Consider the following 109,755-nt stretch of genomic DNA (forward strand, 5'->3'; position numbering starts at 1 on the left):
TTACCATGGAGCTCTAATCCCTATAACTTGTATCCCCCAACAAGACGGGATTAAACCTCTCCATTTCTCTCTCAATAAAAGAACCGGCTAGTTCCCCCCCCCCACTCCAACACCCTCTTCTGTCTGGCAGAACTGGTCCTCCTCCTCAATAATGTCTCCTTCAGCTTCTCCCACTTTCTCTAGACTTGAGGTGTAGCCAGGAGCACCAACATGGGCCCCAGTTATGCCTGGCTTTTCAATGGTTACATAGAACAGTCCAAGTTCCAAGCCTTTTCAGTAATGCTCCCCATTACTGAAAATGCTCCACTACATTGACAACTGCATTGATGCTGTTTCATGCACCCATACCGATCTCATCAATTTCATCAACTTTGCCTCCATGTTCAACCCTGCCCTTAAATTCACCATTTCTAACACCTCCCTCCCCTTTCTCGATCTCTCTGTCTCCATTTCTGGAGACAAACTGCCGACCAACATCTTATATAAACCTACAGATTTCCATAGCTATCTTGACTATGCCACTTCCCATCCTGTCTCTTGCAGAAATGCTATTCCCTTTCCTCTGTTCCTTTGCCCCAACCGCATCCACTCCCAGGGCATAAGAGATGTCCTCCTTCATTCAAAGGACAGGGTGGAGTGTAGAAGACAAAGGCACCTAACGACGACTCCTTTGCTTGCATCTTCGGAACCTGCTCTATTTCTATGTTTAATATCTCTATTTAATCCTTTTAGGGTTCTTCTGAAGACCCTGACCTGGAGTTACACACTAACTTTGGTTCTTTGTGGTAATGAGACACGCTCTCCGGGTCTCACGACTGGCTGTTATTCAATATACCAAGGACGCGGCCTAGAAGATTAGCACGCCTTTGGAGTTTCGGGATTTCCTGGCGCGGGCGGACTCGAGGTCGGAGCCTCTGCAGGAAATCATGTGTTGTGGGAGGTGGAAGATCTCTGGCTGTTTACCCAGAGACATGACTTCTTTGGGCACAGAGCTTGTAAAAAGCAATGCAACAGACTTTTAACATCGTAAATCAGTGAGGTGTTCATTTTGTCTCCCCTCTCACTGTGAAACGTAGACACCTCTTATTAGGGAAAGAAAGAGGGCCTGTGGTATGTCGAACTACCTGGTGAATGTATAGTCTTTGGGGTACTGCAAGTCTGCGTATTTATTGATGCTTTGCTGCACACTTGAGTGCTCGGTGGAGGGCACTGATGCTTTTTTTGCTGGTGGGGGGAAGGAGTCTTTGCTTTGCTGCTGCTTACACGTAGGAGGGGGAGCTGGGGGTGGCCTTTGGGATTCCAATGTTTAACTGTCATTCATTCTTTGGGGCACTGCTCTGTTTTCAGGGATGGTTGCAAAGGGAAAGCATTTCGGGTTGTATATTGTATACATTTCTCTGACATTAAATGTACCTTCAGAACCTTCCTCCACCATTGATACTGTCCTCACCCACATCTCCTCCATTTTCCAGACATTCGCACTCACTCCATTATCCTGCCAAGTGATAGAGTTTCTCTTGTCCTTACCTATCACCCCATGAGCCTCCACATGCAACACCTTAATCTCTGCAACTTCCACCGTCTCCAAGGGAATCGTACCACTAAATACATCTTTATCACCTCCCCCACCCACCAATCTCTGCTTTCCACTTGGAGTGCCCCTTCCATGATTTCCTCATCCATTCACTAATCTCCCCCCTGCAAATGGCCAAAGTGCTACAGCTGCCCATTCACCTCCTTCCTCACCTATATTCAGGGTGCCAAACAGTCCTTCCTGATGAGACAACACTTAACCTGCGAATCTACTCAGGTCATCCATTGTATCCAATGCTCCTGATACAGCCCCCTCTACATTGGTGAGACCCATCGTAAGTTGTGGGACTGTTTCATTGAGCACCGTTTGATGGAGCTTCCACCACAAGTGGAATCTCACAGAAGCTCAAGATTTTAATTCTTATTCCCATTCCCATTCCAACATATCAGTCTATGGTCTCCTCCTGTGCCACTTTGAGGTCACCCTCAGGGTGGAGGAGCCACAACTTATATTCTATCTGGTTGGTTTCCAACCTGATGGCATGAATGTCAATTTCTCCTTCTGATAAAAATACCCCCTCCCTGTGCCCTCTTCTTCCAGTTTTCACTCTGGCTTCTTATATCTGTTCACCTGCCTATCATGTAACCCCTGGTTGCCTTCTTTCTTCTCTTTCTCCCATGGTCCACTTTGCTCTCCTATCAGATTCCTTCATCTCTGGCTTAATTACCTTTCCCACCCAGCTGGCTTCACCTATCACCTTCTAGCTATACTTCTTCCCACCCCTCTCCTTCTTGTTTTGGCATCTTCCTCTTCCCTTCCAGTCCTGAAAAAGAGGACCTCAGCCCAAAGCGTTGACTGTTCACTTCCATGCCCGAACTTTCGCTGCCTGATCTGCTGAGTTCCTCCGGCATTTTATGTGTGTTGCAGGGAAAATTCAACCTAGCTAATCAGTGCTCAATCAACCAATATGGAATTGTGGACAAAATGAAGGAGGATGCTAATTACAGAGCAAACAGGTGGCACCTATTCTCCAATAACCTGGCTACCAATGCCCAGTTTAGACACTGCCAGGGACACTCTGCACCAGATTCCGTCATAGTCAGGGACCAAAGCGGTGAATTCCAGATATGAGGTTTCTCTGTTGGCTTTTCTTCACATCATGGCAGCAGTTTATTAAGTGTGACAGTCAAAGAACTTCACAGATACCGCACAAAGAAGTTAACACTGTCAAATGTGAACACCATATACAAGCTTGCTGATGACACCACTATTGTGAGCTGTACTAAAGGTGGTGATGAGACTGCATGCAGGAGGGAGACTGAAAACTTGGCTGAGTGGTGTAATAACATCTACCTGTCACTCAATGTCAATAAGACCAAGGAACTGATCGTAGACTTCGGGAGAGGGAAACCAGAGGTCCATGAGCCAGTAATCATTGGATGATCAGAGGTGGGCAGGGTCAGTAACTTTAAATTTCTGGATGTCACTATCTCAGAAGACCTGTCCTGGACCCATCATGTGAATATTATTGTGAAGAAAGCATGACTATACCTCTACTTCCTAAGGAGCCTGTGGAGGTTTGGCATGTTATAAAAAAGCCTTGGCAAACTTCTATAGATGTGTGGTGGAAAGTGTGCTGACTGGCTGCTTTGTGCCTGGTATGGGAACACCAATGCCTTTGAGCAGAAAATCCTACAAAAGGCAGTGGATTTGGCCCAGTATATCACAAGTAAAGCCTTCCCAACCATTGTGCACATCTACATGAAATGTTGCCATAGAAAAGCAGCAGCTTCCATCATCAAAGATCCTCACCACCCGGGATGTCCTCTTCTCACTGCTGCCATCAGGTAGAAGGTACAGTTGCCTCAGGACTCACACCACCAGGTTCAAGGACAGTTACTAACCCTCAACCATCAGGCTCTTGATCAAAAGGGGATAGCTACACATTTAAGAATGTTGCTATATTGTTATTTCATCCTCATTATTTATTGTTATTTATTTATATCTGCATTTGCAAAGTTTGCTTATAGTTTATGGTTCCTAATGTTTATAGTTTACAGTTACTATTCTATAGATTTAATAAGTAGGCCCACAGAAAAAGAATCTCAGGACTGTGTGTGGAGGTGAGTATGTACTCTGGTAATAAATTTTACTTTGAACTTTAAATGCAAAAGCGAAGAATGCATCTCAGAATGAATTTCCCCAAATCTCTCTGCTTTCTGCCTGTGATCATTTACCATTCAAGAGTGCAGTTTGAGAAATTTGCATTGTCAGAATATTTACAGAAGCTATTAGCTCCAGTTCTGTGTTCAGGAGGTTCCAAGCAAATGGAAGGACAAGGTCTAGAACCTGGAGTCATGTGGTTTGGATGGTTGGGCATGGCATGTTTGAGCTGGGACTTGATTGTGGCTTTAATGATAACAATGTTTTCCTTTGCCGGATTGGCTCACAATTAAAATCTCGGGTGTTCATTGGACTGGACTCACTGATGGTGCCACTGAATCTGATTTTCACTGGACAACAAATGATCCCTTAAATACTGCCCTGATTTCATTGAAGCCCTAAAGTCAATTGGAAATCTGGAAGTAGAAGCTCGGTGCCCAGAATCTGAAGACTGATTATTGAAGGCCTGGAAGCCAGTTCTGGGATCAGAGGGCTGTCCATGTGTGTATATGGGTGGCTGTGATGGAGGAAAGGGCTTAGAAACATAGAAAGCATAGAAAATAGGTGCAGGAGTAGGCCATTCGGCTCTTCAAGCCTGCATCGCCATTCAGTATGATCATGGCTGATCATCCAACTCAGAACCCTGTACCTGCTTTCTCTCCATACCCCCTGATCCCTTTAGCCACAAGGGCCATATCTAACTTCCTCTTAAATATAGCCAATGACCTGGCCTCAACTGTTTCCTGTGGCAGAGAATTCCACAGATTCTCTGAGGAAGTTTTTCCTCATCTCAGTCCTAAAAGGCTTTCCCTTTATCCTTAAACTGTGACCCCTCGTTCTGGCTTGCTTTGCTATCGTTGCTCTGTTGCTTGTTGTGTTCTGCTTTGTGATAATCTGTGTTGTTCTGCCAACCATTGTCAGCGCTGAAATGTGTGGGGACACAAGCAGGTTGTCCCAAGCACATCCTTAGATGTTAAGGCAAATGACTCATTAAACTGTATGTTTTGCACATGTGATAAATAAATGAGTCTTAATTTGAACCATACAACATGGGTACTTGTTCTGCAATATGCAATCCAATTTCAATTTAGAATCAAAAGCAAATATAACTGAAGATGAGGGAATTAAGCCAGTCACAAAAAGTCTTCAATTTTTGCTTAGGTCTCAAAAGGTAATTTACAGTAACACTGACATCATGCAATGTGTACAGAGCATTCAGAATTTCCGATTTTATCTGTCTTATCCATACCTTCCACCAGTTATTCATTCAGCAACAGGCTTTCCCAGTCTCTGGGAGGATTATTTCTCCATGCAGTCCCAAAACTGAGCTGGAAATTCTTGACAAGTCGGTCCCTCTCAAACAGCTCTACACTCTGCAATTCCAGAATATGCCAAGGAGAGGCCTGTCCAGGGCTCCTGCACAACTAAATTCCTAATGATTGTCCAAGGAAAAGAGATTTATGAACCTGAAAAAAAATCAGTCTTGAAAAAAAAAGCAATTTAGAGGTGTTGATCAATTTCTCCCAGTGTTTATTTGAATTCCTACTTGCACAAAGTCACAAATAGCGTTACAATCATTATTAACAATTTGGGCAGTACAGTGGTGTAGTGGTTAAGGTAACATTTTATAGCACCAGCGATCCAGGTTCAATTCCCATCGCTATTTGTAAGGAGTTGGCGTGTTCTCCCCACATCCACATGGGTTTCCTCTAGGTGCTCTGGTTTCCTCCCATATTCCAAAAACATAAAGGTAATGATTAGTAAGTTGTGGGTATGCTATGTTGGCACTTGAGGGCTGCCCCTAGCACATCTTAGGACTGCACTGATCGCTGATGCAAATGGTGCATTTTACAGTACATTTCAATGTACAGAAAACAAATGAAGCTAATCTTTGACATCTTTAACCTTTAAATTACTTTTGAGGTGTATACACCATTGTAGTATAGGAAGTACGGTAGAAAACTGCAGCATTGGATGGAACTGTGAATCTCAAGTCAATGCACTGGGAGCACACAGAAATAGAAGGACTAACTCCCAAAACATCCACCAAAAAATCCTTGCAATCAACTGTAGTAATACTGTGGCAAAATGGACAGGACCCACATTTGTCTCATCAGGGTCAACAGAATGAGAGTGAAAGCAAGTTATCTACGATTGCAAGCGACTGTCAGAAAAGGAGATGTTTCCTATAATTTCACATGAAAGACTATCATAAAATGAAGCTTAAGATTCATGACAAAACTTAGGAATGGCTAAGAAACTGTTTGGAGAATGGAAAATAACATTTACTCATTAGAAGTTACATTTCAGGATAGGGCGATATCTCCAGCAGCCATCCTACAGGAAAAGAGCGAGAGATACAAGGGTCCAACATCTCCAAGTGTCCCTCCAAGCCAAACACAATACTTAGGTGAACATTCCAGTGTCATCTCCACTGGCAAGTAGAGCTGCAAGGACACCTGGGGCTGGCAGCCGTTCAAGACGGTTCAGCACCTACTTCAATGCACCAGGGACTATGTATAAAAGCTCTGGATGTTGTGCCGATATTCGGTTGATAGAAGAGTCATTTACCTTCACCCAAATATACATGTTCAAGGACTATAAATGATTAATGATTATCATTGTTTTGTTCATCCACCATTGATCCAATCCGCGAAATGCACTCCCCGTGAGACTGACAATCGATTTAAAGGACACATCGTATGAAGCAAATCTATTACCTGCTCCCGTCAGTTTGAGCAAGACAAGAAAGAAGACCCTAAGGAGTTTTGGAGCGCAGTGTTGATTCTGTTTCCCTAATATTATGCCACTCTATCAACATTTATTTATTTATGTGAAATGAATACTGAAATGAAGTGGACGTTTCCTCAACTCCTCGATATGTTAATCTTTGTTTCTATAGTATTCTCTCACGCCCATGCAATTAAGTCGATTTTTCTTCCATCTTCTCTCTATTTGACTTGCAATCTTATCCCCTACATGCTTCACAGCTAGTTCTGTTAACAATTAGCTCTTTGTCTATGCAATGTTATCGTATCTGCTTATTACCCTAAGCATATAAACAAATTCTTTAGTAAACATGGCAGAAAAAGTGAGGGATTCGGGGGAGTAGGAGTAGATTGAGGACGGAGATGAGGAGGAACTGTTTTTCCCAGAGAGTGATGAATCTGTGGAATTCTCTGTCCAATGAAGCAGTGGAGGCTACCCCAGTGAATATATTTAAAACAAGGTTGGATAGATTTTTGCACAGTAGGGGAACTAAAAGATATCGGAAAAGGCAGGCAGGCGAAGGTGAGTTCGTGGCCAGATCAGCCACGACCTTATTGCATGGCGGAGCAGAATGATGGGCCAGATGACCTACCCCTGCTTCTATTTCTTTTGTTCTAGGAGCATTTGGTGGAACTGTGAATCTCATGCCAATGCACTGGAAGCACACAGAAATTGAAAGAATAACTCCCAAAATATGCACCAATAAATCCTTGCAAACAACTCCGGTACACCTGTGGCAAAAATGGGCTGGAAAATTAACAGAGGAGCTGTCTTTCAGGTAATTTTATTTCTCCAGCCGATGTAAAAGGTGCTGTGGCGAATTTCAAAGAAGAGCAGAAACATTCCTTCCAGAATTTTAGCTAACGTTTATCTCTCAACCTGCATCGCTGGTAAAAAGTTTATTTCATTAGTTGAACTACTACGAATAAATTAACTGCCAAATTCACCTACGTTGTGAAGGTGTCCATATATTAGCTAGATACATAACTGCTCTGGGGTGTTGTGATACGCGCTAAATCTTTAGGGAAGTGAAAATAAAGTTACATCTAAAGAATTGCCTTAAATAGGAATATTATTTCAATACAAGATAAATGTGGGATTAACGTCACTTAAACTAGACATTCAGTTTAAACTCTGAAGGAATAAAACAAAGAATCATTTAAGAATAAATTGAAACTGTAACAGTGAGAATTGAGTCTCTCAAGATTGACCTTCCTCATTGTAAATATGTGGTGATCATGTAAAAACAATGCCGGCATATCTGGATGGTCCTTCTTATTGTCTTTCTCCAGTTTGAAGAGCGCGAGTATTTAAACCGGGGCGACAGATGCAAATCGCCCAGAATTTGAAAGTCTAAATCCCGTATCCAGTCACTTTTCATTTATCTTCATTTGGCAACCTTCAGAATGCCCAAGATCATTGTATTAAGTAAACTCACGCTATTGCTGTAAACTATCGATGCGTTCAATCCCAACCTTTCGATGTCGGCGAGACAAAGACATTTTGCATCCGTATCTTCCTTTGATCTAACGAACACTGGAAAAAGGATCCACCTCAATCACTCACCTCAATAGTGAGTTGATCCCACCACCGATGGACTTATTTCCAAGAACTCTACAAATTATCTTCTCAGTATTATTTACTGTATCAGCCATTTATTGTTGTTATTTAGTGAAATTGCACAATTTGACTCCTTTTGATGTTAATTCTACGGCAGCAGTGTCTGTGTGTAGTTTTTCATTGATTCGAATTGTGTTTCTATGCAACAGATGTGAATGCCTGCAAGAATGTACGTATTTGCGTAATTTGATAATAAATTTACTTTGAACTAAAACAGAATTGACAAGATTCTAAACGTCCATCTTCTCTCCAGAAATAACTAACCGCGGCCATGTTCGTTATAAATTCCTCCCATAGTTTAAGTGGAGAAACCACTAATCGATTGACTGCAAAACGCCGTCAGGATGAGTCTGAACGTGCAAAGCTGAGATCCTGCTCCTGGCCTCCAAACCACACGCACCATCAACTGCTTGGTTCAGATCTTCCGGACCTGCTTTGCATATCCCAACTATTTTCCTTCCTATAGGATTTTAAACGAATTGATCAAACACAGATCATACAGTTAAAAGCACAAATCTCAAAATACATACATTTAGCATGAGAAAATCAAAAGAAACCTAAAATTAATTCGACTAAATACGAACAACTCGAAAAAAATTCTAAATCGTTTTAGTAACTGATTCAGAATATTTGGAGAATGGTTCAATTTTCATTGCAATTGTTTTTCTACCGTTCCAGATTCAAACGGATTCCATCGGATCTACTTTAAATCACATCCTTCCCATGATCTTGTATGCTGTGGATAGCTGTAAAAAAATCAAAGTATGAATTTAAGTCATGCGATAAGTTTTAATTTTAACTTTGATTACCAAGATAAAAATTGCAGAAAATACTTAAATAGAAACATGCTAAAATGTTGTAATCCCCTTTAGATGGCGTGCAATTAGAGTTTAACACAAGTTTCAGCGCGTTCAGCAGGGAATCTCAAATTAAATTGACCAAAGGAATTGTTTAAGTGCTGTAATGATGAGATTGAGTCCTTGAACTTAGTCATGATCAATTGGCGGGTATTTTAAGAAGTGAGGTGAGCGGATTGGTACCAGATACGACGCTTTCGATTAATCATCGAGGAGAGAAGTTGCTCTCTTCGCCTGCACGGTTTAGATACGGATTAACTATTGCCTGGACACAATTAAAATTTTCTTCATTTAAATATTATTTTTGATTTAAAAAAAAATTAAACCCAAACAAAGTTAGGCTGTTTTATTTTCTGGGGTGGGTTGGCGTTCAATATCGTGTCTTGCTCAATACCATAAACCATTTCTCAATTTTCAACTTATAAATGTGTAAGATTTTGCAAGGATTATGATTCACACTTTATGCTGCGCTCATAAATCATGCATAATCAATTCAATTCATAAGCACTCGTGCTTTGGTGAGTATTTATGCCGACCTAAGCAAGAATTATTTGATGAGGATAATTAATTTAAAAACACCAATACAAACACTGATTTCACAATGATATTTATTTGCTGCAATGTTAAGTACACTTTTGTTAGTAGCCGAATGCGTTCAGTTGTTAGATAACATCTACGCTCGAACTGCGTTAACTATAAATCTTTAAAAGTTAAACCTTGCAGGAAATCTTGCGTCTTCGTGAAAGCAATTTATAGAAGTTTCCAACCTGTTTAGCGGCGCATTTCTCAATGAATTGTAGCTGACCCGACAACGAATGAAATCTCCAAAATTTCAATGAATTCCCTGAATAATGTCAACATTCCTCTTCCAAATGGCAAAAATGGGCCCCTAATAGGAGGACCCTCGGTATTTTATGGGCTCTCTGCAATAAAGTGTTCTTTTTCTGCTCATTACGCTTTTGAAACAAACTTCTGAAATGCGGAATATGGCGGGTGCTGGAAGTCAGGAATAAACGCAGAAATGTTGGAAACAGTCGGCAGGTCAGGTACGGACAGGGAAATAAAACAAAGTTAACCTTTCGGGTTAATAACCTTTCATCAGAACTTCGAAAAGAAAATATTTTACAGCTAACAAGACATTCTAGTAAAAATACTTAATATTCTCGGGCGCAGACTTTGTTCATAAGTATCAAACCATGAATAGTGAGTCTTACGTAGCTGCTTTTCTGGAACTGTTGAGGTGCGTTACGCACTCCTGACACACAGTAATAACTGTAACGAGTATTTACATCGGGAACGTATGAAGGCAATTCCATTGTTACCTGACAGCAGCTCCTCTTGATTGACATTGATCCCAAACTTCAGTGCATCTCCAAGTCGCTTCTATGTTTAGTAGAAACTCTTTTGTGTTACACGTCAGATTATACGTCAAATGACGAGAATCGCGACAGTTTACAAGGAGCGTAATTGTCTCATAAAAATGACCCATAAAATTAATCTGTCGGGGTTTTTTTCGACACAATTGGAAAATCTTAAATCATGATCAATCGACTATGCAGAGTTTAAATTAACATATAATCTTTCACAAACCTGGGAGCGGCCAAATGTGCTGAAAAACATTAAGTACCGGAGTCATCATTGTACGTAAGTATGTTGGTTTGAACTGGACGTAATTAAAATCGAGGATAAGTACTAATGCCCCGTCCCATCCCCAGCAATCACACTTTAGCATCCTGCTAAACTTCGAGCTTTCTCGTTATAGTCTTTTTTCTATAATTTATCCCACAAGTCTTTTAAGAGTTCCAGGATGTTAGTAATTTATAAAGCAAGATCTTATTATTAAGATTTAACTGAGTCAAAACTAATGAACAGCGTGTAGATTCCTATTTACCCCACATCCTCGGTGCCCCCTCTCTGCGAAATAAGAACCTGCTATTTACTTATAAATTCTGCAATTACTTTAAAATTAAATCACTTAATCTACCTCACATAGGTGTAGAGAAACAGAAGAATAAACCTTTTCACCGTCTACCAAATAAATAATCAATTGATATCTTTATAGCTGCAACCTCATATGTTTAGATTTAAAATTAAAGTGGAATTATATCTAAAGAATTGCCAGATGTATTTCTAAATTAAAACTTGAATACTTTACATTAAAATAACCATCTTAATTAATTGGCAATTATTTAAAAAGGAGCTAAACTTTTACCAGACCTTAAATAAAACTTGAACCCTCCTTAAAAATGGCTTCTTGATCCCCATGAATCCAATGTTACCCATTTTCATCCCTACCCAATCAAATCCACCTCTACATTGTCACTTTTGCACAAAATGTTTGCACTATTTTCAAATAGTGCAATCCTGACATGCGGCTAACAGTATTTTGTCAATGTAAGTGTGCTTACAGTGGCCACTTCATCAGTTCCCTCCTGGGTACAATCAGGTGGCCACTGATTGTACGTTCGTGGTCTTCTGCTGCCGTATCCCATCCACTTCAAGGTTTGATGCATTGCCCATTTAGAGATACTCATCTGCCCACCACTGTGTGGTTATTTGAGTTACTGTCATTTCCTGTCAGCTTGAACTAATGTGACCATTCTCTTCTCACCGCTCTCATTTGTTAATCTTTGCCCACAGAACTGCCGGTCACAGTTTTTTTTGGGGGTTTTTTTGTACCATTTTCTGTAAACTCCAAAGACATTTGTGCATGAAAATCCCAGATCAGCAGTTTCTAAGATACACAGACTATAACAATCTGGCACCAACAATAATTCCGTGGTCAAAGTCACTTTTCTTCTCCCCTCTGATGTCGAGTCTGAACAACTGAGCCTCTTGACCATGCTTTTATACATTGAGTTCGCTGATCAGATATTTGTGTTAACAAGCAAGTGTACCTAATAAAGTGGCCACTTAGCATGAACTCAACTGGTAAAATTACCATAATACTTGTTAGAAGGTATATTAGCATATGCGGAGTCAAATTATTTGAAAGCAAAGATCTGAATCAAATATTTCTGGATTTCTACAGATTGGTTAACCAGAAAGGGACTGGGAGACGCAGAAATTATTTAAATATTTATTGTCTATCCTTGAAACTATTCAGACTAGTCCAAGGTATTAACTGGATATATAAGCTCAATAAAAATTTATCTAGCTTAGTTGTTGTAAAGCAACAGATGTTAGCAGTTGAATATTACAGAAGGAACAATGGAAAACATGTGGTGCAAATGTACCAAACAAAGGGAAGTATTAAAGCAAGCATTAGATACTTGACCAAGTAACTGTAATCCATGATAGAATGGTGGAAATGTGACAAATTTCCAGTTTACTCCATTTATAGGAATGAATGAAATCCCCCTCATACTGCTATTTAGTAGATAAACCTTTCCCTTTTCTCTGGATAATGCTTACATGTGAGAACTTAGTAGAATTTAAGTAATTTCAGTGGCTGCTGGTATTTTATTAAGTACTGTTTTGCTTTTATTTTAAGTTTACTGCAAATACAAGACTATTTTTGCTCTGGTTCCTAAATCAAGTTTTGGTATAATAACAGGTCGTTATTGTGGGGACATTATCATAGAAACATAGACAACCTACAGCACAATACAGGCCCTTCAGCCCACAAAGCTGTGCCGAACATGTCCTTACCTTAGAAATTACCTAGGGTTACCCATAGCCCTCTAATTTTCTGAGCTCCATGTACTTGTCCGGGAATCTCTTATCATAGGAAAAGAATGGGAGGGGAGGAGGGCAATAAGCTTATCAATCTATGTCTGTTACTTTGGAGAAAAATCTGTTCCCTCCTCTTTCCTCCTTAATCTACCATTTCCCCTTTCAAATACTTGTTTAATATTTGTTGAGGATATGCCTTAGACTTCATCTATCAGAGCATTCATAATAAAACTATAAGACATAGGAGTACAATTAGGCCACTAAGCCCATCTAGTCTGATTTATTATCTCTCAACCCCATCCTCCTGCCTTCTCACCATAATCTTTGACACCCTAACTAATCAAGAATCTACCAAGCTCCACTTTAAATATTCTCAATGACTTGGCACCCACAGCTGTCTGTGGCAATTAATTCCACAGATTCACCACCCTCTGGCTAAAGAGATTCCTACTTGTCTCTGTTCTAAATGGTCATCCGTCTATTCTGAGGCTGTACCCTTTGGCCCTAGACTTATCCACTCTCAGGAAACATCCTCTCTGCATCAACTCTATTTACGGCTTTCAATATTGGATAGGTTTCAATGACATCCCCCCCCCCCACTTCCTCTATTCCCCACTCTGAACTTACACTACTTCTCACCTGCCTATACTCCCCCCTGGGTCCCCCCTCCTTCCCTTTCACCTATTGTCTACTTCCCTCTCCTATCAGATTCTTTCGTTCCTGCCCACCTGGCTCCACCTATCAGCTTCCAGTTAGCCTCATTCTCCTCCCCTCACCTTTTTATTCTTGCACTTTCTGCCTTCGTTCTCAGTCCTGAAGAAAAGTCTTGGCCTGAAACATTGGCTGTTTGCTCTTTTCTGTGGATGCTGCCTGACCTGCCAAGTTCCTCTAGCAGTCATTATGTTTTGCTTTGGATTTTCAGCATCTGCAGACTTTCTTGTGTTTATAACATTACATTTGCTTTCTTTACCACTGACTCGACTTCCAAGTTAACCTTTAGGGAATCCTACACAAAGACTCCCAAGTTATTTTGCACCTCTGATTTTTAATTTTCTTCTTATTTATAAACTAGTCTATGCCTTTACTCCTTCTATCAAAGTGCATGACAATACACTTCCCTACACTAAATTCCATCTGCCACTTCTTTGCCCAATCTCACAATCTGTCCAAGTCCTTCGGCAGACTCTCTGCTTCCTTAACACTACTGGTCCTTCCAATTATCTTCATATCATCTGAAAACGTCCATATCTTCAATTCCAACATCCAAATCATTTACATATAATGTCAAAAGATGTAGTTCCTATACCATTCCCTGCGGACACCACTAGTCACTGACAGCCAACCTGAATTGGCCCCTTTTATTCCCATTCTTTTTCTTCTGCCTGTCAGCCAATCTCCTATACATGCTAGAATCTTTTCTGTAATACCTTGGGATCTTATCTTGTTAAGCACCTTCATGTGAAGCGCCTTGTCAAAGGCCTTCTGAAGGTCCAAGTAAACAACATCTACTGACTCTCCTTTGTCTATCCTGCCTGTTATTTCCTCAAAGAATTCCAAAAAAATGGTCAGGCAAGATTTTCCATTAAAGAAACCAGGCTGACTTTGGCCTTTGCTATCATGCACCTCCAAGTACCCCAAAACCTCACCCTTAATAACTGACTCCAACAACTTGCCAACTACTGAATTCAAGCTATTTGGCCTAAAATTTCCTTTCTTTTGCCTCCCTCCCTTCTTAAAGGAAGAAGTGACATCTGCAATTTTCCCATTCTCCGGGAACATTCCATAATCTAGTGATTCTTAAAAGATCATTACTAATGCCTCCATAACCTTCTGGATACCTCTTTCAGAACTCTGGGGTAGGGTACAGTGCACCTGGTCCAGGTAACTTATCCACTTTTAGAACTTTCAGCTTTGCAACCACCATCTCCTTAGTAATATCAACTATACTCACTTCTGTCCTCTAAAACTCTTGACTTTCTGGGATATTGCTAGTGTGTTCCACAGTGAAGCCTGATGCAGAATACTGCAGAATACTTATTGAGTTCATCTGCCATTTCTTTGTCCCTCATTACTATTTTTCCAGCATCATTTTACAGCAGTCTGGTACCCACTCTCACCTCCCTTTTACCTTTTATATATCTGAAAATTCTAGACCTAACCATGCACAGGCTAGAGTACCTTACGTCCTTCACAGTTCTTCCATTCCTTTTACAAACCATTTTAAAACTGCGCTCTTTGGCACTTATAAATATCTCCTCTGATAAATTGGAATAGAAAATATTTAAGCTCCATCCACTGTGAAGGTTTCTCTTACTATTTCTGGTTTGGTTGCTAGCTTTCAATGGGCAAAGAAATGGATATAGCCTCCCCAAATTATCCACAGAATTGTACTTTTATTTCTGGAACCATTTTAGAAAATCTCTTTTGTATGTTCCCCAAAGCCTTTCTAAAGACTTGTATTCAGAAAGAGAGATGGATCTATTTGCAGCTCATGCATTCTTTTGGTATAACTGCCTTTGGCATCCCTTGGCTTTATCTATGAAGCCTGTAATCTCATTACTTTGGAATTGCTCAGTTAACCTCTAAACGTTTGTGGGGAACCACCCCCAATCTTATTCTTCTTTCATCCCTTTTAAAACTGTTTCATCTACCTCTTGCTGTCTGTCTTCATTCTTCCCAGCTAAATGTTTCACTGTAAGTATCACTATTGTGAATCCCCCCCCCCCCATCCCATTAACTCACTCAAGTCAATGCTATTCTTTTTCTAAAGAAGGGTCTTGGACTGAACATGAACATGACTGAAAATTCTTTTCCATAAATACAGCCTGACCTGCTGAGTTCCTCTAGCATTTTATGTGTGTATTTCCAGCATTTGCAGAATTTCTTGTGATTATTATTTTTCCCACTGTTCAATACACCACCAAGCAAATCTTTTCCACGTTTCTAAGTTGTATTGATAAATGATTGACAATATGTTTGTATGATTCTGCCTTCACCAGATTTGGAAAATCAATTCAGTTGTGTTTTGTATCACTGAGTCTTATTGCAAGGGTTTCAACTTTGGTAACTGGCATATTTTGTAACATGTTATTAATGGTATTTGGAAGAAGTTTTGCTTTGCCAGTTTCATTTAAGTTCTAAAATTACAAAAACATAATTATGAAAATAAGTCAAGTGCCAAACTAAAACTCTTCTTGTGGCATTTGTTTAATTGCCAGCCAAGCAAACTATTCCAGAGCCCATTACTTTTGAGCTATAGTTTATGTTATGTTGTAACCATATTACCATTAGACAGATTTACACTATTGTTAGTGATGATGTAAGCATATGCATTACCTTTTTAGAAAGAAATGAATAACATAATTAGGGTTAGGGTTTAATATAGGGTCTAATATATAGGGTCTAATATAGGGTTTAATATAGGGTCTAATAACATAATTAGTATTTTAGATGTTAAGAATCTATTCATATTCCAATGTGAAACAGAAAAGAACAAAAGTTGTAACTTTATAGGTAAATACACACTGAGACAATTACGTTTATGTATGCTTTTTGAAAGACTTTGTCAGTTAACCCCACTCTATACTTTCTTTCCCCACTGTCTTGTACTTTTTGTTTCAATATGAATGAATACATTATCATTGTGTGCTTCTCTGTCTCTTAAGCAACACATTCCAAGCACATTGACTTGCTAAGGATTAATTTTCTCTCCTCATCTTTGTGACAGATTATCAACTCCTCTGCAAGTAAAAAGGATTTCTCCCAATTTAGAAGATTTCATAATTTAAGATCTAAATCTCACTTTTACAAAGAAGAATCATAATAATAATACCATCTCCATTCTACGGAAAGATATACATTTATTGATTCCCAATTCCATTCTGGCCTACCTTTACGAGGTGATAAATGATTATTCAAAATAATTGTGCCCAGAATTAGATGTAATATGCCGAATAGAGCCTTGCTAGTGATTAGTAAAGTTTTACCTTAGTTTGTACAAAGTGATGTTCAACAGACAACACAACAATTGGTTATTCAATGCTGCATTTCATTCTCTGTAAATCTCTCAAAGTTTAATATCTCATCTCCTTTTATCAGCTTCTATTCCATTTCCTTTCATGACTCTTCTAAGTACTTTTTAAGTGCCTAAGCCATTTCCTTCAACTGTTATCTGTGTATGGTGCCATTTTCTAATACTTAATTTGCATCAGCATTTACTCTAAAATGTATCATCACTGACATCCCAATGTAGCTGATGCTAAATCAGAATGAAATTATAAAAGACAATGGTGAAATAACCATAACATGAATATGAGTAACAAATTCACCAAAACCATTTGCCTCCAAGAATTTTGTAGGAAATGAGTGAGGATTTTTGCAGAAGTTCTAATGACAATCTTCCAAAGTTATCCAAATTCGGAAATGGTCTATAGATTAGAAAATTGAGCATATTATCTTCAGCTTGAGAAAAGTGAGAGAGGAGAAACCAGTAGGTTATAGACTGCAGCAGGAAATCTATCGGTGAAAAATTACCAGGATTGATGGTTTTGTGGAGATTCTCTGAATGTATGAAAATCTTAAGCTGATCTGAGGCAGGCAGCATAGTTTTCTAAAAGAATAGGTCATGCCTGAAAACTTTGACTTTTCAAATTGTAACTAAATTGCTGGAAAGTTAGAATATGTGATTTACATATATGTAGACTTTTATGAAATGATTTGATATTCCCTATTTATACAGGCAAATTGTGATTTTTGAAATTGGACTGTAAATGGACAGAGCAAAATAATTCCTAATGAGGCAAAAATTGGAAGTTATGTGTGGCTGTATAGAAACCTGGGTCCTTGTACATATTTATTTTAACGTCACAACAAATGTAGAAGATAAACAAACGACTAATGGAATGTTTGCCTTTTATCAAGAAGCCGGAAGTACAGGAACATAGAATAAAAAATAGAAAATGCTGGAAGTACTGATCAGGTCAAGCTACATATGTGGGAAGAGAAACAGGGATAATATTTCAGGTCAAAGACCCTTCTGTCAGCAGTACTTGCTTGAAACCGTGGGAAGATATTTTGGTCTTGGAGTGATGTGGTGAAATTTTACTAAAATGCCCTGTGAAAGCTCATGGTTAAATAATGAGCAATGCTAATACCAACCATATCTGCATTCCCTTAGAGTTAGAGGGTAAAGAACTGGAAAAAATCAATTGAAAGATGGAGAGAAATGCGTCCTACCAGCTGGGATGCATGGAAGCAGCTAAGTTAGGCCCAAGATTTTCAGGACTGAATTGCAGAAATACTTCTCAAAATAGAAGATGGTTAAAAGAGTGGAATTCTTCTCCACTAACCAGAAATAATGTTGTCAGTTGTGAATTTTAACCCTGAGGTTGATCATTTTCTTGTCAACTAAAAATTTCACATTGATTTATATGCCATAGATCAATAACATTCCAATTAAACCATAGAAGAAAATCAAAGACACAATGCTGATTTTCTTTCACGTTCATTGTTTTTATGGAAGCAGTGTATGAGCAAATAAACTTCTTCCCCCCCCCCCTTGTATATATTAATAACAATCTTAATTTTGGACCTTGGACATGATAATAATCTCTGTACTTTTCAAACAGTTTTAATCTTAAAAATCTCTATTACATCACACTTTAATTTCCTCCTTTTATTTAGACTTCCCCAACTGTTATATTTTCAATCGGGTACATTCCTGTAAATATTTTTTTCACTTTCTGCAGTAGTTCGTTGTCCTTTTCAATGCACAAAGGCATATTTCACCTATATTTTAGCAGCAGTATCCACTTGTCCTGCCAAAGTAAAAGAATTGCAGATATGAAGACCGTGTTTTCCTTTTGCTTTATTCTTATCCACGGCTCACGCCACCTTCTATTCTAAAGTTACCCGTTATTTCACGGTTAACATCCTTTCGGTTCTTTTCACCCATTTTCACGTTTCCTCCTTTCTAGTAGCGCGTCCCAATCTGGACAAAGCGACTCATCGAGTTTTTGGTATTCCCCCTACAGTCTCAGTCACCATTCGCTGCTTCTACCTTTTAGCTGGTGTTATATATCCGTTCCATTCCTGTCTCTTTAGTTCCATAGGATTTAGTTTTGCTATGAATTTGCCGTTATTTTTTAATTTGTTGATTTATCGTTTTTCCCGTTTCCTTTCTATCTATTTGATATAAATTCGTTAAATTGTTTTAATTAGTTGCTTGTCCAAAACCACGTTTGCTTCAACAGTCCGCTTTCTTTCAAGGCCATAGTTTTTTAAAAAACGTTAATACAAACGAGGATGTACTACACGAGGGAAATGAGTGCATGCGCCGGTTGGGTTGAGAATGCAAATTAATTGTTATAAAAATTCAGCGGATCACTCGACTTTAAGTTTCCTGCGTGCCTTGAAGCTCTCAGTGCACGCCTCCTGCTCGAGGTTTTACTTCAATTAAGTATTTATCATTCTTTCAAGAACAATGGTTTTAAAGAAAAGAACTAGTCTCCGAGATTAAAACGCTTCCGTCACTGTGTATTTTCCCCTCAGGTGTGGAGGAGCTGTATAACTCTGAGGATTTATGATTAGCACTCGCTGCCGAGAGATTAAAGTAGCTTCGATCCATCAACAACTTCCCAATATCAGATGAACAAAAATTAAAATACTCACGGACACAATCATTCACGGCCTCATTGACTGGGCATTTCAAAGCAATTTCAAACTAACTGTGCATAATCCACTTAAACTGGGTCAAAACAGGGAAGTGAATTTATTTCGCCTCTGATGTTCTGATCAGATAGTTTCCTCGCGATACCGGCAGACGATGCTGTTTCCTTGGCAGCCTTCTGAAACTTCGGATGTCGGAAAACAAAACTTTCTCAGAACCAGCTTTCCTCCGAAATCTCGCGGAGTCAGCATCTTCTTCAATGTTCCGCTCACAATGTGACTCGATGTGTAGCGAGGGGTGTTTTCCCAAATTGCATTGTTTAATTGATCCAGCAGCGGGTATTGCCATTACCATGTTCAGTTTGTGAACTTCACGCGAGCAAGGAATTTCAAATCATGCTATTCAGGTTGACATGGTGCATTTGTCAAGGTTTTTTTTCTCCCCCTGGGAATATTCATGGTGTTAGTTTTGAGGTAGTATTGGGACATTGCTCAGAAAATTTCATATGTTAATTACTCTTGGCGTTCTGCTGGATGTGCTCGGGATGTTGTTCAAGATACTGATCATGTCAAGATCCAGATATTAATGTCGGTACTACTCGGGATACCGTGAGGGATAATGCTGGAGATGTTATTCTGAATGTTCTTCCACATGTGACTGGATATCGAATCCATCTTTTTAAACAATGTTCCATAAAATACTTTCACGTTAAGGGTTCATGAGCTTGTCGCTATATTTGAATTTGACTGCTACCTTGGACCACGGGGATGTGAAAGAGTTAATTGAGGCGGCGGGTGTTCCACGTGATTGGAGTTTTAGGTGGTTATGTCACAGATATCTGAACCCAAATCCACCCCACCCCCCTTGCCCCAAAAGGTCCTATGGTCTTATTTAGTAAACAACCCGCCCATTTCAAAAGGGAAAGACGGAAGAGCGAGGGGTAGAGCACAGAGTTTAATATGAAACATCAGTACAACGGCGGCGAACTGGTCATGGAGTCCCGGGTCTGTTTACCGTACCGCACCCCTTCCAGGCAGTCTTACGCAGATTCGGAGCCCGGTGCTACGGCGTTTTATTCCCGCGATAAGCTCCACGGCGCGGCGGGTACCCGCAGCAGCTGCTGCAACTCTCGAACCTACGGAGTTCCGGGGACTCGTTGCGATTACTTGTACATTGATGGTCATCGGAGGTCGTCCGCTGGGAGCCCGCCTAAGTACTTGGAGAGTATCGAGGGAAATCGGTCCGGGTCGTTAAATGGCGAGGTGAACGCCAGCCCTGAGGGTAAGTTTTGCCTCCAAAAAAAAAGTGTGCTCTCAGAGCTTCCAGTAGGTGAATTATACTGATCAAAAGCGAAATTACACAGCCGATGCCGGATACACTGAAAATTACGAGCCATAGTTGTGATTAATTAGACCAGTACCAGTTAATTCTGAAGTGGACGAATATTTAAAATTCGGATTCAGATTAGTTTATTGTCAGGCAATGAAATCCCTTGCTGGTTTGAAACTCTCAAATCAAAGAGTAAACACGGTAATAAGTACAATATTGTCGGATTCATTCAAGTCCGTGCATCAGTTATGGATAGAAAAAAATCGCTTTTGTGGGAGTATGCATGCGAGCGTTCATTTAATTGTTTGCGAAGTGCGCGTTCAGTTCCATTGTGTTCCTGACTCGTTCATTCGCCCCAACACAAACTATGTGGAAGCGGATATTAAACGCACAATGTTCTTTCTTTATATTTGAGGTTGCAACCATTAGCTGAGAGCATTTTACTTCTGGGGTTGAGATATTAAGTTCCTGTTCACGAGTGGAGGCGTTGTGTTGGATCGTCCGTGTCACTCGGGGATCGTCAATCGATAGCTCTCGTGTGTCAGATCTAAAGCTTTCCCCAACTCAATACAGTTACAAATTTACAAGTATACTTAATTTTACAGAGTCTGGGTCCGTTTTATGTTACAACTGATGCTCTATTAATATAAACACGCCACACGACGTCCGATCAAAACGATCCACCCGTCAGCACAGCGGTCATTCGCACAATGCGTCTGCCCTCGTCCACGGGTATCCGGATTCGTTTTTCTGCATTCCCCCGTAAAGGACGAGGATGCTGACATGTGTTCTGTAGGGGGAAAAAAAACAACATTTTGATTTGGTTTCCAAACAGACTGAACATTTTTTGGTAAATGTCTTACAAACATTGATTACTCTAAACTTGAATCTCATTTTAAAACCTTTCCTGGGTCGATAGTGGTGCGATAACGTCGCGGCACCGAGTCACCGACCGACCGAAGGAGCGCGGTGGTTACTTACTTTGAAACCTTGTGCGTAAAAATAATGCGCAGAGGAAAATGAATAACGTTAGAGAGGTAAGATTGTGTTCTTCTAAAATTGCCGAACCATTATTTTAGTCACATCTAATTCTTTGCTAGTTGAAGATGACTACGCTATCTTCTCCCCGGGAATAAGAAGGAATGTTATTTGTTGCGATGTAGTCTTCAGAAAATAATCCCGGCCCTGTTGAATGATTATGACCAAAAAGGCGTCTGGTAGATCCACATTTGAATTGCCACGTTTCGCGTCTTAGGGCACCCCAAATCTCTCGCCCTCCGGCTGTGGTTACCATGGAGAAAATTGCTTGGTTTGCAATAAGTATTAAGAATTTCTTAAAGGACTTGCTCGGCGTTTACCGTGGGCAACTTGCAATGCAATTTAAGGCAGAACGTATTCCGACTTGATCCTGTTTTAGGGTTCATTGGATTGTCAAAGGTACAGCACATGCTCCAATACAGAGCAGGAAAGGTAAAGGAAATTCTAGAAGGTTTAACAATCGGGGTATGGAGAATTCAGGATTGCGCTAACGATATTAATTCTCGTGAGAGAAAATTGATTCCATTGCGTTTGCGTGAACTATTTCCAAGGGTATTTAAATTCATCCCAATTCCCTTGTACTCTTCCTCGCCCGCCATCTGCAAGATTTCCCCTTTCAGTAGTTATTCGAACTTTTCTAAAGGCTTCTGTTCAATCTGCAACTATCACTTTCTCAGGCAAAACATTTTATTTCCTAACCATTCCTCGTAGAAAACGTTTCACCTGTCACCTGTCATTTTTTACTTGGGGAACCATTTTCTTATCTTATACACTAAAGGCAAACTTTGCATGATTTTCAACGTCCCAGCACATCATACTTTTTTCTCTCTCCAAGCAGAACAACACCAAGTTCGACTGGCTCACATAACTATTAATTCATCTTCTCTGGGGCCATTCTAGATTACTTTCCGATCTTCACGAAAGCCATGAGATCCTTCCTAAATATGGTAACTAGAACTGGCCAAGATTCTGTAACAGGAGCTGGCGTATTACTTTATATGGATTTGCCAAAGTTTCCTATCTTGCGTACGCTGTGCTGCTAGTTATGCCAAGTTCATCCATCAGCTTCAAATACTTGTGGTTACTAGGTTTGTAGCGGAAAATGAATGTTAGCCCTCCTCATCCAAATGTATCACTGTGCAATCTCTAATGCTGGATATCAGATTAAAATTGTGATTTATTTATCACACATGCAGTCGAAACATGCAGTGAAATATATCGTTTGCGTTAACAACCAGGCACTCCCAAGGATGTGCCAGAGGCAGGACGCAAGTGTCGCCAACACATTTCGGCGCGAACTTAGCACGCTGAGTGTTCCACAGAACAACACAAGCTACAGCAACGGTAATAACATAAGACAACAGCTAAACAAACACCTTTCTCATCCCTCCCACTCACACACCCAGAAAGGCCTCTAACTCCCAGACAGAACGCTTCCGGACCTCCAGTTCCGTTCCCTGGATCGCAGACATTAGGCCTCCAACTTCACCGAGAATCAAAGATCACAGGTTTGACCTTCGGGCCTCCACCTCCGGACTCGCACGGATCCCTATCCTCGGTAACCTGGGGGTGGGGAACCATCACAGGTCCTTGTGGTTCCCATCAGTAACCGGGACTCGTCGCCCGTCCGGACCTCCAACCCGGGACCAGCCGGTCTCCGCCCAGAGAATTGCTGGTCTCCTCAGCACCTTCGATACGACCTCCGAGATCGCAGGACCGCAGGGCGCTTCGACCTGGACTCGAATTCCTTCCCAGACTCTTCACTTACCAACCTCAATCTCTAACTTCCCAAATTCTCTGCCGCTAAACCTTCCTCTGACCCCCAACTCTCACCACGTCGAAGGACATCATCCGCCATGTGAGCCCATCTGTGTTGATGGAGACTGATTATGAAGCCTATATTCCTCGTTGTTTGCTGCACTTAGAACTATTATTGGCAGGAGGAATGCAAGTCACAAATTTCAAAATTGTGTCCTGTATCCCATTGCATTAATGTATTTCGGAGCTGGAATAGTTAACTCTATCCACCCCAAATGCAAAGAAAATTCAGCCATTCACAGAATTTGTCATCTATTTCTTATTGAAATTATGTTGAAATTTTACCTCGTGTATTAGTTTTGCTAACAATCCTAAAATGTAACACTCGCAGACTGCTGGAGGAACTCAGCAGGTCAGGCAGCATCTATGGAAGAGAGTAAACATAGAACTTTTGGGGCCCAGATCCTTCCTCTGAACTGAGGAGGGGAAAGGTGCCTGAATGTTAAGGAAGGAGGAGGGGAAGGTGGCAAGCTGGGAGGTGATAGATGAAGTCAGGGTGGTGGGAAAGGTCAAGGTCTGGAAAAAAAATCACCTGATAGGAGAGGAAAGTGGACAATAGGAGAAAGGGAAGGAGGAGGAGATCTAGGGAAGAAGTAGGCTGGTGAGAAGAAGTGAAAAGGTCAGAGTGGGGGAGGAAATTTGTTCACTTGACGGCAAAATTGATATTCATGCCATCAGGTTAGAGGGTAACCAGATGGAATACAGTATACCTTGTAACTCCTGCACCCTGAGGGGGGCTTCATCGCGGCACAAGAAGAGGCGATGGATCAACACCTCTATCTAAAATGTGCCAGTTTTGGAAGTCCATTGAAACTGCAAATCATCATTAAAATATTAATCCAGTTACATAACACTGACAAACCTGCTTCAGTTCTGTGGATTAGTTGTTCCTTTATGTTTTAATTTATGTTTTAAATTGTTCCTGTTTCATTTCAATCCTACTGTCACTTTCTAAAGCTGTTGTTATTATGCAATTTTGGTTTGCACCATATCAGAGATATTCATTGATTTTCCTCACAGGCAAGTGTCCTTACTTTAACCGTTATGATGAAGGGTTATTAAACTGAAAAGTCAGCTGTTTCTTTTCAACCCCACCCCTCACACCCCTCCCTAGATGCTGACTATCCTACTGAGCACCAGTAGCATCCTCTGTTCTTTAAATCTTCTTATGCTAATTTTCTATTATTAGTCAATGCTTTTCCAAGTCACTGTTAGTTACCTTTGGGATTATTTCATTATCACCTTTAATAATACACTAACTGTTCACCATTGTGAAATTATTACTTCACTACATTTTGAATAAGACTTAATCACTTTTAATTATTTAGTCCTCAGTTTCCACCCATGTATTTTTAAAATTGCAATTCCTACCCATACCACCATCAACAAAAAAATGTATCTGATGCAAAGTGGTGATTTAATTATTTTAAACACCATCAACATATCTACAGTTAGTTTGATTAAATGCAGAACATGAATAGCCTTATTCTTTAGCAAAGTCCTCTTTCACAGTAAACATCAGTGCAAAATACCATAGCTGTGGCTTCCCTCTTGATCGGTCTCCATTTTGATTGCCACTTCATCTTGGTGCTCCTCTATACAGTCTATATAACTCAACACAGATATAGCACCAATTAACTATCCTTTTTGCTGTTAATATACACTGGCAAGATCTTTATCTTCCCTGCTATTGTTCTAAACCAATCTTTTTGACATTCTTAGTATCTTTCCTTTCAGTTAGTCCTGACGAAGGATCTCAGCCCGAAACATTGACAGCGCTTCTCCCTATAGATGCTGCCTGACCTGCTGTGTTCCACCAGCATTTTGTGTGTGTTCTTTGACATTCTTAATTCTTTCTTCCCTATGCATTTTGGATATTCCAACCAGTTTATACTTATTATTTTCAGGATTTCATCTACCAATATCCCTTCTTTATTGTACAGAAGGCATATTGATCCTGCTCACACCAAAAAAATCACCCTATATCTACTGACAGCACAGTCATTTCCCACATTCAACATCAGACTGACTGTTGCAACCTTACTGGATATTTCCTACAGTGAGGAAGTCTACAACCAGAGGGAACAGCCTCAGAATACAAGGGGAAAAAAAACCACAAAATGCTGGCAGAATTCAGCAGGCCAAACAGCATCTATGGGAGGGGGTAGTGACGATGTTTTGGGCCGAAACCCTTCATCAGGAGTGAAGTAACATTTGATGGTCGAGGGGGGTTAAGAAGTGGGGGGAGGGATGAAATAGAGAGTGGAGAAGTGATAGGCTGGAGGGAAATGGGCTGGGGGAAGGTGGAGAATTATGGGAAATAAAAGAGAAAGAAAGGTAGGGCTGGGGGAGATTATAGTGAGGGGGGAAAGAGAGAGAAAGAGAACCAAACTAAAATTATAGATAGGGATGGGGTAAGGGGGGGCAGGGGGATCACAGACCTCTGTCGTCACAATGTCACCCAAAATGTTGTCACTACTTCCTCCCATAGATGCTGTCTGGCCCGCTGAGTTCTGCCAGCATTTTGTGTTCTTATTTATTTCCAGCATCTGCAGATTCACTTGTGTTACCTCAGAATACAAGGGTCTCCTTTAGGGCAGAGATCAGAGGGTGCCAAAGGGTGGGAAATCTGTGCAATTCATCGGCATGATGGCTGTGGAGTCCAAGTCATTGGGTATATTTAAAGTGGAGGTTGATTGATTCTTTTTCAGTAAGGATGTCAAAGGTTATGGGGAGAAGGCAAGAGAATGTGGTTGAGAGGAATAATAAATCAGCCATGATGGAATAGTGAGACAGAATTGATGGGCTGAATGGCCTAATTCTGCTCCTATGTCTTATGGTCTTTTTATAGTTATTTTTCTCCATAATTTCTTAATCAGTTGATTACTTAAGTTTTTTTTCTATTTAGTCATACATTAAATACAGCCTAGCCTTACAGTGCCTCCATTTTAAAGCTTGTACAATTCTTTCTGACATTTTGTCTCACTTATGTTATATATGGAATTATTTATTATATAGAATTTCAATGCACTGAAAGGAGACATTTCAGCCAGTCTGCTTCCTGCTTATGTTCCATGTGAACATAGTTCAATAAAGGTCAATAAGAAGATAGATGAAGAATGGTTTTAAGATGTTCCTTACCAAACAAGGCAATTGATATTTTCAAGCTCATACCTTTTCTTCCAACAGCTTTGGTTACTTTCTATAAATTGCAGAGATGTTTGGTACAAAGGAGTTCACAGCTCAGAACTTTCATCCAATTTGCTTTGATTCAAAAGTACCTACTCCTGGTAAATTCACAACCCACCCTATGTTCTGCTGATCCCTCATTTATTTACCATTTCCTCCTCAATATAACCATGCTGTTCTCTTTTGCCACACCAGCGGTAACAAGTTCCTTCATGATGCTGCTGCCTCATGTTTACAGGGACATGGCTTCAGTCCTAATCACCGGTGCTGTATCTGTGTGAAGTTAACACATTTTTGCTGTGAGCATATGGGTTTCCTCCAGCTGCTCCAGCTTCCTCCCACGTCTCCAAGATGTGTGGGTTGGTAATTTAATTGTAAGTTGCCCCTAGTGTATAGGCAAGTGATGGAATCTGGGGGAGGGGGTGGCACAGGGAGTCAGTGGGAAGATAGATAGAATATATGAGATTACTATAGGATTGGTGTGAATTACTGTTACTATACCGTATTTCTATATGACTGATTGTGCATGTAAAGAATTTTCCCCTGAATATGTCAGTTGCTCTCTTATATTAAGCCCTCCTAATTTTATCTTCCCACATGAAATTTTCTTCTACATTAGAACAATGAGGCCCTTATATGATTTAGGATCTGTCAGGGTGTTCACTTCCCAAAAGTTTAAAAAATTAAAATGTTACCTTTCACTTCAAAGAAGACTGAGTTTTAAAACTTAACCTTTAACTTACAATAACAACAGAATATGGAGAAGCAGATTAGATAAATCAACCTGTCAAGTCTGCTACCCCATCAAAAACATTATGGGTGATCTATTGTCTCAACACCATTTTCCTGTATTAAATCTATAACCCTTCATCAATATCTGAAAATCAGTTGATGCCCGCACATTTTTAGAAAGTATTCCCAGAAGGAATATGATGGGCCAGAACATGCTACTGTCTGGTCAGTGATTCTTTCCTCTACACAGGCTAATTTCAAAATGGTGCCTATTCCTGTGGAACCTAAAGGCAATTTGATCTCTCACTTTCCTATTTCATTCAGCTTTTTACACTCAGCCCTCAGCTTTACATTCAAACAAGCAGCGTGTGTGTGTGTGTTTAGAAATCTGCAACTGCCAATTCAAATAAAGTGAACACTTCCTCGAAGTACTGTAAAGGTGATACAGTCAGAAGTAGGCTGTGTAACCCAAATGGTCGATGGCAGGGTTTACAACCCACATGGACTTCCTCCAACAGCCTTTCTAAAACCCTGGTAACATATCCTTCTCTCTTAAGTATGTATCCATCTTGCTGATGAATACTCATTCATACTGTTCACCTTGCTGTTTACTTTTGTGGAAATGAGTTACAGATTGTAACTATACTCTGAGTAAAATTTACATTCAACAGGTAAATCTGAAGAAACCAATGAATGGTAAGATAGTGGACTCACCAGTATAGGAAGTGCTGGAGGCAAATTGCATTGATGTCTTGAAGGTAAGACAAGCACATCTTGCAGGAGGAATGGGAGAGTTACCATTATTTATTTAGATGTGGAAAGGTAGATCAGACTGCCTCCTGTCTTCTCCTTATGTCCCAATGTATAATCTTCGTTTCCAACTACTCCCCTCCCAGAGGGTAATTGGGGATAGGGGGAGTGAATTCTTGAATGTGGTCCTTAATTATTTGCTTGCGAACATCTGGCAAAGTAATGATAGGAAGATGGTGCGATGTACAATGTCATAAATCCTTTCAGAAAAGCATTGTAAAATAGTTCTGTTTGCCTGCAAATACATTTATCGCCTACTTTCTTCCAGTTGTCAATCCTCCAAGAAGCTAGGAGCAACGTCTTGAACTGTGAAAGGATTATTATTGTTGGATCTGTTGTGCAGTCGGTTTGTCGTTGCCTTGGGTTCATTTGCAGAGCTAGAATTTGTTTATTATAAATCACATGTGCGAAGATAAATGGAAAGTTTTTGACTGCCTGACATCTAGACAGATCACTCCATGCAGACATCCAGTACATGGAGGTATGGAGTGTAGACTATAGCGCTACAGGTACAGAAAATGCAGTGTTGTCGACAAGAGCAAGAACCACACTAAGGTCTATGAGAAGATCAATAGTTCATCTTTTTCTGATAAGTCAGATCACAGCGGGACGCAAGCTCTCCTTGAGCCTGATGGTATTAGTAGAAGGATGTTGCAGAAATTGCGCAAATTTACTCTCAGCCCTTCAGCCTTATACTGAAGATTTGCCTGAATAGAATGGCTGTGCTTGATTGAAACGGTAAGGACAGGTGAATACTTTGCACTCCACCCTCCCTTTTATTCTTTTTTACCACTGTTGCTGAAACTCCACACACTGTTGCGCACACAAAATGTTGGAGAAACTCAGTAGGCCGGGCAGCATCTGTGGTGGAAAAAAGTACAGTCGACGTTTCGGGCCGGTGTCTGAGCTCCTCCAGCATTTTGTGTCTGTTGCTCGGATTTCCAGCATCTACAGATTTTCTCTTCTGTGTTCTGTTCTTGCTGTTGACTTTCCAAATTCCAATTGCTGCCGGCATTCTCCTCGATCCCTCTTTTAGTCGAGCGAGGGAATTAATACTGTACAATTGTACGTCTCAGTGATTGATTTGATCGCAGGCATATTCCACAAAATGAATCACGAAAAAAGTTTCAAAATATATATGCTACGAAATCATACAGTAACTTATGTCGGTGGAAGTCGGAAACGTGAACACATTGGATTATGAGTCCGGTAAAGTTTCCTTAACACCACACAGTCTGTCTCTGAAGTCATCGTACACGATGTGCCTTGGAGAATTCTTATTAATTTACAGCTTCGGTGCGCATATAAATACATATAAAACGCATTAGTAAAATTAATTTAACCCTGAATTTTAAAAATCATTTTTAAAGGCGAGAACCGCTTCACTGAGCTCGGAGAAATTTAACCTGTCGTGGATTCCTGAATCCCGGCCTTTGGGCTTAGTCCCAATCCTGCTTTACCGAACGCCGAGCACCGGAGGCTTAAGTCTCAGCCCCACCGTCTCCAGAGCTTCAGTCTCAGACTTGAGACCCGGGGTCCCAGTGGTTTAGAAGAAACAGTGTATATCTAGTTATCAGAACATTTTCGTGCGTTCCAAGGCGCCGATTGTAATCACTACTAATAATTTAATGTAACGCTCACATCTGTTATCTTAATTAATTTGAACCAATGAATCTACTTATCGAATTCCTTTCTGTCGGGTATGGTACTGACTATGATTATTATCTTGTTGCTAATGATTGCCCAGTTTGAAGGAACATGAAAATGTTTTAGCACATCTGTATAGCTGATATTGAAGTGACTTGGATAAACCCTGCAATAAAGTTGTATTCCAACCAAAGCTCGCGATCTTCCGCTGAAGAAGCGAGCCAGGGGCATTCGAGCAGATTATTCACCGTGAAACGTGAGGGAACTTGCTTTAAGAATGGGCGATTCTGGAAAAAAAATCTTTTGACGGCGAATCCAATTGGAATGTTTCTGTCAAAAGCGATCAGCTTGCTAAATTAATGCGTTCTCCAAAAATATAATGTAAATTAATATCTGAATAAAGTAACTTCACCTGAATTTCTCCGCACTATTTGTTTAGACAACTCGGCTTGTTCTTTTTTCCGATCTGTTTTCTACCTCAGCTCTTTGTTTTCCCCTGCTCACGGCAGAACTGCTAGTAACCCCAATGAGACGTGGTTTAAATTAGACCGAATTTTATCTGCAATAAATAAAGATTAAAATGCAAGATTCCGCTCTGGACAAATCCCTGCTTAGTTTTTCAGTTTTTCAGTGGAAAGGGGTGTGGTGTGTGTGTGTGTGTGTGTGTGTGTGTGTGTGTGTGTGTGTGTGTGTGTGTGTGTGTGTGTGTGTGTGTGTGTGTGTGTGTGTGTGTGTGTGTGTGTGTGTGTGTGTGTGTGTGTGTGTTGTGGGTGAAAGATCTGCACAGTGGAAATTTGGATAGATTCATTACAACTCCGAGACAGAGAGAAAGCCAACAAAACACGAGGGGAATAGCCGGTCGCCAGCAAATCTCGCGTTATATAAAATACTTCAAAAATGCATTTCGTGTGTGACGGGATATAGTCAGAACTGGTTCTCATTCTGTTTGGATATCTGTGCTATAAAAGTCTGGAAAGGTACATTGAATAATTCTGTGGCAAAATGACATACTGTATCCGCTAACGTGGCCCCTTTAAAAAGGTAAACTGTTATCAATCATCCTAAATAAGTCTGACCCACTGAACCGGCATGAGTTACAGCAGCAACTAGTGCGTAAAATCTTCAGGAATTCCTGAGGATTTAATATTACCCCAATGTGCCAGATTTACAATGAATGCATATGAGGTTCACTCTGAGAGGGGTGTCGAAGTACCTTGGGTAGAAATGCCATTTCACTGATCCGGAATGGATCCGGGAGCTTCGATTCCGCTACAGTGAAGGCTAAATGAAATTCGTTTGTTCCCTGATCTGTGTCGTTTCAGTTTTCTTGACCTGGCAGTTCAAAACATAACGGGGCTCCGAACTGATGGACAAATGTGTCTTGCATCCGATTTAGTGGTGCTAATTTTGGATGGCAATTTCTGTTGTAAATCGTATTATCGCTTTGCGAACATCGCGAATTCCCCCTTTCCACGATTTTACCATTTACTATTCAACCTCGATGTAGTTAATTGATGCTGTCAAACTTTACCATTACATCCCTTCATGAAACTTCTAAAATATTCTTAAAGGCTTTGATTTACTTTTACGGATGTAAAGATGGATTTTACAATGAAGAGAGAATGGGTCGGTGGAGTTTGTTTGGAATGCTGAAGGTTGAGGGGGAGCTTGAGTGAAGCTTACAATATCGTACAGATAGTGAGAAACATTCCCCCTTAGCGAAAGTGCAATAGAGGACATAAGTTTAATGTAAGGGGTAATAGATTTCTAAGTTATTTAATCACCGTTACTAGAGACTGATAGAGGCATGGATTTTCACAACTTTTAAGAAGTATTTGTATTGCTACGGAGTCGGACAGTCCAGACAGGATGATGGAATATGGGGTTGGTTTAGATAGGTATTTCATTGCTAGCACAGATAAAGTGAGCCCAGCAACGTGTCTCTTTGCTGTGTGATTCCGTGACTTTATGATAAAAAATAAGATCTGAATCCGGTTGTTTTGTGGCAGTAATACATGCAATGACACAAAAATCCACATGATTCACCGTAGTTCAACTGGTTAAATCCCTTTTGCTTTTGATGAAGTTCATGCAATGAATTAATAATAAGTTTAAGATAGCGGAGAGGAACATATTTAAGGACAGGAACGTAACAAATCAGAGTTTAACCCAGAGCCACAGAAATTATTTGTGCACATTCAAAAAACTTGTTATACTAGTTACACGCGTTAATGATATCATAGATTATGTGAACATATCCAAGAAGATTCATCTTATGATCATATGACCATAAGATTGTAATACATGGGAGCAGAATTAGGCTGTTTGACCCATCGAATCTGCTCCGCCATTTCATCATGGCTGATCCAATTATCCTCTCGGCCCCAATCTCCTCCCTCCATGACCCTGACCAATCAAGAATCTATCAACCTCTGCCTTAGATATACATAAAGACTTGGCCTCCGCAGCCGTCGGTGGCAAAGAATTCCACAGATTCGCCACTTTGGCTAAAGAAATTCATCCTCATCTCCGTTCTAAGAGAACGCCGATCTACTTTGAGGTTGTATCTTCAAGGTCTTAGACTCTCCCACCATAGGAAATACCCTCCGTCACATCCATCCTATCAAGGCTTCTCGCCATTCGATGACAGTGGTCATCAAACATTTGGCAATGATTATCATTTCAGTAAATATGAGAGGATAATAAAATTTATATTGAATTCTACTGAATAGTTTTACAGAATAATGATGTGATTATTCCAACAATCCTCACAATCGTTCAGTTTTTGTTGCAGCTCGGAAACGAACTTCTTAATTTTAATGAATGCACTTGCTGGTTAAAGTGTGAAAATGGGAATACTGTTAAAATTTTTTACCCAAATCTTTTAAATGTATCCGCGCAACAGCACGATCATTTTAATATCGAATTTCCTGCAGAATATTCAATATAAAATTCCAACCTAAAAATTTCATGTACATTGCAAGAGGTTGCTATGCAATCGTGTCTGAACTGTCCGGTTTGCTGATGTGTGATTCTGGGCACCGCTATTGCCATTAATAACCTATCTCATACTTAGTGCAATTGTGCCTCCCTTGTTATTTCAGCTATCTCCATTCTGCTTAAGTCTTGGCTAAAGTCTTTCAAATAGCACTTGAAATTTCAACCGATTGGTGAGCGCGCCCCGTGAACGTATCGGCCAGGTTTCTTACCTGTGCAATTACGTACTTGTGATAGAGGAATTGCAGTGAACGTTCCCTCCGATACCGGGTGAGTGCTGGGCAGGGGTTGTCTTATGAAAGGGCATTAGGCAATTAGGCCTGTTCTCTCAAGAGCATAGCAAAAGGGGAGAAATTTTATTCTTATAGGTCTTGACCGGACTGGCGTTTCCTTGACTGATTTTTGTAAGACTAAGAGTCATAATGTCGACATAAGACATTTCGTCACCTAACGGTGGTAAATCTTTGAAATTCTCTCCCAGGAGGCCTAGGGAGACTGGGCCACTAATTATATTTAAGGCATGGATCTATAGATTTTAGATACACTGGGAATCGAAGGGAGGGGGTTAATAAAGGTACCGCTTTATAATGATCTCAAGGCGGCAGGCTGGAGAGGCCAAGTTGTCTGCCTCTGCTTCCGTTTCTTGCGTTCATGAAAACAGTTATTTGTGCAAGAACCAGTACCTACAAACTATTGGTAAGCAGGAAGAAATTCGGTACTTCCCCGCGCCGTCCAGTCTCACCAATAAATTGAAAGATAAGACAATTAAATTTATTTGAATTGTAAAATATTAGCGCAATACTGGAGCAGGTTGAAATTTAGAGAGCTGTGCGGCAATGGGCAGCCTATTATACGCCTCATATTTCGAGATCCGTTCGTTTTAATATTAGATTAGCCCGGCTCGTGTGTGAAATTAAATCGCTGTTTCTTTAAGTCACCCAGTGCGAAACCTGAAATTTCTGCTCTAACTTTAACCCCGTGATAAAGGCAGTTTAATGAAACAATATTTCACCATGGTAGCTCATCTTCAGACTATATAAACAACAGTATGAGAACACGAACTTTCCTCACAACAACACGTGAATCAAGCTCTGCATATTTGCAGCTAGTACAGTACATAAAGGCGCCGCATTATATTTTTCTCTATGAACCGTGTCGACAAGAAACTTTACTTTTTGAAACGCAGTATAGAATTGGATGAGTATGGTAGTTAAGTACTGCAGGTTTGCATTTAATTGTCCGCAATGTTTATTTTTGATTCACTTTTGCACGATTCGTAAGTTACATAATTTTAACTGTTTGTGTGTGTGTGTGTGTGTGTGTGTGTGTGTGTGTGTGTGTGTGTGTGTGTGTGTGTGTGTGTGTGTGTGTGTGTGTGTGTGTGTGTGTGTGTGCACGCGCATACGTTAGACATTGAGAGTTGAAATTCTGTTTGAAAACTATACGGAATATTTTATCACAAACAAGAGAAAATTTCCAGACGCTGGAAACCAAAGCAACACCCAGAAAATGCTGGAGGATCTCAACAGGCCAGGCAGCATCGATGGAAAAGAGTACAGTCGACCTTTCGGGGCGAGACCCTCCCGCAGGACTGGATAAAAGAGAGAGGAGTCAGAGTAAACGAGTGGGGAGGGGAAGGAGAAGCACACGGTGATAGGTGAAACCGGGGAGGGATGAAGGAAAGGTTTGAGAAGTTGGTTGGTGAAAGAGATACCGGGCTGGAGAAGAGGGAATCTAATAGGAGAGGACAGAAGGACATGGAGAAAAAAAAGGGGAGAGGCACTGGAGGAGGGCGATGGGCAGGGCAAGGAGATAAGGTGAGAGAAGGAAAAGGGAATGGTGGGGCATTACCGGAAGTTCGATAAATCGATGTTCAAGCTATTAGGTTTAACTTCCGGTAATATCCCGACCTTCTCTATATCCCATTCCCATTTCCCTCTCTCACCTTATCTCCTTGCCCGCACACTTCCTACCTCCAGTGTTCCTCCCCCTTTTTTCTTTCTTCTATGGCCTTCTGTCCTGTCTTTTAAGATTCTCCCCTTCTCCAGCCCTGTATCTCTTTCAGCAACTTTTCAGTTCTCTACTTCACCCCGCCCCCGTCCTTTTATTCTGACTCATCTTCTTTTTTCTCTGCAGTCCTGCTGAAGGGTCTCGGCCCGAAACGTTGACTGTACTCTTTTTCCATAGATGCTGCCGGAATATTTTATTCTCGTAAGGGAATGGAGACAGTTTGTAGAAGTGGAGTGGGTGGAACTTTTTGTGTTCGGGTATCAGGAATGCAAAACAAATTCGCATGTACGTTTTTTTATGATCTTGAAACTTTTCTTCACTTTCCAGCTCTGCAAAGTAATTTCTCTGTAAGACCTACAAAACGTTGGATGAACCAAGGAAAGGGATAAACGGTGGCCGTCCTGATGAAGAGTCTCGGCCCGTAACATTGACTGTTTATTCCTGTACTTGACCTGTTAAATTCCTCCGGCAGATTGTATGTGTTACTCAGCAGTCCCGGCATCTGCGGAATCTGCGGTGCTCATTATAAACCTTCGTCTCTCATAATCCTGAACTTCCTTCCCAAGTACTACTGCTCAACTTCATCGGTATGTACTACCTCTCTTTAGGTACAGTACCCTACCCCTTCTCCGCCCTTCTCCCATCCCCCCGATCCATAGCTTTCAGTTGCCACACGCACTGCTCCTCATTTTCTCCACGAAGAGCCTACCTATTCTCCTGTTTGTATATGAAAGGGCTGAGAACACAGTTCGCATTAACTCGGTCAGTTGATGTAGCTATGGGAGCTGTATCTTCAGATGCCGGGAATCCAAAGCGACGCCCACAAAATGCTGGAGGAACTCAGCAGGCCAGGCAGCATCTATGGAGAAGACCCTAATGAAGAGTCTCGGCCCGAAACGTCGACTGGGCACTGTTTTCCAAAGATGCCTGGCTTGCTGAGTTCCTCCAACATTTTGCTTTGGAAGACCTCAATGTCGGTATTCCAGGCGTATATTTTTCTCTCTAGATTTCTGGAATAACATCACACAGGAGGTGAATTATTTCAAATTCGTGTACGGAAATTTTTATAAACTACTTGCAGTGAGACATCGATTCATTAGAAAATGTTGGCTTGCGTTTCCAGCTGCGAGTTCAGAGTGGAATGACATCCCTCTCATCAACACCTCAAAGACATTTCCTCTCCAGTCCCTACGGCAAAGCAATGTTATTTCACGATTTGTAATCTTTTAAACACAAGAGACTGTACAGATGCTGAAAATCCAGAACAACTCGCACTGAATGCAGGAGGAATTCGGCAGGTCAGTCAGCATCAACAGAAATGAATTAACAGTCAGGATTCGAGCCGAGACCCTTTATCATCTCTGGAAAGGAAGGGGGAAGATGTTAAAATAAGGTGGTGCTGGTGGTGGCGGGGAGGGGGGAGAGTACAAGTTAGAAGGTGATATGGGAAGCTAGGAAGGTGGGGGAGGGAATGAGGTAAGAGCTGGAAAGTGATGTGAAAAAGGTAAAAGGCTGGAGAAGAAGGAATCTGATAGGAGGGGAAAGTGGACCATGGAAGAAAGGGAGAAGGGCACCAGCTGGAAGTGATAGGCAGGTGAGGAGCAGAGGTAAGGGGCGCAGAATGGGGAACTGAAGAGGGAAGGGAAGTGGGATATAAGGGACCTTGTATTCTGTCTAAGGTAGCCTCCAAACTGATGGCATGAAGCTAGCCTCTTCCAGCATGACGAGGCCACTCTCAGGTTGGAGGAACAACACCTTATATTCCTTGGAGTTGATAACCAACCTAAAAGCATGCACATCGATTTCACCAACCTGATCATTTCCCCCGCTCACTCTGCCCCCTTGCCTCTTCTCATCACCTGCCTGTCACCTCCCCTTGGTGCCTTTTCTTCCATGGTCCACTCTTCTCTCCTATCAGATTCCTTCTTCTCCAACACTTTACCTTTTCCACCTACACCTGTCAGCTTCTTACTCCCCCACTCTCCCCCTCCCCACATCCACCCAGCTTCATCTATCACCTCTTAGCTTGTGGTCTTTCCCCTCCTCCCTCCCCACCTTCTTATTCACCAACCCCCCCACCACCCGCCTTCCTGTCCCAATGAAGGGACTCAGCCCAAAACATCAAGTAACTATTCATTTCCATAGATGTTGCCTGACCTGCTGTGTTACTCCAGCATTTTCTGTGTGCTGATTTGTATTTTTTCAATGATCCCAATTCTGAATCAATGCAATATGCAATAGTTGAATCTGGTTGGTTTTTCGGGCTGATTTTTTAAGTTATTTAGTGATAAGTTATTTTGTTCATTTTCACCTCCTTGAAACTCTCTGGATTGGAAAGCCAACACTGACATCAAATCAGTGAGTGATTCTCAATTCATTGCATCATTAAATAAATTGGGTACCTTTTCCACGTCCTGTTGCTCATTCTATCCAAAATTACCATCTTCTCTCCCATTCTCCTTCTAACGATCAAAACCCACTCCAGTTTTATTTTTAAAAAACAGCCATTTTTATTCTGATAATTACTGTATCCCTCTCCATGCGCAACTTCTCTCCAAGCCTCCTCATGATCTCTGACTCCATCCCAGTATTCCCCATTCACTCTCCATTTCCGCTTTCATTTCCTTCCCCCATCACTGACCAGACATTTTCTCTTTCTCATCCAACCTGCAATTCCTCCCCCATTCTTCCTCTTCAAAAAGGGGAGTGATTTTCAGGTTGTGAAGGAAACAATAAATTCAAAGCTTTAGTTTTAATGAGAATGAAACAGGGCATCAATTATAGATGTAAAGGTGAATTTAAATCACTAGAACATATGATATACTGTAGAAGCAGAATTAGACTGCTTGACCCATCAGTTCTGCTTTGCCCTTTCAATGTGGCTGATTTATTAACGTTCTCAACCTCCCCTTCAGCCTTCTCCCCATAAACTTTGATGCCCTGACTAATCAAAAACGTATCAATTTGCATTTTAAATACAGTATATGCAATTACTTTGCATCCACAGCCATCCGTGGCAATGAATTCCACAGATTCACCACTCTCTGGCTAAAGTAATTCCTTGTCATCTCTGTTCTAAATGGATTCTGAGGCTGTGCCCCCTGTCCTGGACTCACCCACTATAGGAAGCATTGCCTCCACATCCAGTCTGTATAGACCTGTAAATATTCGATAGGTTTCAATGAGATTTCCCCCTCATTCTTTCAAACTTGTGAAGGCTGAGGAAAGTCCATCTCCCACCCCCCATCCTCATCACATTTTACAGGGGTTGTATTGAGAACATCCTGAGTAACTGCATCACTGCCTAGTTCGGAAATTGCACCATCTCAGATCGCAAGACCCTGCAGTGGATAGTGAGGTCAGCTGAGATCATCGGGGTCTCTCTTCCTGCCTTCACGGACATTTACACTACATGCTATATCTGCAAAGGAAACAGCATTATGAAGGACCCCATGCACCCCTCAAACAATCTCTTCTCCCTCCTGCCATCTGGGAAAAGGCTCCAAAGCATTCAGGCTCTCATGACAAGACTATGTAACAGTTTCTTCTCCCAAGCCATCAGACTCCTCAATACCTGAAGCCTGGTATACACCTTGCCCTATTGTCCTATTTATTATTTATTGTAATGCCAGTACTGTTTTTGTGCACTTTATGCAGTCCAGTGTAGGTCTGTAGTCTAGTGTAGCTTTCTCTGTGTTTTTTTTATTATTACATAGTTCAGTCCAGTTTTTTGTACTGTGTCATGTAACACCATGGTCCTGAAAAATGTTGTCTCATTTTTACTATGCACTGTACCAGCAGTTATAGTTGAAATGACAATAAAAGTTGACTTGACTTGACTTGACTTGAGTGAAGTCCCAGGGCCATCAAATGCTCCTCATATGTTAACCCTTTCATTCTCAGGATCATTCTCATAACTGTCCTCTGGACCCTCTCCAATGCCAGCATATCTCCTCTTAGATAAGGGGCTGAAAATGCTCTCAATATGTATTCCATGTGCAGTCTGACCAATGCCTTATAAAGCCTCAGCATTACATTGTTGCTTTTATATTCTAGTATTCAAGGAAAACATGCTAACATTGCATTTGCTTTCTTTACCATTGACTCAACCTGCAAGTTAACCTTTAGGGAATCCTGCATGAGGTCTTCCAAATCCCTTTGCACCTTGAATTTTGAATTTTCTTCCTGTTTAGAGAACTGTCTTTGCCTTTATTCCTTCAAACACAGTGCTTGATTGTATACTTCCCTACACTATATTCCATTTCCACTTCCGTGCCTATTCTCCTAATCTGTCTAAATCCTTCTAAAGACTCCCTCCTTCGTCAACACTACCTGTCCCCCACCTATCTTCGTATCATCTGCAAAAAAGGCCAAAAGTGTATCAATTCTGTCATTCAAATCATTGATATATAATGTTAAAAGAAGCAGCCCCAGAACTAGCCCCTGTGGAACACAACTAGTCACTGACAGCCAACCAGAATAGACCCCATTTATTCCCACTTTTTTCCTCCTGCCAGTCAGCCAATCTTCTAAATTTTTTCCTGTAATACCATGAGCTCTTATCCTGCTAAACTGCCTTATATGTGGCAGCTTGTCAAAGGCCTTCTGAATAACCAAGTAAACAACATTTATTGACTCCCTTTGTCTATCCTTCCTGTTATTTCCTCAAAGACTTAGAACAGATTTGTCAGGCAAGACTTCCCCTTAACTAAACAATGACAAAGAGCTTGCAATCTGAGTGAAAGGGACCTTATTGCTGCTGTATCTATCGTTGTATGGATTTAACAGACTTGAGGAACTGAATGGACTATTCCTATTATTAAGTATTCAAAGCTTCTATCAATTTATTCATAATTTCACATCAGTCATACAACAGTAAATGGTGCAGTCTTTTATATATGAGCGGTTCAGTTCTTAAGTGGACCTTTTCCCATAAAATATTTTAAAAACTATCAAATTATATATTTCCAGTTCAAGTGAGCTCTCATTAGCACTTAACTCCATCATCTTCAAACAAGCTGTTCATGAGAAAGGGAAGTCTGTAGTGGTGTACTCATCTGTCCATTAATACGTCATTACAGGATTTGAGCACTGAATTCAGGCTGACTTGATTGGTTTGATGAGTAGCTGGGCTGCGGAAATGCTGAAGGTATAGTCTTTTAAATTATTCGCTGCATAAAAGTTGCGTGGTATCCACGTCAGTGTAAGAGATGGCAGTTTATATATTAACAAAAATTTATGGGAGTTCCCTTGCCCATCTGGAAAACACTTACTTCTGAACAGACATTACCAGAACTGTCTCAGTTGCTGTGATGAGATCTGTGTTGGTAAATTAGTTGACTTTTTTTTCTCAACATAATACATACAGAACTAGTTCAGAATATGCTGAGGGATTTCAAGATTTTTCTCTAAATAGATTTCCTTTCAATGCTCTTGTTTCCAAGACGTTACCACACTCCAGCAGTCTCATGTTGTTCCTCAAGATCTACTGATCCATTTTAATCTGATATCTGAGCTGTACCTAAACCTCTAAATAACCGTATCTATCTACACATATTTGCACATCTCAACAGAAATTGCTGGATAATGGATCATGGCATTCTTTTCACTCCCACCACCATCTCACACCATCCTTTCACCACCCAGCATCATTAGTCTAAAGGAATTGCGAACTACTTATTATCTTGTCAATGCATTAGCTACCTTCAGTTTTCTGACGGAAAGAAAATTTTAAAAAAACAAGGTACTACTAAATCTTGAAATATGAAATATGAAATTTTCAATCATGAAAGGCATGACTGTTTCTGAATGTTTCCTGCATTGTTTGGATTTCCAAATTATCACTTGGTTCAGTTCTTAATTTACATTGGAAGCCTGTTCAAGTTCATAATAATCTTTATTTTATTGCCTGGTGTCTGTTTCAAGTCAGCTTTCTTTCTATTATTCAGAAGCTATAAACCAGATTTTATTTGAAAAATAATCGATATCAAGAGCATCACAAAATTGTTACTGTGCAGAAGGAAGCCAAATGGGCTTTAATCCAATCAATCTCATTCTCTGCTTTTTCACCAGAGCTCTGTAAATGATATTATCTCAAATGTGCATTTAATTTTCATTTCAAATTCTTGATTAACACTATTTTCACCATTTCTACAGGCAGAGAGTTGCAAAACATGGGCACTTTTTTTCTCATATCTCTCCTGTATATTGGACCTTTGTGTTAAGTCCGTGTTCCTTAATTTTTGAACCATCCATTAAGAAGAAAATTTCTTATTTCCCTTCTGATGGTCAAATAGGGGACAAGTACAGTTAGATGATTCCATGATGAAAAATCAGACAATGGAAGTAAAGGGTAACTCCACTTACTTCCTCAGCAATCCCTCAGACTCAAAAAGTGCCTCCACTCATGCTACCAGTATTTTGATGACATTGGCTTTGCCAGGAGGTACTTGATGAGGTGGCAGATTGGTAATCTCTCACTGCTATGTGCAGAAATTCCCACAAAGACAACAATTATACCAGTGCCTAAGAAGAATAATGTCCTCAGCAAGGACCTGGACCCATTGCAATTTGCCTCTCGCCACAATAGGTCAACTGCAGACACAAACTCAATGGCTCTTCACTTGGCCTTAGACCACCTGAACAACATAAACACTTATGTCAGGGATGCTGTTCATTGACTATAGCTCAGCATTTAACACCATCATTCCCACAATCCTGATTGAGAAGGTACAGAACCTAGGCCTATTACCTCCCTGGCAATTGGAACCTCGACTTCCTAACTGGAAGACCACAATCTGCAGGTTAATGATAAAATCTCCTCCTCGCCGACAATCAACACTGGCGCACCTCAGAAGTATGTGCTTAGCCCACTGCTCTACTCTCTCTATACACATGACTGTGTAGCTAGGCATAGCTCAAATACCATCTATAAATTTGCTGATGATACAGCCTTTGTTGGTAGAATCTCAGATGGAGACAAGATATACCAACTAGTGGGGTGGTATTGCAGCACCAACCTTGTACTCAACGTCAGTAAGATGAATGAGCTGATTGTGGACTTCAGGAAGGGTAAGACAAAGGAACACATACCAGTCTTCATAGAGGGATCAGAAGTGGAGAGAGTGAGCAGTTTCAGGTTCCTGGGTGTCAAGATGTCTGAGGACCTAACCTGGTCCAACATATTGATGCAGCTATAAAGAAGGCAAGACAGCAACTATACTTCATTAGGAGTTTGAAGAGAGATGGTATCTCAATAAAAACACTAAAAAACTTCTATAGATGTACCGTGGAAAGCATTCTGACAGGCTGCATCACTGTCTGGAATTGGGGGGGGCGGAGGGGTGCGGGTGGCTACTGTATGGGACCAAAAGAAACTGCAGAGGGTTGTAAATTTGATTGGCACCATCTTGAGTACCAGCTCACAAAGTACCCAGGACATCTTCAAGGAGCAGAGTCTCAGAAAGGCAGCATCCATTATTAAGGACCTCCAGCACCCAGGGCATGCCCTTTTTTCACAGTTACCATCAGGTAGGAGGTACACGAGCCAGAAGGCACACACTCAATGATTCAGGAACAGTTTCTTCTCCTCTGCCATCCGATTCCTAAATGGACATTGAACCTGTGAACACTACCTCACTTTTTTAATATATATTATTTCTGTTTTTGTGTGATTTTTAATCTATTCAATATAGATATACTGTAATTGATTGATTGGTTTATTTATTTATATATATATGTTTTTTTACTTCTTGTATATTATGTATTGCATTCAACTGCATTAACAAATTTCCTGACACATGTCTGATTCTGGTTCAATTCTGATTCTGCTTCCACTATCTTTGTTGGACTTCTGTGTGCCCCATACAAGGAGGTTCGAGATTTCTCAGCATCATCCTGAATGTCCCTTCTCCTTTTGATCAGTCACAGGCCAGCAGTTGCCATGAATCAATAAGGACATTACACCCTTTTTTTTTACCAAGAACCTGCTTGAAGTGCTTCCTCGGTCCTCCGAGTAATTTGGTGCCTTGATGGAGCTTGGAGTAGGCTGATTGTTTAGCTAGTAAAGCCAGCTAAGTGTAATCAGTGTATCAAAGCTGGGAATGCTGGCTCAATAGAGTACCACGGTAGCGTGGCCATTAGTGCAATGTTACTACAGCTCGGGGTGTCGGAGTCTGAGTTCAGTTCCAGCGACCTCTTAAAGTAAGTTTGTATGTTCTTTCTTGTGTGCTCGTGGGTTTCCTCTGGGTGCTCCAGTTCCCTCCCACAGTCCAAAGACTTCCTGGTTAATGGGTTAATTGGTCATTGTAAATTGTCCTGTGATTAGGTTAGGGTTAAATCAGTGGGTGGGCAGCTCAATGTGGCCTACTCTGTGCTGTATCTCTTAATATTGTAAATTAAAATGAAGATAAATAAATGGTTGGTTTACTTATCCAACCAGTGGATTTGGAGTCGGAGTTTGTAAAGCCTGCACCTTTGGTACTTCCCCAGTGTAATGGGCACCTGTTGGTAAACAGTCAATGTTTCAGAAGTGGGAAACATTGCTGTCAAATAGAACATGAACCTTGTGCTGGTTTGTGGTCTTGATCTCTCTACACTGTTTTCCTGAGATGCAAAGGCAGTTCCAGGATATTGCAGTAGTGATGAGTTTCGCCATTAGTGTGTGCCTTCACTGAGAATTGTTCCCATGATGAGGAAAAAGTTGTACACCTTCCTCTTTCGGCTATTTATTATGAGGGAGCAGAGAGCTGTCGGTCATTGTTTTGCAGATATTTAAGGTGAGGTTTAGCTTTCCAGACATTTTGGTGATGGAATTGGAGCTTGTCTTCCAAATGCTTCTTACAGAATGCCTCTTGATAGTCGAGATTGGAATGAGCCTGGTTTTGGAATGATCATTATGTGGTTTCTCATTCATCCTATAGATTTGCTATATCCTAGTGAGAAGCATTTTGGAAATGGGATGCTGCATTGTGGTGAAATCAGATAAAGGATATAGTCATGATGGAGCCTTCCTTAATTAACTCCACTTTATACTGAGATTCACAGTAGTGTAAGTGGGCTGTAATTCTCCATGAAGGTTCACTATTCTTCTTAATTTACACTAACAATTTAGACTTTGGAATTAAAGGTATAATTTCTGAATTTGCTGTTGGGTTTTGGGGTGGAGAGCCTTTTGGAGGAAATTGATAACACTGAGGATGACCACAATGAATTACAAAGGACATGAATCAACTTACAGCATAACTGGCAAGTAAAATTTAACACAACTAAATATATTTCAGCAGAAGGATCAGGGAGGGCACACTTCTTAAAGACGTGGATAATCAAGGGGATCTCTGAGTATTAATATATAAATGACTAAAATGGTGTCACTGGTTAGACAGGCCATAGAAAACCAAACCAGGCACTTGGGTTTAATTCTATGTGTTTAGAAATTGTAAGGTAGAGAAGTTACTCAAAAGCTGTATCATTCCTTGATTAGACTACGCTAAGAGTACCATGTACAGTATTGTGCAAAAGTCTTAGGCACATGTGAATAGATTCTGTAAAGCAAAGATACTTTCAAAAATAATGAAATGAAAAGTTTCTGATTATCAAAAAAATTACCATAAAGAGCGGTAAACAACTAAAACAAATCCACATTTGGTGTGACCACCCTTTGCCTTTAAAAGTGCATCAATTCTCTTTAGTACACTTGTCGTGCAGTTTTTATAAGAAAATTAGCTGGTATGTTGTCACAAGCATCTTGGAGAACTTGCCACAGTTCTTCTGCAGACTTTGGCTGTCTTGCTTGCCTCTGTCTCTCCAGCTAATCCCAGACAGCCTCGATGATGTTGAAATCAGGGCTCTGCGGAGGCCATACCATCGAAATCATATACAAATAAGACTGTGGCACAGTACTGTACTGTCCTGAGTGCCATATTTGAAACAATATATAGAGGCTTTGGAGAGGATGAAGAAGATTTATACAATGATGGTGTCAGAATAGAGATAATGAATATCAGGAAATAGTGAAGAAACTGTGTCTCTTCTCTTGAGAAAAGAAGACCAGGCGATGCAAAGACTGATTTAAAATCATGAAAACTTTTGATGGAATGGATACAGAGAGAATGCTTTCACTTGTGGGGAAGAAGATAACAAGAGGCCATCGATATGAGATAATTATCCAGAAGTCCACTAGTAAATTCTGAAGAAAGTTCTCAGCTGAAGGAACATGAGATGGTCAACAACAGGAAGGTCCATTCAGATGTATTTGAATGACTAGACAATCATATGAAGGATAAGCAATAGAGATTAGATGAGGAAAGGCAAGAGGGTCTTGAGTGGACCATAAATATTTGGCATGGACAGATTGGTCTGCAAAGCCTTTTTCTGTGCTGTATTTCCTATAAAATTTTGACATTTCAGCAAATAGTGCAAGTGGCCAGAGTTGACATTTGTTCACTTTCTTCTAGAAGTGCAATTTTCTAGGATTTCTACTGCTGTAAAACTGACTCTTGCAAAGCACAAAGTGCAGTAAGATCATTTTAACAGTCACTGTGGGCTTGCAGCACAGTATTCAATGTTAAATTGTGACTCATAGTTCAAAGTAAATTTGTTATCAATATACGTATATGTCACCATATATAAATCTGAGATTCATTTTCTTCTGGCCATTCACATATAAGGATGTTGGTGCGTGGCCAAGTGGTTAAGGTGTTTGTCTAGTGATCTGAAGGTCACTAGTTCGAACCTTGGCTGAGGCTGAGTGTGTGTCCTTGAGCAAGGCACTTAACCACACATTGCTCTGTGATGACATTGGTGCCAAGCTGGATGGGTCCTAATGCCGTTCCCTTGGACAACATCGTGGAGAGGGGAGATTTGCAGCTTGGGCAACTGCCAGTCTCCCATACAACCTTGCTCAGGCTTGCACCCTGGAAATTTTCCAAGGCGCAAATCCATGGTCTCTCGAGACTAATGGAGGCCTACACATATATAAAGAAATGGCACAGAGTCAATGAAAACCCGCAGACAACAAAACAGGCAAACAACTAGGTGCAAAAGAAAATAAACCATGCAAATACAAAAAGAAAAGAAAAAATAATAAATAAATAAGCAATAAATATTGAGAAGATGAGATAAAGAGCCTTGAACTTGAGTTCCAAGGTTGTGGGAACAGTCCATTGTTGGGCTGAGCGAAGTTGAGAGAAGTTATCCCCTTTGGTTCAAGAGCCTGATGGTTGAGAGGTAATAACTGTTAGAGGAAGGCAGCCAGACTGGAGAAGAATATAGCTTCAGGATGTAGAAAGCTGTTGAAGATGTGCAGAGGGAAAGCAGTAATGTGAGAGTCAAAAGTTAATGGACAAATCTTGCCAGTTTCTTTCCACTAAAGGACAGGAAAAGCTACTTGTGTCCCGTATGGGGAAGAACAAGTTAGATCTCACAAAGATTGTTTTAATGATTGTTGTTCAGATTGAAGGGCAGTACTAAGGGTATGGTAAATCCAAAACTACCTCCAAGTACCATGTGCTGGTCGATGTAAGGGTTCTACTTGACAATGTCTCAGTGGCCCTTCCATACAAACGACTATTGTCAATGCATTATGATTTCTAGCTTTTCCTATATCTACTGAGGTCATAGTTTCATATACATCACAAATACATGCCGAGAAATTGGATCTTACTTCTTTTGATATGCTAAAACGACATGTATGGAAAGGAGTAAACGTTGCAGGCCGAAAGCTTTGCTCACTATTGGACTTCCAAGGCCTTGGTCAAACAAGCAGCTCAGATACTACGTAACTAATTCACTTCATGTGTGCTCTGTTGTCTCTGAGAAAAAGGGCCGTTCGCTTCGTTCTGGTAGGATCTGTGCTGAGGGACTTCCTTCCATTCTATATGGCACTCTTCCCATCCCTATCCATTTCTGCTCATCGGATGATATTTAATAAATAACCCATTTAATATGTTTTTGATGTCCCTCTGCGAGTTTCAATAGATTAGGTGAAATGCAAAGTTTAGGGTTTGTTGAACAGTGTTTTGGGGTGTGTGTGTGTGTGTGTGTGTGTGTGTGTGTGTGTGTGTGTGTGTGTGTGTGTGTGTGTGTGTGTGTGTGTGTGTGTGTGTGTGTGTGTGTGTGTGTGTGTGTGTGTTAGAGGTAAAGCATTTATACGTGTACATTCATAGTGCGGCAAAGAACAAGATTCAAGTGTGTTTTTCACACGTACCTGTACATCAAAACATACAATGAAGTGTGAAGTTTACATTAGCAACCAACAAACCCAAGAGTGTGCTGGGGGCAGCCTGCAAGAGTTGTCACACATTCCAGCACCTCCAGCATTTTGTTTATGTTACTCTTGATTTCCATCCTTTGTAAAGTTTTTGGTGTTTATAGTTTCTTGTAATAGCTTTCCCTGCCTGACTCAGGAAATTTTACAAATCATATGTCAAGTTAGGGAGCAACCTAACACTGTGCTGAAAGAAGGGAGTGGCTCTGTGCATCTTTCCCATGAGGATGATGAACCCTCCCCACCCTGTTCTTCAGCCTGGTGCCCCTCTGTCCACATGGCCTAATTCATATTCTTGGCCTTGGTGGAAGGCACAGACTATATCAGCTGAGTAATCATATCTTGCACAAGATATGTCAGAAGAGATTATCAGAGAAGAATAAGAAGCAGCTTCAGAATAGTTAAAGAAAACCCAAGGGAGATTATAGTGAACACAATATAGGCTACTCAGCCAACATCCAGAGTAAATGTGAGAGAGATGCCAATCATACTGAAATCATCAAGAAGACTGAGAAACTCTTTGGTACAGTTGAACATGTAAATTATTAAATGTCTATGTATATGTAGGTCTGTAACACTGTCACAGTTCTTTTATGCAGTTGGAAACTGTGTAATATACAGAATGTAGTATTGCTTGTATTAAGGCAATTGTTGCCTTAATCTTACATCTTGGGTTTGATGTGGAAATAGAACATGATCTACTATATGTGAAATATAAAATTTTTGTCAACTTTCAGCAAGTAATTCTTAGCTCCATATACTTCGATATCTTTTCAAATTCTAACTGAACGTCCAAAAGTGGCCAAGAAATCTCAACATTTGCCCTTTGTCACACATTCTTAGGTCCTTTCCTTTCTGTATTGGTTGGAAACGTAATCTTTGACACCATGTTCTCACCATTATTTTCCTCTTTTAGTTTGGATGCACAAGGCTTAACCTTGTTCTGAAACAATTTCTCAGCTCACATGCAACCAGTGCTAGATCGGGGTATTGTCCTGCCCATCAGCTGCAAGATTACAGTTCTTTGCTTCGGAGATCAGTCCTGCTTATTGTTTATTAAAAGTTTCCATAAATTCTGCTTCACATTCCAAAAAGACTGTTCTGCTTCTCCATCTGAAACAGGTGAAATGGTAATGTGAGACTGTTTAATGCCATTACTGCACATAAAGCTACCAAATTCATTGGGAAGAATATAGGCCATTTGTCTGATGCTGGATCTTTTGGTAAACCATAGCATGAAGATTAACCATAGTAGGTCAAAGTCCCTTTTCTATGGTGGGTGATCCCATTAATCACATTTTCCACTGCTTAACTTTTCTACGTCCAGATATAATGAAGCAGTGTCATCTCATCTGGCAGCAGTGAACATTGATCCTTTGGAATAGTCTTGCGAAATACTCCTATGTCTCAACTGGTATCCTCAGGGGTTAGGCACTACAAACTTGGCAAGTTAACTTTGTTAATGATGTCTTAGTCTACGCCAGACTAATGAATAAACACATGTGTCATAAGCACCGTGCCAAAACACTGTTAATGGAACTCCCTTAAGATTCGTCCTTCAAGTACCCTAGGAGTAGCTATCTAGTTTCCACAAGTAACCCATTCTTGATTTGTAATAATTCATCTCATCTGTAGTATCAAGGTTAGTTGCACTCGTTGTTACCAACATCAGAATTGTTCCACCTAATGAAGGTACATTCATATACCTCCAACAGTGCAGCAACTTTTTGAATGCAATGCATTGTGTGGCATCCATGCTCAGTTGGGGGCTAGCCTCTCCTGTTAGTGCTGCCCTCTAGTGTTTGAGTGGTGGAATGACATGCTGGATTGTGTGAGTGCACAATGCCGACAGACATGTTCAAGAGACATGTCACTCAGGGTCTTGGACTATACATGAGGCTTTTTTTTTGCGTGATTCTTTTGAGTTCGCTCTGTACGTTTTGCACCTTGGCCTCAGAGGAACACTGTTTCATTTGGCTGTTTCCGTGTGGTTGAATGGTAATTAAATTTGATTTGATTACTTTGTGGCAATCTGTGGCAAGAAATTGGCACAATATTTTAGTATGTCAAGGAACATCATGAAGTGAGTGCTGTTCAAAAGAGTCAAGCTGCAGTACATTTACATCTATTTTTGGCCTGAAATAGATAGACTTCCTTTTGCAGGAAGTTATATTTTTCCATAGTAAAATATATTTAAATAATCTAAACGTATAGAGAAAATTTACAAGGATGTTGCCTGGATTTGAGAACCTGAGTTACGGGGAAGGTTGAGTAGGTTAGGACATTTTTCCCTGGAGCATGAGAGATTGAGGGGAGATTTGATAGAGGTGCACAAAATTATGATGGGTATTCATAGGGAAAATGCAAGCAAGCTTTTTCCACTGAGGTGATTTGGGTGAGACTAGAACAAGAGGTCAAACTCTTAACAAGAGTTAAGGGTGAAATGTGAAATATTTAACAGTAAACTGAAGAGGATCTTTTTCACTCAGAGGGTTGTGAAAGTGAGCATCAGCTGCCAGTGAAAGTGGTAGATGCGGGTTTGATTGAAACATTTAAAGAAAATTTGGAGAAGTACACAGAAGGGGCGGTGTGGCGGGGTGGAGGGTAATGCAGGGCTATGGTCCCGATGCAGATCGATGGGACAAGGCAGAATAACCATTCAGCATGGACTATATATATATAGGCTGAAGTGCCTGTTTCAGTGCTGTAGTGCACCATGACTTTATAACCTAAATCTTCTTCTGTAGTTTTTGAGTGCTGTGGCACTCAATGGCTTTTGGATTACAGCAGAAACAAACAAAGCATCTAATCCATTACAGTGCAGAAGAACTTAACTTCATGGAAACATTGTATATGCATGCAAAAATTTTATAAGATTTTATAAGCCTTCAAATAGCTTTGGTTCACAGCCCTAGAATGAGCTGGGAGCATGAGTTTGATGTTGCTTAAGATCTTTGGCCCTGTCACCTTGTACACAGATCGTGGAACATACTGTAGGCAAGAGATGCTGTTCATCATCTGTTGCACTGTTCAGAGTGACCTTAGAATCACTAGGGAGAGTTTTATTAAACTTTGGAATCAGATCTATTAATGTGGCCCAGTCACTCCAGTGTTTTTTCAAAAGCATTTCAGAATGTTCTAGGTCACAGATTCATCATCATAGGAAAGTACAACACAGAAAAAGGCCCTTCAAATTATCCAGTCCATGCCAAACCATTTAACCTACCTAGTCCTATCAACCTGCGCCCAGACCATAGCCATCCAGGTGCTTACTATCCATGTAACTATCCACAATTTTCTTAAATGTTGAAATCAGGCTTGCATGCACCACTTGCACTGATAGCTTGTTCTACACTCTCATAATCCTCTGAGTGAGGAAGTTTCCCTCAGGTTCCCCTTAAACTTTTCACATTTCACCCTTAACCCATAACTTCTCACTGTAGTCCCACCCAATCTCAGTGGAAAAAGCCTGCTTGGATTTACCCTATCTGCACCCCTCATAATTTCCTATTAAATCTCCTCCCAATCTTCTACATTCCAAGGAGTAAAGTCTTAACCTATTAAATCTTTCCATATAACTCTGGTCATCCTGACCCCACAACATCCTTATAAGTTTTCTCTGTACTCTTAAAACCTTACTTCTATCTTTCCTGTAGGCAGGAGACCAAAACTGCACCCAATCCTCCAAATTAGCCCTCACCAATGTTGTATACAACTTCAAAATAACATCCTATCTCCTGTACTCGATACTTTAATTCATGAAAGGCAATGTCCCGAGAGCTTTCTTTATGACCCTATCTAACTGTGCCAACACTTTTAATGAATTATGGACTTGTATTTCCGACCCCTTTGTTCCACCGCACTCCTTAGTGCCCTGCCGTTCACTGTGTCAGACTACCCTGGTTGATTCTAGTGAAGTGCAACACCACACACTTGCTGCATGAAATTCCATCTTCCATAGCTAGTCCAGATCCTGCAGCAGGCCCTAATAGTCTTCCTTGCTGTCCACTACACCTCTGATCCTGGTCATATCTTCAAACTTGCTGATCCAGTTGACCACATTATTATCCAGATCATTGGTGTAGGTGACAAACAACAAAGGACACAACATCAATCTCTGTGACACTCGACTAGTCACAAGCCTCCAGTCAGAGAGGCAACCATCTACTACTGTTCTCTGGCTTCTCCCACAAAGCCAATGTTTAATTCAATTTAATACCTCATCTTGAATGCCAAGCAACTGAAACTTCCTGACGTAACTCCAAAGTGGGACCTTGTCAAAGGCCTTACTAAAGTCCATGTAGACAACATCCACTGCCTTGACTTCATTAACTTTCCTGGTAACTTCCTCAAAAAGCTCTTTAAGATTGGTTAGACATCACCTCCCACACACAAAGCCATGCTGACTATCCTTAATAGGTTCCTGTCTATCCAAATACTCATAAATCTGGTCCCTTAGAATAACTTTCAATAACATTCCCCCTACTGATGTCGGGCTCACCAGCCTATAATTTCCTGGTTTAATTTTAGATCCTTTCTTAAACAGCAGGACAACATTAGCCATTCCCCAATCCTCTGGTACCTCTTCCATCACTAAGAATGATTGAAGTATTTCTGTTAGGCCCCTTGCAATTTCTGCACTTGCTTCCCACAATGTCCAGGTGTCAGACCCTGGAGATTTAGCCACTCTCATTTGCCTCAAGACAGCAAATACCTCCTCCTCTGTAATCTGCTGCTTTCCCTCACTTCTAAAGACTCTGCACCTGACTCCCAAGTAAATACAGATGCAAAAACATCCATTTAAGATCTCCCCCATCTCTTTTGGCTCAGTGCATAGATTATCATTCTGATCTTCCAAGAGGACTAATTTGTCCCTTGGTATCCTTTTGCTCTTAACAATTCTATAGAATCCATTAGGATTCTCCTTCAGCTTGTCTGCAAGGGCAATCTCATGCCTTCTTTGAGCCCTCCTGATTTTTTTCTTAAGGGTTCTCATGCATTTCTTACTCTCCATAAGTACCTCATTTGTTCCTACCTGCCTAAACCTCCCATGCAACTCTTTTCTTTATCTTAAACAGGGCTTGAAGATCTCTTCAAAACCAAGGTTTCCTAAATTTGTTATCTTTACCACACTTTGCCAGATCCTTTATGATAGCATCAAAATTGGCCCTTCCCCAAGCTGGACTCTCAAACCATGAACAAGACCTATCCTTTTCCATATTTACTTTGAAACTGATGGCATTAGGACCTCTAGATGCAAAGTTTTCCCCTACATGAACTTCTGTCATCTGCCTGTCGCAGTCCCTAATGGCAGATCAAGTATCACACTCTCTCACGTTGGATCCTCTAGATACTGATTAAAGAAATCAGTGAGTCCCAGTCAATATGTGGAAAGTTAAAATCACCTACTATTACAACCTTATGTTTCTTGCAAGACTGTAATCTCTCCACAAATTTGTTCCTCTAAAATCATGTGGACTGTTAGAAGGTCTATAATATAATCCCTTTAATGACATCATACCTTCCTTATTCCTCAGTTCCACCCATAAGTTTACTAAACAAGTTTTCCTGTTCGTCCTGACTGAGCACTGCCAAGACATTTTCCCTGACTAGTAATGCCACCCCTCCACCTTTAATCTCTCCCACTCTGTCACATCTAAAATAACAAAACCCTGGAATATTGAGCTGCTAGTCTTGTCACAACAGGAACCAAGCTCACTAATGGCTACAATACCATAATTCCGTGTGTTGATCCATGCCCTGAGCTCATCTGCTTTTCTTACGATACTTCCTGCATTGAAATATACACATCTCAGGACGTTAGTTGCACCATGCTCAATCATTTGATTCCTGACTTTGTCTGAGGTCTTCACATCTGCCTCCACTACCTCTCCACTATCTGTTCTGGCACTCTGGTCTCCTGCAACTCTAAATTTCCACTGTGCAGCACCAGCAAACCTTCCCATATGATATTAGTCCCCTTCTAGGTCAGGTGCAAACTGTTCCTTGCATTCCCTGGAAGAAAGCCCAGTGATGTAAAAATCTGATGCACTCCCTCCTGCACCATCTTCTTTGCCAAGTGTTAAACACTATGATCTTCTTGTTTCTGGCCTCATTAGCATATGACATGGGTAGCAATCCTGAGATCACAACCCCAGATGTCCTGTCCTTTAACTTAGCGCCTGACTCCTTGAATTCACTTCGCAGATCTTCACCACTGTTCCTACTCATGTCATTAGCACCTAAATGGGTCATGACCTCTGGCTGCTCACTCTCCTACTTAAGAACACTGAGCACTCGATCAGAGATGTCCCAGACCCTGGCACCCGTGAGGCAACATACCATCTGGAAATCTCAATCTTGTCCACAGAAACTCCTGTTCTCCTAACTAATCCCCTCTCAACACAATGTGCCTCTTCTCCACCCTTCTCTTCTGAGTCACACTCAGTCCAGAGACCTGACTGCTGTGACTTTCCTCTAGAGGTCATCCCCATCCCCACCACCCCCCACAGTATCCAAAGTGGTACACCTATTGTTGAGGGGAATGGCCACAGCGATACTCTACACTGGCTATTTAACCCCTTTCCCTTTCCTGACTGCCACCCAGTCTCCCACGCCCTGCACCTTTGCACCTTGAGTGTAACTACCTCTCTATATGTCCTATCTATCACCCCTTCAGCCGGGCAAATGATCTGGACTTCATTAAGTTCAAGCTTTAGCACCATAATCTGGAGTGTTAGAAGCTGCAGCCAGAGCCTCAAATAATCACTCTGACACTGTCCACTCTAACAAAGGCTGCTCCAACGATAGCCGCAGCTCTTGCCCCTGCCTTATTTTTATTTGTTCTTGCCAATCGCTTTGATCGCTGATTGGCTGTTTCTCAAACACCAGACCGCCGCGACTTGATGTCTTGTGCACTGAATCGGCAAATCTGGGTGAGCTACGTTTTCTCATGCTTCCATTCACTGATTGACCAGTGCTCAAACTCCAAACTGCTGGAAGTCAGTGCCGTTAGTTCAGTCTTCAGCACAGTCCTTTTCCAAGTCCTTTAGTCCAGGTCTTAGCATATGGTCTAGGTTGATTGGTTTTGCACATTGCCGGATGGATCTTCAAGAAGATAGCCCTTTGATAATACTTTAAATCCAGGGTTCCAAATCATTTCTAGACCAGGATGTACTGAATTAACATTCTATGTCTATCTGTGCCCAATGAAACCTGGGTATTTTCACTCTGTACCCAGCAACATTGGTCTTCAGTATAGTCTGCTATAGTCAAATTTAATTTTATATATTGACATTGCTAAAAACAATGTACGTCACTTTGTTGTCCAGTGTTCATCATCGATTTGAATAAGTGTTTCTTAGTACAGTGCAACTACATGTGCTTCAATTTCTAACTAAGTAATCTTGTATCGACACAAGTTTCAAGATTTTGGCTATTGAATCTGATAATCTTGAAATTTGTTTCATGCTTTCTGTCATGCAAAATCTGAAGTCATTGTTTTGACTCACATCAAAATTCTGTGGAATAGCTCTCTGTGATTGCATACTAAGATGGATTCTTTGGTATTTAAATACTGGTGGATTGATGTATTCTGCACACATTATGTTTTGTCTATCCTTGCAAATTTGTGTTGTGTCTTCCAGACTGTTAAAAACATTAATGGGCAAAGTTGAACTGAATGATTACCCTCCATTGAGAACAGCATTTCTTGTGCTTTCTATCCAAGTCTATTAAACTGCCACTATTACCACACACATTGGATTAAACAGAATAAACATCCTCATTTTCCTCTTCCACTGATAGGAGCTGTCTGCCTTTCTTTAACAGCATTTCTGCAGCAATAGGAATCTTAACCGAATGTGCTCATCTGTAAACCTCCAGGCAAACTGAAGCCTCAGTGCCCAGCCTTGGAAAAATCTGTAAGTGTTGGGCCACCATAATTTCTTTAACTCAATGATACAAACTCCAATCACTTCTCCAGGTTTTTCACCACAGTATGTAATTGATAGATTTTGATAAATCCTGGGGGTGTTGGGTTTAAGAGGCTCCACAATAATTTAACAACCTTAATGAATGAGATATTGATAGCATTAATAAATTTATTATTATTGCATAGGTATTCAATTCTTTCGACTTAAAAGTGTTTTCTAATTTCAATTGACTTTATAGTGTTTCTTACCTCTTTTTCTTACTTCCTATATACTAGTGTTAGTTGCTAAGACATCCTCATTCCCTCCAAATGTATACAAAATGCTACTCAAGTTTTCAAAATTGCAATCCAATTTTTCCAATATATTCAGCTTCACTCTGGTCAGGCACTTTGTCAAACTTTGTTAGATCCACTGGTCCTCGCTCACTGAAGCTGAAATCTGCTTTTAGACTTGGTGTGCTTTTTGTTGACTCATTCAGTTCCCCTTATAATCTGCACTTTCACAGTCTTTTATCTACATTCCAGTGTGCTATCTGCTCTCAGTGGCCACTTTATTAGGTACACACCCGCACCACTTGTTAATGCAAATATCGAATCAGCCAATCATGTGGCAGCAACTGAATGCATAAAAGCATGCAGACATGGTCAAGAAGTTCAGCTATTGTTCAGACCAAACATCAGATTGGGGATGTAATGTCATCCAAGTGACTTTGGCCACGGAATAATTATCTCAGAAACTGCTGATCTCCTGGAATTTTTCACACAACAGTCTCTAGAATTTACAGAGAGTGGTGCAAAAATCTATCTCTTTATCTATCCATATACCTATCTATATGCACAACCTGTTGGACCTTCAAATGGATGGACTTCAGCAGCAGAAGATCACCCCAGGTTCCACACCTGTGGCCATATTATTAGGTACACTCCTGTACCTAATAAAGTGGCCACTGAGAGTATGTTCCCTGTTTGAGTACAGGTTGAAGTGTTGAACAAATTTGCCAGGACTCAGGAGCTCTAATGAACTCATATTTATTACACTAACTCATCCAGACTGATTTATACTTGTGCATCACATCTACACCGTAGGGTGACGTGCATCTCCCCAAAAAAGTAACACAACCGTTGTGGTGACGCATACCACAACAACTGTGATTGGTCAGCTTGGTAGCATCGCATTTCCTCCTATGCATTTCTGGTTGCTTCTTCTCTGCCATGTCTGTACACCAATGTGAAACAGATTAACCAAATCGTCAAATCTACCTGCCTACGTACAAAAATGTAAATGGATTTCTCTCACGAAGAAACTCAACACAGTGACATAGAAACCCAACCACCAACTAGCGTTTTGGCACACACCAACGCATCCTTGCTACGGAATGCACCCTACGCAGAAGTGAAAATCAAGACTATGGCATACGTGCAAGTATAAATCAGCTTTTACTCTGGAAACTTTTGTGGATACTGCTGTACTCTAAAGAACAGTCATGCTGTGTAAAGAGACAGACACAAAGCATCATTTATTTTTTTACAATCAATACTACATATACTACATCTCCTTTGTTAGATTCTCCAAAAACATAAAAGCAGATAGTAAGAGTTTTATAGTTACATAAAAAGAAAAAGGGTGGCTAAAGTAAATGTTGGTCCCCTAGAAGATGAGACCGGGAAATTAATGGTAGGGGACATGGAGATGGCGGAAACGCTGAACAAATATTTTGTATCAGTTTTTACAGTAGAGGACACTCAAAATATCCCAACACTGGATAAGCAGGGGGCTCTAGGGGGAGAGAAGCTAACTACAATTCAAATCACCAAGGAAATGGTACTTGATAAATTAATGGAACTGAAGGTGGATAAATCCCCTGGACCGGATAGCTTGCATCCTAGGGTCTTAAGGGAAGTGGCGGTCTGGATTGTGGATGCATTAGTGATAATTTTTCAAAACTCGCTGGACTCGGCAATGGTCCCAGCAGATTGGAAAAATGCTAATGTAACTCCTTTATTTAAAAAGGGCAATAGACAGAAGGCTGGGAATTATAGGCCAGTTAACCTAACATCTGTGGTTGGCAAAATGTTGGAATCGATAATTAAGGAAACAGTAACAGGGCATTTGGATAAACATAGCTTAATAGGACAAAGTCAGCATGGATTTACAAAAGGCAAGTCATGTTTGACAAATTTGTTGGAGTTCCTTGAGGACATAATATATAGGGTAGATGAAGGAGAACCAGTGGATGTGGTGTATTTGGACTTCCAAAAGGCATTTGACAAGGTGCCACACCAAAGATTATTACTTAAAGTAAAAAAAATCATGGGATTGGGGATAATATTCTGGCATGGGTGGAGGATTGGCTTTCTAACAGAAAACAGAGAGTTGGGATAAATGGTTTATTCTCAGACTGGCAGATGGTGACTAGTGGTGTTCCACAGGGGTCGGTGTTGGGACCCCAACTCTTTACAATCTATATTAATGATTTGGAGAAAGGGACTAAGTGCAACGTATCGAAGTTTGCTGATGACACAAAGGGGGACATAGATAGGCTGAGTGATTGGGCAGACATTTGACAGATGAAATATAATACTGACAAGTGTGAGGTCTTGCACTTCGGCAGGAAAAATAATAGAGCAAGTTATTATCTAAATGGAGAGAAACTGGAAAGTGCTTCTGTGCAAAGGGATCTGGGGGTCCTGGTGCAGGAAACACAAAAAGTTAGTATGCAAGTGCAGCAGGTGGTCAAGAAGGCCAATGGAATGCTGGCTTTTATTGCTAGGGGGATGGAGTATAAGAACAGGGAGGTCTTACTGCAGTTGTACCGGGTATTGGTGAGACCACACCTGGAGTACTGCGTGCAGTTCTGGTGTCCATATTTAAGAAAGGACATACTGGCTCTTGAGGCAGTGCAGAGAAGGTTCACTAGGTTAATTCTGGGGATGGGTGGGTTGATGTATGATGAGAGGTTGAGTAGATTGGGACTCTACTCATTGGAGTTCCGAAGAATGAGAGGTGATCTTATTGAAACATATAAGATTGTGCTTGATCGGGTGGATGCGGGGAGAATGTTCCCAATGATGGGTGAAACTAGGACTAGGGGGCATAATCTTAAAATAAGGGGATGCCGTTCCAGGACTGAGATGAGGAGAAATTTCTTCACTCAGAGGGTAGTGGGGCTGTGGAATTTACTGCCCCAGAGAGCTGTGGAAGCTACTACACTCAATAAATTCAAAATGGAGATAGACATTTTCCTGGATAAAAATGGCATTAGGGGATACGGTGAGCGAGCAGGTAAGTGGACATGAGGCTAGGTTTAGATCAGTCGTGATCTCCCGGGCCAGTTTTCGATAGCCTGGATGGGTCAGAGAGGAATTTTCCAGATTTTTTCTCCTCAATTGGCAAATCGTTTTTTTTTCCCTGGGTGATCACATGGGTTTGGGCGGGATGAATAATAAAATAAAATGGGCGGCATGGTGCCCTGTTGGTTGGCACTGTTGCCTTGTGGGATTCGGTGATAACTAGAGTTAAGATTGGATCAGCCATGATCTTGTTGAATGGCGGAGCAGGCTTGAGGGGCCGATTGGCCTACTCCTGCTCCTATCTCTTATGTTCTTATGTTTAAAAGTACTCTTTATCATGGTCTAGGCATTTTCGCACTTTCCATTGAGTCTCAGAACTGTGTTTTGAAGTGTCCTATTTAGAACTGAGTGTTCTATTAACCTATAACGTATAATGCAGTATGTTATGTTCCTACTTTTATTTTCGTTGCCGGGCGATGCTTCCAGCATCTGAGTGCTCCAGTTCATGTCAGAAAGATAGATTAGGTGCACACCTGATGCAAAGAATTTCTGTGATGGAAACCAGCTCCATCTGTCTGTTCAATTTTGTGATTGGTGTGATTATATCCAGAAAAGATCACTAATGTAGCTTATTCTGGTTTATGTCAGCATGTATCAGATAGTGCTCATAAAAAGCACAATGTGATTCAATTCCTAGGTAACAGTTCCTACAAATTCACTAACCTGATTAGATAGTTACCATCCTTTTCTTTTAATAACCTCAATTTACACTCACTTTGTTTTTCATTAGCACTGAATATCAAGGTTTCAAAATCCATCGACTATCAACTGATGGACTCTGATCGCCAGGATCCGCTGCGAATCTGTGGAAAACTGAAAGAGCCCCCAGGAAACGAGGTTCCCAGTGAGCGGAGCGAGGGAGATACCAGCAGCAAGAACAAGAAGCGGCGGAACAGAACCACGTTCACTAGTTATCAGCTGGAGGAGCTGGAGAAGGTGTTTCAGAAAACTCACTATCCCGATGTGTATGCCCGAGAACAGCTGGCTCTCGGTACTGAGCTCACCGAGGCCAGAGTTCAGGTAGGGTTGGATGAAAAGTGATGATTAAGCCTAGATGCAATGGTACACTTGGCCATTTGACAATCACCACTGAGCTCTGACTTGAGACCGGCATCATGGAGAGGCTGGTTTATTTGGATTGCTTGTGGTCCGCTGGCCAAACTTATAATGAACTTATAATGACATCTGTAAACTTTATTTTTGTGTAAGAACAGCAAAATAATTTGTTGCAATTTGTGAAGTATAGTCAAATGTCTAAAGGAAAAGGTTTCTACTGGAGAAAGATGAGAGGAAGTGGCAAGAATCTGATGAGCCAGGAAACTCATGAGATAGTCTCACAAATCCCCAGGTTTACACAAAACTAGAAGGAATAAAGGGTGTAGAAGTTCAGTTTACTATGACTCTACTGCCTCTCTGAAAGAACTCTCCAACCCCACACACATTGACTTACACATGACACGCCTTTTAGCACAGGTACAAAAAGACATGGGCAGAGAAAAAGGCAAATATATGGTGCACGCAGAGAAAGAAATATATATAGCACCCACTAACACAGTAGCTGGCCAGTAGCATGGTGGCATCAGCGCCGGACTTTGGAGCGAAGGCTCCTGAGTTCCAATCCACCCGGCTCCCTTGCACGCTTTCCATCCATGCTGGGTTGAACGTCGAGCTAGCAACTCGGCCTTGTAAAAACAAGAAGGCCTGCTGAAAAAAAATGCCGTCACCATGGCGACCTGATGATCCACTCAAAGTTAAGGGCTTTCTTCTTCTCTTTCTTCCACTAACACAAGCATATACCTGTTCCTCTTGCTGTGACAGATGCATGCATATACAGAGAAATGGTTATACATATACAAACAGCAGCAGCTACAGGGATAGTTAAATGTATGAAGGTAAATAAGGAGATATATACACTGAAAGAAATGGGTATATAAATTCTGCAGAGAGGGACAATGATAGTCATTCAGACATTCTGAGACATGAAAGCAGATACTAATTCCAAATGCAGGAATATCTCTTTCATTTATTGGTGATCCATTCTGGATCTCCCATTCACACATTTGCTGCTTATCTGCAGTTTTTTGTGCTTTCCTGTTGAAGTTACCCTGCGAATAGAAGAATGTCATAGAACCACAGTGCATACAATTTTGTAGGATCTGTTTTTGCCCGTTGGTAGCCAATCCAGTGAATGTTGAGCCAGAATTACATGTGCTGAAATTGGACACATAATCTGGTTTATCATTGCATTGTGGAGGACTCGATGAAACATTAAATGTTAGCTTTAACTAGTGGAACTGGGGACTGTTGAAGATTCTGTTGGGGAAAAAAGTGGAAGAACAGAATGTTCTCCTGATTTCCAGTTCAACATTGCAGATAGACCTTCCTCCCTCAAAGAGTCCAAATTAAAATACAAGCTAGCTTACTAATTTTTGGGGTCTTGCCAAATTTCAAATTAGATGTGCTAGTTAACACCGGTAATGAGATAATACAGTCGAATGCATATGAATGTCTTTGATGCATTTCAGAGTGATACAATATCTATTTACAATAACAAGTACAATATCTTTCATTTTTCAGCTGAGTTTGAAATCTCACTAGAAATGTCAGAGGAAGAATTGTGACATATGTGTGAAATCTTTATTCTGAGTGCAAAGTGATTTTCATCTCATTTGACAGATTTACTTTGCATTTTGATAATGCTTTATGCCCTTCAAGCCATTCAACAAATCCAGATCTCTTGAGAAATCCAGAAAGCGTTTGTTACTGAGTTACAAAGTTAGGTTGGGAGATGGTTCAGTGAATCTTGGTTTATATTGGCAGATAAAGCAAATCTTATTCCTGGCACCAATTGAAGGAAAAAATAGATTTATGTAGTCAATGAATACTGTTTCACTATAGTCACCATTCTAATGTAGTTAACTGCAGCTATGATTCACTTATAACAAGGCTGCACAAAACAGCACTGAGATTAGGAGAAACCCATCAAGTCCCATACCAACCACAGCATCCAACCAGCTAGTTCCAATATCCTGTATTTGGCTATTATCCCCCTAAGACATTCCTCCCCCCCACCACCACGACCATGAATATATTTAAAGGCAAAGGTTGATTAAACTTTCTCCATAATAATCACTGATCTCTATGTTTTGTTATATTCATTAGGTTTGGTTTCAAAACCGAAGAGCCAAATGGAGAAAACGAGAGCGATATGGAAAATTTCATGAAGTCAGAAACCACTTTGCTGCGGCATATGACATCTCGATCTTCTCAAAACCAGAAAATTATTCTCAGGTAGAGCATTCCAGCATAGAGTACTGGGATTAAATGGTAGAAAATTCATTAGGTTACGCCATTGAACTGTTTATATGGTCAAGACCATGCCTATTAATTGTAAAAAGAGATTCAAATATATTTCTTGAGGTACCTTAAATGCAAGTCCCCAGTTATTCTTATTTCATTGTTTGAATTTTTTTTCTTATTGTTTGTCGTATTTTACATCCCTAATTCACAAATAACCTGACTTTAATTTCAAGTAACTTTCCCAGATTTTATTCATAATAAACCAGTGTCCAAAAGATCTGTTAACAAACACAATCAATGACATCAATAAACATAGAACCAACCTGCTAAATGTTTTATTTGTGCATCATCCCTTTTCAATCCTGTTTCTCCTGTGTTTTGATGCAGTAATTAAGAAGAAATTGTTTTCATGGGCAGGAGATTAAAATAGCAACTTAACGTTAGTTGGTGAAAGAAAAATGGAGAAGATGAAGTAAATATATTTTTATGCAACAAGTTGTTAAAATTTGGGATACTCAGAATAAATGTGGATTTGTTATTAACTTTCAAAATGGAGTTAAAAGAGACCTTCAAGTTCAGAAATGAACTGAAGAAAGAGCAGATTGAATGAATTAAATTTTTTTTTCAGAAAACTAGCATAATACAATGGATTGAATAACTTCCAAATGGGCTGAATAGTTCTCTTGTTATGAAATCACACACAACCTCTCATGGTCCCAGAACACAGTCAAGAATGCTCAGCAAAGCCTCTACTTTCCGAGAAAGCTGAAAAGAGCTGGACTTTGTACATCCATACTCGTGATACTTTGCAGATGTGCAGCAGAGAGCATCCTGACAAACTACATTTCCGGTCGGTGCAGAAGCTGCACAGCAGCAGCCAGGGAGGCTCTACAACGGGTAGTCAAATCTGCCCAACAAATCACTGGCACCGGACTATCCACCATCAAAGGCACATATACAGAAAGGTGCCGGAAAAGGGCCAGTAACATCATGAAGTATCCCACCCGCCCTGCTCATGGACCGTCTGTCCCACTCCCATCAGGGAGGAGGCTACAAAGCATCCACGCCAGACCCAAAACCAGTTACTTACCCCAAACAGTGTGGCTGATCAACACTCACTAACTCCACAACTCCACAACTACTTTATTATTTGTTGTCAGTCACCTTATGCACAACCTAGTGTCACTTGATGGATGTAAAATCTATGTATATAAGCTATCTTATGTAATTAAAGTACGTGTCTTGGGCACATGTAAAAAAATTCTGTAAAACGAAAATACTTACAAAAATAATGAAATGAGAAGATTCTAGATATCAAAAGAATACTATAAAGAGCAGTAAAAGGTAAAAACTAAATCAAAGCAGTATTTGATGTGACCTTTAAAACTGAATCAATTATCCTAGGTACAGTAACATGCAGTTTTATAAGAAAGTCAGCTGGTAGGTTGATCCAAGCATCTTGGAGAACTTGCCACAGTTCTTCTGCAGACTTTGGCTGTCTTGCCTGCTTCTCTCCTTCTCCAGATAATCCCGGACAGCTTCAATGATGTTGTGATGAGGGCTCTTTGGAGCACATACCATCTGAAACCATATAGCAATAAGACCTTTCCACAGTATTGTATGTTTACCGTGTTTTTTTAAAAAAAATGATTGTGTCCTTTATCTTTTGTGTTTTTTTTTGTTTCATTAGATCCAGAGTAACAATTATTTTGTTCTCATTTACACTTGTGTACAGGAAATAACACTAAACAATCTTGAATATAAATAACATGAACATTATTTCTCCCTCTCCGTCTTTATAAAATCATTGGCATTCACAGGATGGAAGGTAATTCAGGTCCTTGGCCCACTGTTGGCTCTTTGCAATGTCTGTTCAATTTTATCCCGTTTCTTTCCCTACAGCCCTGCAGATTAATTCAAGCACTTGTCCATCATATTCAGTGCAGACTGTTCAGGGCCTGTTTGTGTGCTGTACTGTTCTATATTACATGACATTTCCCCAAACAGAGGACCATATTTATAAGGAAAGATTGGATAGGCTAGGGCTTCTCACTGGAGGCTAAGGGAAGACCTTACAGAGGTTTATGTGGAGTGTAGATATGATAGATAGTCATAGGAGAGGAGAGAACAAAAGTGCACAAATTTAAGGTGTGATAGGAGAAAGTTAAAGGAAATCTGAGGAATTTTTTTTTTAACCCAGAGAGTGGTAATTATCTGGAATAACCTGCCAGAAGAGATGATGTAGGCAGATACAATTACTCCATTTAAAAGATATCAGCCAAGTACCTGGATAGCCAAGAAAAAGACAGATAAGGGCCTAATGTAGACAAATGGAATAAGTGCAGATCAGCATCACAGTCAGCATGGATAAAGTGAGCTGACAGGGGTACTGTAGGAGTCTACGATTCTAAGATGAATTTGCATAGAATTTTTCCAGCAGTATTTTGCCCTTTGCTCCTTAATTTCCTCAGAAGATCAGCACAAACCATAGCAACATGGTTTATCTTTTGGTCCTGTCTCATCAGACAGGCCTAGGAGAATCTCAATGGAAATTAATGTTGACTGATTTGTCAGTAATTGCATGTCAGAGCCAACAACTCTGGAGGAGAGAACAATTTTAGATTCTTCAGATGCAACGTTTAGCATCTGTACATGTTAGAATTCAAGCACTGGATGTCAGTTCTCAGTAAGTCAGCTTTCTTAATACCAACACCAAGTACAGCATTGACTTACTCTCAAAAAGACTTTTATTTTTCAGTTATTTTCACTATTCAGTGTTTATCATTTTTGTCTGTAGATCTTAAAGCAGAGTACTGATTTCAGAATCAGGTTTAATATCACTGGCATGTCATGAGGTTTGTTGACTTTGTGGCAGTACAATGCAATACATAATAATTGAAAAAACGTGGATTACAGTAGGAATATATATTAAATTGTTAAATTAGTGCAAAACTGGAAATTAAAAAAATGTGATACAGTGTTAATGGATTCAGTGCCCATTCAGAAATCGGATGGCAGAGGGGAAGAAGCTGTCCCCGAATTGTTGAGTGTGTGTCTTCAGGCTTCTGTATTTCATTCCTGAAGGTAGCAGTGAGAACAAGGCATGACCTGGGTGATGGGGTCCTTAATGAGGGACGTCACCTTCTTGAGGCCTCCCTCCTTGAAGATGATCTGAGCCCAAGATGGAGCTGACTAAGTATACAACCCTCTGCAGTTTATTTTGATCCTGTGCAGTAGTTACTGTCCTGCCCCCCTCCCCCCACACCAGACGGTGATACAGCCACTTGGAATGCCCAGTGAAACTGTAGAAATTTAAGAGTGCTTTAGGTGACATGCCAAATATCTTCAAACTCCTAATGAAATGTAGCCATTGTGTCTTCTTGTAGCTGCATTAATATGTTGGGTTCAGGTTTGATCCTCAGAGATATTGACATCCAGGGACATGAAATTGCTCACTCCTCCCATTTTAAACATTCCAAAGATTGACTAAATCGTATAACAACTTAATACATTAATTAAAAGTTTCCATAGTTGTATTATAGCAGTGAAATGCCAGTCCTGAGTTTGCACTTGAAACTCACAACAATACAGAGATACTGGGAGGAATAGTTACCCCATCTACTAATTTAGATCAAAATTACATCTACCGACCATGTATTTTGATCTTGAGAATTAAAAGATAGTTTGGCAGTTACATGGATAGTAACAGTTTAGAAGGTTATAGGAGAAAAACGGGAACTAGCTTGAAAGGGCATCTGGTTGGCATGAACCAACTGGGCTGAACAGCCTGTTTCTGTGCTGTATAATGCCATGACTCTGTGTACTTTATGCTCTAAGTATATCTGTTCTATTTCAGATACACAACAACCTTTGGTCCAGCAATGCAACCAACACTTCTACGGTTTCTTCATCCATTTTGTCCCAGGAATCCATGTCTTCATCTTGTATGACACCTTATTCACATTCCCATGGGAATGTTAATGCATTTATGGGGATCTCCAGCTCTCCTTCTCACCATAATGGCATCAAGAGCCTTTATTCTCTTCATGGATTCCCTAGTTCACGTGCCAACCATGCCTTTGAACCAGTTCCTGAATCTGACTACAAAACGTCCGGTCTTGTTGCTCTTCGAGGGAAGCCAAAAGAGCCACCAGCTTTTCTTTCATGGACTAGGTGATTGAATGGCAGGAGATGACTGCTTTGACTCAAGTTCTTTTTATCATTGGAGAGCTTATCAATATCATTGTGCTTTTAATTCTGAGTAATTATGAGTTACTTCATGGAGAATCAAAATGCCACATCACATACATGAGGAAGGACTAGATTAGAAAGATTTTTACTTCTCCTCTTCAGAATCAAGATTCTCACCTCTTGTCTATGTTGCCTCAACCTTCTATCTAATTCATTGAAAGTGCCATAGATTACAAATTCTACCACTGGCTGCACGTTGCAGAGCAGATTTAAATTGAGTTATGATTTTTTTATTAAGCAATGTGAACGTTACTGACCTAAACTCTTACATGTCAAAGAACAGCCAATTTAATTTACAGCACTTCATGTTGCAACTATTTCCAATTTGTTAAACTTTATTAATTTGGTAAATCTGTTCCAAATGCACACTGCTATTTTAGAACAATAATTCAAAACAATAATGTTCAACCGTTACACAATAGCAGTGGGAAATATTGTATAGTGATCATGAATTTCTTAAGTAATCTGTATACTGCTTGGAGTAGCACAGAAACACACGGACATGTGGTCCCATGTATAATATTCTGCCTCCGATCGTTGAACTAAGACAGGATATCTGGTGAGTTATGTTTTAACTGGACATAAGAGGGATAACAAATCAGATAGGTGTCCAGCAATTGTTTACTTCGAGTGATACCTGTTGCAAGTATCAGGCTATGCAATAACAACAGCATTGAGATACACACCAGAGGGCATTCGCCTCATTCATCTGTGTTGGTACTCTCCTGGAACAATCCACTGTCGTGTTGAACATGTGTACACTTCTCAGAGATAAAGGCATTGCCAAAATCTCTAGATTCAAGCATAGAGAAAGGGCAGTTGGATAGGATCCTGCAGGGAATCTGATAACAGTGGAATCATATCAGGGCCTCCAGAAGATAAAGGGTCCAACTGAGGGGTATGGAGCCTGCAATGCCTACATATGCTAGATAAGGGGGAAAAGTGCCAAGGAGAGGTTCTGCCATATATTACATATTATACATTCTCCAAATGGAATTCCAAGTACCTCTGTAATAGCAAATCAATTACAACATTTCCATTCATAAATTATGCAAATCACTGTAAATCTGGATCATATGTACTGTGTGGACACACCAATAATTTCTTTTGATGTGAAAGTATTTATTTTTGTATTTGTGATGAGATGAACACTGGCAGGATGCTTTGCATTATCTAACACTGGTTTGCCCCGGTGGCAATCAGACGGTGCAGGACCAGAGTCATTTGTAGTCCAGACTTGGTCAGGGTGGCTGCTTTCCTTCTCTGAAGATTAGTAATCAGCTAGTTGTTCTTTAAATTTTGACTTTCCATGTGCACTTTTTATATGGTATCAGCCCCAAATTTAGAGATAGGTTAATTTTTCATAACATTCTCATACTGGGATTTGGAATGCTATATATAGTTTCAACCGCCCTTTGCTTTAAAATATCCAAAAGCGATTTTGCTAGATCTCTGAGGCTTGATGAATCTCCAGGGCAGACACTGAAAATGCTGAACTGAATTGTCAATCTGGTCAATCAAACTCCAGACTCAGTGACACTGAGCTAGGCTGTGTCGAACTGCAGCATACCAATTTATGCAATCAATTTTACATTATAAAATTTTAGAGTACAGAAAAAGACCAATAAGTTTACTGTGGTCTTTGATCCTGTACATTTAAAAAAGTAATTTGCTGCATGTCCACTTCCCTTTTAAAAGCCGTTACACGTTTTCTTTCTGGTTGCTTTTTTTTTTCTTCAGCATTCAATATCTAATCCAAATCTCTGTAATAAATTTTTGTTTAGTTTTTTGACTCTGATAAATTTGTGCTCTGTTGATACTGATTCACTGACAAGTTAAAATAATTTTATGCATTATCAATATCTTTGAAATGTTAATTATCGATTAGATCTCCTAAAGTGTGATGTGATTTTTATGGCCTTTCCTCATGATTAAAATCCTGGAATTGTTGCTAACGTTGGTTTGTTTCCAGTGCTGATCTGCTTTGTCTGTCTATGATAGAATTTTCATTGTATGGTATATAAAGTCCACTTATAACCAGCTTATATGGGAAATCCTAATTATAATAGATCACATATGTTGCCCTTTAAAGTAACATTCTGATATGCCTTTCCATGCAGTGACATACCATTGTATATCTCTCCATCCAGCAATACCTGTTTCATATGGCACAAAACACTAATCATCTCTTGCATAATCTGTCAATCACAGCAATACATCCACCATTATATATCACACATGCCACATTTTCACAGAATAATAACATCCTCACATAACTTCAGCTTCTACGTTATTGAAAATGATCTTAACAGGTTTCATCAGAGATGTTCAGCTTGTCGGAAATCTCTCAGTCAGTTGCACCCACCTATCAAATCGCATGACCTGCTTCACACCCTCCACTTATCACAGTAACCATGCTTAGTGCTAATGGAGAGTGGAGCACGTTCAATTTTTTTTTAATAACTGATAAAGATTTTCTAAAAAAGTACTTCAATTTTTTTAGCAATTTCTAAATACAAAGAAATGGTTTAAATAAAATTTTAAATTTAAAAATGCATAAATATTAAATTATTGATTGGTTTCTTTTTCTTTTGCTTAACAATGAAGATGTCCACTCGCGCCCAAGGTTTCAAACAAGAACAGCTGCAAACTTTGCTTTGTGTCCCATTGAAGTCAATGGAAATAAATATCATGAGCTGCAGTGTACAATGCGCACATGGTACTATATCATGTTTAGCATAAATTAGTCTAATTTCTACTTTTTTAAAAAAATGGAACTTCATGATACTTAAAGAAGTAATTCATCAGTACAAAAAAAGCTTGTTTGGCATCTTGCTGAAAATTAGAAAGGTATAAGTGCATATTAGCTGCTGTTTTAGCTACTTGGCACAGAGTTCAGGAGGGCCTGAAGAGGGGCAAGTAATTCGCTTGAAGTACTATAACGCTGCTGAATTATGCACATTAATAGTCAATGCTGCTTATTTGATCCGAAGTGCAAAATTCATTAACAAATAAGCAGAGTTCTATTTTCATGTTGTCTTGGTTGTGGGAAGAGATTAGGGTGGCTAATCATGCTGGACCCAAATACGCTTCTGCTTTGCTGTGTTATTGGTTAAAGTGCCCCTGACATCATTAGCTCCATTCTAGAGAAGCATAGTTGAGACAAGTGATGGAAAAGTTTTTTTTTTGTTGCTATTGCCAAAACTTTGAAAGGTTTAAAAAGGAGAAACTGTTCTCAATGGCAGAAAAGTTAGAACCCCTAATGTACTACTACGAGTTCTGTAGTGAAAGATACTCAGTGAGAATGGAATTTGGTTACTTAGCCTTGCCATCAAGGTCTGATTCCAAGTGCACATTCCCATTAGGCGCATGGAATCAGTTTGGTTTAATGTTTCCATAATTCATCGATACACACATGTCAGAGGAAAGAATGGCCACTGGGTGAGGCGTTAAAGTCTGGCCAACAATGATGCGTCCAAGCTTGATGTCTGAATAACGCTGCAGAATGAGCAAATGTCTCTAAGGATAATAGAAGAAAAAATGAAATTTAAAGAGCTAAGAGTTTTTTTTCTTTATCATAAGATTCATAAGATAAGAAAATATAAAGCCCTTACTGCAAAAATAAATATTGGAGACCAGTTGTGCATATTTATGTTAAAAGCTCACCAGGAACAACCTCTGAATGTAAATCCTCTTAAGGGTGTAGTCCTTTAAGTGAATAAATAAACTGGTGACCTTTCACTACCAGGAAAAACACTCCCTTCATTTTCTCTGAATGCTGTTTTCATCATAATGTTCGGTCCAAAGTCTTTTTACCCCATATTGAAGTGCCTTCACCAAAGATGAATAATTATTACAGTATTATTGTCAATTTAAGCTGTGATTAACATAAATCTTGTATCTAAAATAATTTTAATTAGTATTTTAAACACAAGTGAAATAATATTTTCTCTTTCTCATTATGTATAACAAGCATAATTCAAAATGGAACAAAATGTGATCCTATATTTATTTGAACTAAATAAGTTTTACAGACTTTCTACAAACTGTGAGTTTTTTATGGGGGGACCATGTGTTATAGATTATCATTTCTTTGTTCAAACCTAATTTGAGCTCCTGGAAGGAATACAGTTCTGTTGGCTTTAAGGATTTCATAATCATCAAACTGTCCTTGGCTTGAATTTGAAAGGGTGACAGAATAGTTAGAGGGCCGGTTTCACTCTCACAACAGAAGTGGCAGCGCAATGCTAAATGACATTTCATTTAACATCTTCCTAGGCTGTGAATAGTTGCAACCTGAAGCAGTATGTTTAGCCTCTCTAAACCATGATGCAAAATGACATTACACTATTTTTTGCAAAAAAAAATTAAACCATAGTCACAAGCAGAAACCAATTTGATTCCAAATTTGTGTTTTAAATGAGGGAATTAAAATGGAACCAGCGCATGAAGCAATTCTGTTTGCACAGGAAGGAATGGAGAATTTGGGCTAAAAAAAACCCCAGAAGATGCAGATAAAAATTAAGTCTATTACCTCCCCCTTGTGCCCCTTCTCCTTCCTTTTCTCCCATGATTCACTTTCCTCTCCAATTAGATTCCTCCTTCTTCAGCCATTTACTTTTTTCACCAATCACCTCCCAGCTTCGCCTCTCCCCCTGCTCACCTGGTTTCACCTACCTAAGGTATTCCTTCCCCTTTCCTGGCTTCTTCCCCCTTCTTTTCCAGTCCTGATGAAGGGCCTTACTCTGAGCTGTTGACTGTTTATTCCTTTCCACAGATGTCACTTGACCTGCTGAGTTACTCCAGCAATTTGTATGTGTTACCCTTGATTTCCAGCATCTACAGAATCTCTTGTGTTTAAAATTAAGATTGATTTGTTTTGTGTCCACAGATAATGCTGGTAATTACCATTGAGATGGCTATAGGACCTTAGAACATGCTGAATGTGTTTGGAATTAAAAGGTTATGAATGAAAATATCATTACACAATTTTACTAGTCTGTTCTCTTTGTGGCTGAATATCAGGGCTGCAGAAGTTTTGATTAACTAACATCAACCAGGGAATGAATGAATATTTTAGAAAATTGTTCAAGGAGATTCCTTTTGCCCACATTGTACTTGGGAGAAGAAAAATTAATTTTGCATGGTTTATAGAAAGAGAAGGATTGAAGGGTTTTCTTGTTTCAAGGTTTTGTAATTGTTTTTTTCCTGTAGCAACCTCGCTCTCACTCTCTCTCCAGAATATCACTACCTCAAACAATTTGTTGTTAAATATCATTTGTGTTCTGTCCCTTTTTTGGCCTGAAAAGCCTGAACTGTGGTTAAAGGTGAATATAATCCAATATTCTACCTAGTTCTGTTTGCTTCTGCTGGAAGAGCTCAGTAGTATAAAGTTTAAGTATTGCCATCTTCAGTTCCCACCAAGGAACTTAAATTCAAGTAATTAAATAAATTTGAAGTAAAATGCTGATACAAGTATCAGTGACCCATGGATTATCATGAACACTGATCTGATTCTATAGGGAGGAAACTGGTCTGTCCACGTCCTTGGACCCACCAATACGGCTGACACTTAAGCATCTTCTGACGTGACCTCGTAACTTATTCAGTTCAAAGGTTAGTTAGAATTGGACAACATCTGCCAGCAATGAGAAGATACGTGAGCAGTCAATGGGGGTTATTTATGTGTGGGAGGCTTTGCACCTTATTGTGGACTTAAAGCTCAGGAGAGATATTCAACTTTTTGTTCAGTCAGATATAGTGACTGTATTGTAAAACACATCTGATTATACATACCATTCAGAAAATCTAATGCTTTAACGAATCTGGCTTGAATGTAACTCTAGACCCACAGTAATGTAGATTACCTTTAACTTCCATCTTTACTCTGGGGAAAATGAGAGAGGGAGAATTAACTGTGATCTTGCTGTTGATGTTCTCCCCTCACAAAGGATGCTAAGAGAAGGAGCAGACAAAAGCAGAACCATATAAGAAAGAGAAACAAAGTGGGCCACTCCAAATCATGGCTGATCTTTTCCCCCATCACTGCTATTTTTGATCCTAAACCAAGTGTTACATTACATTATACTGCTTTGGCAGTCAGCCATGGGTGACACTACTTTGAGTAAGCTTTTTTGCATTCCCACTGTATGATTTTGAAAAGCACGTGCTGTCTGGGGCAGAAGTGGTGATTGAGGAACCAAGCTGGAGTGCAGAGACATGGATAAGAAAAAGGAAGGAGAAAGGATGTAGCTGAGAGTGAGTGGAGTGAGACAGAAACAGGGTTTCTCTTGCTCAGTCTAACACAAAAGTAGATCAGTCTCTTAATCAGTACATAGGCCCCGACTCTGGAAGTACTGAACAAAGCTAAAGAGGAATTCTACTCAAACTATGAGTAATCCTTAACTCAGATCCCATTGGGAGACCAGTTGGACATCCTGAGAGATGTTGCTGCCAGAATTGGAAAAATTAAAGTCTTTGGAAAGTTGTGATTGTGAGGAAAGATCAAGGAAAGTTAAAATTCCAACTGTTCTCTGACTAACAAATTACATTAAACATGTTCCTGCCCTACCTAGCATTGTTAGAAACAAGTAGAAGGTCCGTGGTACCGTCCATAGTATAGAAATTGCCACCTATTAGATGCATCATCATCTGGGCAATGGTACCATACATATCACCAACACTACAAGAGGAGCTGACAACAAGTGCAAACAGCGAAAGAACTGCATCATCATCCAGGCAGTCCATCAATCCACTCACATCTCACTGATTTTAAGTCCGTGATATCCTTTAATCACTTTAGAACCCTCAGAATTTTCATTCTCAACCCTATGGGACTATCCAAGAAGATTATCTTCTGCATTCCACATCTTACCTGCATGCACCAACACAATGTGTTTCTAAGTTTAATATAGCCTTGACTGTTTACTGATGGTATGAGTTTGGATTACTTTGATTATTTGCCTGAGCTCTCTCCAGTTGGCCACTTGTGATGTGTGATTCACCTCAACTACAACACTGTGAGTCAAACAAGTGCCATTAGGGGCATTCCAATCCTCTGAAATCTCCACTATGTGGTTTGTCTAAATCAAAACAGATTGCTATGGAATAATGGTGGTGCCTGTTGGATAAGACTGAATAAGGACGAACTGTTGCCAAGAATTTAACAACACCTTTAGATACAGTTCATGTGTTTCTCTGCTCCAAGAAAGATGTAGAGTTTTGGACGGAAATTAATCAAAATGGTTTCTGGGATCAGTTATGTGGAAGTTTAGATTGTCCTCCTTAGAATAAAAGGGTCTCAGAAATTTGGTGGAGGTGTGGAAAATTAGTAAATATATCATTTGTGTACATCAAAAAGATTGAATTGATGAAGGTGCTCAGGACTATATGGGAAGGCAACTGGCAAAAGTGGCATGAAGGGAAAAAAACATCACTTTTTACATGGCAAGTCCAGGATGCACAGCCAAATGTAATGGAGAGCACGGATTCAAATAGAGCAGCAGAGCGGGTCTGTATAGGGAGCTGAAAGGGAAGAACTTGCAAAGACTTGAGGAGAGGTTGGGAAGGAGCACCAGCTAGGCTGCTTTTGCACAAAATGAGTAAAACTGAATAAAACAAATTGTTTCATTCTGAACTGTAACTTTTCTGCGATTCTATGAAATAAAATATAAAGAAGATGAAGTGTGGTGTTGAGAATAAACACCATCCTCTATTTTATCAACGTTTGCAGATTTTGGCTTGTGAGTGCTGGGAATGAACGGGCCACTGTGAGAGTTTCACTCTATACGGAGGGACTAATAAAACAAAATTCCCTGAGACAAAAGGCAGTTACATCATAGTTTGGAAGATGTGCATCTCAAATGATGTAATCATTAGGAGAACAGACACCTATACATCTGTCAGCTCAAAACAAGAGTAATTCTCTCAAATCAACCTCGTGAAGGATCCCACCCACCCTGCTCATGGACTGTTTATCCCACTGCCATTAGGGAGGAAGCTATGTAGCATCCATGCCAAGACCACCAGACTCAAAAGCAGTAAAGCTGATCAACACCTCCACCCACTAACCCACGCCACCATCACTACTTTATCATTTCCTGTCAGTCACCTTATATACAGGCACTCCTGTGCCTGGTGTCACATTATGGACATACAGTAACATATATTACTGAGTATATAATATATATTACTGTATATTAGTGTGTGTGTGTGTGTGTGTGTATATATATATATATATATATATATATATGTAACAGAAATCTACCGTACATTCCAGGACCTACGGCCCGCAGTGTTGTGGCAACCACGTGTGCGTATAACTGTCTTGAATCTTGAAATTATCAAACTGAGCTTGATAGCACCAGCTGGGAGTTCTGGGAGTTTCATGTTGCTTTAAAGGATTGTGAGGTTGTGATGTACTTTTGAAGCATCTCATTTTACTGAAGCCTCTGGTCAAGCAGCATGTATGCCCCTTTTAGGAAATACTGATGCAGAACTGGACTGAGCAGACCCCAGATGTTGAGAGCAGTGCTGAAGAATGGCCGCAGGCAAGCTTCCTTTATGTCCCACACCACTATACCCAAACTAACTTTGATCTAACTTTGACCTCCCTATCCACCACAGCTGACTTCCATGTTGCCCCATCTAACCATGACTCCAAACATTTCCAGCCTCCACTATACTCTCATCCAACCTGTATCTCAATCGCACTTAACTAATGACAGTCTTCCCTCACACCAACCTTTCTTCATCAGAACGCTCCTCACAGAAGACAACTGGCCAGCCCTTGTTTTCCTCTGGAGTGGCCTTGTGTTGAAGAGAATCTTACAGCACCGAATCCTCAAGGAAAATATTCATGGACTACTTCACATCACCTCTTTAATTCGTCTTTCCCCAGCTGAAGAGCTTCAGGGCTGTTTCATTCTGGGGAGAAAAAAAAATAAGTATTTCAAAATAACCATTTCCAGTTGTGCATATGATGGTAACAGAACATCAAGAATTTTTAACGTGGTTTTCTGTAAACCATTTACCTCAGATCTTGAGCATGAAAGAGTTAATACAGACTTAAGTAAACGAATCACAGCTGGTCTGAGGAAACCTGGAGCTCAAATCAACCTCTCCCTTTTGCATCTTGTTACCTCAGGGAACTCAGCAATCCTGCTTGAATTCCACACATACCTACAGCAAATTAGGGTGATTGTTGTTTCAGTTGCAAATTCTAAAGGAAAACAGATCAATCCTATCATTTTTAAAAGATTAGCAACTGTTAGCCACCACAAGCACACACTAACCCTCCAACTGGGCTTGTAAAAAAATACTTTGCTAATAAAATATCCCACAAGTTGAAAATCTTTGGTTCATGCAGCTCATTATCAGGGGATTCTCTAAATATCAAGTTACTCCCCTGCAAAAAGTAACTTTCCAGAAAATCATTTTTTGGGAATACCTTTCAGTTCAGAAGCTTGGCCTGTAGCACTATTCAAAGGAAAATGGACATGAATCTGAGGAAATTCAAAGAGGATGAAGAAGAGAGAAATCAGAATTTATCATGAGAGAATCAGAGAAAAAGCGAGAGAGAAAAACAAATTGAAGAGAGGCAACAAAAGAATAAAATTTGGAAGGAAAGATAAAGAGCATGATTTGAAGAGACCAATTTGAGTCTCAGTTTTCTCAATGTGGCAATTAACTATCATTTGGTTACTGAGCCAAGCCATCAGTCTGAGCAACTACTCTCCTGTGTAGAGCTCACGGTTTATCCTTAATCCCAGTACTTTTGCTGACTCAAATACTGGTCCCTAACAGTTTCCTGCTAAAAAAACGACAACATCACAAGCATTCTTAATGGCCTCATGGGCTTCATTGCCAGCTCCCATCTCCTCAGAATATTCCATCCCACTTTCTGCACCTGCTTCCTTCCCCACCAAGGTTGGACTTCCAGCTCTCCACTCTCTTCACCCATCTTTCTTTCATCCTTTCTGCTTACACCACCACCTACCCATATTACCTTGAGCTCATCAGCAAATTACGTATCTTTCTGTGTTCGTCAGACTCATTGCAATTTCCAAACAAATGGAAAGCCTGGAAGATACTGTTTGTTTTATTTGGAAGAATTTTGGGAAAGTTTACATGGGCTTTTCTTTGGAATCAACAGAAAGGGGACTTCAGGTTGATAAAGAACCTAGATGTAGTACTGATCAATTTCCATAGTCAAGCCATTAAAACCAGCGTAGATTTAATGTAAGAAGAAGAATTTTCTTTCCTCCCGGAAGGAAGTTTGGAACTCACAACTGAGAAGCATGGAAGAGGGAAAAACCCTCATCATATTTTTAAAAATACCAAAAGATCCATGACTTGTGGATCTATTCAGGACACGCCCTCTTGTAATTTGTACCATCGGAGAGAAGGTACAGGAGCCTGAAGATACACACTCAATGTTTTAGGAACACCTTCCCCTTTTTCACCTCTGCCATCAGATTTCTGAAGTCCATGAACACTACCTCACTATTTTACTCTTTTTGCAGCCTTTATTTATTTATACATTTCTTAATATAACTCACAGTTTTTTTTAATTTATTGCACTGAACTGCTGCAACACATCATTAAATTTCACAACATGACAGTGGTAATAAACCTGATTCAGATTTGGGTTCTGATTCTGTCTCCGGTCAAGAGGTCGAACTAGGATAGATAGCTGTTTATTGACTAGGACAGAAGCGATGGACCAGATGTCCCAACTTACCTCGTACAAATAGTATATGTTTCTATGAATTTGTGACCTTCCTGGTTCATTGAGCTGAGCTTCACACGGGGTAGTGCATTTAAAAGTCGAGTTATCAGAAAGGAGGCAGAAACTCTCATCATTTTTTTCAAACTCATGGGCAGGCAACCAAGACAACAAGGCCTCTCATACTTTAGCACTGTGCCACAATCCATTTGCCCCCGAGCTGTTCCAGATGGACAGCCCCGATGCTCACATTGATTTCATTTTCAATATTTTTTATAATGGGTTACAGAATTTTCAACCTTCTCTGTAATGAAACATGGCTTTGTTAAGCTTTATTAAAACCAGAACTTTTGCAGGTTTATTTTTTGGCAGGTTTGCTAAGCTCATTATCAAACATGAATTAGGAAAATGATCCCATATTGCTGGGAAAGACTGATAGGGCGCTGCTCCACTGTTATCAAAACCCTATTGTGACTTACTGGTTTTGACCCGTTGATAAGATTGCATAGCTAACTAACCTGCCCTGGCAATGCCTAGCACCATAGAGAGGTCACCATCAAAACGGCATAAGTTTTAAAGGCCTGCTAACAATGTGCACTTCAGTTTTCTGCTGCAAGGTTTGAGAAATAGGATGTTGAGAGGGAAGAAGTACAAGGGTGAAAGCTGAAATGTTCAAGGGGAACACGAGGGGGAATCTCCTCCGATTAGAGGATGTTGAGAGCAGTCTGCAGAAGTGGTGCACGCGGGTTCAATTTCAACTTCTAAGAGGAATTTGGATAAGTGCGTGGGTGGGATGGGTATGGAGGCCTATGGTCCAGGTGTGCGTCAACAGGACTAGGCAGGATAGTTGTTCAGCACAGTCTAGATGGGCCAAAGGGCCTATATCTGTGCTGTAATGCTTTACGACTATAATTCTTTGTACAGAAGAAACATTTTTGTCATGCCCAGAGGTAATAGATGGCTAAGAGACTAACTGAGTGTCACCAAGCTTCTGGCACCAACATAGCATGCCTACAGCTTACTTACCCAAACCCCTACATCTCTGAAATGTGAGAGGAAACCAGGACACCCATAGGAAATCCACACAGTCATGGAGAAAACGTACAAACTCCTTACAGACAGCGGCGAACGTCGAACCCCAATCTTACAGCTGGTGCTATAAAGCAATGCTCTGGCTCCTACATTACTGTACCAGTACAGAAATACTCTTCAAAAAAAGGTACAATACTTGTATTTACAGGAGTTAACAGAATTCAGCAGTATAAGGAAGGGTTTTATTGTACACCTCGTACTGAAAATGGTTCATCACGGGAGGAGAATTCAGATATCCTTCAGCAGATAGGATACTATTAGAGCACTATTGAAAAATCGGCAGTGAAAGTCAACACGTGTAATTCAGGGCACTCTTAATTTCCTGAACAATAAAATCAACCCTACCCTCTCCCTGCTGCTATGTACCAATGCAGCACTAAGTTCACTGTTCCACATGGTGGTGTACAGGTTCGTGTAACACTAATAAAGCACCGTCGAACCTGGTTCAATTCTGCCGCTGTCTATAAGGAGTTTGCATGGTCTCCCTGTTACTGCGTGGATTTCCTCCGGGTGCTCTGGTTTCCTCCCACATTCCAGAGACTAACGGATTAGTAGGTTAATTGCTCAAATGGGTGCAACTGGGTGGCGCGGGCTCGTTGGTCTCGAAGGGCCTGTTTATCTACCTATTGAGAAACAGTTCGGAATATGCTCTTCTGGCCCAGCAAACACTAGCCTAATCGTGAGAGAATTACAATGACCAATTATCCTACTAACCGGTACATCTTCAAACTCTGGGAGAAAACCGAAGCACCCAGAGAAATGCATGCTTTCCATGGAAGTACAGGTTCCTCTAAGTAAAATAAATTATCCTTGTCGTCCTGATAGTCAATTTCGAATGGTTTCCACTGTCCCAGTCCTCATGGTTCTTCATCACTCCTGAAGTATTCTCACTGCCCATTCATTCCTCTGCCTCCTTCCTTTCAGCTGTTTATTGCCCTCCTAGCTGCTGCCTGACTTGTTGAGCTCCTCCAGCATTTAGTGTGTTGCTCAAGATGTCCAGCACCTGCAGAATCTCTTCTGTATTTCCTCATGAATATGAATCAGAATCAAAATCAAATCAAGTTTATTATCAGTGACATACCAGTATGTCATGAAATTTATTGTTGTATGGCAGCAGTACAGTGTAGCACATAAAAATACTACAAATTACAATAAGAAATATATTAAAAAAGTAGTGCAAAAAGAGCAAAAATAGTGAGGTAGTGTACATAGGTTAATGGACCATTCAGAAATCTGATGAAAGAGGAAGAAGCAGTTTCTAAAATATTGAGTGTCTGGCTTCTGGCTTCTGTATCTCCTTTGTGATGGTCCTAATGAGAAGAGGGCATGTCCTGGGTGGTGGGGGTCCTGAAAGATGGATGTCACCTTTTTGAGGCATTGTCTTTCGATGGTGTCCTCAATGGTGTGGAGGCCAGTGCCCAAGATGGAGATGGCTGAGGTTATAACCCTCTGAAGCCTTTTTGAATCCTGTGCATTGGTGCCTCCAGACCAGACAGTGATGCAACCAGACGTCAGTTTCCTGGATGACAAGCTTTCATCTAATCTACTCAGATCTACGCCTCAATTACTTTCAAAAGGCAACACCTTCTCTGTCCTAGTCACTTTCTCCGTAAACAGTTTGATCCTGATCTCTTCTTTCATTCTCTTGATAATTTTGCATTCTGGAACCTAATTACCGTCACCTAATTCAAAACATCTTTTCCAGTGGAAGTAATCAGCATTCTAAGTGATGGTGCAAATTTAGCCACTGTAACTAATATGCACAGCATACAGTGGAATTGTGATTGCAGCAAATTGATTTCTTATTGCTTACACTCTGACCTTTGACCCTCTTTCTCTTGAAGGTGTAATGATGTAGCATTAATTAAAGGCGAGAGCAGAAAGTTTGTAGCCTTGAGGGAGGGAAAGCAGGCCTGTCAAAACTCATTTCCAAGTTGCAGTTTAGCAGTCTCATTACTTACTGTGTTTATTATTGAAATAAAAAAGTTCAAAAAGCATGGGTGTAGGTCACAAACAATTGACTTCATATGCAGACAGCTGCATATACAGTACATTGTGCTACAATGGGCATAGAACACAGATAAAGGCCATTCAGCCTACCTGCCCTATACAGATGCTAGTTAAGCTATTCTAATATCTGGGAATGGGACTATAACAAAGGGTTTAATTGAAGGCAGGAAACTCAAATACATTGGCCTCCAAGATCAAGATATCTATTGGAGGTTCGCGGGCAAAGATCAGTGATTTAACAGACCCCTGTGAAAATCTCAGAGATTGTGAACGATCTGAACATTCTCCAGAGAGAAATAGAAAGAAAGCCTGCCTGTCTGCAAGCATTCCTTTGACTTTCCCTTAATCAGAATTCATTGACATATGATGTTCTTAAAATTGAAAGAGCAGATGGTAGAGTGGTTTTGGGGAAAGATGTTATTAAGCCTACATACAAAGTCAGGAACAGAAAGATTGAGTATTATGGGACTCATGTTCCGACTTGTGTATATTTCAATGCAAGGAGTATTGCAGGAAAGGCAGATGAGCTTAGAGCATGGATCAGCATGTGGAATTATGACATTGTAGTCACTAGTGAGGCTTGGTTGCAAGAGGGGCAGGACTGGCAGCTCAAATGCTCTAGGGTTGAGTTGCTTTAGATGGGATAGAGAGAGAGGATTAAAGGAAGGATGGCATTACTTGTCGGTGAAAATGTCATGACAGTGCTCAGACAGGGCAGACTAAGAGCTCTTGTACTGAGGCTATGTGTGTGAAACTGAGGAATAAGAAAGGGGTGACCACATTAATGAGATTATCTTGTAGATCACCCAACAGTTCATGGGATTTAGAGGAGTAAATCTGTAGAGAGATTACAGATTGTTGCAAGAAAAATAAGGTTGTGATGGTAGGTGATTTTAATTTTCCACACATTGATTGGAACCCCAATATTGTAAAAGGGCCAGATGGGAAAGAGATCATCAAATGTGTTCAGGAAAGTTTCCTTAATCAGTACATAGAGGTCACAATCAGAAAGAGTGTGATACTGGGTGTTCTATTAGGGAATGAGACAAGGCAGGTGATAGATGTTTGTGGTGGGCAGGGCTTCCCAAACTTTTTTTTATGTCATGGACCATTAAGCAAGGGGTCTGTGGACCCCAGGTTGGAAACCCCTGGCGGAGAACACTTTAACACTTTGCACCTAGTGATCATATGACATTAGATTCAAGATAATTCTGGGAAGGATATGTCTGGTCCTCAGGTTAATATTCTAAATTAGAGAAAGGACAATTTTGATGAAATCAGACAGGATCTGACAAGTGTGGACTGGGACAGGCTGTTTACTGGCAAAGGTGTACTGTGTAAGTGGTAAGTCCTCAAAAGTGAACGTTTGAGAGTACAAAGTTTGTATATTCCTTTCAGAATAAGGACAAGGATAACTGGTTTAGGGAACCTTGGTTTTTCAGAGATATTGAGGGCCTGGGTAAGAAAAAGAAGGAGGTGCATAACAGGTATAGACAAGAGGCAGGAAGTTATAGAAGAAGCACATGAAGTACTTTAGAAATATAAGAAATACTAGAGAACACTTAAGAAGAAATTCAGAATGGCTAAAAGAAGGCATGAGATTGGTCTGGCAGGCAAGGTGAAGATGAATCCCAAGGGTTTCTATTGATCTATTAAGAGCAAAAGGATAGCAAGGGACAAAATTGGTCCTATGGAAGATCAGAGTGGTCATCTATGCATGGAACCGAAAGCGATGGGGAGATTGTAAATGTTTTGTTTTTGCGTCTGTATTTACTCTGGAGAAGGGCAAAGACTCTACAGAAGTGAGACAAAGCAGCAGTGAGGTCATGGACCATATACAGATTACAGAGGAGGAGGTGTTTGCTGTCTTGTGGAAAATTAGGGTGAATAAATCCCCAGGGTCTGACAAGGTGTTCACTCTAGCCCTGTGGGAGGCAAGTGCTGAAATATCTCTAGCAGAGATATTTAAAATGACCTCAGCCATGGGTGAGGTGCCAGAGGATTGGAGAATAGTTAATGTTTTTCTGGAAATTAAGAAAAGCTCTAAGAGTAAGCCAGGAAATTTTAGGCTGATGAGCCTGACCTCAGTAGTGGGTAGGTATTGTAAGTGACTGGATATATAAACATTTGGATTGGCAGGGTTAGTCAACATGGTTATGTGGCTGGTCATTACTAACTGAACATAGAAATTTTTGAGGAAGTTACCAGGAAAATGGATGAAGGCAAGGCAGTGGATGTTATCTACACAGACTTTAGTAAGGCCTTTGACAAGGTCCTACATGGGAGGTTGATCAATCAGGTTCAAGCAGTTGGCATTCAAGATGAGATAGTAAATTGGAATAGACATTGGCTTTGCAGAAGAAGCCAGAAAGTGGCAGTAGATGGTTGGGTCTCTGAATGGAGGCCTGTGACTTGTGGTGTGCCACATGGATTGGTGCTGGGTCCATTGTTGTTTGTCATCTATTCCGAGCATCTGGATGATAATGTGGTAAACTGGATCAGCAGTTGACACTATGATTGGGGGTATAGTGGACAGTGAGGAAGGCTATCAAAGTTTGCAGCTGGAGAAATGGGCTGAAAAGCGGCAGATGGAATTTAATGCAGACAAGTGTGAGGAGTTGCACTTTAGGAGGACCAACCAGGTTAGTACTTACACGGTGAGCAGTAGGGTGGTGAGGAGTGCGGTAGAAAAGAGAGATCTCAGAATAGAGATCCATAATTTCTTTATACTGGCATCACAGGTAGATAGGGTTGTAACGAAAGATTTTGGAACATTGGCTTTCATAAATCAAAGGATTAGGTACAGGATTTGAGATGTCATGTTGAAATTATACGAGACATTGGAGGTGAGGCTTAATTTGGAGTATTGTGTGCAATTTTGGTCACCTACCTGCAGGAAAGATGTCAATAAGATTGAAAGAGTGCAGAGAAAATTTACAAGGATATTGCCAAGGTTGAGGACCTGAGTGATAGGGAAAGGTTGAATAGGTTAGGACTTTATTCTGTTATGCCTGCAGACCCCTCCTTTGTGAGAATCGCAAGATCACTATTGGGTTGGGTCAGGGGACCCAGGAAATGAGAGAGAGACGTGCAGAATGTCTCGTTCCCCCGGCAATATAAAGCTACGGGACACGGCCATTGTCTCTTGGAGACGAATTTGTGGATTGAGATACTATGCTACGTGAACGCCCTCAGGCAAAGTGGGCTGGTTGAGGTTGGGATTGCATCACCCCCAACCTGATTGACATCTGTGACCCTGCGAGTCAGGATAAAAGAGGGTCTGTGGGAACAGCACCTCAGACGCACCAGAAGAAACGCTAGTTTCCTGTGATAGCGGGAAGCCATTTGAAAGAGGCCACGTGCGTTCAGTTCCGTTGCCTGGGACTGGTGGCTGGTACCACGGAAAATGGCTTTTAGCTAACAACGGGGAAACAAACTCCCCGACTCAACGGATTGGCATCATAAAAGACCTGGGCAAGTTTAAACCATCTCTCTCTTAAACCCAAAACGCTGCAGCTGGAACAAACTAACAGTGACTGTTATATTTCCATCGGACAATACATTATCCCCTAGACAACGATGGAGCTATTTCTTATTGATTATTATTATACCCGTGCTTTTAGATTTAGTATTGACGACATATATTATCTGTATGTTTGCATTAATCTTATTTTTGTGCCCCTTTATCAATAAACACTTTTAAAAATAGTACCCTCAGACTTCAACGGACCTCTCTATCTTTGCTGGTAAGTGACCCAGTTACGGGGTTCGTTACAAGTGGCGTTCTCATCTCGGGATTTGACACCAAATTGGGGGGCCAGTGAATCGGGCTTGTAAGTCCAAACTTGGATCTGGTTACGCAGGTAGCCAGACAGGAAACCAGCAAAGATGGACGTGGGTGAATTTATAGAAAACCCGACTCTGGAGGCGCTAGAGGCGACCACCAAATCAGACTTAATAAGTTTGGTGAAGGGGTTAAACCTCTTAGAGGTGAGGTTGTCAATGAAAAAGCGGGAGGTGCGAAGGGCAATAACTCAGTATTATATTGGGAAGAATGTGTTTACAGCTGAGGTATTGGAAAATATCCCTGAACAGGTACCAGCTAGTGGGACGGCTCAGTTAGAGTTGGAGAAATTAAAGTTGGAACATGCAATTCAGTTAAAGCAGCTGGAGGCAGCTGAGCGAGAGAAAGAGAGGGAGTATGTGGTCCAGCTAAAGGAGTTAGAGGTGAAACGAGAGCATGAAATGCGGTTAAAACAGCTGGAAGCAGCTGAGAAAGAGAAACAGAGGAAACATGACTTGGAGATGGAGAAGTCACGGCAAGAGCCAAAAGTTCAGGGGTCAGACCGAGAGGAGCGGTTCAATGTAAGTCGAGAGTTGAGGTTAGTACCTCCGTTCGAGGAGACGGATGTTGATAGTTATTTCTTGCTTTTCAAAAAGGTGGCAGTGAATCAGAAGTGGCCCAGAGGTCAGTGGGTGGCACTGTTACAAAGTGTGTTAAAGGGGAAGGCACAGCAGGCATATACGGCATTGGCCCTGGAGGAGGAGGAGAGTTATGACAAAGTAAAGGCAGCCATTCTCCAGAGTTAAGAGCTAGTACCTGAGGCGTATAGACAAATGTTTAGAAATTTAAAGAAAGGGTGGAATCAGATGTATACCGAGTTTGCCTATGAGAAGGGTGTGCTCTTGGACCGTTGGTGCACAGCAGAGATAGTGGAAGAGGATTATGGGTGTCTCAGGGAGGTCATTCTGATTGAGAAATTTAAAGGTTGTGTTTCGGAGGATATCCGGATGTATTTGAATGAGAAGTCGAATAAGTCCATCTCAGAATTTGCTAGGTTCGCAGATGAATATGCCCTAACCCACAAGACAAAGTTTTCCTCGACTAAAAGTTACCCGAGAGACTGTGGGAACGGTAGAGAAAGCCTGCCAGGTAAGGGAGAAACTCAGCCAGGAGCTAGCAGTAAAATGGAGGAGGAGAGACCAGAAGCCAAGAGATTTCCTGGCTTGACCTGTTTTAGTTGTGGAAAGGTGGGTCATATTGCATCTAAGTGCCCCGCTCCGAGGAAGGAGCCATGGAAAGGGAAAGCAGCTATATCTATAGGCTGTATTGCGTCGATCAGAAATCGAACAGAGAGCCCCCGGTAGATGGAGTACAGGAGGGGCGTGAGACGTTTTTGCCGACTCTGTACCAACGAGGGTTAGAGGGAGGTAAAATGGAGAGTAGGGAGGAAAAAGTGAGTAAACGGGGGGAGGTAGACCTACCCTTATCAAGAAGAGAGGTTGTACGGGAACAGGAAGGTGACGAGAAGCTGGTGGCCTTGAGAGAGTCAGTTCTTTCTGAGGCCGAGATTGAGACAGAGCCCGAGAGTTACTACCTGAAAGAGGGTGTGTTGATGAGAAAATGGAGGCCCACCACAGTGCCGGTCGATGAGGACTGGGCGGTGGTGCATCAGATAATAGTTCCGAAAGTGTATCGGGACGAAATTTTGAACTTAGCTCATAAGGGACCCTTGGGTGGGCATTTGGGAATAAAGAAGACAGTGGATCGGGTTATGAGAGAGTTCTATCGGGTTCTATTGGCCAAACCTGAGAAAAGATATTACTGAGTATTGTAAGAGGTGTCATACATGTCAGGTGGTGGGTAAGCCGAACCAAGTTATCCCTAAGGCACCCCTCCGACCCATCCCCGCATGTGAGGAGCCTTTCTCCCGAATCATTGTGGATTTTGTGGGTCCTTTACCTAAAACTGCGAGTGGGCGGCAGTGCGTCATGACCCTGATGTGTGCCGCTACACGATTTCCAGAGGCTGTGCCTCTGGGAAATATTAGGACCTCTGTGGTGGTAAAGGCCCTCATTAAATTCTTTACCACAGTGGGGCTGCCTAAGGAGATACAGTCGGATCAGGGGAGTACGTTTACATCCAGAGCATTTCAGCAGATGATGACCCAGCTGGGGGTCAAACAAATTTTAGCTTCTGTATACTATCCGGAATCCCAAGGAGCGTTGGAAAGATTCCACGCTACCCTAAAGACCATGATTAAAACCTATTGTCAGGAAAACGTTCGAAACTGGGATGATGCTTTACCCCTTCTGTTATTTGCCGTCAGGGATACAGTTCAGGGATCTCTGGGGTTCAGTCCGTTTGAGCTCGTTTTCGGTCACAGGCCCAGGGGGCCTCTAACCCTACTTAAAGAGAAGTGGTCTAGCCCGACCGTTCAAGTCAGTGTGATCGACTATGTTCTGAAATTCCGGGAAAGGCTGCATAAAATATGCATCTTGGCAAGAGAAAACCTTAAAGGCTTCCAGGAAAAAATGAAAAAATGGTATGACACCCGAACGGGAAAGCAAGAGTTTCACGTGGGCGACAAGGTTTTGGTCCTATTCCCGGTAGTTACCCACCCCCTTCAGGCGAGGTTTCAAGGACCATATACAGTGCGTGAAAAAATAGACTCGCTGAATTACGTGATTGAAACCCCCGATCGGCGAAAGCCGACCCAGTTAGTTCACGTGAACATGATGAAAGGGTACCATGAAACCACCCCCGCGGTGGTTGGTGCGGTCATGAAAACCGATGAGGTAGAGGGGAGGGGTAAGGAGGAACCAGAGCAGTTTGAAAAGATACGTATAGTACCCACCAGATTGGAGAACTCTGTTATATTAGCAAGCCTTGCGGATAAAGTTAGTCACTTAGAGCCTGAACAGCGGGAGCAGGTAACACAGCTCATTAACCGGCATACAGACTTATGTCCAGATGTCCCAAGAAGGTGTAGTGGGACAAAACATGATGTGATAGTTACCTCGACACCGCCTATAAAACAGGCCCCTTATCGGATGAATTCCAAAAAGAGCCAGCTAGTAGGAAAGGAGATTGAACATATGCTATCTGCTGGGAGAATCCACGAATCCTCTTCTGCATGGGCTTCTCCTTGCGTGGTTGTCCCAAAACCGGACAGTACCATAAGATTCTGTACCGATTACAGAATCACTCAGACAGATGCTTACCTTATCCCCAGGATAGATGATTGCACTGATAAACTGGGGAAGGCGAGGTACATCACTAAAATTGACTTGTTAAAGGGGTACTGGTGCGTTCCTTTAACGGACAGGACTCGAGAAATTTCAGCCTTTGTCACCCCATCCGGGTTGTACGAGTACAACGTTATGCCGTTTGGGATGAAAAATGCAGCAGGGACATTTCAGCAGATGATAAACACTGTGATAAAGGGGTTAACCCACACCAAGGCTTATCTTGACGATGTGGTAGTTTGGAGTAACACCTGGGGGGGAGGCGCATGGAGGCGGTAGAAAATCTGTTTAAGAGGATGTTGGCAGCCCAACTTACAGTAAACCTCGCAAAGAGTGAATTTGGTCATGCCACGATCACATACTTGGGTTATGTGGTGGGAGAGGGGCAGTTGGCTCCTGTTCAAGTGAAGGTACAGGCTATTTCTGAGGTCCCTGTACCCTCCAATAAAAGGGCCCTGAGGAGGTTTTTGGGCATGGTGGGATACTATCAGAAATTCTGTAAAAATTTCGCGGATATTGATCTCCCACTTACAAAACTCCTATGGAAGGAGGAAAAATTTGAGTGGAGCCATTCTTGTCAGAATGCTTTTGAAAGATTAAAAGCCATATTGTGCCATCACCCTGTGTTAAAAGCACCCGATTTGTTAGCACCCTTCTCCCTGGCAACGGACGCGAGTGATGAGGCTGCAGGAGCGGTCCTCTTACAGCAAGCAGGGGATGGAGTGGAGCACCCGGTAGCCTATTTCTCTCGGAAGTTCAATGTACACCAGAGGAATTACTCTACCGTGGAAAAAGAATTGTTGGCCCTTGTTTTGGCGATACAATGTTTTGAAGTGTACATTTGTCCAGCGCAAAAACCCGTAGTTGTCTATACCGATCACAACCCGTTGGTATTCCTGGCCAATATGAAAAATAAAAACAGGAGGTTATTGAGTTGGAGTCTGATGCTGCAAGAGTTCGATATTAAGATACAGCATATTAAAATAAGTGATAATGTGCTCGCGGACTGTTTATCTAGATGCTGAATTGAATGTATAACTGTATTACTCTGTAGTGAAAAGGAAAAGCTTTTGTATTGTGGTAGATTCCACCATCCTGTAAGACTCTGTACTACTTTGTTTTAACCGCTGGTAAAAACGTGTTGAAGAAAGGGGGTGTTATGCCTGCAGCCCCCTTCTTTGTGAGGATCGCAAGATCACTGTTGGGTTGGATCAGGGGGCCCAGGAAATGAGAGAGAGACGTGCGGAATGTCTCGTTCCCCCGGCGATTTAAAGCTACGGGACACGGGCATTGTCTCTTGGAGACGAATTTGTGGATTGAGATACTATGCTACATGAACGCCCTCAGGCAAAGTGGGCTAGTTGAGGGAGGGATTGCATCACCCCCAACCTGATTGACATCTGCGACCCTGCGAGTCAGGATAAAAGAGGGTCTGTGGGAACAGCCCCTCAGATGCACCAGAAGAATCGCTAGTTTCCCGTGAAAGCGGGAAGCCATTTGAAGGAGGCCACGTGCGTTCAGTTCCGTTGCCTGGGACTGGTGGCTGGTACCACGGAAAACGGCTTTTAGTTAACAACAGGGAAACCAACTCCCCGACTCAACGGATTGGCATCATAAAAGACCTGGGCAAGTTTAAACCATCTCTCTCTTAAACCCAAAACGCTGCAGCTGGAACGAACTAACAGTGACTGTTATATTTCCATCGGACAATACATTATCCCCTAGACAACGATAGAGCTATTTCTTATTGATTATTATTATACCCGCACTTTTAGATTTTGTATTGACGACGTATATTATCTGTATGTTTGCATTAATCTTATTTTTGTGCCCCTTTATCAATAAATACTTTTAAAAATAGTACCATCAGACTTCAACAGACCTCTCTATCTTTGCTGGAAAGTGACCCAGTTATGGGGTTTGTAAAAATTCCCTGAACCACAGCAGAATGAGGAAAGATTTGATAGTCATACATAATTATGAGTGATATAGATAGGGTAAATGCAACCAGGGTTTTTCCACTGAGGTTGAGTGAAACTACAACTAGAGGTCTTGGGTTAAGGGTGAAAGGTGAAATGTTTAAGTGGAACATGAGTGAGAACTTCTTTGTTCAGAGGGTGATGAGAGTGTGGAACGAGCTGTCAGTAGAAGTGGTGGATTTGAACTTGGTTTCATCATTTACCAGAAAGTTGGATAGATACATGGGTGAGAGGGGTCTGGAGGGCTATGGTGATAGGTATATAGGTAGATAGGACTAGGCAGATCAATATCGCAGCACAGACTGGATGGGCTGAAGGGCCTGATTCTGTGCTTTAGCAATCCAAGACTTTATGACTCTAATAAACCAATAGTAACTTAGTCCTCCCAGATGATGAGAAAGCTCATGAACAAAATTTATGCTTCCTCCCAGAATAGAGAGTAATTTTTCAAAAACTGAAGGGCCCAAGATGTATGTTGGGCCATTGGTAGCTTCTTCCAAATACCTCCTCTTACAGGGCTACTGTAAAAATGTGGTCAAATTTGAGATACGGTTGAGATACAGTATGGTTTCAGCTGTGTTTTGGGCCCCTAAAAGTGGCAGATTAGGAACCAATGAGATCTTCAGAAGACTGTTAATTATTTTGGAGCATAATTCACTTGTAAATATTTAGTAAGACGTTTCAAATGGTAATTTACTGTTCACATCGACAAACATTAAAGCACAAGAAATCAAGCTCTCCCTCCTCAAATTCACAGCAAATTCCATCTTGTGGGCTAATAGACGTGGCTAATGAGAAGCATTGAAATAACTCTCCAGCCAGACTTTATCTCAGACTAAAGCCACTGAACACTACCAGACATGAGATTTATGAATGAAAAATATTAACATTCTCATTAAAACTTTATCTTAGTTTTAACGGATCATGTGAGACAATATCCATAACTCACTAGCTGCGAGATGAAAGTAATGTAACAGCGCTGGAACAGTGAACTGCTGCGATTTATTCATTAATGTTAGAAAGGCTTGTCCTGCTTTGAAGATTTGTACTTTCCCACTCCGGCACTGCAAAATGAAAACCATAAAGTGTTCCGACCTGTCAACAGACAGACTACAAACTAAATATCAGATCAAGACGTAATAAATTACTTGATTATCCATGAAACAAATTTGTGGAAGATTATCAATTAACGTATGATTAAACTTGACTCTGCTCTCCTCCTCTAGAAACCAGATGCCAGAAGAAACTTGGACCCCTCACCTACTCTCTAAAGTAAAATATTATTTGAATCCAATAATGACACTTCTGGCTTTCTGAGGAATGTTATTCTTGGATCAGTATTCCTATAAACTGTGGACTAAAACAGATAATTTTGCCAAATACTTCTGCTACATTCTTTTTAATCATGTAGGCAATTCATGCAATTAAGGCAAAGAACAGAAAACAAGACTTCTTACTGTTTCTCAGTGCAGTTTGGTGATAGGCTGATTGTAATAAGTGGGCTGAACCTTCAGCCTGGGATTTCTGCCTGATTTCATTAGTTCACTTACACAATACCAGTGTGTCCTTTTACTATTCATTTAGGAGCTAGGCTTCCAAGTAGGAGAACGTGACGCCATTCTCCACCAAAAAAAAACTCTCCCATTCTTCCTTCCCACCCCGTATCATCTTGCCTTGAAGAGGGTCAGGGTGATGTCAAAAGAGTGCATTCACAAAGACGTCTGCTTGGGAAAATAAGTCACAATTTCACAAGTCATTGTTGTGACCTTAAGTAATTGTGGCTAGAGCAGTAATGGAATTTGAATAAAGGACACTTTCCTTTCCACATCAGTGAACCTAGGAATTGTTGGCATTTGAGTATACTGTAGTAGTATATTGGTTAAATTCCTGCCCTATGAACCAGAAGCATAGATGATAGATCTGTATACATGAACTCAAGAACATGAAAAAAATAGGTGCAAGAGTAGGTCTCTGGCTTTCAAAATATGCTGGTATTCAAAATAATCATGTTCAAATCCCATTTCCCATGTTCTTGGGGATTCAAATCCAACTTATTTAACAACTCTGTAATAAAATGCCTATTTTAGCCAGAGTTACTATGAAACCTTTGGCTAAAAGCCTAGCTCATTCATTAATGCCCTCTAGGATGAGAATGTGCCTTACTTGTATGCTCTGATCTATACATTGATTCTAGACCTACCAAAATAATTGATCTGTAATTGCCATCCAAAACAGTTTACTAAGCCATTTTGTTCAGGGAACAATAAAGGATGAACAATAAGCTGGTGGCCTTGCCCTTAAGTTCCATTTCCCATGCTTACACAATTATGTCATCAATACATGAGATGTCCATTAATTACTTGGACTGAAATTGGCTCAGAAAGTTCTGACCTTTGATTTTAATGCTTAATAAAACAAGTACATCATTCTGACTGCATTGAATGATGCAAAATTTAATGTTTGTATATCCCTTTTAAATAAAAGTATTAGAGCAGAGATTTGTGTACCAGTATAGCTTATGAACAGATGCCTCAGTTTTTGGTCCCAATGGTTATAGGTTTATATAAGTTATAACAAACTGATTTTGCTTTGAGGGAATAAACTGTACGTTTACCCATTAGGAAAGGGCAGTTAGAAGTTACTGGGGGATGCTCTCTGGAGCTATGTTTCAGCAATAATAAAGCAAAACTAGAGATTTTTGTTTGAAGTAGATAAGTATAGAGCCAAGTTGAAAAATGAGCACCTTCACTTTCAATGTGTAGTAACTATTAGAGAATCAGCAGTCCTGTGCTGATCCATATCTTGATTAGACTGCTCTCTGCGGAGACTCTTGATCTGTGGCTTCAGGAGGTTTGGCTGGCCTGTTATCAGAGCACACTGGCTGATTCATTACACTCTTTCATTTGCACTACATCATATTTAATGGGGAAGTTGGCAGCCAGCAGACAGTCTGCACTTGTGGTTGATTTACAATACAAGTCAGGATGGTACCTAGCTTCAGGATCCAGCCCACTTACATTTGCTTGTAATTATCTCCCCAACTGTTGCAAGGCCAGATGATGTCATCCCTCCTGCCTCCATTGTGCTAATATTCATGTCTTCTACTGCCCTTTCTGATCTTTTTCCTGTCTAGTGTATGAACATTCAACATTATGTTTAACCGTCACTGCTTAGATGAAATTCAGCCAGACTCTGCACCAGATTAGTGACGCTGCCTCTGACATTAACTCACTTCCTGCTCTGTACCAGTTGAATTGACCATTCCATTTGGTCATTTGTTCCTTTTTCTTCCAATCACCAAACAGCTTTAGAAACTTAAGTTTTGGGGCATTTACTGAAACCTTTACATTTGTTGTTGCAATAAGGAAAAAGAAACACCCTTTTGTGAAGGACGTTTCTGTACTTATTGCAACAGCAAAAGAAACTTACGTAGTAGGAGCCATGTGTCTTTATCTAGTTTCTGTCTTTGTTATATTTTGAGGCACACTTATTATGATAATCTGTCACATGGGTTGGGCTGTGGTAGAAGCAAATGAGTGCAGTTACACATTCACACTTCAGGTTAGTTAGTTGTTAGCCGGAGGGGTGAGCCACGGGGAAACATATTTTTCTGTTGTCCGCTTAAATGCGCTAACTTAGTTAACTGAAATGTTAATTTAGTTTGACTGCTAATTACACTTAGTATTGATTAGTTATATCTCTAATTAGAACACTTAGTTATGCTGATTTGAACACTAAGATTGCAATACCGCTAACTTAGTTTCATTAGTTTTTATCCTTATAAGATCATTCGCCTTTGCTGATATCCCAATAAAGGATCACACGCATATTTTTTGATTTGGAGATTCATTATTTGGAAGCATGTCATACAGTGTTGATTACCCTGGTTTAGTCTTCCAGCAGTTTTTGTTTGCTTTCAAGTAACCGCCGCTCACATTTATGTGTCAGGATGTCTGTACCTTATGTATATGTGATGTAAATAAATTTTCATACTTTTGTAAAAAAAAGTGCACTCCAGATAATGATTGGCAATAATCACACACATTAGCGCAACCATCGAAAGGTTTGGTTAAAGAAATCAGCTTGGAAGAATTGCTTAAAAAGTAGAGAGATTTTCAATCGAGGCTTTGTATGAGAATTCCAGAGCCAAGGAGAAACTGCAGCTGAGGCTACAGTGTCATTGCTGGAGTCATTAAATTTGGGGTGTTCATAGAAACATAGAAAATAGGTGCAGGAGTAGGCCATTCAGCCCTTCGAACCTGCGCCACCATTCAGTATGATCATGGCTGATGATCCAACTCAGAGCCCTGTACCTGCTTTCTCTCCATTCCCCCTGATCCCTTTAGCCACAAGGGCCATATCTAACTTCCTCTTAAATATAGCCAATGAACTGGCCTCAACTGTTTCCGGTGGCAGAGAATTCCACAGATTCACCACTCTCTGTGTGAAGAAGTTTTTCCTCATCTCGGTCCTAAAAGGCTTCCCCTTTATCCTTAAACTGACCCCTCGTTCTGGACTTCCCCAACATCGGAAACAATCTTCCTGCATCTAGCCTGTCCAATCCCTTTAGAATTTTATACATTTCAATAAGATCCCCCCTCAATCTTCTAAATTCCAGTGAGTATAAGCCTAATCGATCCAGTCTTTCTTCATATGAAAGTCCTGCCATCCCAGGAATCAATCTGGTGAACCTTCTCTGTACTCCCTCTATGGCAAGAATGTCTTTCCTCAGATTAGGGGACCAAAACTGCACACAATATTCTAGGTGGGGTATCACCAAGGCCTTGTACAACTGCAGTAGAACTTCCCTGCTCCTGTACTCAAATTCTTTTGCTATGAATGCCAACATACCATTTGCCTTTTTCACCGCCTGCTGTACCTGCATGCCCACCTTCAATGACTGGTGTACAATGACACCCAGGTCTCATTGCATCTCCTCTTTTCCTAATCGGCCACCGTTCAGATAATCATCTGTTTTCCTGTTCTTGCAACCAAAGTGGATAACCTCACATTTATCCACATTAAATTGCATCTGCCATGAATTTGCCCACTCACCTAACCTATCTAAGTCACCCTGCATCCTCTTAGCATCCTCCTCACAGCTAACACCGCCGCCCAGCTTCGTGTCATCTGCAAACTTGGAGATGCTGCATTTAATTCCCTCAACTAAATCATTAATATATATTGTAAACAACTGGAGTCCCAGCACTGAGCCTTGCAGTACCCCACTAGTCACTGCCTGCCATTCTGAAAAGGTCCCGTTTACTCCCACACTTTGCTTCCTGTCTGCCAACCAATTCTCTATCCACATCAATACCATACCCCCAATACCGTGTGCTTTAAGTTTGCACACTAATCTCCTGTGTGGGACCTTGTCAAAAGCCTTTTGAAAATCCAAATATACCACATCCACTGGCTCTCCCCTATCCACTCTACTAGTTACATCTTCAAAAAATTCTATAAGGTTTGTCAGACATGATTTTCCTTTCACAAATCCATGCTGACTTTGTCCGATGATTTCACCTCTTTCCAAATGTGCTGTTATCACATCTTTGATAACCGACTCTAGCATTTTCCCCACCACCGATGTCAGACTAACTGGTCTATAATTCCCCGGTTTCTCTCTCTGAAGATGCCACATTTTGTAGAAACACGGATAAGCTGGGAGTCCAAGGACAGGAGAAATTCCAGAAATAGCGATGCTACTAAAGTGAAAGCGTTCTCTGTTAGTGTGCACCTCTTCTTTAGATTTGGCACCAATATTGCTTTTAGATCTCGTTGAAACCAGCAGCTTCAGATCAACACCTCTATTTTTTGGACACTTAATGCAGCTTGTCATTTTCTGTTTGAAATGACATTTTGCTGCATTCTAAAGGGAGGATAAAACAACTCTGGCTTACATGTGGAGTTAAAGACGGCATAAGATCAAAAGAGAGGGCATACAATGTAACAAAAATTAGTGGGAAGCTAGAGGATTGAGAAGCTTTACAAATCAACAGAAAGTAACTAAAAATAAATAAGGAGAGGAAAGATTAAATATGAACCTAAACACGAGGAAATCTGCAGATGCTGGAAATCCAAGGAACACATACATAATGTTTGAGGAACTCAGGAGGTCAGGCAGCATCTATGGAAAAGAGCAAATATCCAATGTTTCATCATGAAGGTCTCAGCCCGAAACGTCAACTGGTTACTCTTCTCCGAATATGAATAAGCTAGCCAATAACACAAAAAAGGATACCAAAACATTTCTGTTGCTAAGCCCATCACCCCTGCTGGTGTATAAGTCACTGACAGCAGCTCACCAGAGTTCCCTATTCAGGTCTTTCAAGTTTTTCCAGGAGTATTCCACCTTCTTGGTGTATCCTTCCTCCCCCAGGAATGAAGCCTTTGAAACTTCTGTGGAATTCAAAGGCATTTTGCATATATATAAAGAATAAAAGAGAGGCAAGAGTGGCTCTTGGACTACTGAAAAGTGATGCTGGAGAGGTAGTAATGGGGGACAAGAAATGACAGATGAACTGAATATTTTGCATCAGTCCTCTCTGTGGAAGACATTAGCAGTGTGCCAGAAATTCATGTGTCGGGGACAGAAGTGATTCTAGTCAGTATTACTAAGGAAAGGTGCTTGGGAAGCTGAAAGGTCTGAAGGTAGATAAATCACTTGGACCAGATAGACTATTTACCAGGGTTCTGAAGGAGTCACCATAAAAGATCATGGAGGCATTAATAGTGATCTTTCAGAAGTCACTAGATTCTGGAATGGTTCCAGAGCACTGGAAAATTGCAAATGTCACTCCAGATTTTAAGAAAGGAGAGAGGCAAAAGACAGGAAATTATAGGCAGATTAGCCTGCCTTCAGTGCTTGGCAAGATGTTAGAGTCCATCATTAAGGATGAAGGCATGAGAGGCATGAGATAAAATAGCCCTAAGTCATCATGATTTTCTTAAGAAGAAATCTTGCTTGACAAATCTGTCAGTATTTGCGTAAATAACAGCCAGGATAGACAAAGAATTGACAAATCCAAAAAGGAACCACAATTATGACACCTCCTTTGGCCTAGGGACATCCACCTAGCTTGAATTATCTCGGCACATCTGTGTAATTCTTGTGAGTCAGTGGTGTTACCACAGTAGTTGATAATTGGTTTAAAGAATTCACCCCTGTTGCATCAAGTGTCCATAAACTTCTAATCTTTTTAGCACTGTCTTGAGATCTTGGAGATGTTCTTTGTCGTCATCATCATCGGTAACAATGATGTCATCTACTGTACTGTGCAAAGGTCTTAGGCACCCTAGCTAAAAATATGTGCTTAAGACTTTTACACAATACTGTAGGTAACACTGAGTACTTGGGCAGTCTTGCAGCACCTGGTCCATGGCTTTCTGCCAGAGTGCAGGTGCAGATGCTACTCCAAAAACAAGCCTATTGTAGCAATAAAGCCCTTTGTGAGTGTTTATGGTGAGAACCACTTTGGATTCTTCCTCCATCTCCATCTGTATGTAAAGTAGGCCTCAGCTAAGTCCATTTTGCCAAAGTATTTTCCTCCAGAAATTTTGCCATGATATCCCCTATGCTGGGCAGAGGGAACTGATCTACTCTCTGTACTGGGTTGAAGGTAACTTTAAAATCACCACAGATCCTTACAGACCCATCCTTCTTGGTTACTGCGACACTAGAGTTGCCCATGTGCTCCACTCAACCTTGGAAGCAATTCTTTCAACCTCGAGATCCAGCTCACTGGCTACTTTATCATGGATGGCATAATGAATCAGACCAGCTTTGTAAAACATGGTGTGGCATTTTCACTTAACACTATTTTACCCTTGATAAGTATGAGTTTTCCAATGCCACACTTGATTATTGCTGTGGCATAATCCAGTACCTTTCTTAATTAAAGTTAACACTACACAGGGGATGTGTCATGCAAATGGTAGATGGATCACTAATCAATTTGTAGTTCTCTCAGCCAATCATCCACTCATAGCCATACCATGTTGACCCTCCTGTTTTTACCACACACCAGCCCAATGTGGCCCGGTGGTCGTTGTATTTCACTGTTACAAATGTTATTCCTGCAGGGGTTGTCTTTTCTCCAGAGTAAGTTCTTAGTTGGATAACTGCAGGCTTCCATTCAGTATCTTTGAAATACCATTCAAGCTCATTTTGTGGAATGATTAAAACAGCCAAGCCAGTGTCCCCTCCCCTCCCTACTTTCAAATCTCTTACTATCTTTCTTTTCAGTTAGTCCTGATGAAGGGTCTCGGCCCGAAACGTCAACAGCGCTTCTCTTTATAGATGCTGCCTGGCCTGCTGCGTTCCACCAGCATTTTGTGTGTGTTGCTTGAATTTCCAGCATCTGCGGATTTCCTTGTGTAAGCCGGTGTTCAATTTGTTTTAATTAATTCGCCATTACTTGTGGAACAAACAATATTGCTTGTATCTATTTAGATAATGATATAACCACATAACAATTAGAGCATGGAAACAGGCCATCTCGGCCCTCCTAGTCCGTGCCGAACATTTACTCTCACCTAGTCCCACTGACCTGCACTCAGCCCATAACCCTCCATTCCTTTCCCGTCCATATACCTATCCAATTTTTTTTTAAATGACAATATCAAACCTGCCTCTACCACTTCTACTGGAAGCTGGTTCCACACAGCTACCACTCTCTGAGTAAAGAAGTTCCCCCTCGTGTTACCTCTAAACTTTTGACCCCTAACTCTCAACTCATTGTCACATGTAACATGTCACATTGTAAATCTCAAGGCTACCCAGTGCTTTGTCACTCTCATCATTATCACATTTTTCACCACCAGCATGCAGGTTACTACTCTTTTTGATAATTGTGATTTGACTTATCTTTTTCTCTTCCCTGTGCAATCCATTTATTTTTATCTGCTCAACATGCTCTTTATACATTTCCTACTTTTTAAAATATTTTTCTACAAGTTTCACTTTTACCTGCACTGAACTAGTGTCCATGAGCTGCTGTCACAATTGTAACACAATTTGCTCACTCAGGCTAGTTTTTGTTTCAACATTGCAATTTTGTTCACACTCACTTTCTTTTCCTGGCCGCAACTCAATTGCATCTCTGGATGCCGTTTCGACTGACACAGCGATTTCAACTGCTCTTTTAAATGTGAGTTCTCCTTGAGTTAGGAACCAGTATTGAATGCTTTCTTGTCAGGTTCCATAAAATAAATGTTAAGCCAGTCATTGCACTGACAATGTTTGGACAATTTCTTCAATTCGGTTACATGATACTAAATGGATTCTACTTCCTTTGATTCCACTAATGCGTTCTACAAATGCCAATGGTTTCAGTTCAAAATATTCCTGCATTATTTTCGTATCAGTAAAGCACATTTTGCCTTGTTTTGTTGGAGTAGTTAAACATTTAAGCCATCCATATGCTTTCCACCCACTGTAGTCAGCAACACTGGCAATAGTTTTTCATTGGCTATTTCATTTGCTTCAAAATACTGTTCAGATAATTTAGTATACAACATCCAGTTATCTGTTGTGCAATCGAACCCATCTGTCCTTCCAATGGAGCCAGCATTTCCGCTATATTTATTTGTTTGCTTGTTTATTTATTTAATTTCACCCAGTACTCACTGCTTATGAACCATATTGCTGTACTCTTTGCTTGTTAATTTAACCTGAGCACCTATCTCCCCTTCCGAAAAAAGTCATGCTGTGATTCAACAGGTAGGTAGTCACCTCAGGATCATTTTAAAACTTCATCATTGCCACTGTTATGAAAACTAACTGAAAGAACACAGAAGCTCGGATAAATGTCTACTTAGATTTCCCCCCTTTTTTTTAAGTGAGGAGATCATATATGACGTGATGATGTAATGGCATATGCTATTCCTGCACTTCTTATTAATAGCCCATACTGAATTATATAGACAAAGAATATTTAATAAGCAATATATTTACAATATTACTCAAACTTGACTATAATATTAAATGCACTACACCTAGATAGAGTGGACATGTAGAGAATGTTTCCAATAGTGGAAGAGTCTAGGAACAGAGCGCTCAACCTCAGAAAAGAAGGATGTCCATTTAGAATCGAGATGAGGAGGAATTTCTTTAGCCAGAGGGTGGTGCATTTGTGGAATTCATTGTCAAAGACAACTGTGGAGGCCAAGTCACTGGTTATATTTAAAGCAGATGCTGATAGGCTCTTGATTTGTAAGGACTTCAAAGGTTATGGGGAGAAGGCAAGAGAATGGTGTTGAGAGGGGAAATAAAGCAAATAACAGAGCAGACTCAAAGGGGTAAATGGCCTAATTCTGCTCCTGTCATGATTTTTATCATCCTAGTTGTCATTTAATATTTTCTTCCACCCTCACACACAATGTCACACACCTAACATTTTGTTCTTTGCTCCCTTTATGGACTCTGTACTTGATTAAAAACTTATACATTTGCCACAGCTTTTCCAGTTCTGATCTAAGATCATTAACCTGAAATATAAACTTTAGTTTTTCTCTGCTTGTTGTTTCAGCCTGACTAATTGAGCATTTCCTCAATTTTCTGTTCTGTTTTCAGCTTATAGATTCCCAGACGATATTTGATATCACAGTAGCTTGTTAAGAAGTCCATTCACTTTGGAAAAAGTGTCAGCAAACACATGAAATTAACTGAGTGATGGGAAGCAGAGGATACAAGGCAGGGAGGTGGCTTACCTCTATTGATCAGTAGCAGCCCTACTTCTCAATTTAAAAATGTATTTACCATTCCTGGGTTAAAATTGTTTATGTAATGTAGGTCATTCAAACAGTAGTTCATTTTTTCTTATAAATAAACTGAACTGCATTACAGTGAGTAGAATTAAAATCTATTCAGATAATAACAAGTATGTGGAGAGCAATAAGATGGTCACTTTAATTTCCCATCCACCCTGACTTCTTTTCCGTTGGTTTCTGATACTGTTCCAATGCAGCCCAATGTGTACATGAGGAACCCACTTCTGACTACCCACATTTCAGCCCTAAGGACTTGACATTGAACAATTTCTGTGAGTCAGCCTTTCCAATTCGTCAAAGAATGAGTTGATTCAGATTAACGGTCATCAAAGAGTAATATTAACTATTTTTTTCCATCTCCACAAATCATGCCTATTATTCTGAATATATTGATCCTATCACAAACGTTCTCTTGCTCTTGCCACACAGCTCCCTTCCATTCTCTGCAACTTAAACCTGTTAGTCTCTACCTTTCCATGGCTCTCATGAAAGTCATTCAGCTGAAAGACTAACTCTGTTTCTGTCTCCACAAGCACTTCCTGGCCTGTTGCATATTGCCAGAGTTTACTGATTCAGTTCAGCTTTCAGACATTTGAAATGACTGACTCTGAAGGTGTTTTCAAACTTCCTTATGATGGTGAATTGGGCAGAAGTATAACAGGTGGTCCTTCAAGAGGTTTGGAGGCTTGTGCGCCACAATGATCTGGAGAGCTCTGTTGCCTAGAATCAGGGCCTTATGCTTTAGTACTTGATAGGGGTCACCTATTGCAAGCAAGTCAAAGGATGGAGAACAAGACTAAGAGTGGTCCACTAGTTCTCCAGGTTTGAAGGCTCAGATCAGGGTGAACCCTGACTGATAAAACAAAATAGTTATGGAAAGAACAATGAAGAATCCTTCTATACCTGTGTGTGATGGTATGGGCAGACAATTGGAGGACCTTCATTGTTGCCCTAGACACCATCGGTGTAACGGGCAATAAGATAACAGGTGGTGTTTGATGCTGAAAAACATTAAACGGCAACTGTTATGCTTCTACCCAATTTACCTCTGGCGTAGTTCGCAATAGATACATTTGCAACAGGATGACAGAAAAATGGAAGGTTATTTAGGAGGGAAGGGTTAGATTGATTTTAGAGTAAGTTAAGAAGTTGGCACAACGTTGGGGGCCAAAGGACCTGTTCTGCGAATGAACAATACACTTTGCCAGCTGGGTAATGGAAAGACATCCCAAGGTAAATGGCACAACTTTGAAATTGTTCAATATGCATTGAAAACGCTGTCCAATTAGAACAAAGGTTTCCAGCCTTCTTTTTTATGCCAGGGACCAATACCATTAATTCCAGCTGGTGGCGTAGTGGCATCAGCGCTGGACTTTGGAGCGAAGGCTCTCAAGTTTGAATCCAGCCGGCTCTGAAAAAACCTGGAGAGGGATGGGCTCCGCCAGGTTTCAGATGCCAAAGATGTATGATGAGCAATCACCAAAAAGATCAGCGCAAAATGCTTGCCATACGGCACCCCGACGACTCCGACAGGAGTTAAGGGTGCACACACACACACAATACCATTAAGGAGTCTGTGGACCCCAGGTTGGAAACCCCTGAATGACATAAATCATTAAATTTTGATATATATATATATATATATATCAGCGTCAAATTGTACAGAAATTACAAGTTGCTATTCAAATTAAATATTGTGGACAGCAGAAAAGATGTAGAGAACATGGAAAACGTGTAGAAATACATCATGAACTTATCAGGAGTAAGGAATATCACTCTTGAGTACAACTGTTTAGATTAGCAGCTCTGCTTGAGAAATTGGTAAATTACCTGGTAGAAGTTTTCAAAATGATGAAAGGCTATGATAACGAAAGGTTAATCACTCTGAAAAATGGTCAATAGCCAAATATCATTGATTTAAAATCACTGCAACAGATCTAGCAAAGAGATTGAGTGATTTTGCCTTCATTTGATACAGAATTGGTAAACTGTCTGAAGATTATTGTGTGTAATTTTGAAAGGGAAGAAACTTGCAGGGGTATGGATAAGTAGGAATGGCGAGCAACTAATTATAACCACTTTTTCAGTGAGATAGCTTTGTCATGATGAGCCAAACATGTTCCCTTAAGTATCATGACTGGCCAGTCTGACAGAAATCTCTTTCAAAGTAACTGAAAGAGCAATGTTAATGTAGTAGATGTAACACCTCAAGATTTTCAAAAGAACTTTGATGTGGTGCCTCATTGTAGTAGTCTCATGATTAATGTCAGAACTTGGAATTTAAGATTAGAAACAGGATGGATAGCAAACTAACAATTGCAAGAATATGGCGAGTGTGACTGCGGCTGATTGCTCACCCGTTGAATCAATTGGGTGTCCTACTCATGGAAGGTTTTCTCTTTTTTGCGTGAGCTTTGAAGTTTGCATATTTTCATCTTGGCGGGCTCAGTCTGTAGCTCCCATGCAGTAAATTGCCCAGTGTGCACAGTGGCTAACGTAACTCAGTAGAGGTGTTTAAATCTACAGCTGCATTGTTGCTGTTGCTCCGTGCAGAGATCATAGGAGCAGAATTAGGCCATTCCTCCCATCCAGTCAGAGCTTATTTAATTTTCCTATTAACCCCATTCTTCTGCCTTCTCCCAGTAACCTTGGATAATTGTGCACAAAAGAAGGTATCCATATTGGTGGAAGGCATTCCACAAAGATTAGTTCACATTTAACATGCAAAATATTGGCTTAGCTGTAATAAGAATAGATTCAAAATTTTTTAAAGATCACTGTATTGGTATACGGTTCATAGAGAAATGCAATAAATACCAAAAGATAATAAATTTGAAGAATGGATGCTTAAATAACAAATTTACTTCAATGTCAATAATTGTGAGATGCCTTTTAATACATGACCCTTTATATATAAATGCCTAAACAGGCTAGATGTATAAAGTGATCTGGAGCACATAATAATAAATAACTGAAAGAAGCAATTTCTGTTACAAGCAGTTAAAAATTCAATTAAAATACTTTTGTTTATTTCTAGGTGAGTACAATTTAAACAGGGCAAGTCTATTTTAAATGCATATAATCTCATTTAAATCACAGAGTGGATATTGTGTATAGTTTTAGCCTGCTAATTGTTTCAGTGCAACAAATGTGAGGTATGCAAGAGCTGACATTTTCATATTTTAGTTTGGTTTTCATTTCATGTCTTACTTATAAGCCAATAAGGATAGCGGTAAATAAAACACAATATAGTACTTTCAAAGCAATTCACAATCAACCAGGACAAGCCTAACAATGGCTCTTGATTAGTCAGGGCATGAAGGGGTACAGAGAGAAGGCAAGAGATTGGGGCTGAGAGGGAACTGGGTCAGCCATGATGAAATGGCAGAGCAGACTCAATGGGCCAAATGGCCTATTTCTGCTCCTATATCTTATGGTCTTATGATTTATGGTTCCCCATGTATAGAAAGATAGCAAGTGAAAGTAGAAACATCAGCGTCTGAAAACAAGAGTGGTGGTTCACATTTAATGTGACTTGTCACCATGAGATAATAATTACACACAATTCCAGCTTTTTCTGGTTTTGTTTCAGTGTGTTCCTGTAAGCATCCCAGTGAACCAAGACCTGAAGAATGTTGGACAGGGTTACATTAGGTAGCAAACTCTTTTACTGCCTTATAAGTGCCTTAAAAATAAGGTAGAGTTCCACAGCTATAAAGATAATGTCAGCATTTAGCAAGTTGGCTGAATTTATGATGACATAAACTGGCAGGTAGCTTTGATTCTCCACTTAATGAAAACTCAGCTTTTGAAAGCAACCTGATTTCAATAATGGCCCAGAAACAAAGCTGCAAAAGATTTTGAAACACATTCAGAAACAAAACCACTTCTTGTGTGCATACTACCCCATAAAATCAGGGGCAGTGCAGGCAGTGAGCAAAGGTCAAATGATCTCCATAACTTGGTTCGTTTAGGGTCAATATCAAATCTCCTGTTTTCTTCTTTTTGTATTTTTAACTATGTTCTTTTAATCAATGCCACCTTGCTCTCAGTTAACTTAAAAGTTAACCACAACTTAAACTTACATAATTTGAGCACATTTTCAGTCTTCAAAGACTCTATTTGCATTAAACCAGTTATTTTTAGACATCAGGAAGCCAGATAAATGCCATGATTTTGTAGACTACGCAACACACACAAAATGCTAGAGGAACTCAGCAGGCCAGGCAGCATCTATGGAAAAAAGTACAGTTGCCATTTCGGGCCGAGACCCTTCGGCAGGACTGGAGAGAAAAATGCTGAAGGGGCAGAATTAAAAGGTGAGGGGAAGGGGAGGGAGAAACACAAGGTGACAGGTGAAACTGGGAGGGGAGGGATGAAGTAAAGAGCTGGGAAGTTGATTGGTGAAAGAGATACAGGACTGGAGAAGAGGGACTCTGATTAGAGAGACAGAAGGCCATGGAAGAAAGAAAAGGGGGAAGAAGGGGGTGATGGGCAAACAAGGAGATAAAGTGAGAGAGGGAAAGGGGATTGGGAATGGTGAAGGAAGGGGGAGGGCATTACTGGAAGTTTGAGAAATTGATACCCATGCCAGCAAGTTGGAGGCAGATGGAATATAAGCTGTTATTCCTCCAACATGAGCGTGGCCTCATTGCGACAGTGGAGGAGGCCATGAACTAACATTTACGAATAGGAATGGGAAGTGGAATTATAAATGGGTGGCCACTGGGAGATCCCGCTTGTTCTGGCGGACGGAGCGTAGATGGTCAATGAAGCAGTCTCCCAATCTACGCTGGGTCTCACTGATATACAGGAGGCCACCCCAGGAGCACTGGACACAGCAAATGACACCAACAGACTCAGATGTGAAGGGTCGCCTCACCTGCAAGGTCTGTTTGGGGCCCTGAATAGTAGTGCGAGAGGAGGTGTAGCACTTGTTCCACTTGCAAGGATAAGTGCCGGGGGGAGATCAGTGGGGAGTGATCCCTGCGGAAAGCAGAAATTGGGGGAGGGGAGGGAAAGACGTGAAAGATGTGCTTGGTGGTGGGATCCCGTTGGAGGTGGTGGAAGTTTCAGAGAATTGTGTGGCGCACACGGGGGCTGGTGGGAGCTCCCAGTGGCCACCTATTGTAATTCCACATCCCTTACCATTTCCAATATGTCAATCCATGGCCTCCTCTACAGTCACGATGAGGCCACACTCAGGTCCTTCCTATTGGACTCCAGTTTCACTGATCAACTTCCCAGCTCTTTACTTCTTACCTCTCCTTCCTGGTTTCACCTATCACCTTGTGATTCTCTCTCCCTTACCCTACCTTTTAAATCTACTCATCTTTTTTTTCTCTCTCTCAAGTCCTGCCGAAGCATCTCGGTCCAAAATGTCAACTGTTCTTTTTCCCATACATGCTTCCTGGGCCAGTTGAGTTCCTCTGGCATTTTGTTTGTGTTGTTTGGATTTCCAGCATCTGCAGATTTTCCCTCATTTGTAATTTTGTAGACTAATGGCTTGTTCATTCATTACATTTATTTGAGCTGGATTTGAATTAACTGGGAGCCTGGGATTCTGTTTACAGCTGCCTCTGGTGGTCAGTGGTACTATCCTGTTTAAGCTCTTGCTTTCTGCTTCATGCTGGTCTGGGATGTAACATTAGCAAAAGTTAGAAAGCCCCTGACGTGCAGAGCTAGGTCCAATAGCCTTATGAAATCACAGGGCCTATGAGTCTGCTTTAAACTACAATTGACTTTATCTGTACATGGATATCAAAGCAACACCTGATGTTTATATAATAATTATTTAGTGCCTCACATGCACAGTAAATTTTTCAATGTCAACAATTCTTCTGCTACCACACAGTTTTAAACAAATCATACAAGAGTTCCTGCTGTAGATTCAGTAGACAAAGGTGTCAGTTCTCAATGCTGTAGGTCACTAAACTGAATTACAATACTCCCTTTTCACAAATTACCTGTCACTCTATGCAAAGCTTATTTGTAACCTGCTGTTCAATACAATGCATAATAATCATACATACTTGTTTGTTAAGACTAGCGCATTATTCAATGTGCATAAACAGCCCATAATAATTCAGCAGGATATTATTTCTGTGCCACACTATGCATAATATGATTTATATACTATCATGCAAAGCGTGGTATAAAATTAATATCCCATTGTCGCACAAGAATTAATTTAAAATTATAGGATGGAATATTTGTCACTTTTCACTGTTATTATTTTCTTCTTTTTACTTAGAGCAATATTTAGCAACCTTCCTGACTCTGAGTCAAGATCTAGATGCTCAACTTTACGATCTTTTTCCATTTTAAAAACTGAAGAAAAGTGATCACAATATGTCAAGCATTTCATATTTCCATTTTACAGCATTACAGTTATCAGTCTTTCGGTGCCCACATTGCTTCTGAAGCAGATGGGTATCTCAGACCGCCAAAGTGATGATGTCCGTAAACATTCCAGTCTGTTGATTAGCACAAGTATTTAGCACTCGGCCAGGTGCACCATCTGGGTCAGATGCTTTCTGTGGATTTATCCTCCTGAAGGATATTCTTAGAGACTGAGTCTATCACAGAGCCATCAGGGGCTATTGAGATTCATGAGGTTGCCTCCATGCTCTGTCAGTCAAAGGGAGCTAAACTGACTTGCCTAACATCCATATCCTTTGATTCCTTTTGCATCCCCCACAATTTACTTTCCTTCCTATATTTATATCATCAGAAAATATATATAGAACATAGAATAGTACAGCACATTACAGGCCCTTCGGCCCACAATGTTGTGCCGACCCTCAAACCCTGCCTCCCGTATATTCCCCCCACCTTAAATTCCTCCATATACCTGTCTAGTAGTCTCTTAAACTTCACTAGCGTATCTGCCTCCGCCACTGATTCAGGCAGCGCATTCTACGCACCAACCACTCTGAGTGAAAAACCTTCCTCTAATATCCCCTTTGAATTTCCCTCCCCTTACCTTAAAGCCATGTCCTCTTGTACTGAGCAGTGGTGCCCTGGGGAAGAGGCACTGACTGTCCACTCTGTCTATTCCTCTTAATATTTTGTACACCTCTATCATTTCTCCTCTCATCCTCCTCTCCAAAGAGTAAAGCCCTAGCTCCCTTAATCTCTGATCATAATCCATACTCTCTAAACCAGGCAGCATCCTGGTAAATCTCCTCTGTACCCTTTCCAATGCTTCCACATCCTTCCTATACTGAGGCAGAAGCTTTATATAGACAAAACCTTTTTTTCAAGGCAAGGAATTCTAGAACTAGAAGACGCAGGCTTCAGGCAAGATGGTTGAAATTTAGAGTAGTAGGTTTTTCCACACAAAAGGTGATGATTATCTGAAACAAACTGTCGGAGGACATGGTATGGGCAGATACAATTATAACATTTCAAAGGCATTTGGACAGGAAAGGCATAAAGGCATACAGTCCTCATCAGGCAATTGAGATTAGAGGAAATAGGCTTTACAATTGGCATGGATGAGGTGGGCCAAAAGGACCAATTTTTCTACAGTACACTAATATGATTCTAAATTTAGCAACTATATAGAAACATAGAATCATAGAAAACCAACAGCATAATACAGGCCATTTGGCCCACAAAGCTGTGCTAAACATGTCTTTACCTTAGAAATTACCTAGGGTTACTCATAGCCCTCTATTTTTCTAAACTCCATTTACCTATCCAGGAGTCTCTTAAAAGACCCCATTGTATTGGCCTTCACCACCGTTGCCAGCAGCCCATTCTATACACTCATCACTCTCTGCGTAAAAAAAATCTTACCCCTGACATCTCCTCTGTACCTACTTCCAAGGACCTTAAAACTGTGCCCTCTCATGCTAGCCATTTCAGCCCTGGGACAAAAAAAAACCTTTGACTATCCACACTATGCCTCTCATCATCATGTACACTTCTATCAGTCCATCTGCCACTTCTCAGCCCAGTTTTGCATCCTATCAATGTCCCATTGTAACCTCTAACAGCCATCCAAACTATCCACAACACCCCCAACCTTTGTGTTATCAGCAAATTTACTAACCCATCCCTCTACTTCCCTATCCAGGTCATTTATAAAATTCATGAAGAGTAGGGGTCCCAGAACAGATCCCTGAGGCACAGCACTGGTGACAGACCTCCATGCAGAAAGTGACCCATCTACAACCACTCTTTGCCTTCTGTGAGCAAGTCAGTTCTGGATCCACAAAGCAATGACCCCTTAGATCCCATGCCTCCTTATTTTCTCAATAAGCCTAGCATGCGGTACCTTATCAAATGCTTTGCTGAAATTCATATACACTATATCTACAACACTACCTCTATCATTGTGATTAGTCACATCATCAAAAAATTAAATCAGGCTCGTAAGGCACGACCTGTGTTTCACAAAGCTATGCTGACTATTCCTAATCATATTATGCCTCTCCAAATGTTCATAAATCCTGCCTCTCAGGATCTTTTCTGTCAACTTACCAACCACTGAAGTAAGACTCACTGGTCTATAATTTCCTGGGCTATCTCTACTCCCTTTCTTGAACAAGGGAACAATATCTGCAACCCTCCAAACCTCCGGAACCTCTCCCGTTCCCATTGATGATGCAAAGATCATCACCAGAGGTTCAGCAATTTCTTCTTCCCTCACCTCCCACAGTAGCCTGGGGTTCATCTGTCCGGTCCTGGTAACGTATCCAACTTGATGCTTTCCTAAAGCTCCAGCACATCCTCTTTCTTAGTATCTATATGCTCAAGCTTTTCAGTCCGCTGTAAGTCATCCCTACAATTGCCAAGATCCTTTCATATCTTTGTGTCCTCATCAAAATCAGTCATATTATTTGGGGGGGAAAACGAGGTCTCAGTATTGATCCCTGTACAACCTGACAACCAAAAAAGAAAATCCATTTGTGCCTGACCTTGTTTCCCAGTTAGACAGCCAATCCTCTTTTGCATGCCTTTTCACAACTTCCAGCATGAGTTATATTTTTTTTCAGAACCCTTTATGTAGGCACCTTTTCAAATGCTTGAATTTAAATATAGTACACATTTCTTTAACTTTATTTAGTCCTTTACTTCTTTCATCATCCATGACAGATTTTTGGCAGTTAATGCTCTAACCCCTTGAAGGCAGCAATCAGTTTCACATCACATTAAATGATATTATGAACACCTTCAACTGATTTAATTTCACTTTATTGTCAGATTTGTCTGGTTTAGTATGGACCAATATCCCATAACACAGAAAATACTTGAATTAAATTTTGTTGTTTCTTCCTTCCAAACAGCTCAGTGAACTCAACTACACCGTGACTAGTATTAGCTAAATGCTCCTATGTCTTTAGAATACATCCGGTCAATTATCCATTACAAATTATGGTCTGCCCTCTTGTGGTACAAGGATTTATTGTTACAGAAAATTATGCAGATATTCCAGAAATTCACTGCTTTTCAGTCCACTTATTCCAATCTATGGAACTTAAACTTCCTCATTTAAACCATCTATCCTTCATATGGATATGGCTTGATCTCAGAGGAAATTGTTAAACTGGATAAAGGCTAATTATAACATTATTACATAGGGGCAACATACAAGATGCTGGTGGAACTTTGCAGGTCAGGCAGCATCTATGGAGGGAAACATACAGTGGATGCTTCCAGCTGATACCCTTCATCTGGAGTCTAATACCTTCTGTTGAGGAAGAAAGATAAGGATAGTAAGGTTTGGGAATGTTAGATTGATTATGAAAGATATTAAAATTATAGTCAAAATAAGAAAAAGAAGCAATTGTGAAGTTTAGGAAGCTGAAATAAGAAGCAATCTTGAGAATATAAAGGAAGGAATTTTAAAAAAATTGATCAGGGAATCAGGTGCAATAAAAGGGGCCATTTAATGTCCTTGGCAAGTAGAATTAAGAAAAGTCCCAAACACTTTATACATATATTAAAACTAAGAGGATAACTAGAGAAGAGTGTAAGACCATCCAAGAAGGGTATTTATAACACAGGAGGTAGGAAAGGTACCATAATATATACTTTGCCTTGGTGTTTGCTATGGAGAAGATAGAGATCATGGAGGGCTTTCCTCTATATTTTAAAGGCCTAATATGGTTTTTAATTAACAACTGCAAAGAAAGAGGCATACATCACAAAGGGAGAAGCAAGCACAGATTATATGCATAGGTA

The 109,755-nt window shown here is 40.6% G+C and overlaps 1 protein-coding gene across 2 annotated transcripts; it reads left to right on the forward strand.

The window, feature by feature from the left end:
• Positions 1–18,173: 18,173 nt before the first annotated feature.
• alx3 (ALX homeobox 3) lies at positions 18,174–67,914 on the forward strand. 2 transcript variants are annotated; one of them, XM_059950381.1, is made up of 4 exons: positions 18,174–20,566; positions 59,135–59,424; positions 61,567–61,695; positions 65,561–67,914. In XM_059950381.1, the coding sequence occupies exons 1-4, from the start codon at positions 20,245–20,247 to the stop codon at positions 65,879–65,881; spliced, it is 1,062 nt and encodes a 353-aa protein (XP_059806364.1). In that variant the 5' UTR covers positions 18,174–20,244; the 3' UTR covers positions 65,882–67,914. The 2 variants fall into 2 exon arrangements, with proteins under 2 accessions (XP_059806364.1, XP_059806365.1); XM_059950382.1 differs by lacking the exon at positions 65,561–67,914 and adding an exon at positions 62,333–65,552.
• The last annotated feature ends 41,841 nt before the right edge of the window (positions 67,915–109,755 follow it).

The sequence above is a fragment of the Hypanus sabinus genome, chromosome 25 (assembly GCF_030144855.1).
Source record: "Hypanus sabinus isolate sHypSab1 chromosome 25, sHypSab1.hap1, whole genome shotgun sequence".
In the NCBI taxonomy this organism is placed as follows: domain Eukaryota; kingdom Metazoa; phylum Chordata; class Chondrichthyes; order Myliobatiformes; family Dasyatidae; genus Hypanus; species Hypanus sabinus.

Bases quoted from the DNA above. Each gene is read 5' to 3' on its own strand.
- alx3 (XM_059950381.1), top strand. From the start codon at position 20,245: ATGAAACATCAGTACAACGGCGGCGAACTGGTCATGGAGTCCCGGGTC. The intron at 20,567-59,134 runs GTAAGTTTTGCC...GTTTTTCATTAG, and splicing joins GGTGAACGCCAGCCCTGAGG to CACTGAATATCAAGGTTTCA. The intron at 59,425-61,566 runs GTAGGGTTGGAT...TATATTCATTAG, and splicing joins TCACCGAGGCCAGAGTTCAG to GTTTGGTTTCAAAACCGAAG.